Source organism: Zingiber officinale, chromosome 8A (genome assembly GCF_018446385.1).
Source record: "Zingiber officinale cultivar Zhangliang chromosome 8A, Zo_v1.1, whole genome shotgun sequence".
Taxonomy (NCBI): domain Eukaryota; kingdom Viridiplantae; phylum Streptophyta; class Magnoliopsida; order Zingiberales; family Zingiberaceae; genus Zingiber; species Zingiber officinale.
In genome coordinates this window covers 66,858,437-67,002,615 of record NC_056000.1, presented here as the reverse complement: position 1 = coordinate 67,002,615, position 144,179 = coordinate 66,858,437, and the positions used below count along the sequence as shown (strand labels likewise).

General features: G+C 39.5%; 2 long non-coding RNA genes and 11 other non-coding genes across 13 annotated transcripts; 11 read left to right on the top strand and 2 right to left on the bottom strand.

The window, feature by feature from the left end:
• Window positions 1-47,788: 47,788 nt before the first annotated feature.
• Window positions 47,789-47,948, top strand: LOC122013010. Its single transcript, XR_006120399.1, has one exon. It is a non-coding gene; the product is annotated as a U1 spliceosomal RNA (small nuclear RNA).
• A 1,347-nt stretch (window positions 47,949-49,295) lies between these two features.
• LOC122013032 lies at window positions 49,296-49,451 on the top strand. The gene has a single exon (XR_006120418.1). It is a non-coding gene; the product is annotated as a U1 spliceosomal RNA (small nuclear RNA).
• Window positions 49,452-50,682: 1,231 nt separating this feature from the next.
• Window positions 50,683-50,842, top strand: LOC122013005. The gene has a single exon (XR_006120393.1). It is a non-coding gene; the product is annotated as a U1 spliceosomal RNA (small nuclear RNA).
• A 1,389-nt stretch (window positions 50,843-52,231) lies between these two features.
• On the top strand, window positions 52,232-52,387 carry LOC122013028. Its single transcript, XR_006120415.1, has one exon. It is a non-coding gene; the product is annotated as a U1 spliceosomal RNA (small nuclear RNA).
• A 4,990-nt stretch (window positions 52,388-57,377) lies between these two features.
• Window positions 57,378-70,750, bottom strand: LOC122012595. Its single transcript, XR_006120276.1, has 4 exons — window positions 70,603-70,750; window positions 57,761-57,846; window positions 57,593-57,676; window positions 57,378-57,423 (listed from the first exon to the last, which is right to left on the bottom strand). It is a non-coding gene; the product is annotated as an uncharacterized LOC122012595 (long non-coding RNA).
• Window positions 70,751-77,862: 7,112 nt separating this feature from the next.
• On the bottom strand, window positions 77,863-78,761 carry LOC122012385. Its single transcript, XR_006120208.1, has 4 exons — window positions 78,431-78,761; window positions 78,244-78,329; window positions 78,076-78,159; window positions 77,863-77,906 (listed from the first exon to the last, which is right to left on the bottom strand). It is a non-coding gene; the product is annotated as an uncharacterized LOC122012385 (long non-coding RNA).
• Window positions 78,762-80,460: 1,699 nt separating this feature from the next.
• LOC122013014 lies at window positions 80,461-80,621 on the top strand. Its single transcript, XR_006120402.1, has one exon. It is a non-coding gene; the product is annotated as a U1 spliceosomal RNA (small nuclear RNA).
• Window positions 80,622-91,664: 11,043 nt separating this feature from the next.
• On the top strand, window positions 91,665-91,820 carry LOC122013031. The gene has a single exon (XR_006120417.1). It is a non-coding gene; the product is annotated as a U1 spliceosomal RNA (small nuclear RNA).
• A 1,233-nt stretch (window positions 91,821-93,053) lies between these two features.
• Window positions 93,054-93,212, top strand: LOC122013017. Its single transcript, XR_006120405.1, has one exon. It is a non-coding gene; the product is annotated as a U1 spliceosomal RNA (small nuclear RNA).
• Window positions 93,213-94,552: 1,340 nt separating this feature from the next.
• LOC122013012 lies at window positions 94,553-94,712 on the top strand. The gene has a single exon (XR_006120401.1). It is a non-coding gene; the product is annotated as a U1 spliceosomal RNA (small nuclear RNA).
• Window positions 94,713-96,087: 1,375 nt separating this feature from the next.
• LOC122013034 lies at window positions 96,088-96,243 on the top strand. The gene has a single exon (XR_006120420.1). It is a non-coding gene; the product is annotated as a U1 spliceosomal RNA (small nuclear RNA).
• A 1,858-nt stretch (window positions 96,244-98,101) lies between these two features.
• Window positions 98,102-98,257, top strand: LOC122013030. Its single transcript, XR_006120416.1, has one exon. It is a non-coding gene; the product is annotated as a U1 spliceosomal RNA (small nuclear RNA).
• Window positions 98,258-99,468: 1,211 nt separating this feature from the next.
• On the top strand, window positions 99,469-99,632 carry LOC122013023. The gene has a single exon (XR_006120410.1). It is a non-coding gene; the product is annotated as a U1 spliceosomal RNA (small nuclear RNA).
• The last annotated feature ends 44,547 nt before the right edge of the window (window positions 99,633-144,179 follow it).

Sequence of the window (144,179 nt, the reverse complement as noted above, 5' to 3'; positions counted from 1 at the left end):
GGTAAAGTTTTTGGATGATAGTACGTTAGGGAAGCTTGGGCATCGCATGTCTAGAAAGATATGACTTCGATCTGGTGCATTTGGCCAAGTGGAACTGACCGAAGCTACCCTTAAACAGAACCTAACTAGTTAGACCAAGGTTTAGTACTAAGCTCCATGGATAGGACTATTCGGAAAACCTCGAAAGGTTGGTTACTTCTAATGACGTCCAAGTGACTCGCCAAGCTTAGAAGTTTATCAGAACAATGCCTATTTGTTGATACCAAAGCTAAACCTGAATCTAACACAAGTTAAATCAAAATCTATAATTAAATCTAATTCATCTCACAAAATTGTAGGATTCCCTGATTGAAAATATAGATCAGGTGAGATGACTAAGGACCTAAAAGAAATTAATTAAATTAATTAAATTAAAATTAAATCAATTAAATTAAAATAACATTTTCTTTAATTTAAAAATTTATTTAAAAAATTAAATTTAAATTTCTTTTACTTACAAATTTATTTTAAAAATTAAACTTAAATTATCTTAATCTAAAAATTATTTTAAAAAATATTTTAAAAACTTTTAAAACTTATTTTGAAAATTACTTTAAAAATTCTTTTAAAAACTTTTAAAACTGATTTTAAAAAATTATTTTAAAAACTTTTAAAACTTATTTTAAAAAAATTATTTTAAAAATTCTTTTAAAAACTTTTAAAACTTATTTTGAAAATTATTTTAAAAATTCTTTTAAAAATTATTTTAAAAACTCTTTTAAAAACTCTTTTAAAAACTTTTAAAACTTATTTTAAAAAAAAATTTATTTTAAAATTTTTTTTAAAAACTTTAAAAACTTATTTTAAAAAAAATTATTTTAAAAATTCTTTTAAAAACTTTTAAAACTTATTTTTAAAAAAAAATTATTTTAAAAATTCTTTTAAAAACTTTTAAAACTTATTTTGAAAATTATTTTAAAAATTTTTAAAACTGATTTTAAAAATTCTTTTAAAAACTTTTAAAACTTATTTTAAAAAAAAATTATTTTAAAAATTCTTTTAAAAACTTTTAAAACTTATTTTGAAAATTATTTTAAAAATTCTTTTAAAATTTTAAAACTGATTTTAAAAATTATTTTAAAATTCTTTTAAAAAAAAAAAATTATTTTAAAAATTCTTTTAAAAACTTTTAAAACTTATTTTGAAAATTATTTTAAAAATTTTTAAAACTGATTTTAAAAATTATTTTAAAAATTCTTTTAAAAACTTTTAAAACTTATTTAAATAAAAAAATTATTTTAAAAATTCTTTTAAAAACTTTTAAAACTTATTTTGAAAATTATTTTAAAAAATTCTTTTAAAAATTTTTAAAACTGATTTTAAAAATTATTTTAAAAATTCTTTTAAAAACTTTTAAAACTTATTTAAAAAAAAATTTATTTTAAAAATTTAAAAAAAAAAAAACTTTTAAAACTTATTTTAAAAAAAAAAATTATTTTAAAAACTTTTTAAACTTATTTTCAAAATTATGTTAAAAATTCTTTTAAAAACTTTTAAAACTGATTTTAAAAATTCTTTTAAAAACTTTTAAAACTTATTTAAAAAAAAAATATTTTAAAAATTCTTTTAAAAACTTTTAAAACAGATTTTGAAAATTATTTTAAAAATTCTATTAAAAATTTTTAAAACTGATTTTAAAAAATTATTTTAAAAATTCTTTTAAAAACTTTTAAAACTTATTTAAAAAAAAAAATTTTAAAAAAATTCTGTTAAAAATTATTTTAAAACATTTTAAAAATTATTTTAAAAACTATTTTAAAAATCATTTCAAAAACATTAAAAAATTCTTTTAAAAATTATTTTAAAACATTTTAAAAATTATTTTAAAAAAAAACTCTTTTAATTATCATTTAAAAAAAAAACTTTAAAAAATTCTTTTAAAAATTATTTCAAAACATTTTAAAAATTATTTTAAAAACTTTTAAAAATCATTTAAAAACTATTTTAAAAATTATGTATGATTTTGAAAAATTCTTCTTATTTTTTCACTATAATAAAATTCTTTTAACTTAAAAAAAAATAGTAATAATAATAAATTATTTCTATAGACTATTTTCACTTTAAAAATTATTATTTTGACTTTAAACTCATTTTTAAACTTAAACATTATTACTTAATTTAACCTAACTGAAAATTAAAACTTAAAAATTTAAGTTAAACTTAAAACTTAAAGCTAAATTAATCACTGACATTAATTTTAATCTAAAATCAAAACTGAATTGAACATATATTAATTGTCATTATATTCCTGTTAGAAATCCCTTAAAAATAATAATTATTATAATTCTTTTAAATTCATTTAAAACTTAGACACCTAACTTAAAAACTTAAATTCCGTTAACTTCAACTTTAAACTTAATTATGTAATTAATAAGTAGAACTTAACTATTTAAGTTTAACTTTATTTGAGAACTAAGCTTGATTTGATCAGAACCTAGGTTTAACCTTAGTAAAAATATTAAAATTACTCTAAGTCATTTTTCTTAATCAACCTTTAAAATATTAATTATTTTTATTAAAACATAATTAAAGTTTGACTTAAATTGAACCTTACTTAACCTTGTTTAATAACGAGTTTAACTTCAAATTACCACCAACTTTAAACTAAGTCAATCCAACTTAAAAGGAAATAAATGAAAAGTTAAATTATAACTAACACCTTCATCAATTAATACAAAATTTAGATTATAGCAAAATTTAATCAATAAATTATTAATATTGATCAATTATTGAATTAATAACAACTTATCTTACTTAACATTACACTAAAGGTCAATTTATTTCAACTTAATTAACATTAATTACGGTTAGTCAAATTTAAATGAACAATCGTCTAAAACACTTAGGTACAAAAATATGTTATGGTTGTAAAATTTTATATTAAGGGGAAGTAATAAATAAGGAGTATCAAATTAAGGGGGAGGTTTATTTTTTAATTATCTCCTTAAGTGTTATTTTTTAATCTTCTCTTTAAAATCTCTCTAGAAAATTCTACCTCAATTTAAAAAAATATATATATATATCTACTTTGAATATTTTTAGCAAATATTTTCAAATTTTATGTCAGGTTCAGGGGGAGGAATTAATTAAAAATTTCCCTTTATATAAAATATTTTAAATTTTGTTTGAAAAATGTTTTCTTAAAAATTTCTTAAACCTACTTGTGAAAACTAACTCTTATAAAACTAAGTTGTTTTTAAGAATTGGGTTTTACTTTTTATTGAAAATTGATTTTGAAAATTAGATTTATCTTAGTTTTGAAAATTGTGGAAATTAAATTTTTCAAAACTTAAGTTTACAAACTAAGCACAAATTGTGAAAATCAAAGTTTATCAAAGTTTAAAAATCAATTTTCAAAATTAACTTGCTTAAAATTGTGAAAATTTTTTAAATCAACTCAAAATTGTTTCTTTTAAATCACAAATTTTTTATCCTTTTTACCTAGTTTTAGAAAACTCAACTTTTCAAGTATTTTAAACCATGGTTTTGAAACTAGTACTTTTGAACTTTAAAATTTTGATTTTTGAAAATTAGATTTAATTATTTTACTTTATCAAAATTAGTTCTCCCAAACTCCTTTGAAAACTAAAAGTAAAGTTCAAAATCAATATTTGCAAACTGAAATTTGATTTGCAAAACTCAGTGTTGAAAATTATGAAAGTTAGATTTTTCAAACTTAAATCATTGTCAAAACTTAAGTTTTAAATTAAATCGTTTACAAATTTAGTGGTGAAAAATAAATCAATTTTGGAAAAATAGGTTTTTCAAACTTAGTTTTGGAATTTTTGGTTTTGAAAACTTATGTTTGAAAAAGCGTTTCAAAGTTGAAACTTGTTTTGAATATTTAAATCTTGAAATTTAGACCTTATACACTTATGTTTGTAAATTTAAATCTTGAAATTTTTCTAAAAGCTAAAAACTACTGCTTTATACAAGTTTTCAAAACTTTATACTCCCCCAAGTCAACTTGATCTTTTCTTGGATTGAAAAATAGTACTTTTGTCCTTAAATTCTGAACTATGATTGTTTAAGTGTTATTCAGTAACTCTACACTATGATTGTTTACCCTTGTTTTTTTTGATGATGAATGCCAAAGGGGGAGGAGGGTTAGGTGGTTAAGTTAGCTAAACCAATTTGAAAACACAAACTGACTTTAAAACCACACAAATGCATGTTGTTTCGTACATATGCTTTCACTAACTTAACCAGGTTGTCATTCCATCAAAAAGGGGGAGATTGTTGGTGCGGGTAGCACTAACGGTCTTACCCAGGTTTTGATGAATGACAAATAGGTTAAGTTAGTTGTGTTGTTGTCTGACACTTTGATCAAGTGTGCAGGAAAAGTCCAGCTAGGTCGACGGGCTGACCGGATAGCTGGCGAGAAGTCCAAGCGGGTCGACGGGCTAACCGGACGCTTGGCGAGAAGTCCAGCTAGGTCGACGGGCTGACCGGATAGCTGGTGAGAAGTCCAAGCGGGTCGACGGGACCGGACGCTTGGCGAGAAGTCCAGACGGGTCGACGGGCTGACCGGACGTCTGGCAGGTAAGTGAGGTAAGTCACTGGAGGGGAGTGACTGTGAGGACGCGTTCCCGGGAAGGGGACATTAGGCGTCGATCCGGCTTAGATCCATTTCGGATGTCTAAGTCGAGATCGTGACTAGATTTCGGTCTCGGAAAGACGGAATCTAAGTCATACTCTCTTTATCTATCTGTTGAACTTTAACTGTGCTAACCATTTGTTTTACAGGATATATATTTGCCTCGGACTAACCTTGTTTTGCAGGAAAAAGGAGTCTTTTCTGGAACAAGGTGGTCCGGGTGCCCGGAGGGGATCCGGGCGCCCGGGGATCCGGGCGCCCGGAGTTCCGGGCGCCCGGAAGGGATCCGGGCGCCCGGAAGGCGAATTTTATCCAGACACCTCGTCGCTACGTGGAGCATCTTGATTTGAGCAGTTACGTCACACTCCAGGCGCCCGGAAGGGATCCAGGCGCCCGGAACAGCATATAAAAGAAGCCCCAGACAGGAGCTTCAGAATCAACTTTGACTGAGAACTCTTCTGCTGATCTTGCTGCTCGACGTTCAAGTGCGACGCCAACAACGCTCCGACAAAAGTGCTCTTCCGGTTTTTGTTTAATTTTCTTTTTGTCGGTATTGCTTTATTATTACTAGCATCTCCTGTACTTTTTCTGTAATCATATTTCGACTTGCTAGTGATTGCCCAACGAAAGTGGTCAAGGACCACGGGCCTTCGAGTAGGAGTCGTCACAGGCTCCGAACGAAGTAAAAATATTTGTGTCTACTTTATCTTTTTCCGCTGCGCTTAAACTCTTATTTTTTTGAATCGATATTCACCCCCCCCTTCATCGAATCTAACGGTCCTACAGATAGTACCATTTATATGGTGTATTGTTGATTATAAAAGGAAACTGTGTCCTATTTATTTAGGTTGATGATGTCCCCTTGAGGAGCACATAAGCATTATCATGTAAACTCTGCAAGTGGACTTAGTCCGATATGATAATAAAGTTGAGTAGTACTACTCTTCGAGTTAAATGTTAATTAAGTGAGTTGTCAGTAACTCATTTAATTAACGGACATACGATATCTTAAACACAGGGAGATTAATGCACTCATGATAAGTAGGAGCCCATATTGTAATATGGGATTGGTGCGGTAGTTCAATAATGACCCTTTAGTAGTATGAGTTATTATTGATGAACTTGAGTTGGGTGTTCGGGTCGAACATAGAAAGCTCAAGTCCATCGGGAGACCAAAACCAATTCCTCCTCTCGGTCCCTGTTGTAGCCTCTATAAAGCCTCACATCCACCCATCCATAACTAGGTTTGGTTTAATTTAACTTGGCTTGGTTTAACTTAACTTGATTTGGTTTAACTTAACTTGGTTTAGTTTAATTTAACTTGGTTTGTTTTAACATAATTTGTTTAGATTTTTTCTAAACAAAATTTTGTTAATTTTTTCTTTCTTTGTAATCGACGGCTAGTCTATAAAAAGGAGTAGGATATGGCCCCTAAAACCTAACTTTTTTATTCTCTACAATAGCTTCTCTCCTTGTGGTTGCCGCCCCCTCTCCTCCTCCTAGGGTCGGCGGCACAACTCCCTTTTTCTCCTCCTCCTTGTGGTCGGCTCCTCTTCTCCACCTAGGGTCGGCTCCTCTTCTCCATCAAGGGCCGACGACACTCTCTTATTCTCCAAGGACCGGAGGCACTTATTTGTTCTCAAAGGGCCGGCGGCACTTCTTGTTCTTGGTGGCCGACGGCTTGAAGAAAAGGAAGAAGAGGAATGCAAGCAAGAAGAGGAAGGAGAGGAAGAAGAAGAAGAAGATTAGTGTTGGTTGCTATGCGGAATATCATACCGGTTCCCCTGTATAAAAATTTTGTATAAGTCCTGAACCTTTACTAACAACCTATTGTGTTCTTTTAGAAATTAAATTAGGAATCACAAATAGAACTTAACATTATTGATTCCAAATTTAACTTATTTGTTCTTAGAAGTTTAGACTTGGATCGCAAACGATATTTAACATTATTGATCCAAATCCACCCATGTTACAAATTTAATTAAATATTAATTTCTGAAATCGACTTCCAGGTTAAACATGGTGAGACACTAGGCCTTCTTGGGTACGGGAGCATCCACCACTTCCTAGACAAAGTCTTTCAACGAAATTTAATATTTAATTTCCTTCTAGTAACCTTAGGTTTACCCAAAAAGAATAATCGAATCACAAATTCGAAAAACAAAGGAAAAACACAATCGAAAACATAAATTCAATTATCTAGATTTATTAGCCTCTTATGTTTGGTATTTCAAGATCTAAATAAAAGATGAACTAATTATGATGCGGAAACTAATAACTAGTTATACCTTTTATAGCTTATAGACCTACCGATCTTCTGACGTATTCCTCTTCTTATCTCGGGCGTCGTGTGGGTGACCATCTACCGAGACGAGAATCCACCCAAGCTACCTTCTTCTCCAAGCAAGGTTCGGCCACCACAATAACTCCAAGAAAGGATGAGGTTTGGCCACCACCACCAAGCTATAAGGGATGCTAGAAACAAAGCCTCCTTTCTCTCATTCTCAAAGTAAAATCCGGCCACCACAAGAGCTCCAAGAGATGATATGGTCCGGCCACAAGAAGAAGAAAGGAGAAGAGGAATAGGGCCGACCACACCAAGGAAGAAAAGAGAGAAGAATAATAGATGATATCTCATGAGGTGAGACACCTCTACCCTCTCTTTTATATTCTTTGGTCTTGGCAATAAGGAAAGTTTTATAAATAAAAACATCCTTATATTCCTTGCCATTGTTTAAGAAGGAAATTTTAATTAAAATCTCCTTATTAAACCTCTAATGGCCGGCCACCTTAATCCCTCCAAACAAGGAAAGTTTTAAACACAAAATTAAAACTTCCTAATTTGTTTCCAGAAATTTTAAAATAAAAATTTCTCTTTTGAAAATTCCCTTCATGGTTGTTCATAAAAGGAAACTTTTATAAATTAAAATCTCTCTATCAAAACATGTGGGTGATTTCCAAAAAGAAAAGTTTTCTCTAAAATTAAAATCTTTCTCTCAATATACATATAAGGAAAGATATCAAATCTTTTCTTAATCTTTTGTAGAAACTATAATAGGAAAGATTTAATTTTAAAACTCTCTTTTAAATCATGAAGATGGTTACAAAAAAGGAAAATTTTATCAAAAATTAAAATCTTCCTTTTAACTACAAATAAGGAAAGATATCAAACTTTTCTCTTAATCTTTTGTAGAAAGCTATAAAAGGAAAGATTTAAATTTTAAGCTCTCTTTTTAAACCATGACTTCTACATAAGAAAAATTTTAAAAAATAAAATCCCTTTTATTTTATTTTGGCCGGCCACCTAAGCTTGGGTTCAAGCTAGGGCCGACCACCCAATGGAACCAACTCACCTTGGTTTGGTCAGCCCTAGCTTGGGCTCCAAGCTAGGCTTGGCCGGCCACCTTAAGGTGGGTAAGAAGGTGGGTATGAGTGGGTATAATACTTTATAAATAAGAGGCTACGACAGGGACCGAAAGGAGGAATTGGTTTTAGTCTCCCGATGAACTTGAGCTTCCCGTATTCGCCCCGAACACACAACTCGAGTTCATCAATAATAACTCATATCACTAAATAGTTATTATTGAACTACCACACCACTCATTAAATGAGTGTGTTAGTTTTCCTGTGTTTAAGATATAGAAAGTCCACTAATTAAATGAGTTACTGACAACTAACTTTAATTAATATCTAGATCCAAGAGTAATACCACTCAACCTTATCGTCATGTTGGACTAAGTCCACCTGCAGGGTTTACTGACAATCCTTATGAGCTCCTTTTGGGGACATTATCAACCTAGATTACTAGGACACAGTTTCCTTCTATAATCAACAACACACACTATAAATAATATCATTTCTCAACTTATCGGGCCTCTTGATTTATCAAACTAAATCTCACCCATTGATAAGTCAAAGAAATAAACACTAGTTATATGTGTTTGTTATTATATCAGGATTAAGAGCACACACTTCCAAAATAACAAAGGGCTTGTTCTTTTATTCAGTCAGTATAAAAAGAACTTACCTTAAATGATCCTGCTCAATACACTCAGAGTGTACTAGTGTAATTTTATAGTAAAGATAAACTAATACCAAATTAAACTACGACTATTCTAATGGTTTGTTCCTTTCCATTTTAGTCGTGAGCTACTGTTTATAATTTATAAGGAATTGATAATATGATCTTCTATGTGTGACACTACACACCATGTTATCTACAATATAAATTAATTGAACAACTACACTTAACATATAAATGTAGACATTTGACCAATGTGATTCTTATTTCTAAATAAATATTTATACAAAAAGCTAGGCTTTTAGTATACACTGTAACAATCTCCCACTTATACTAAAAGACTATGCTACCATATTCCTTGCCATACATCTGATTCCCAACCCTTCAATATGTCCATCAAAAGCTCTTGCCTTAAGGGCCTTACTGAAAGGATCTCCTAGGTTATCATCTGATGCAATGTAGGCGGCAACAACTTCTCCTTGTTATACGATGTCTCGTATTGGGTGGTACTTGCACTCTATGTGTTTACTTGCTTTATGGGCTTGTGGTTCCTTCGAGTTTGCTACTGCACCACTTATTATCACAATACATTGTAATAATTTTTGAGCAAACCAAGAATCACATCTAAGTCCATCATGAAGTTTCTGAGTCATACAAATTCTATGACTGCCACAAAGGTTGTCACATACTCAGCTTCTATGGTGGAGTTCGAAAAAGTACCTATGCTTAACACTCCTCCATTGTTATGACTTTACCTCATAAAGTAAACACAAAACCCCGAGGTCGACTTACTATTGTCCCTATTTGATTGGAAGTCAAAATCCGTGTATCCCATAGGGAGCAAACCATCTGCCTTATAAACTAGCATATAACCTCTAGTCCCTCTAAGGTACTTTAATATATGTTTTACGACAGTCCATTGTCCCTGTCCTGGGTTACTTTGATATCTGCTAACCATGCCCATGGCAAAACAGATATCCGATCTCGTGCACAACATAACATACATTAGGCTTCCGACAGCCGAAGCATAAGGAATTACCTTCATGTCCTCTATCTCCTTTGATGTCTTCGGAGACATCTCTTTAGATAAAGCTACTTCATGTCTAAAAGGTAGAAAACCTTTCTTGGAGTCTTGCATGCTAAAATGAGCAAGGATTGTATCGATATATGAAGCTTGGGACAAGAACAACATCCTTTTTTTACGATCTCTTATTATTTTGATCCCAAGAATATGTGTGCATTCTCCTAAGTCCTTCATATCGAATTGCTTGGACAACCATGCCCTTACTTCCGACAACACTTTGATATTGTTTCCAACTAACAAAATGTCATCTACGTATAGTACAAGACTTATCCAGACACCGAATAAATCCATATGACTAGATTACTTCATTAAACTAGATGTTCCAAGACCTTGAAGCTTGCTTCAGTCTATAAATAGACTGATTTAGCTTGCACACTAGATGCTCTTTTTCTTTTTCAATAAACCCCTCTGGTTGCTTCATATGGATGTTCTCTTCAAGACTTCCATTAAGGAAAGCTGTCTTGACATCCATTTGCCAAACTTCATAATCCATATGAGCGGCAATAGATAAGAGTATCCAGATAGACTTAAGCATGGCTACCGGTGAAAAAGTTTCCTCATAATCGATTCCCTCTTTCTGAGTGTACCCTTTCGCAACAAGCCTTGCTTTGAAGGTTTCCATCTTCCCATCTGTCACTCTTTTCCTTTTGTAGATCCACTTACATCCAACGATTTTTATACCATTTGGTGGTTCTACAAGCTCCCAGATCTTATTAGAATACATAGATTCTATTTCAGAATTCATCGTTCTTTTCCAAAATACTGCATCTATATCTTGGAGTGCTTCATCATATGTCCGGGTATCAAGTTCATGTTTACCTGGGATCAAGTCTGACAACTCTCCCAAAAACATGAATATCTCGAGTTGCCTCAAAACCCTCCCACTACGACGAGGCACTGTCTGTGGTTGTGTATCATTTGTGATACGTATTGCAGTTTCTTGTGATATTTCATTTTGCACTGTTGGTACTAAAGTAGGTGTGTCCTCTCGCATTTCTTCTAGAACAATTTCACTCATGGGTTTGTTTATTACATAATCTTCCTCTAAAATCGAGCATTGATGCTAACAATGATCTTCTGATTTTTAGAATTATAAAACAAACTACCTTTCGTTCCCTTAGGATATCCTACAAACAGACAAACTTCTGTACGTGATTCCAACTTGTCAGTATCTCCCTTCAGCACATGTGCTGGACTACCCCATATCCGAATATGACTCAGACTAGGCTTATGCCCATTTCATAATTCCATGGGAGTAAAGGGTATTAATTTAGAAGGTACCATATTCAGAATGTACACTGCTATTTCCAGAGCATATCCCTAAAATGAATTTGGTAATTCTGAATAACTCATCATCAATCTAACCATTTCCATAAGAGTCCTATTCCTTCGTTCTGTCACACCATTCTGTTGGGGTGTACCAGGTGCAGACAATTGGGATTGAATCCTGACTTCTGATAAGTGACTCCTAAACTCTCCTAAGAGGTACTCATCACTACGATCTCACCGTAGAGTCTTGATACTTTTACCTTGACGTTTCTCCACATCAATCTTGTACTCTTGAACTTATCAAAGAACTTAGACTTGTGGTGCATCAAGTAAATGCACCCATATCTCGAATAGTAATCTATAAAAGAGACAAAATATTCGAAACCACCTCTTGCCTGGATAAACATAGGACCACATAAATCAGAATGAACCAGTTCCAACACATCTTTGGCTCCATACCCCTTAGACTTAAAAAGTTTCTTAGTTATTTTTCCTTCCAAGTAAGACTCATAGGTTTGAAAGTTTTCCACTACCAATGAACCCAAAAGTTCATCGGCTATTATCCTTTGAATCCTACTCAAGTTAATATAACCTAGTCTTAGATGCCAAAGATATGATTGGTTCATTTCCGAAGGTTGTTTTCTCTTAATAGAGTTAGAAGATGTGTTATTAATTTCCATTTGTTGCATCGTGGGAGTTATTGGATTATAAATTACCAACCAACGTACTAGAACAGATAACTTCCCTATTTATCTTGATAACACCTTTGCTATCATAAATAGACAGAATATCCATCCTTGTATTGTTTAGAAATTGAAATCAAGTTCATTCTAAAACTTGGTACATAAAGATAATTTCTTAAAACCAATATTTTATTCCTATAAATATCTCCCACTGCAACAGCTGCTATTTCTGTAGCATTGCCCATGTAAACAGTGATTTCTCCTTCGTGTAGTTGTCGGGTTTCATGGAACCCCTACAATGATTTACAGACATGATCAGTGGTTATCATATCTACAAGCCATGTACCGGTAGATAACACCACTAATCATGTTCCTACTACTAGAGAATAAGATATACCTATATTGTTCTCTTCCTACGAGGACAGTCCGCCTACAAATATCCAGACTGCTTGCAAATGAAGCACTTACCTTTCGACTTCTTCATTCCTGCTTTTAGTTCAGTACCTAGAGATCATACAGTCTTGCCTGTCAGCTCGATTCTAGTGTCCGAAGAGTTCCTTGAGATTGTACATCATGTCTTGGCCAATAGGCATGGTTTGATGCTGATGTTGTAGCACATTTGATATAAAAGTCAAATGTAACTCCGCGCCATCTCATCTGCCTTGACCCATTTCCTATGATACTCAATCTCCTCTTCACTAGAATCACTACTAGACACATTAGAGCAGACCTCTAACAGTACAAACTTATAGCCTTCAGTAGTTAGGACAATGTCTAGGTTTCTTTTCCAATCTATGTAGTTGGGACTAGTAAGTTTGTTCTCTTTCAGTATAATAGTCAGTGAGTTGAAAGTCATCCTAAGAATCACAAAATAAAATTTGGTCAAGACTCTAAATTTAGAATAATATTGATTCCTCAAATAATATTATTTAAATTTACCAACACCTCAAATATCGTGAAATTTGCATGCCACGATAGTGTGGATGTATATAAAATCAAACATTTGTAAGAGGAGGTTTTACCCATTAATTTTATTCTTATCAACCTAACTTTATGACAAATAAAATTAATAGTTGGTTTTTCCTTCGGTCGCACAAATAATAGCAGTGATTCCGATGGGAGGATACTATTAAATGTGTCTAAGTGTATACCATTACTTGATACTTAGTCCATTAAATAGGATTGTGCCCCTTCAGATGGAGAAGATCACACACTCCTAAATAATTTCCTATAACTATCTATAAAAGAAGTTTGATCTAGTAATCTGCAAACAAAATCATCCGATGGGGAGGGAGGCACTCAGAGCCAACACGCAAGTTTGTTGCATCACTTACAAACCAGTAATGGAGACCGTGGAATTTATATACTAATCCCTCTCTCACTTATTTATTTAAGGTGAGGAATTTTAAACTATGCAAGCATACATCACATGCACACACACATCACAGTAAATAAAAGCAATAAATATGAAAATTAATTTTCCAACTATTATGGCATTTTCCATCACTGTCCTCCATGTGCTGCCAACCCTAGCTGCTGCCATCTTTAGCCACTGCAATCGGGTCTAGTCGTCGCATCTATCTTGCTTCTTTTTCTGCTACACCTCTGGTCCACAAATAGTACCACACCTCGTAAGGATACGATCCACGACAAAAATAGAATTTTACATTTATCGATCCTATATTCCACAAAGGAATGTACATATAATCTAGATCGAAACAAAAAATGTAAAATCCTAAAACTAATATAGCTCTTGCTGTATTTAATACATATAATCATACACACACATAAAATGTCCTTGACATGCCCAACGGTCCAATCACATACAATATCTATAAGCCATAATAGTTGGAGCCTGCAACCACAGAGTTAGCACATCCTACTATTATCCTACCTAAATTATGTATGACATGTGCATAATTAAACTAAAAACCAAACATAGAGGCAAACCCTAGCTTTGATACCAATTGTTGGTTGTTATGCGGAATATCATACCGGTTCCCCTGTACAAAAATTTGGTACAAGTCTTGAACCTTTACTAACAACCTATTGTATTCTTTTATAAATTAAATTAGGAATCACAAATAGAACTTCACATTATTGATTCCAAATTTAACTTATATGTTCTTAGAGGTTTAGACTTGGATCGCAAACGATACTTAACATTATTGATCCAAATCCACCCATGTTACAAATTTAATTAAATATTAATTTCATAAATCAACTTCCAGGTTAAACATGGTGAGGCACTAGGCCTTCTTGGGTATGAGAGCATCCACCACTTCCTAGACAAAGTCTTTCAACGAAATTTAATATTTAATTTCCTTCTAGTAACCTTAGGTTTAACCAAAAAGAACAATCGAATAACAAATTCGAAAAATAAAAGAAACACAAAATCGAAAACATAAATTTGATTATCTAGATTCATTAGCCTCTTGTGTTTGATATTTCAAGATCTAAATAAAAGATGAACTAGTTATGATGCAGAAACTAATAACTAGTTATACCTTTTATAGCTTATAGACCTCACGATCTTCTGACGTATTCCTCTTCTTATCTCGGACGTCGTGTGGGCGACGATCTACCAAGACGAGAATCCACCAAAGCTACCTTCTTCTCCAAGCAAGGTTTGGCCACCACAATAACTCCAAGAAAGGATGAGGTTTGGCCACCACCACCAAGCTCCAAGGGATGCTAGAAATAAAGCCTCATTTCTCTCCTTCTCCAAGCAAAATCTGGCCACCACAAGAGCTCCAAGAGATGATATGGTCCGGCCACAAGAAGAAGAAAGAAGAAGAGGAATAGGGTCGGCCACACCAAGGAAGAAAAGAGAGAAGAATAATAGATGATATCTCATGAGGTGAGACACCTCAACCCTCTCTTTTATATTCCTTGGTCTTGGCAAATAAGGAAAGTTTTATAAATAAAAACTTCCTTATATTCCTTGCCATTGTTTAAGAAGGAAGATTTAATTAAAATCTCCTTATTAAACCTCTAATGGCCAGCCACCTTAATCCCTCCGAATAAGGAAAGTTTTAAATACAAAATTAAAACTTCCTAATTTGTTTCCAGAAATTTTAAAATAAAAATTTCTCTTTTGAAAATTCCCTTCATGGTTGGTCATAAAAGGAAACTTTTATAAATTAAAATCTCTCTATTAAAACATGTGGATAATTTCCAAAAAGGAAAGTTTTCTCTAAAATTAAAATCTTCCTCTAAATCTAAAAATAAGGAAAGATATCAAATCTTTTCTTAATTATTTGTAGAAACTCTAATAGGAAATATTTAATTTTAAAACTCTCTTTTAAATCATGAAGATGGTTACAAAAAAGAAAAGTTTTATTAAAAATTAAAATCTTCCTTTTAACTACAAATAAGGAAAGTTATCAAACCTTTCTCTTAATCTTTTGTAGAAAGATATAAAAGGAAAGATTTAAATTTTAAACTATCTTTTAAAACCATGGCTTCCACATAAGAAAAATTTTTAAAAATAAAATCCCTTTTATTTTATTTTGGCCGGCCACCTAAGCTTGGGTTCAAGCTAGGATCGACCACCCAATGGAACCAACTCACCTTGGTTTGGCCGACCCTAGCTTGGGCTCCAAGCTAGGCTTGGTCGGCCACCTTAAGGTGAGTAAGAAGGTGGGTATGAGTGGGTATAATACTTTATAAATAAGAGGCTACGACAGGGACCGAGAGGAGGAATTGGTTTTGGTCTCCCGATGAACTTGAGCTTCCCGTGTTCGCCCCGAACACACAACTCGAGTTCATTAATAATAACTCATACCACTAAAGAGTTATTATTGAACTACCGCACCAATCCCATATTACTATATGGACTCCTTCTTATCATGAGTGTGTTAGTCTCCATGTGTTTAAGATATAGAATGTCCACTAATTAAATGAGTTATTGACAACTAACTTTAATTAATATCTAGATCCAAGAGTAGTACCACTCAACCTTATCGTCATGTCGGACTAAGTCCACCTGCAGGGTTTACATGACAATCCTTATAGCTCCTCTTGGGGACATTATCAACCTAGATTACTAGGACACATTTTCCTTCTATAATCAACAACACGCACTATAAATAATATCATTTCCCAACTTATCGAGCCTCTTGATTTATCAAAATAAATCTCACCCATTGATAAGTCAAAGAAATAAACACTAGTTATATGTGTTTGTTATTATATCAGGATTAAGAGCACACACTTCCATAATAACAAATGTCTTGTTCTTTTATTCAGTCAGTATAAAAAGAACTTACCTTAAATGATCATGCTCAATACACTCAGAGTGTACTAGTATAATTTTATAGTTAAGATAAACTAATACAAAATTAAACTACAATTATTCTAATGGTTTGTTCCTTTCCATTTTAGTCGTGAGCTACTGTTTATAATTTATAAGGAATTGATAATATGATCTTTTGTGTGTGACACCACACACCATATTATCTATAATATAAATTAATTGAACAACTACACTTAACATATAAATGTAGACATTTGACCAATGTGATTCTTATTTCTAAATAAATATTTATACAAAAAGCTAGGCATTTAGTATACACTCTAACAATTAGAAGATACCCCATCCTAGAGACTCCCTTTTGTGGCTGGCGATTTTGGAAGAGAAGAAAAGAGGGTGGTGTTGTCTTAGTAGATCATCGTCCACACGACGTCCAAGAAGAGGAGAGGAATACGGCAGAAGATCAAGAGGTCTTTAGCTACGAAGAAAGGTACAACTAGTTCTTTAATTCCGCTACGTATCTAGTTTTGTTTTCTTCGTGTCGATTTTGGATATCGATTTTGAATACCAACACAAGAGGCCAGCGATCTTGTACTTCGATCAAGGTGCGCTTTGATCAATCAATAACTTGCTTGATTGATCAAACACATGTCTAATCGAGCACGTGGGTTGTTAGGAAAAGTTCTATGTTTGTACAAATTTTTGTACAAGGGATTTATACAGAACGGAATTCCCAATAACAACAATAACATTAATGTTGATTAACCAATTACATAAATAATTTATTTCAAATTTTAAAAATGGAATAAAATTAAAAATATGTGATATTTAATTTAAAAAATAAAGTTGTATTTTTTATTAGGTAAGTAAAAAATATACTTAAAAAAATTTTAAAAATGTATAGTTAAAAAAATTAACGTAAAGTTAAAAAACAAATGTTAAAAAAACGTTAAGTTTAAAAAACAAAACACCTAAAATTACCGTTGATTTTATAATGGAGGGTAATATAATAAAATATTAAACTAAAATTATATATTAAAATTTTCAAATAAATAATTTTCTATTACATTATTTAGGTTGAACCAAATAAATTAGGTTATATTTTATTTCCCATAATTTTGATTATGTGATTACATAATGATCACTTAACCAATTAAGATTATATATGATAACTTGAACCAAAAACACTTTAAAAGTTATGATAAGATATTCATTCATTCAATCGATTATTTAAGAATCATTGATCCAATTAGTTAGTGATACGGTGATGAAGATAAACCCCCCTAAAAGTGGGTCAAAGCAGTAAAGATCGGCTAACATAGAAGTCAAAGTCAAACGGTCAAAGTCACAGGGTCGGGTAGAACATAAGACCAGGGATTGTGGATGGTAGAGAGGTCCTTGAGAGTCGGTCAGACATAAAAGGCCGACCTGACCATCCAAGCGGCCATCCTTAGCAATTGTAGCCGAGGTTAAGATCCAAATAATAAGTTCTCCGACCACTGCCCTTACCGATCGGACCTTAGGTCCGATCAGGCATAATGCGCGCCTCCGATAACTATAAGGCTGAGTGAAGAACAAGTCGATAGCTGCATTCAATACAACCAAGTTGATGATCTCTAGGCCAAACGACCCCCGATCTGTCGATAGTGAGACCCACATACATGTCTAAATATAATCTACAAATTTATATTACAATGTATATTACCCTTAAATACTCATATAACAGTAGATGGATTTATTTCATTCACTTTTATTTTATCATATTAAGATTGATTATAATATTAATTCTTGGTTAATATTACAAATTGAAATATAAAAAGTATATGTAATCATAAAAATACATAAAATATATCTAAGAAATTAAGTTCTCAACCTAAACCATTACTTAAATTATAAAATAAAACAGTTCATTGTTTTCCTAAGAAAAATTTGTCAAGTTGCAAATTATCTCCTTGAAATTGGCCATAGCCTTTGACTTGGATATGTATTTGTATATGTTTAACAAAATCTCTAATTGTCATATTAAAGTTTGGACATAAATATGTAATGCCTAGATCAGCTTTCATATCAACTTCTATCAAACCTATGATGGCTTTTTCAATATCTGAAAAGCGAGTATCATGTAAAACTAATAAGACTTTTCCTCCTAATTTGGCTCTAGTTAACCCCTCCTCCTGTTGAAAGTTGCAATCCTACTTCCTCTACCTTACCCTGCCCCTATAAACCTAGCCAATTTAATGACAACACCAAGAAACCTAAAGTCACACTGTCCCCACAGGAAAACTAGATAGACTTGGCTCTTGAAGCCCCGAAGATATACCAGATTTAAAACCTGACATAAGAACCAGAAACTTACTATCAAGATGGTTTTAAGCCCTCCTTCTTAAATACACTACTTAGTAAGAAAGATACTTTAGATGCTATCATTTCTAGATTAGAAAAACTAGAAATTCTTGGTGAAAATCCCCTTAAATATTGGGAAAAAGACAAAGTCTACTGCAAACTCAATATTATCAATCCTGACTTAACAATTAAAGCACAAGGCTTAAAATACTCCAATTGGGATAGAGAGGAATGCAAGATGCATATTACTTAACTCTTGGCATTAAAAGCTATACAAAGATCTGATTCTAGACATAGAAGTCCTGCCTTTATAGTTAACAAAGGAGCTGAACAGAAAAGAGGATAGTCTAGGATGGTTTTCAACTATAAAAGACTTAATGACTGTAACACCTGTAAATTTCCTCTCTTCCAAAAGAGCAAAAAAGAAGAAAAGAAAAGAAATAAAAATATAAATGACCCGAGCTGAGATTTGAACCTTAGACCTGTGATTTAAGATTGATTTAAATAGCCATTAGATGGTGGTAAAGCATCACATTGGAAATAGAAAACTATTCATTATATGTAGATTATGTGTGAAGAGATGTTTCAACTTCCACTTAGTATAAAAGGGAATGGAAGAGACCAAAAACCTAATTTTTGGTTTCCTCTTCTCCTCCCTAGCCGAAATTCCTCTTCTCCTCTTTTTAGTTTTCGGCAAAGAACCATAGGGTTTCAAGTTCTAAGTTCTTCAAGAGGAGAATCTAAGAGGAGAGTTTTCACAAGGATTAGTGTGCACGGGAAGGGTGTAACGACTGCTTGACTAAGACCCTCCTTAGAGCACGGGCGTTACTTTACTCCCTTCTTAGTCCTATTTTTTTTTACCTTCTAAGGACATTGTTATTTGCACTTCGCTCGATTCAGAAATCTAGTCTGAACTTGTTGAGGGGTCTGGGTCGTGTGGCCCTGACAGGTGGTGTACTCTCAACTAACACAGGGCACGGCCGTGTGAGGGTTGCACGGTCGTGACCCTTGGTAGAGGATAGAAGGGGCACAACCGTGTGATCCTCACACGGTCATGTCACTTCGGCAGAGAGAAGGAAAGACACGGTCATGTGGAAATCACACGGTCGTGTAGCAATGGCTGAGAGGAGGAGGTGTCCGGCCGTGTGATCCCACACGGCCGTATCACCTCGGCCGAGAGGAAGAAGGGCACGACCGTGTGGAATCACACAACCATGTCACCTTTGGCCGAGAGGAGGAAGGGCACGGCCGTGTTCTTCGACACTGCTGTGTAGCCTTGGCCAAGAGGAGACAGTCTGAGGTCGTGCGAATCCGTACGGCCGTGCCACGGGCCGTGCGGAGGCTCCCCCTTCGCTTCCGGAAGAGTTTGTTCTCCGCTTTTTCGCTTTCACTTGACATCCAAGCATTCTACCAAGCCATCAATTCCTTCATAACCACCTTATGCCAGTATTTTATATAATATGGAGAGAAGAAACAAACTAAAGTTCTACATGTTTCCCAAATTAACAATTCTCGGATCTCTTTCCATTGTTCCGCCACACACACACCCCCAAGCACTGCTCCTGCTGCCTCCTCCTACTCGAGCTTTCCTTTACCTTTATCTACAGTATAAGGAAATGCAATCTATAAGCAAACGCTTAGTAAGTACCATCTACTCACAAAATAATGCATTAAAAAGGGAAAACATGCTTTGCAAAACTGCTTGAAGGAACACAAAACATGCACTCAATAATTACTCATGCTAAAACCCATAATTTGGAAATATGTGCATGGCATGTATTTTTAAATAGACTCATCATGCAAACATCAACATTGTTAAATAGGATTATCATGAGACGTCAACATAAAATCATGCTTGTATTGCAAACAAGTAATGAAAACCATAGACTTTGCTATACAATAGAGTTCATCAAAACTGCACCTTATAATCTCTAATTCCCAAACTTAAGAATGCTTTCACTTAAATAAACAATGAACTTGGAAAAACTTCATATTACGAACTAGTGAAAATAATAATCAACTTGCTTTGGGCTCGACATTGTACCACTTTGCGCGCATCTTTAATAAGATCCGAGGTAGCTAATCTCGAACCTATTAAGGTACTACTAGGCGATCTAGTGGACTAGGGGCGATCTAGGAGCACATCCATGGACCTTATGTCCAGTACAATGCCACATCAAAGTAAAATACTTTCTTTAAATATCGCTTTCTTATACTTGCACTAGCTTGTCATTTCAACAAACACCTTGTGTGCACTTAATCCCTCACACTTATAGGGAAGCACTTTAGGGCACTGGAATATACTTCTTAGCCCCAAACTACATGAAAAGTAATCCAAGACCCTCTAAACATGCTCTTAATCCTAAAAATTGTAGAGGGCATCTTACATAACATGTCTTATATCTTCTTTAACATTCATATCTCTTAATCATGCATACAACCATAACAACCCACAACAAGAAGGTTTATACATGCATAATCGAAGCAACTTATACTACAGGTGAGTAGTACGTACATCCTTTCGCTAGATCTTACTATTATGGAGGGTGTAGGGAAGAAAATCCTTTCTTTTGTATGCCTTGATCTCCAAAACACCCTTCACGTGCGTACAAACCTTGTGAAATTATCCTCTTAGATCCTCCCCTTGAAGACTTAGAACTTTAGAAACCCTAGTCCTAGATCTTGGCCGAAAAACACAAAGGTGAAGGAGAGGATTTCGGCTAGTGAGGAGAAGAGGAAGAGGGAGATGAAAAGTTAGGTTTTCATCTCATCCTTTCCCTTTTATACCAAGTGGAAGTTGAAGCATCTCTTCACATATATTCTACATATAATGAATTGTTTCCTATTGCTTAAATAACATGGTTGTATCACTACCTCTATAAATATGCATAATCAGGTAAATACTAACATGAGGTGCATAGCAAATAAACAAACAAGTATGTAACAGATCAGATAGTGATCAACCGAAGCAGATAAGAAAACACAATCGTTGCTATTTGTTAAAGACATTATTATGCATATCAAATGACATAAAGTCAAAGTACCCGCCTCCAATATAAGGATCGTATCCTGTCCAAATCTGACGTCGAGATACTCGTCTCGCGTCAAACTCCTGTAATACATAATATACAGATTTAGCTAATTATGTATAATTTAATTAGCTAAATCAAATCCTCCAACTTATTTAGGATAATCATAATCGAATATGACTATTGATTAACCTCCTATTAATCAACCTACTACAATTTGCATAACCAAACGAAATCTCAATTAGGGTTAGGAAACCCTAATTGCTTAACCTATTCATCCTACATACTCACCAAATCTGTGGTAGCTAATAGGACTCTCGACCAGGGAAGTCCACAGCCGTAAGACAGTGGCCGCAACTGAGTATGGCTACTATTTAGTACTCCACTCAGCACTTGCCAGCCCGAAATCAGCAAAGCAGTAATGCTACTGATCGAACCTGTAACCCTCTATAAATGGAGAACAACATCTGGTGATGATCCACGGTAGATATAGGCCAAGAACAGATCATAAAAATCAAGATCTAAACCCTCACCTTGTTGTCACACTGCCGAATCACTTCTGCTCTGAGGAGGAGGCAAGGTTCGAAGCTAGGGCACGACCTTTGTCCCTGGTTGAAGCCCAACTGGTGTAGAGGTGACCCTCGGATAGGGAAGACTAGCACTCATCGTCTGTAGACCGAGAGCTAGGGCAGAGGGAAAATGGTCGCAATGTCGCTCGGCGCGAGGAGACTGAGACGCGGTTTCTGCTACGATGATCAGCACCACCCTCGCAGCGGCGGCAGTGTATCAACTCTAGGGCACGACATTAGTGAGGAAGATCCCGGCGATCATCGGTTGCTCAAGCAAGGAACAAGGCGGCGGTCGGCGCTGGGGACTGCGGAGAGGCTAGGGAAAAACTCTGGGTGTCGGCGCAAAGAGAGGAAAGGAGACTCGGTCGGTGGTCGCTCGAGCGTCGCCAGCGCTAGGGCACAAGGATGGCGGCGTCGGCAAAGCACAGTGGCGTCGCTGGCGTAGATAAGAAGAAAAGGAAGGAGATGTAGAGGTGCGGCATGATCAAGATAAAGGAGAGGGAGGAGAAGAATCCGCAGCGGCGGTTAGGGCAAGGGATCGGCATCGGGGATCGGCGTCGGCCACGCGCACGGGGAAGGAGAAAATCAAATAAAGAAAAAAGAAAAAGAAATAAAAAGGAAAAGAAAATTTTTCCTCGTAAAAATGGGGTAGCCTAAACAGGTTTTCTCGGGCCCCATTTTTATCCCCGTTAACTCGTCTATACGAGCTCCGAAAAATTCTCGAAAAATTTCTAAAAATTTTGAAAATTTTCCTCATCATTATTCGTCATTTTTCCGGTATTTTACAGTCAATATGTTCGCTATTACCCAGATAGCATCGTAACCATTCATGGTTTTGTGTAGTCCTATTATGAAGTCCATAGATATATCCTCCCACTTCTATTCTGGAATCTGGATAGGCTGCAGAACTCCACCTAGTCTCTGATATTCTGCTTTAACCCGTTGGCATGTCAGGCAGGTACTAACATATCTTGCAATATCTCTTTTCATTCCAGACCACCAAAAGTGTTCCTTTAAATCTTGGTGCATCTTGGTGGAACCAGGATGCATTGCATAGGGTGCTCCGTGGGTTTCATCTAGAATTTTCTTTCGTAGTTCTTCTTGATTAGGGGCATAGAGGCGATCACCATAACATAGTATCCCACCATCTGATACTCAAAACTCCCTATTTTCTCCTTCCTATATTCCCTGCTTGATCTTCTGAATATTAGAATCTTCATCTTGCCCTTTCTGTATCTCATCAAGCAGGGCTGACACTAATGTCAAAGTGGAGAGTTGCCCAGTAATGATTTCAAGTCCAAAACTTTCTATTTCTTCTGTAGGGGAGTGGCCATGGTAGGTAAGTGTTGGAACCCCAAGGTTATTTTGGTGTGATCAACAAGTTAAGTTAGGTCCTGCATTTTTTTAACCTTGTGTCTAATTGTGCAAGAGCTTAGGAGCATAGGTACTCGAGCGGAAGACGCAGCTAGCGAGAAGGACGGCACGCGGTGCGTTTGAGGGACGAGGCGCTGCGGAAGAGTGCCCCGGTGGACGAGAAGGAAGCGTGCGGTGGTTCCAAGGGACGAAAGTCGGAGCGAAAGATTGCTCGGAGAGTAAGAGACGCAGCTAGCGAGAAGGTCGGCACGCGGTGCGACCGAGGGACGAAGACTGCGGATGAGTACGCTGGTGGACGAGAAGGAAACACGCAGTGATTCCGAGGGACGAGAAGCTGGAGCAGAAGGCTGCTCGAGAAGACCGGAAGTTGGGTTCAGGTGAGCCCTTTTCCGTGTAACGACCCACCTTCTACACCACTACTACTCTCTAAAGGTGGACGCTACTTAACTACTAACTCTACTTAACCGGTGTGATTAAAAACCACATGGAAACCCTACCGAAAAATTTCGACAGAATCTCCCCTGTACCGGTGACCTTAAACTGATATACAAACACTGTATACATCAGCCACAGGCGGCTGGAACATATATTAGACAACCACGCAGTTTATATATATGAAAAAGAATCAAAATACCGAAAGAAATAACTCTATCAATGCATGATAAAAACACTCCAATGAAAATAACATATACAAGTTCTAAACTCTTTTAACAATTCGACGGAAGCAATCTTAATAATTATTTTTAAGCTAAGTCCCAAGATCTCTCCATAGTCCTGGCATCACACACCGTCACAGCATCTCCTTGTCGCCTTCCTTCTTATCCTTTTCCTTTTCCTTTATCTTTTATCTGCAGTAGGAGAAATTCAGACTATAAGCAAAATGCTTAGTGAGCGCTATCTAACTCACAAAACTCAATATGCATGTATATAACTAAAAAAAGACATGCTAAAACTGAAATGCTAACATGTAAAGCTACTAATGCTCATAAATAGCAAAGAAATCAACTAACTGAAAAGATAACATGTATAACTATTCATGCTCATAAACTAATAAAGAAAGCAAACTAACTGGAATGCTAACATATAAAGCAAAACATGCTCATCAACTAGCAAATAAATAACATGTAAGAAACTAAACATGTAAAAGCTGCTAGCATAAAAGAAAGCTAAACTTGCTGATCTTTAAAACAAAGTGAAACTTACTTCTTTTACTCTAATCTTATTCTTTTATTTCACTTGTTTAAAATTTATACTTTAATACTTGAAAATAATAATCAACTTCTCTTGGGCCCAGGCTTAGTACCATTTATGCGCGTTCCCTAATAGGTTGGGGTAGCGAGCCGCCAATCCTAAAAGAGCAGACCTTGGTCTACCAGGGCCAAGACCTTGGAATTGGACACCTGGATTTGTTTAACGACAACCTTGGAAGTCGGGTACTAGCCTCTTCTTAAAAGTAAAATACTTATTATCTTAATTACTTCTTTAAATGCCTTGGCATATTAATAAGCACCCTGTGTGCTAAAATCCCTAAAATCTTGACCTTGGGATTTACTTAAGGCCTTGGCCTTTTCTTTCTTTTCTTTTTCTTTCTTTTTACTTGTTAATGCTTCTAAAAGAATTTGATAAAACTCTTATTTTCCCACTAGAATACATGGTTGTTCGTGCTTATTAAAATAGCAAATAAAAACTAAAGAAACTGCTCATGTGTATCTAATAATAAAGAAAACTGATCATGCTCAACTTATAGCAATTAAAAACTGCACATGCTCAATAATAGCAAATGAAAACTAGAAAATCTGCATATAAGACTAATACAAATCTGCACTGTGAATGTTACAAAATTCTACAAACATTCCTACCTCGAGAGGAAACTATTGAGGCATATATGCACCTAAGAAAAGTAGGCTGAATTCTATACCAAAATCATGCCTAATGAGCTAGAGAAAAAATGGATATTGCTTCTACTTAAACTCGATGTTCACTAACTACTCAGCTAAATCCCTAGCAACCATTCTGCACAATAAATTGCAAAATAAAGGAATCAAGCTTGCTGAATTGAAACTTTAAAAATTAAACTTGCTGAATTATCAAAAAGAGAGGTTGTCCTATACTCTAATAGAGTTGTACGTTTCTGCAGTGAACACAAAGAAAACTTGATCTGGAATAAGCTCCAAAGGGGGCCGTTCTAAGCTCCAAATGGAGTTGTTCTTGTCTACAAAAATACACAAAGAAGGAGGTTGTTCTCTGCTACAATTGAAGCTATTCCTTATCTACTGCAAATAACACAGAGAAATGGGACTGTTGGTGCCCCTTTCCTAACACAAACCGAACTAAACCTGTTGGAAACTTGGAACCTAAATAAAGCTTGTTTCGTTCCAAAATCAAATCCCATATCTAGCAACAGAATACTAATTCTTGCTACTACAGAATTTAAAAGAAAGGAAACCAAGAATGGATGCTACTAAACTTCAATTAACATAACCCTAATCCAAAAAGAACAACATGGCAGCAAACTTCAGAACAAAGCAGAACAATCTACATAGAAACAAATTCGAATTCCATCTACAAAGCCTGAAGAAACCAAACCACATGCTAAGCAAACAAATCTATCTCCTTTCTCTGAGATTCTCGGCAGTAACTTCAACAGGTTGCAAACTTCGGAAACAAAGAAAATAACAAGAAATAAACCTCGGAGCTATCCTACTGCAGGTGAGTAGCAACTCACCTTAGGCTTTCCCTGACTTACAACCGACGAGGAGCAAATTCTAGGGTTTTGGGTGAAGCTTGAGGATCTCGGCGGCTCCCTTGAGTTCCCGAGCTCCCTTCGTCGCGGTGACCACACACGGGTGAGGACCGGCCGGAAGAAGTCTTCGTCGGCGCCGGAGAAAAGCCCTAACGCCGTCGCCCCTTTCCACCCGAGAAGAATCGCTCGAAGAACAGCGCCGTCGCGGAGGAGAAGGGAAAGAACAGATAGGGTTTCGGGGAAAATTTCGATCCTTTTTAAAAAAAACGATTCCCATTATAACTACACTATAAATATCTATCTCTACATATCTGGTTAACAAAACGAGCGTAGCTCGATTGGTCGGGTCGGTTTTGCTTGGGTCCGAGGAGCTGGGTTCGAAACCTAGCTTCTACAAATTTTTTTTTTTTTAACTTTCTCCTCTCGGTAAAAATACCAAACGAACTCCAAAAATTGCATAAAAATACTCTAAAAATTTCTAAAAATCTCTAGAATATTTTAAAAGCATTTCCAAATATTTTTATGGACATTTGGAACTCGAAATAGAGAAAATTGGGTCGTTATAACTCCCCATACCTTATAAAAAGTTCGTCCTCGAACTTAGAATAGCTCTGGATACTTCTGTCTCATACTGTCCTCCCGCTCCCAAGTGATTTTCTCGTACTTCTGGTTCTGCCAGACAACCTTCACTAGTGGTACTTCTTTGTTTCTTAGTCTCTTGACTGCTCTATCCACTATCTGTGTAGGTCTGCTCTCATAACTAAGATCCTCTTGGATCTGCACTGACTGAGGCTGAATCACTTGGCTAGGGTCGTGGAGACACTTCTTTAGCATGGAGACATGAAATACATTGTGTATTGCTGATATGTCTTGTGGTAAGTCCAGCCTGTAAGCTACTTTCCCAATCCTTTCTGTGATCAGGTAAGGTCCTACATAACGAGGACTTAATTTGCCCTTCTTGCCAAATCTCATCACTCCCTTCATAGGAGCGACCTTGAGAAAGACTGAATCCCCTACTTGGAATTCAAGTGGCCTACAGCATGTGTCAGCATAACTCTTTTGTCTACTCTGGGCAGTCTCAATTCTCTGTCTGATCTTCTGAATAGTCTGAGTAGTTTCATCTATCAGCTCTGTCTGAATACCCAGTTCCACTTCCATTTCTTTTCTTTCACCTGCTTCTTGCCAGCAAATGGGTGATCTGCACTTCCTACCATACAACGCCTCATAAGGTGTCATCTTGATGGTGGCCTGATAGCTGTTGTTGTAGGCAAATTCAGCTAAGCATAGATACTTGCACCAACTTCCCTTGAAATCTAGTGCACAAGCTCTGAGCATATCTTCTAGAATCTGATTTACTCGCTCTGTCTGTCCATCAGTCTGAGGATGGAAGGCTGTGCTGAACTTGAGTTTGGTGCCTAGTGCAGTCTGAACACACTCCCAAAAGTGAGAGGTGAAGCGCCCATCTCTATCAGAAACAATAGATTTAGGAACTCCGTGAAGTCTGATCACCTCTTTAACATACAACTGTGCCAACTGCTCTATAGAGTGGGACACCTTGATGGCTAGAAAATGAGCAGACTTGGTCAATCTGTCCACTATCACCCATATCGCATCATATCCATTTGTGGTTCTTGGGAGACCTGTTATGAAGTCCATGGATATGTCTTCCCACTTCCACTCTGGTATAGGAAGAGGCTGTAGAACTCCTCCTGGTCTCTGGTGTTCTGCTTTGACCCTCTGACATGTCAGGCAAGTACTGACATATTTAGCTACATCTCTTTTGAGTCCAGACCACTAGAATCTCTGTTTCACGTCTTGATACATCTTGGTAGAACCAGGATGCATGGAGTAAGGTGTACTATGAGCTTCTTCTAAAATTTTCTTTCTCATCTCTTCATCATTGGGAACACACAGGCGACTTCCTTGATAAAGAATTCCACTGTCTGATACTCGAAATTCTGAATTTCCTTCTTCTTGTATCCCTTGCTTGATCTTTTGGATATCTGGATCTTCACTTTGCTTTCTCTGTATATCCTCAAGCAGGGTTGACTCTAAGGTCAATGTAGAGAGTTGCCCACAAATAATTTTCATTCCGAAATCTGACAACTCCTTCTGCAGTGGTAGGGCTAATGATGACAAAGACATTAGGGATGCACTGGATTTTCTGCTTAGTGCATCTGCCACTTTATTAGCTTTGCCTGGATGGTAGAGGATTTCACAGTCATAATCTTTGACCAACTCTAGCCACCTACGCTGTCTCATGTTTAAGTCCTTCTGAGTGAAGAAGTACTTAAGACTCTGATGGTCTGTGAAAATTCTGCACTAAACGCCATACAAATAATGTCGCCAGAGTTTTAGTGCAAAGACCACAGCTGCCAGCTCAAGATCATGAGTGGGGTAGTTCTTTTCATAATCTTTGAGTTGTCTGGAAGCATAAGCTATCACTTTTCCTTCCTGCATGAGTACAGCTCCTAAGCCCATCTTGGAAGCATCACTGTAGATGTCAAAACTCCTGTCACTTTCTGGAACTGTCAGGATAGGAGCACTGGTCAGTCTCTTCTTGAGCTCTTGGAAACTCTGCTCGTATTTATCTGACCATTCAAATCTCTTTCCTAGTGAGGGCTGTTAGTGGAGAGGCTATCCTGGAAAAGTCCTCCACAAATTTCCTGTAGTACCCAGCTAAACCAAGGAAGCTTCTGATCTCCCTGGCGTTCTTGGGTCTACTCCAGTTGTTGAATGCTTCTATTTTGGCTGGATCCACTTGGATGCCTTCTCTAGAAATTATGTGACCTAGAAATGCCACCTGATCTAACCAGAACTCGCACTTTGAGAACTTAGCGTAAAGCTGCTTTTGCTGAAGAGTCTGCAGTACTATCCTCAAATGTGTGGCATGCTCCTCTGGGGTTCTGGAATAGATTAAAATGTCGTCGATGAATACAATGACAAATTTGTCAAGGTATTCTCTGAACACTCTGTTCATCAGGTCCATGAAAACTGCAGGTGCATTAGTCACATCAAAAGGCATGACTACGAACTCGTAGTGTCCGTATCTAGTCCTGAAAGCCGTTCTGGGTATGTCTCTTTCCTTCACTTTTAGCTGATGGTACCCAGAGCGCAGGTCTATCTTTGAGAATACTGTCGCCCCTCTCAACTGATCAAATAGGTCGTCGATCCTGGGGAGGGGGTACTTGTTCTTGATTGTCACTTGATTTAGAGCTCTATAATCTATGCACATCCACATAGATCCGTCTTTCTTCTTGACGAACAACACAGGAGCTCCCCATGGTGAATGACTAGGGCGGATGAAGCCTTTGTCAAGCAGCTCCTGAAGTTGTTCCTGTAGTTCTTTCAGCTCTGCTGGAGACATGCGGTATGGAGCTTTTGAAATTGGACCGGTACCAGGAACCAGTTCAATCTCAAACTCCACTTCTCTGTTGGGAGGTAGTCCAGGTAGTTCTTCTGGGAATACCTCTGGATACTCACAGACTACCCGAACTTCCTCCTGCTTGGGTCTTTCTTGTTCTTCTGTATGTACGCAAGAAAACCAGCACACCCTTTAGCTAACATCTGGTGAGCTGTGAGAGAAGAAAGGAACTTCTGGGTCTTCCTCCTTGGCACCCCTGTGAACTCAAAGGATGATTCACCTTCTGGACTAAAGATCACTTTCCTTCTGCGGCAGTCCACTGAAGCACTGTACTTGCTGAGGAAATCCATATATCGAAATTCTGACTGGTACAGCCCGAAGCCACTGGTCGGATTCCATGACTTCCCCAGAAGGTAGGGTCGTCAGGAACTTGGAGTTCATGTTTTCTGTAGGTACCTGTAATTCTTTGGCAAAAGGTATGGATACAAAAGAATGGGTCGCCCCAGTATCAAATAGTGCAGTAGCTATATGCTGAAAAATAACTACTTGACCTGTTACGACCGTCGAGGCACTAGCAGCTTCTTCTTTGGTGAGGGAGAATACTCTGGCACTGGCTGGAACTGGTGGGGCTTCCAACCTTCCTTGACTGATCTGAGGTCCTTCCAAAGTTGCAGGCATATAATGTAGCTGAGGTTTGCCTCCATATTGTATTGGCTGTGGCTGAGGTGCTTTGAGCTTGTTAGGACATTCTCTAGCCATGTGTCCTTCCTGCCCACATGCATAGCATCCAGTCTTACCCAAAAGACAGGCTCCTGGATGTGTTCTCCCACATTTAGGACAGAGAGGGATCTTGGTCTGCTTATTTGCTGGTCCTCCTTTCTGGTTACCTCCTGAGTTCCACTGCTTTCTTTTGTTACCCTTGCCTTTCCAGTTCTGCTTATTTGCCTGAGGTTTCTGACTCCCAGCTGTCTTATCTTCGATCTTGACTGACTTTTGCTGCGCTCGTTGTGCTCTGATGCTGTCCAGATAGTGCTCAGCAACTAATGCTCTACTGACCAGCTCTTCGCCAGTCTGAGCCTGATGAGCTCCACTACTCACATTAAGTGCTATTACTGGCCTCAGCATCCTGAGCATCAGTCTGACTCGTTCCTTCTCCGTGCTTACTAGCTCTGGGCAGAGACGAGCTAGCCTATTAAATTTCTTTACTGCTTCTTCCACTGACAGGTCACCTTGTCTGAATTCTATGAACTCCTCATAATGCTTATTGGTAATCCGCTGACGGAAAAATTCTTCATAAAACTCTGCTTCAAAGTCAGCCCAGCTCATCTGATTAACTGCTCTCTTACTTTTAACTCTCTCCCACCACATACGAGCATCTCCAAATAGGCAAAATGAAGCACACTTGACTTTCTCGACTTCTGGCCAGTCAAGAAGTTCCATGGTGCTTTCCAGTGTCTTAAACCAAGCTTGAGCATCCCAGGGCTCAGTCGTGCCTGAGAAATTCTCTGGCTTCAGTTTCAGCCACTGTATCAGATATGCTTCTTGTCTTCTAGGTGCTGTGGGGACTTCCAGGACGGCTGGTGGAACCTCAGTCACCACTGGAGTCTCCACAGTGATTGTTGGAGGAGTGGGAGGAACTGGCTGCTGATTCGCCATCAGATTGATGATCACTTGCTGCTGCTCTGCTACATGTCTCTGGAGTTGAGCAACAACTTCAGCGAGATTTGGTTCAGCTGCTCTGGGCTCTTCGTTCTCCTGAGCCTGGTCCTCAGTACGAGCGGTACGGGGGCGTCCTCTTCTTGACATCTAATTATGCAAAGAAAAGAAAGACTTGATATATTCTTTATCCTTTCTAAACATAATCCTTTCTAAACACACATATGTATGAATAAAGAGAAACAAACTTTTATCTTACTAAAGCGCATACAAGCAAATACTCTATACTGCAATTAATAAGGAAAGCATAAGAAAGAAAACTTAAATACTTTCTTACTTGAAGACGGCAAGGATGATGCTGATGTGTGATGCTGGAGAATGGGACTTGCTCTGATACCAACTGTAACGACCCACCTTCTACACCACTACTACTCTCTAAAGGTGGACGCTACTTAACTACTAACTCTACTTAACCGGTGTGATTAAAAACCACATGGAAACCCTACCGAAAAATTTCGACAGAATCTCCCCTGTACCGGTGACCTTAAACTGATATACAAACACTGTATATATCAGCCACAGGCGGCTGGAACATATATTAGACAACCACGCAGTTTATATATATGAAAAAGAATCAAAATACCGAAAGAAATAACTCTATCAATGCATGATAAAAACACTCCAATGAAAATAACATATACAAGTTCTAAACTCTTTTAACAATTCGACGGAAGCAATCTTAATAATTATTTTTAAGCAAAGTCCCAAGATCTCTCCATAGTCCTGGCATCACACACCGTCACAGCATCTCCTTGTCGCCTTCCTTCTTATCCTTTTCCTTTTCCTTTATCTTTTATCTGCAGTAGGAGAAATTCAGACTATAAGCAAAATGCTTAGTGAGCGCTATCTAACTCACAAAACTCGATATGCATGTATATAACTAAAAAAAGACATGCTAAAACTGAAATGCTAACATGTAAAGCTACTAATGCTCATAAATAGCAAAGAAATCAACTAACTGAAAAGATAACATGTATAACTACTCATGCTCATAAACTAATAAAGAAAGCAAACTAACTGGAATGCTAACATATAAAGCAAAACATGCTCATCAACTAGCAAATAAATAACATGTAAGAAACTAAACATGTAAAAGCTGCTAGCATAAAAGAAAGCTAAACTTGCTGATCTTTAAAACAAAGTGAAACTTACTTCTTTTACTCTAATCTTATTCTTTTATTTCACTTGTTTAAAATTTATACTTTAATACTTGAAAATAATAATCAACTTCTCTTGGGACCAGGCTTAGTACCATTTATGCGCGTTCCCTATGTAACACCCCAAATTTCATGATTTGGAGTCCTAAAAGACCTTATTAAAATCTAGAAATGCTTTAAAAAAATTCTAGAGATTTTTAGAAATTTTTAGAGTATTTTTATGAAATTTTTGGAGTTCGTTTGATATTTTTACCAAGAGGAAAAGGTAGAAAAAAAAAGGGAAAAGAATATGTTGAAGTCGGGTTTTGAACCCAAGAGCTCGGACCCGAGCAAAACCGGATCAACCAACTGGGCTAGCAATCGTTGCTTGATTAAATAAAGGAAGAATCTTATTTAATGAGCAGAAGTTAATAACAAGAATTAATAGATAAAAATTGGTTATAGGCAGGATTCGAACCCACAAGCCAAACTTTAAGCCACGCACGCGCTGACCAAGTGTGCTAGCAATCGGTTCTGTTTAGAATAGGAAACAAAATTAGTTAAGCAATAACCGAACTTAAGAATAACCCTAGGTTATAAAAAGAGGTTAAGTTAAGAGAGGATTTATTTCTCTCGATCCCTCTCCCCTTCTCTCGAGTTCGATGGCGCGGCTTTTCTCAGCGAAGACGCAGCGAGCAATCCGGTGTCTCCGGCGGCCGGCCAAGGTTCTCCGAAGGGTTTCTCCACCTTAAGCTCTTCTCGTTGAGGAGGAGTCGTGAGCATGAAGTAGGGCCGAGATCTCAAGCCTTCCGCGAACCCTAGAGCCTCCCTCTTTTCGGTTGTGAGTTCAAGGAGCAAGGTAAGTCGCTACTCACCTGCAGTAGAATAGTTCCGGATTTCGATTCGTTTTGGTGTTCTCTTCCTTTTGTTTCGAATTTTTTTGTGAAGAATGTGGTTTAGGGCTTACTGCCGTGAGTTGTTAAGGAGGAGGGAAAGGGGATTTTGTTTGGATGTTTTCTTGTTTTCCTTGAATTCGCAGCATGTAGAACAAGTATGGTTTTGAGGTTACAATAGCAATTTTCATTAGATTTGTTGGTTGTGACTTGATGAGAATGCCCGGGTTGAAGGGAAGCTTGCAATCTTGTGTTTTTCTTTGGTTGCCGTAGCACATAGCAGGAGGAACAATTACCACAGTGCAGTTTTGATTTGTTATCAATTCATTGGTATGTTGTTAGCCATTTTATCACTTATTACCTAACCGCAGCTTTAGTTTTCTTTTAAGTTGTGTAGATTAGCAATGAAAAGATTGTGTTCAGTGCTGGCTTTATAGATTCAGTGCAATGTGGATTAGATTGCTATTAGACCCCTTTCATCCATGCTCAGTACTGGTTTGGTTAGTGTGAATGGCTTTAAGGAATAAGTATAGTATGTAGATTAATTGTTAGCATTGCAGTTTATCTTGTTTAGCAGTGTAGATTCGTTGTTTCTTATCTTGAAGCATGCTTAAAGAATTTAGATTTGCTTCCCTTTGTTTTAATTCTGACATAGCATGCTTAAGGAATTCAGATGTGGTTTCCTTTATTTAATTCTGTTGTAGCATACTTAAATGTATTTCAGTTTTGGCATGAGGTTTATGTCTCTAGTTCTAGTTTGTTTTTCCTTAGAAGTTTCGAAGCTTATCCATGCTTAACTCAACTTGCAAAACTAGTAAATACCAGATGCATAAGAGTATGTTTGATTTCTGTTTAAGAGTTAATTATCATGAGGTTTTAAGTGTTGTACTATGTTATTTTTAGGCACTTCAATTTAGTATGACATGCAGATTTTATTAAGTTATAATACTGAATTTTATTAAGCATTTTTGTTGAGCTTAAGTGTAGATTTCTTTTGTATTCTATACATGATTATGTGTTACATAGTTAGTTTCATTCATAGATGCATATGAAAGATACCATAACAGTATTTTGGGATAAAGAAAAGTGTAAGAAAGATAAAGAAAAGTTTAAGAAAGATAAAGAAAAGAAAAGAAAAGGCCGAGGCCTTAAGTAGATCCCAAAGTCGAGACTTTAGGGATTTTTGGCACACAAGGTGCCTATTAAAATGCCAAGGCATTTAAAGAAGAAGTAATTAAGATTATAAGTATTTTACTTTTAAGAAGAGGCTAGTACCCGACATCCAAGAGCTTGTCGTTAAACAAATCCAGGTGTCCAATTCCGAGGTCTTGGCCCTGGTAGACCGAGGTCTGCTCTTTTAGGATTGGTGGCTCGCTACCCCAACCTATTAGGGAACGCGCATAAGATGGTACTATGCCTGGGCCCAAGAAGAAGTTGATTATTATTTTGAAGTATTATAAGTATAAGTTTTTGAAAGTTTTACATAAGTATAAAGTATTAAAGAATAAGTCTTTAAACAAGTGGAATAAGATTCAGAAGGTGTTTAGAATTCAGTAAGTTTAGCTTTCTTTATGCTAGCATGATTGTATAGCTTTGCTTTACATGCTTAGTCTTTTAGTATGTTTCTTTTACTAGTAGATGAGCATGAGTAGATTTCCTTTTGAGCATTCAGTTTTAGATTTCAGTATCTCCTCATGCATATCGAGATTTTGTGAGTTAGATAGCGCTTACTAAGTAAATTTTGCTTATAGACTACACTTCCTCTTACTGCAGATACAGGAAGGAAAAGATATAGAAAGGAAGGCGACAAGGTGGCGCGGATGGTGTGTGATGCCAGGACTATGGAAGCCTTGGGACTTAGTTTAGGAATTTATTAAGATTGCCATTTATAAAGAATGTATTAAATGAGTCATTTAGTCTTCCGCTGTTAGTTAATTATATGTGTATCTTGTTTCCGCTATTCATTACTTGCATGATTTGATTTCATTAAACTGCGTGGTGATGTTATTCATTTTTGTGTTTGATATGTGTTCCAGCCGCCTGTGGCTGTGTATATTATGTTATGTATGTCAGTTTAAGGTCACCGGTACAAGGGAGACTCTGCTGAAATTTTTCGGTAGGGTTTCCATGTGATTTTTAATCATACCGGTTAAGTAGAATTAGTAGTTAAGTAACGGTCATCCTTAGAGAGTAGTAGTAGTAAGAAGGGTGGTCGTTACACCCTAATAGGTTGGGGTAGCGAGCCGCCAATCCTAAAAGAGCAGACCTTGGTCTACCAGGGCCAAGACCTTGGAATTGGACACCTGGATTTGTTTAACGACAACCTTGGAAGTCGGGTACTAGCCTCTTCTTAAAAGTAAAATACTTATTATCTTAATTACTTCTTTAAATGCCTTGGCATATTAATAAGCACCCTGTGTACTAAAATCCCTAAAATCTTGACCTTGGGATTTACTTAAGGCCTTGGCCTTTTCTTTCTTTTCTTTTTCTTTCTTTTTACTTGTTAATGCTTCTAAAAGAATTTGATAAAACTCTTATTTTCCCACTAGAATACATGGTTGTTCGTGCTTATTAAAATAGCAAATAAAAACTAAAGAAACTGCTCATGTGTATCTAATAATAAAGAAAACTGATCATGCTCAACTTATAGCAATTAAAAACTGCACATGCTCAATAATAGCAAATGAAAACTAGAAAATCTGCATATAAGACTAATACAAATCTGCACTGTGAATGTTACAAAATTCTACAAACATTCCTACCTCGAGAGGAAACTATTGAGGCATATATGCACCTAAGAAAAGTAGGCTGAATTCTATACCAAAATCATGCCTAATGAGCTAGAGAAAAATGGATATTGCTTCTACTTAAACTCGATGTTCACTAACTACTCAGCTAAATCCCTAGCAACCATTCTGCACAATAAATTGCAAAATAAAGGAATCAAGCTTGCTGAATTGAAACTTTAAAAATTAAACTTGCTGAATTATCAAAAAGAGAGGTTGTCCTATACTCTAATAGAGTTGTACGTTTCTGCAGTGAACACAAAGAAAACTTGATCTGGAATAAGCTCCAAAGGGGGCCGTTCTAAGCTCCAAATGGAGTTGTTCTTGTCTACAAAAATACACAAAGAAGGAGGTTGTTCTCTGCTACAATTGAAGCTATTCCTTATCTACTGCAAATAACACAGAGAAATGGGACTGTTGGTGCCCCTTTCCTAACACAAACCGAACTAAACCTGTTGGAAACTTGGAACCTAAATAAAGCTTGTTTCGTTCCAAAATCAAATCCCATATCTAGCAACAGAATACTAATTCTTGCTACTACAGAATTTAAAAGAAAGGAAACCAAGAATGGATGCTACTAAACTTCAATTAACATAACCCTAATCCAAAAAGAACAACATGGCAGCAAACTTCAGAACAAAGCAGAACAATCTACATAGAAACAAATTCGAATTCCATCTACAAAGCCTGAAGAAACCAAACCACATGCTAAGCAAACAAATCTATCTCCTTTCTCTGAGATTCTCGGCAGTAACTTCAACAGGTTGCAAACTTCGGAAACAAAGAAAATAACAAGAAATAAACCTCAGAGCTATCCTACTGCAGGTGAGTAGCAACTCACCTTAGGCTTTCCCTGACTTACAACCGACGAGGAGCAAATTCTAGGGTTTTGGGTGAAGCTTGAGGATCTCGGCGGCTCCCTTGAGTTCCCGAGCTCCCTTCGTCGCGGTGACCACACACGGGTGAGGACCGGCCGGAAGAAGTCTTCGTCGGCGCCGGAGAAAAGCCCTAACGCCGTCGCCCCTTTCCGCCCGAGAAGAATCGCTCGAAGAACAGCGCCGTCGCGGAGGAGAAGGGAAAGAACAGATAGGGTTTCGGGGAAAATTTCGATCCTTTTAAAAAAAAACGATTCCCATTATAAATACACTATAAATATCTATCTCTACATATCTGGTTAACAAAACGAGTGTAGCTCGATTGGTCGGGTCGGTTTTGCTTGGGTCCGAGGAGCTGGGTTCGAAACCTAGCTTCTACAAATTTTTTTTTTTTTAACTTTCTCCTCTCGGTAAAAATACCAAACGAACTCCAAAAATTGCATAAAAATACTCTAAAAATTTCTAAAAATCTCTAGAATATTTTAAAAGCATTTTCAAATATTTTTATAGACATTTGGAACTCGAAATAGAGAAAATTGGGTCGTTATAACTTCATCTCACTTGGTTACCAGGATTCATAAACTCTAATACTTAAGCCTGGAGGTTTAGAGTTCGAATCCTGGGGGAGGCAAAAATCCACTGGCCAGGGGTGGAAAGTCCTAGTGAGTAACGACACGGCCAAGGGTCGTCGGTCGACGACATGAGAGGTCGCCAAATGGGCCGACAACATAAGGGCCGACGGTCGACGACCCGAGGGTCGCCAAATGGGCCAAGAGGGCCGGGTCGTTACAATAAAAAGGCTCCTTTTTATTGTAACGACCCGGCCCTCCTCTAAACCTCCAGGCTTAAGTATTAGAGTTTATGAATCCTGGTAACCAAGTGAGATGATCTCACTTGGTTACCAGGATTCATAAACTCTAATACTTAAGCCTGGAGGTTTAGAGTTCGAATCCTGGGGGAGGCAAAAATCCACTGCCAGGGGTGGAAAGTCCTAGTGAGTAACGACACGGCCAAAGGTCGTCGGTCGACGACATGAGAGGTCGCCAAATGGGCCGACGACATAAGGGCCGACGGTCGACGACCCGAGGGTCGCCAAATGGGCCGCCAAATGGGCCAAGAGGGCCGGGTCGTTACATTCCGGATGACAGAGATCACCCAAGCGAGCGGATCTGGAGGAGAAGAACCGGACCGAGGCGGGACTGAACCAGAGAAGAAGTCCCGGACGAAAAAGTCAACAACTGTTGACTTTGGGCTCCGGGGCGCCCGGAGCAGTCCGGGGCGCCCGGAACCCTCCGAGGCGCCCTGAGCATTAAAATTGACCAGATCGAGTTTTGACTCGATCTAAACGTTGGGGGATAAGTTTTATCCCCCCCAGGGCGCCCGGAACCCTTTCAGGCGCCCCGACCAAGGCTATAAATATAGTCTTGGTCCAGAAGCTTTATAACGAACTCAGAAATTTACATTCCAAACACTTGTGCGCTTCTGTTCTAGTTTAGCTTCTTTCTTTTTGTACGTCAACGCTGTAAGAGGCTTCTCTGCCTGAAGTAGATCGATATTGGGCTTAATCTTCCTTGGATTAACAACCACATCGGTTGTAACCAAGTAAACACTCGTGCCTCTTATTTTATGCTTTTAATTATTGCTTTTCTATTTTATATGCAAGTGTTAGCTTAAAGAGTTCGAGGAAGGGTTTGTTTTCTTTTTGTGTTAGCAGGATATCCAACAACCCCCTCCTAGCCAGCCCAACGGTCCTACAAGTGGTATCAGAGCTGAGTACACCTCAGAAGGACTAACCACCGTCTGAAGCAACAAAACAATGGTCGGAGCTAGCGACTACCCACCAACATTCGAGGGGGAGCTTTCCTCTTGGAAGCAACAAATGACGGTATTTCTTAACTCTGATATTGGTATTTCTCTAATAATGAAAACAGGTTATGAAGCACCAAAGACAACGAATGGAGAAGAACTCGATCTACGCCTATGGAACAAGAAGCAACGTGACGAGTCAATGGCAAACAGTCGAGCAACATTTCACATTCTAAGCACAATACCAACTAAAGATTTCGACAGAGTCGGAGAGTATAAAAGCGCAAAAGAACTTTGGGAAAAGTTCTTAAAACTCTACGAAGAAGAAGTCAAAATTGAATCCAACACCGATTCAACGCCAGAACAGTCCGAGAATGAGGAAAATGCCGAGATAGTCGATCTCCATCCCAAGGACACAGAAAGCTCATCCCAGGTGAGCATCAATGAAGGGGGAGAGATATTATAAGAAAGCAATTCAACAGGGGGAGAACCAATGGCCGACGAGGTAAGTAAGGTATGGCCTCTACCCTCTGAACAACTAGTTCAATTAATCAAATTACCTGAAGATTTTTGCGAATCAAAAATTGAATCATCAAAAAAAAATTTCGAACCTCAAAATGTTTTGACGAAAGAATCTTGCAAGTTACGAAATATTTTTTCGAACAAAGCTTGCAAATTAGAGATAATATCAAAAGAGTTTTTCGGATTAGAAAATTTATTATCCACAGATTTTTGCAAATTAAAATTTATGTTGTCAAAATACTTTTGCAAATTACAAAATATTTTGTCGATGAATATTGCAAATTAGAAAAATTATCAAACGAAATTTTACCAATTATTTTGTCAACACAATTTCTTGCATGTTTAATATTTATTGCTTTAAAGCTGAAAGAAATAGCCTGTCGATTAAAGTATCTCGACAAACTATTAATAGATATTAACATGATATAATTCTTTGCATGTTCAAATTTTCTTACTTCAAATTTGAGAAATTGTAATAAATTGAAATGGAAATTTAAAACTTTCTGATATAAGTATTTAAATAAATAAATGCACAGAATTTTTTTTTTAATGTTATCAATGTTCTTAAATTTTCTTGCATAAATTTTTGGACTTAGAAAGATTTTTTTATGGTGAAAACTTAGAAATTTTTCAAAAGTTATTCTTTGACTTAGAAATTTTTTTCCTTAACTTGGAAATATGTTTTCTCGGAAAATCATTGAAATAGATTTCTATAATTTTTCTAAGTGTCAAACCCTTATATTGTTTTTTTAACCCCATTTTTATTGTGATCAAAGGGGGAGAAGGGAAAGTATAAGTCTAGGGGGAGGTAGAAAATTGAAAATTAAATTTTGAAATTTTTGAAATTTAATTTTTTTTTCTATCATGTTGCATGTTATTGCAATAAATTGTTTTTATTCTATGTCTATTTGTAACCCTAGATTAACTTGGGTTGATCACACCAAAAAGGGGGAGATTGTTGGAACCCCAAGGTTGTTTTGGTGTGATCAACAAGTTAAGTTAGGTCCTGCATTATTTTAACATTGTGTCTAAGTGTGCAGGAGCTTAGGAGCATAGGTACTCGAGCGGAAGATGCAACTAGCGAGAAGGACGGCACGCGGTGCGTCCGAGGGATGAGGCGCTGCGGAAGAGTACCCCGGTGGACGAGAAGGAAGCGTGCAGTGGTTCCGAGGGACAAAAGCCGGAGCAGAAGATTGTTCGGGGAGCAAGAGACGCAGCTAGCGAGAAGGTCGGCACACGGTGCGACCGAGGGACGAAAACTGCGGATGAGTACGCTGGTGGACGAGAAGGAAACACGCAGCGATTCTGAGGGACGAGAAGCCAGAGCGGAAGGCTACTCGAGAAGACCGGAAGTTGGGTTCGGGTGAGCCCTTTTCCGGATGGCAGAGATCACCCAAGCGAGCAGATCTGGAGGAGAAGAACCGGACCGAGGCGGGACTGAACCAGAGAAGAAGTCCCGGACGAAAAAGTCAACAACTGTTGACTTTGGGGTCCGGGGCGCCCGGAGCAGTCCGGGGCGCCCGGAGCAGTAAAATTGACCAAATCGAGTTTTGCCTCGATCTAAACGTTGGGGGATAAGTTTTATTCCCCCCCCCCCAGGGCACCCAGAACCCTTCCAGGCGCCCCGACCAAGGCTATAAATATAGCCTTGGTCCAGAAGCTTTATAACGAACTCAGAAATATACATTCCAAACACTTGTACGCTTCTGTTCTAGTTTAACTTCTTTCTTTTTGTACGTCAACGCTGTAAGAGGCTTCTCCGCCTGAAGGAGATCGATATTGGGCTTAATCTTCCTTGGATTAACAACCACATCGGTTGTAACCAAGTAAACACTCGTGCCTCTTATTTTATGCTTTTAATTATTGCTTTTCTATTTTATATGCAAGTGTTAGCTTAAAGAGTTCGATGAAGGGTTTGTTTTCTTTTTGTGTTAGTAGGATATCCAACAACCCCCTCCTAGTCTGCCCAACAGTCCTACAGTAAGGACAGTAGAGCGGCACAAGATTTCCTACTTAGTGCATCTGCCACTTTGTTCGCCTTCCCTGGATGATAGAAAATTTCACAGTCATAGTCTTTGATCAGTTCAAGTCATCTTCTTTGTCTCATGTTCAGGTCTTTTTGAGTGAAGAAATACTTCAGACTCTGGTGATCTGTGTAAATCTTGCACTGAGCTCCATATAAGTAATGCCTCCAAATCTTGAGAGCGAAGTCTACCGCTGCTAACTCAAGGTCATGAGTAGGATAGTTTTTCTCATAATCCTTGAGTTGTCTCGAGGCATAAGTGATGACATTGCCATTCTATATCAGTACGACCCCGAGTCACAATTTAGAAGCATCACTGTAAATATTGAAGCTTTCGTTATTCCCTGGGAGAGTCAAGATTGGGGCACTGGTTAGTCTCCTTTTCAATTCAGTGAAACTCTTCTCACACTCCTCTGTCCATTCATACTTTCGGTTCTTTCTGGTAAGTGATGTTAATGGAGTGGCAATCCTTGAGAAGTTCTCTACAAATTTCCTGCAGTAGCCTGCTAACCCAAGGAAACTCCTGATTTCACTAACATTCTTGGGTCTATTCCAGTTACTCACAACTTCTATTTTTTTCGGGTCTACTATAACCCCATCCTTGGAAATAATGTGACCTAGGAAGGACACTTGATTGAGCCAGAATTCATACTTGGAAAACTTTGCGTACAGCTGGCTCTGCTGAAGAATTTGTTGTACTGTCCTCAGATGTTCAGCATGTTCTTCCTGAGTTCTGGAGTATATAAGGATATCGTCTATGAAGACGATTACAAACTTGTCCAAATATGCTTTGAATACTCTATTCATCAGATCCATAAACATAGCAGGAGCATTCGTCACTCCAAAAGGCATAACTACAAACTCGTAGTGGCCATACCTCGTTCGGAATGTCGTCTTCGGCACATCAACAGCTTTCACTTTAACTTGATGATATCTGGACCGCAAATCTATCTTGGAAAAGACTATGGCTCCCTTTAACTGATCAAACAGATCATCAATTCTCGGCAGGGGATACTTATTTTTAATGGTTACTTTGTTCAACGCTCGGTAGTCCACACACATTCGCATAGACCCATCCTTCTTCTTTACAAACAACACCGGAGCTCCCCATGGTGAGTGACTCGAGCGAACAAAATCCTTGTCAAGAAGCTCCTGTAGTTGTCCCTGAAGTTCTTTCAATTCTACCGGAGCCATGCGGTAAGGTGCTTTTAAGATTGGATGGATACCAGGAATGAGTTCAATCTCAAATTCAATTTCCCTATCCAGATCTAAGCCTGGCAACTCATCCAGAAACACTTCTGGATAGTCACATACAACTCTAAGTTCCTCTAGCTTTTGATCTCTTTCTTGCTGGATATTAACCACATGAGCTAGGAACCCAGAACATCTATCGGCTAACATTTTCTGAGCTTTTATGGCCAATAAGAATTTCTGGGTTCTCTTCCTTGACTCTCCAATGAATTCAAACTTAGACTCTGCCTCAGGTTGGAACAGGACTCTTCACTTACGACACTCGATGGAAGCACCATACTTGCTCAGAAAGTCCATCCCAAAAATAACATCATAATCCGACATGTTCAGCATTATCAGATCGCTATATAGTTTTCTATCTGAAATTTTGACCGGCACAGCCCGTAGCCAGTGCGTAGATGTCATTATCTCTCCTGAGGGTAGCGTTGTCAAGAATTGTCTGTGTAGGACCTCTGAGGGTATACCGATTCTTTTAGCAAATATTATCGAGACAAACGAATGGGTTGCCCCAGTATCAAATAGCACAGTTGCATATAGATTAAAAATGTGTATCTGACCTGTGACAACAGTGGAGGCGTTTGCTACCTCCTCTCTGGTAAGGGAGAAAACTCGAGCATTAGTAGCACTTGGTAGAGCCTCTAATCTACCTTGACTAACATAAGGTCCTTCCAACGCGGCCTTCATCTAGTGTAATTGTGCCTGCTTGTCTCCATACTGAATAGGTTGTGCTGGAGGTAGGTGGATCTTGGTCGGGCAATACTTGGCTATATGCCCCTCTTGACCGCACGTATAACAGCCACTAGTGCCCTTGTGACAGATTCCAGGGTGCATCTTTCCGCACGTGAAACACGTGGCATACTTAGGCTGCTTGCTTACAGATCCTCCCTTCTTATTACTCCACTACTTTCTCTTGGAGCTCCCCTTCCAGGTTGAACCTTGGCCTTGAGTTTTCTGAGTGCAAGAACTCCCTTGACCTTTGTTCTCAATCTGTACCGGCTTCTGCTGCTTGATGCTGCTCAGGTAATGCTCCATGATCAGGGGACTACTAACCAGCTCTTCTGCGATCTGCGGTCTATTTATTCTTCTAGCCACATTCAAAGCTATCTCTGGCCTCAGCATCTTGAGCATTAGACTCACCCTTTCTCGTTCCATGCTGACCAGCTCGGGGCATAAGCGAGCTAGTCTATTGAACTTCTTCACGGCTTTGTCCACTGATAAATCTCCTTGCCAGAATTCCATGAATTTATCGTAGTGTTTGTTCGTGACTCGCATATGGAAGAACTCTTCGAAAAACTTGGTTTCGAAGTTAGACCAGGTCATTTGATCCACTTTTCATTTTGCCTTGACCTGTTCCCACCATATTCTTGCATCACCAGTAAAGCAAAAGGATGCACACTTAATCTTTTCTACCTCTGGCTAATCCAGTAGCTCCATTATACTCTCCAGGGTTTTGAACCATGCCTGAGCATCCCACGGTTCATTGGTGCCAGAGAAGCTCTCTGGTTTCAGTTTCTACCATTGGATGAGGTATGCTTCTTGCCTCACTACCTTTGTTGATGTTACTGGTGTAACTGATGGAACTTCGACCGTAGTAGGTGTCACCATATTGGCTTCCGGTGGGACCACTGGAGGAGCTTGCTGGTTAGCAGTCAAGGTGGCAATAACCTGCAGCTACTCTGCCAATTGTCTTTGTAGTTGAGCTACTACCTCTAAAAGGTTGGGCTGGGGTGTAGACTCATTTCCCACTGGTTGAGGTTCAATAACTCTCGGCTGTCTAACTGGTCGTCCTTTGGCCATTCTACATATCATAAGGTAGACCAGTGAGACATATGTCAGCCCATACTCATTCCTACTTGCTATCATTACTGCTTTCATGTGTAAGCACGCTAAATCTTAACAAGCATTTCTTACAAATCATAATAGAAGTAAAATGTATAAAAGTTATGAGCAAGTACTTTTTTACTTGGAAGCTACAGGATCAATGCTTGAGGTGTGTGATGGAAGGATGGAACTCGCTCTGATACCAAACTAAAATGCCCTACATTACTCATACCGTTAAACTACAGGACAAACGTTACACTTTCCTAATTCATCTAAATTTTTGGCATTCTTACCTGTTACAGGCTGCTTAGTCCATGGATCTATTCTAACATGCTACGACTAGTAGGACTTGACTTGTAGCCATGTAGGGTCGAAGGGAGTCGGAAGCTTCTAGCGGGTCTGGGTCGTGTGGCCCTGATAGGTGTTGTACTCTCAACTGATACAGGGCACAGACATGTGAGGGTTGCATGGTCGTGACCCTTGGTAGAGGATGGAAGGGGCATGACCGTGTGACCCTCACATGGCCGTGTCACTTCGGCCGAGAGAAGGAAAGACACGACCGTGTGGAATCACACGGCCGTGTAGCAATGGCCGAGAGGAGGAGGTGTCCGGCCGTGTGATCCCACACGGCCATGTCACCTCGGTCGAGAGGAAGAAGGGCATGACCATGTGCTTCCACACGACCATGTAGCATTGGCCGAGAGGAGACAGCGCGAGGTCGTGCGAATCCGCACAGCCATGCCACAGGCCGTGCGGAGGCTCCCCCTTCGCTATTGAAAAAGCTTGTTCTCCTCTTTTTCACTTTCACTTGCCATCCAAAATTCTGCCAAGCCGTCAATTCCTTCATAACCAATTTATGCCAGTATTTTATATAAAATGGAGAGAAGAAAACAAAACTAAAGTTCTACATGTTCCCCCACAATAACGAATTCTCGGATCTCTTTCCATTGTTCCGCCACACACACACCCCCAAGCACCGCTCCTGCTGCCTCCTCCTACTCGAGCTTTCCTTTACCTTTATCTGCAGTACAAGGAAATGCAAATCTATAAGCGGATGCTTAGTAAGTACCATCTACTCACAAAATGATACATAATCAAAGGACATGCTTTTCAAATTAGTAGAAGAAAAATGCAACGTTGTAAACATGCTTTTGCCAGTAGATCACACTAAAATCATACTTCGGAAATATGTACATGACATGTATTTTCAAACCAGTTTATCATGCAAACTGACAACTAAAAACCATGCTAGTCACGAAATAAAAATAGACATCTTGGCATTCTATTGAGTTTGTCACTGTTGCACTACATAACTCAATTCTCAACTTAGGAAACTTCCACAAGACAAACCATGAAGTTTAAAACTTTGTATATAATCACTTGCTTGGGCCCGACATTGTACCATTTTACGTGCATCCTTAATAAGATCCGAGGTAGCTAATCCCGAACCCATTAAGGCACTACTAGGCGGTCTAGGAGCCTAGGGGCGATCTAGGAGCCCACCCAAGGACCTTGTGTCCAGTACATGCCTTTCTAAAGTAAAATACATCTTTTTAACTATTACTTTCTTGTACTTGCACTTGCTTGGCATTTAACCAAACACCTTATGTGCGCTTAATTGCCCCACACTTATAGGGAAGCACTTTAGGCACTTGATTATACTTCTTAGTCCCAAAACTTAATGGAAAGCAAACCAAGATAACCCAAGCATGCTCTTAATCCCAAAACGTTATAAGGCATCTTACATATCATAGCATCTATCTCCTTTAACATACAATACGTTTAAAACGTTCTGATCTCCTTTAACATGCAACACATTTAAAACATATCATATCATGTATTAACGAAGCTACTCATACTGCAGGTGAGAGGTACTTACTTCTTTCGCTAGATCTTACGATTATAAGGTGCAAGGAAGACGCCAAGATCTGCCCTCGTATGCCTTAATCTCTGAGTCACCCTCCTTTTGCGTACTACCTCCTTGGAAGAAACCCTCCCCTTAGATTCCCTCCTTATAAAGCTTTAATACTTTGAGCCCTAGGTTTTCTTGGCCGAAACTTGAGAGGAAGGAGAAGAGGATTCGGCTAGAGAGGAAAAAGGAGGTGGAAGCTTAGGTTTTGATCTCATCCAACCCCTTTTAAACTAAGTGGAAGTTGGAGCATCTCTTCGAACATAATCCACATATAAGGAATTGTTTCATATTGCTCATGTGATGCTTTACCACCACGTAATGGCTACTTAAACAAATCTCAAGCAAGAGGTCTCGGGTTTAAATCCTATCCCAGGTTATTTATGCATATATTTTTATTTCTTTTCTCTTCTTCTATTTCTTTTTGCACATTGTAAAAATAAGGGAAATTTACGAGCAGTATACGCACGACCTCTATCCAATTAGTTAATTAGGTTAATAGTGTTGGTGAAATAATACGTCTAAGTGTTTGAGTTCAATGAGAGGTTTTGATTTAATGTTGTATTTGTTGATGGGGTTTGTCAAGTTAAGTATGTAGATGAAGGTTGAGAAGTTAAACACAATAGAGAGGTCGACACAGGCCTTAACGGAATCTATTCCAGTTGATTGAATTGTCAATGAGTTAACTAAATACAAAAGCTAGCAGTTAAGGATCCCATGATCAACATTTTAGTTGATTGACAATTCAAATAACTTGACTAACATTAATGTAAGATTGTTGTTGGAATTTATTCATGACCATTTAGAGGTCTCTAAAAAAAAGTAAGGGAAGCTTGAAAAATAAGAATTCCCCTAAAACAAAAAAAAAGTGTTTATGTTCCTCATTCCACAACAAAATTTATTTTTCATTTTGAGTTTTGAGTTTTAAGTTTGAGGTTTTTAACTTCAAGCTCCATATTTGTTATGAAAGCATTTTAAAAGGTTTTTTATCTCTAAAACTTCTATAATAAAAAAGATATAATGACTGATTGAGATATAAAAACATTAAGATTTTGATCCATGATAAAAAATATTTTATATTTGTTATTTATGTTTTTTATTTTCACTACTTATTCTTAATCTTAACAAAATAGAAATGTTTTAACTTTCATATTTGCATTGAAAATATTTTCAAAACACCTCTCTAATCCAAAAAAAAAAGTAAGGGAAGCTCAAAAAAAAGAACTCCCCGAAAAAAGGTGTTTACGTTCCTCATTTCACCACAAAATTTATATTTATTTTATTATTTTATTCTTTTTTAATTTTGAGCTTAGGTGTTTAGCTTCAAGCTCCATGCATATTTGTTACGAAAGCTTTTTAAAAGATTTCTCTCTCTCAAAATTTCTATAATGAAAAAGGTATAATCACTTTTCTAAGATTGATTCACCTTGTTGAAAAATAAAAACATTAGGATTTTTATCCATGATAAAATATTTTGTGTTTTTTTTTATTTTCACTTCTTATTCTTAATCTTAACAAAATAAAAATGTTTGCAACGGAAATATTATCAAAACATCTAAGTTGCCTCTCTAATCCAAACATAATGAAGTTTTAGATTATAATTAGTCCCATATCGTTAAAATAACAAGAAGTAAAATGTCAAAGCTGCTATTAATGCATGTGGAGATGGACCTTTGCTCCATACTTACCTGGACGAAGTTTATGGGCGATCAAGAAGGCCTATGACCTAGCCCAATGACCTCCATTGCACTTTGGAGGGGCATTGGTCTACCATCTCCCCAAGTTGGGAGAGTGGACGTCATAATTTGTGGTAGTGGGGTACGCGTTCGCGCGGCCCTGCCTAAATCTCCAAATAAATTTATAATTCTAATATTATTATTATTAATTTATATTTTTCATGATCTAATCTTATTTAATCATGTTTTAGGTAAATTTGAAACCATATACACTCTTGGGTGATGTTTTGGTGCAATTATATTCAACTAGTCGAGTTGATCAAGTGGTTTTGTGCAAAATTTTGACAAGTTAAAGAAGTCCAAATAAATCAAGATAAAGAAAAGTTTACAAATAGGGAAGTTTAAGTAGGTGAAAGTTAATTAAGTAATTGATAGTGAGGTTTAACATGTATAGATAAAAGAGAGATCCATAAAGATCTTAGCAGATAAAGAAGCTTGAGTGAGGTAGGTGATAATAGGATGCTCTGCTTGAAATTAAAAAAAGGTTCTTTTTTGAGTTAAATCAACTAAAAGAGTTTTCAGTCAACTGTCAAAGGATGAGTCAATTGGCTAGTCAACTAGATTCTCAATTGAAATTGAGAATAATTATTCATTTTGACTTAAGGTCTCTAACTTTAAGCTCTAAACTTGTTACAAAAGTTTTTCTCACACTTATGATTTCATAGGCCTTTGTAAAATATTTCTTGCCTAGTTGCCTTTAAAAAGTTTCATAAAGGAGAAGGTTTGGTGGTTTTCCGAGGTTGACTTACCTTGTAAGTCCATAGAAACATTAGCGTTTTGAACGATGATAATATTTTTGTGTTTATTGTTTTATGTTTTCGTTACTTATTTTTAATATTAACAAGCACAAAATTTTTATATTTGCATTAAAAAGATTTTCCAAACCTTAAGTTTAGCCCTTCTTAATTATTAAATTAAATTATTTTGTTTATTTTAATTTTAATTTTTTTAAATAATAATTATTTTTTACATATTAGATTATTTGTTTTATTTAATCATTTTACATACATTCTTACATTTTCAAAAAAATAATATAATCTAAGAAATCCAAAAATACAACTATATTTCTTGAAAGAAGTTACTTTAAAACTATATAATTAATTAATTAGGTTAATAAAACATATACACTCACTCATGGGTGATGGGTTGTTGCAATTATACAACGAGTTCACGAATACCATCAATATCTCAAATTAGTCAATAAGGACCAACCCTACATATGCTTATACTTTTACATCTCTTTAAAAGTAATGGTAAGATCTAGGTTTATTCAATAGATTGTTTAAGAATCATTGATCCATTTAGTTGGGTTAATGAAATCCTAAACTTGGTTGTCGGTGATAAAGTTTTAGATTTTAGATAGTCCCACATTGCTAATATAGTAAGAAGGAAAGTGTGGAAGTTGCTAATGAACTTGCTCCATACTGGTACGGGTCTATGGGTGACTTGCTAGAATTGGATAGGTCTATGGGCGATCAAGAAGGCCTATGATTTATCATAATGATCTTCATTGTACTTTGGAGTGGCATTGGTCTACCATCTCCATGATTGGGAGATTGGACGTTATAATTTATGATAGTGTGGTAGTACATATAAGCGCGACCTCTATCCAATTAGTTAATTAGGTTAACAGTGTTCGTGAAATAATACTTCTAAGTGTTTGAGTTCAATGAGTGGTTTTGATTTAATGTTGTATTTGTTGATGGGGTTTGTCAAGTTAAGTAGGTAGATGAAGGTTGAGAAGTTAAACACAAAAGAGAGGTCCACACGTAGACCTTAACGGAATCCATACCTGTTGATTGAATTGTCAATGAGTTAACTAAATACTATAGTTAGCAGATAAGGATCCCATGATCAACATTTTAGTTGATTGACAATTCAAATAACTTGACTAACATTAATGTAAGATTGTTGTTGGAATTTATTCATGACCATTTAGAGGCCTAGAAAAAAAAGTATGGAAAGCCTGAAAAATAAGAATTCTCCTAAAACAAAAAAAAAGTATTTATGTTCCCCATTCCACAACAAAATTTATTTTTCATTTTTCATTTTGAGTTTGAGGGTTTTAACTTCAAGTTCCATATTTGTTACGAAAGGTTTTTGAAAGGTTGTTTATCTCTAAAAAGTCCTATAATGAAAAAGTTATAATGACTTTTCTAGAATTGATTGAGAAATAGAAACATTAGGATTTTGATCCATGAAAAAATATTTTATATTTATTATTTATGTTTTTTATTTTCACTACATATTCTTAATCTTAACAAAATAGAAATGTTTTAACTTTCATATTTGCATTGGAAATATTTTCAAAACACCTGTCTAATCCTAAAAAAAATTAAGGGAAGCTCAAAGAGAAAAAAAAAGAAGTCCCCTAAAAAAGGAGTTTATGTTCCTCATTTCACCACAAAATTTATATTTATTTTATTATTTTATTATTTTTTAATTTTGAGCTTAGGTGTTTAGCTTCAAGCTCCATGCATATTTGTTACGAAAGCTTTTTAAAAGATTTCTCTCTCTCTCTCAAAATTTCTATAATGAAAAAGGTATAATAACTTTTCTAAGATTGATTCACCTTATTGAAAAATAAAAACATTAGGATTTTGATCCATGATAAAATATTTTGTGTTTTTTTACTTTCACTTCTTATTCTTAATCTTATCAAAATAAAAATGTTTGAACTTTCATATTTGCAACGGAAATATTTTCGAAACATCTAAGTTGCCTCTCTCATCCTAACCTAATTAAGTTTTAGATTATAATTAGTCCCATATTGTTAAAATAACAAGAAGTAAAATGTAAAAGCTGCTATTATAGCATGTGGGCATGAACCTTTGCTCCATACTTACCTGGACGAGGTTTATGGGTGATCAAGAAGGCCTATGACCTAGCCCAATGACCTCCATTGCACTTTGGAGGGGCATTGGTCTACCATCTCCCCAAGTTGGGAGAGTGGACGTCATAATTTGTGGTAGTGGGGTACGCGTTCGCGCGACCCTACCTAAATCTCAAATCTCAAAATAAATTTGTAATTCTAGTATTATTATTATTAATTTATCTTTTGCATGATCTAATCTTATTTAATCATGTTTTAGGTAAATTTGAAACCATATACACTCTTGGGTGATGTTTTGGTGCAATTATATTCAACTAGTTGAGTTGGTTTTCATTTAATATTTTATTTGATTGAGGTTTGTCTATTGAGGGGCAAAAATTTGACAAGATAAAGAAATTCAAATAAATCAAGATAAAGATAAGTTGACAAATAGAGAAGTTTAAGTATGTAAAAGTTAATTAAGTAATTAATAGTGAAGTTTAACATGTATAGATAAAAGAGAGATCCACAAAGATCTTAGCAGATAGAGAAGCTTGAGTGAGGTAGGTGATAATAGGATGCTCTGCTTGAAATTAAAAAAAGAATCTTTTTCGAGTTAAATCAACTAAAAGAGTTTTCAGTCAGCTGTCAAAGGATGAGTCAATTGGTTAGTCAACTAGATTCTCAATTCAAATTGAAATTGACAATAATTATTCATTTTGACTTAAGGTCTCTAACTTTAAGCTCTAAACTTGTTACAAAAGTTTTTCTCACACTTATTATTTCATAGGCTTTTGTGAAAAATTTCTTGCCTAGTTGCCTTTAAACAGTTTCATAAAGGAGAAGATTTAGTGGTTTTCCGAGGTTGACTTACCTTGTAAGTCCATAGAAACATTAGCGTTTTGAACGATGATAATATTTTTGTGCTTATTGTTTTATGTTTTCGCCACTTATTTTTAATATTAACAAGCACAAATGTTTTATATTTGCATTAAAAAGATTTTCCAAACATCAAGTTTTGTCCTTCTTAATTATTAAATTAAATTGTTTTGTTTATTTTAATCTTAATTTTGTTAATAATAATTATTTTTTATATATTAGATGATTGGTTTTATTTAATCATTTTACATACATTCTTATATTTTAAAAAATTAATATAATCTAAGAAATCCAAAAATACAACTATATTTCTTGAAAGAAGTTAATTTAAAACTATATAATTAATTAATTAGTTTAATAAAACATACACACTCACTCATGGGTGATGGGTTGATGCTATTATACTACGAGTTCACGAATACCATCAATATTTCTAATTAGTCAATAAAGACCAACCCTACATATGCTTATACTTTTACATCTCTTTAAAAGTCATGGTAAGATCTAGGTTTATTCAATAGATTGTTTAAGAATCATTGATCCGATTAGTTGAGTTAATGAAATCCTAAACTTACTTGTCGATGATAAAGTTTTAGATTTTAGTTAGTCCCACATTGCTAATATAGTAAGAAGGAAAGTGTGAAAGTTGCTAATGAACTTTGCTCCATACTAGGACGGGTCTATGGGTGACTTGCAAAAATTGGGCAGGTCTATGGGTGATCATGAAGGCCTATGATTTAGTATAATGATCTTCATTGTACTTTGGAGAGGCATTGGTCTACCATCTCCGTGATTGGGAGATTGGACGTTATAATTTATGATAGTGTGGTAGTACATATATGCGCGACCTCTATCCAATTAGTTAATTGGGTTAATAGTGTTCGTGAAATAATACTTCTAAGTGTTTTCGTTCAATGAGTGGTTTTGATTTAATGTTGTATTTATTGATGGGGTTTGTCAAGTTAAGTAGGTAGATGAAGGTTGAGAAGTTAAACACAAAAGAGAGGTCCACGCAGACCTTAACGGAATCTATTCCTGTTGATTGAATTGTCAATGAGTTAGCTAAATACTATAGTTAGCAGATAAGGATCCCATGATCAACATTTTAGTTGATTGACAATTCAAATAACTTGACTAACAATAATGTAAGATTGTTGTTGGAATTTATTCATGACCATTTAGAGGCTTATAAAAAAAAGTAAGGAAAGCTTGAAAATTTTGAATTCTCCTAAAACAAAAAAAAACAAAAAAGTGTTTATGTTCCCCATTCCACAACAAAATTTGTTTTTCATTTTTCATTTTGAGTTTGAGGTTTTTAACTTCAAGCTCCATATTTGTTACGAAAGCTTTTAAAAGGTTTTTTATCTCTAAAAAGTTCTATAATGAAAAAATTATAATGACTTTTCTAGGATTGATTGAGAAATAAAAATATTAGGATTTTGATCCATGAAAAAATATTTTATATTTATTATTTATGTTTTTTATTTTCACTACTTATTCTTAATCTTAACAAAATAGAAATGTTTTAACTTTCATATTTGCATTGGAAATATTTTCAAAACACCTCTCTAATCCTAATAAAAAGTAAGGGTGTAAGATATCAGAAAATTTAAATAAATAGGGTTATTTGATAAATAGCCTTATAAATTTTTTTCAGAATTTTTGAAATTTTCTGGAAATTTTTCGGAGCTCGTACGACGGGTTTTGAGGGGGTGAATTAACGGGTTCAGATAAAGCCGCCTGTTTGGGATATCCGTTTAAGTCAGAAAATGTTTTATATATATATTTCCTTCTCTTTTATTTCTTCCCCCAAAACGCCGACCCGATCCTTCTTCTCCCAACCCATCGCGATCCCCGATCTCCCCTCTGCTCATGTGCTTTGCCTCTCTCGCGGATGACTCAACGCCGAGGCCGAAGGAGACTCATCGCTGGAGCTCGACGGAAACCAGCTGAGTCACCGAAGCTCGACAGTGCCGAGGAAGTCTAGGCTGGATCTGGTCGAGGGGTTCTGCTTTGGCAGATTTTTGCGACAAATTGTTGACGATCAGTTGCTAGGGCACGGTGAGGAGCCGGATCTCGCATCGTCTCCAACCGGTAGGCCTTCCCTCTCCTCCCCTCGCGCTGCTCACAGAGCAGTCTGCGCCTCCTTTCTTGCTGGAATTGAACAGTGACGCCATCGGGAGGTGATCCAGAGAGGTAAGGTTTTATCGGATCATTGTTGATTTAAGGTTTAGCTAGATTAGGGATCTTCACAGCATTGATTCTTCTTGTTCTGGTTTGGGAAAGGAATCAGATCATACTCGCGCTGGTTTTTTCCCTTAATCGGATCTTGGATCTCCTCTGCCTTGCTGTTGATTAGGGTTATGGGATTGAAGAGAAGGAGGTAAGATGAGTAGATTGTTTCTTGGACTTAGTTGGTGATAGGTTGTGTGTTGAGTTCTGATCTCTTCTTGATCCGATTAATTCCAGGGAGGTTTGTTCTGTTTGTACTATTCTGTGGGGTGTTTCCATTCTGGCAACACTCCAACCAGCAGCTCCCCTAGCTTCAGTAATCAACAGTGGCTATTAATTGAGGTATGTGTTGTGGCAATTGATACATGTTTTAAATGAATTAGGTTTATGTGTAGATTTAGGTGTAATTGATTATTTAGTAGTTAATTGTGTTTAGATTTAATTGCTTAGATTAATCTAATGGAATGATTAGGGTTAAGGCAATTAATCCTAGTCAACTATTGGATTTAATTTAAGTTTAGATTTCTAATCTAATTGATGATTAGGGATTAGGTAACTAACCCTAATTAACCGTTAGATTTAATTAGATAGGTTTAGATTGTGTTTATTAGGGGGTTGCTCTAATTTTGTTTTAGGGATTTTATTTAGCTATTCATATGGATTTAGCTAAATAAGATATATATATATATATATATATTGTTTGACGTAGGACTTTGATTCGAGACGGACGTCTCGACTTTAGATTGCTTGATTGTACCTTCTATTTGAGGCGGGTACCCTTTGACTTATCTTTTCGATATTGTCTTATGATATGTGTAGTATACATATAACTAGTAGTAATTAATAGATTTAGCACTTCCCTGGTTTTAGCTTAGATGATACTTGATACATGCTTCTACTATTATCTGTTATACATTAGTCTGGTATACTTTTATTTCTTGCCATGCGTATCTGTGTTCATAGAGATAGATATATTTATAGTGCTTCACTATACTAGATTAGTTGCTTTACATGTTTGATACGTGTCCTTGGATTCATTATACTTATATCATTGTTATATGTGATGTTCTTGGATTTATGCTGCTTATATCATGGTTATATATATGTGTTCACCTTTTTGGCACACACATATATAGAGGAGACTATGTTCAGGTATGACATACTGTAGCATCATGCACCATCCCACATGATTTCATGCTGGGCGATTGACGACTTCATTATTGTTGAGCTCGTCGGTCGGCTACATGGGCCTGCACACAACGTGACCATTGCATGGGTAGTGTCACAACACCCAGGGTGTGTATGGCAGTAGCTTTGTTAGGGCTCTGCTCGTCCGCTCATGGTTAGTGTGATTGCAGCGTGGTAGCAGGCAAGGATCCCTCCCTGTCATCGCGTACCGGGAGATGAGAGCATTGTGCTCCCTCACTATGTTTGAGGTAGGAGGACATGTGTACTCCAACAGCATCCCGTCCACTCGGTCACTCTTCAGGGGTAGTGACGGCAGAGTACACGGTGTCACAACCCTACCCACTCGGTCTCACCATTGTGTGTGAGATGGCTGACTGGCATCAGGGGTGACCAGGACATGCCATTTGCATCATATGCACAGATTGCATTTATTGTGATTATTGCATATTGGATGATGCATTTGGTTGACTGCATATGATTGACATGCATACAGGATACATGCTTATTTGCTCTAACTATTTTTATCTGTGCATGTTCATAGTCATATGCTCAAGCCTCGCATGTCACGCCCCAGAGGGGTCCCTGTCCGAAGAAATTTCGATAGCACCTCCCCTGTACGGTTGACAATATGAAGCATTTCTACAGGCATAATATACATCAGCCACAGGCGGCTGGAATATACACACAACCACGCAGTTAATAATCTCAGCCTACACGGCTGGACAAATATATCCACAACCACGCAGTTATATATATATTTCTATCAGCCCACTCGGCTGAAACCAAAAACTAACACAGCGAAAAATACATAAAGACAAGTCCATACAGCGAAAAAGACACTGCTAGCCGGCTAGGCTTACACTACACAACAACACAACACCCCGGAAACAAAACCGGAACACACAAAGCCAAATACATACATCTCATATACCAAGATAAAATAACAATAAAACGGAGGTATGTCTTTTGATGTGACGTGGGGACCAGCAGACAGGATGCTCCAAGCGACACCATAAATAACCTGGTACCTGAAAAGATAGTGTCAACGGGGGTGAGTTCAACAACTCAGCGAATACCAATGGACATGAGTAGTAAGATATATCTAACAGCAACAAAAATGGAATACAGCTTCCTAATCATATATAGGGAATATGTAAAACTGAAAGGTAACTAAGGAAGCTGTACTCACCAGGAACTCCTATCCAGACAAAAGGGTCATCAAACCGAAAGTGTCAATAATCATGTATGCAGGTCAAAAGTATGCATCCAACCAAAATGCAGCAACCAAATGCAGCAAACACAATCATAAGAATATAAATGCATCAATGCATATGATGCTAATGATGTGTCCTGGTCACCCCTGACGCCAGTCAGTCATCTCACACACAAATGGTGAGACCGAGTGGGTAGGGCTGTGACAACCGTGCACTCTGTCGTCACTGCTCCTGATGAGTGACCGAGTGGATGGGATGCTGTCGGAGTACTCCTGTCCTGTGACCCCAAATCATAAATGGGGGAGCTCAATGCTCTCATCTCCCGGTACACGATGACGGGGAGGTATCTCTGCCGGCTACCACGCTGAGTCACCTGACCAACGGAGCCAAACAGAGTCCACCATCTGCCGGCTACTACACTGCTACACTAAATGCCAGCGGAGCCAAACAGAGCGGAACTGTCTGCCGGCTGCCACGCTGAGTCCTCAGACCAACGGAACCACCACACACCTGTCTGATATACCACTAATCCATGAGTGGTGGTGTGTGCAGTACATGTAACTGGCGATGTGCTCAACCATAGTGGAGCCGACAATCGCGCAGCATGCAATCATGATGCATGACACTAAGCATAGTCATAAACTGATCAACATAACCATATCCATATATGTATAATATGGGTACCACAGTATCAGTGAGTCAAATCCACGAATCTAGGGTATACAGATCCTCTATGGTATAACAACCTAGATCCTAAACATATCCTCCTTCCATAACATATGTACCAACAATATACACAGATCAAAGAATCAGAGTCTAGGTACACGAATCATATATGATATACAAATAGAGGTACACAAGTCAGGTATGGTATAAAAACCTAGGTATCAGATAATCTAGATACACCTGCCAGAAATAAAATCCAGAACCTAGTCCTAACCTCAGTAGAGCATGGTATGTCACTTACTCTAGGAACTAAGGTACTCATGGTAATACAGTACTCATGGCAATAAGATACTCATGGTAACAAATCACGAGATATAAGCACGGCTACATAACAAGCGACAAACCTACCATTCTAAGGATATCAAACAGTGACATACCAAAAACAAACATGTTCATTGTTTGCAGCTATAAAGTACTATGCATATCCAAATGACGATATCATAAAAGATAAGTCAAGAGGTACCCGCCTCCGATATAGATCGAATCGAACCAATCCGATGTCGAGACGCCCAATCTCGAATCACAGTCCTATAACAATATGATATACGGATTTAGCTAATTACATATAAATTAATTAGCTAAATCATATCCCCGAGAAATTAACCTAAATACAAATCCAATTATATATGTATCAATTCATACCTAAAACAACATGTATCAAGAGTGTGCCAGCTAAATCCATAAACTAAACCCTTACCTTACTGCTGCTGGACCAAGATGCTGCTTGAAAACAAAACTTACTGCTAGCAAAGATAAATTGCTGCTGTAAATCAAAAGGTTGCTGCCCAAACAAACACATGTACCCAAGTTAACAATTCTTGCTAACACTTCTCATTTACCACAAAGATCAATTCCTACACTATACCTCAACCACAGTCGCTGTGGCTCTATAGCAAGGATCGTTACTGCTGAAGTTTTACAGCTTTGCTGCTAAAATCCACCGCACAGATTCTGTCCAGAACAGGATCAAGAACATGTTAGTTAGAGCCCTAGAGCCAATCATTTGATGATTGTATGGGCTCATGTATATCATATTCTTGTATATATATTAAGGCATTTGGTTTTTGGTTATTATGCTTATTTGTATTAGTGCCAAATCAAATAAGTATAGTAACGTCCTTGAGTAGAAGGTTCATACCTATATCAATCGATTGGTTGAATCGATAGTGAGATGATATAGGGAACACTACTCTAAATCATTCCTAGTCGAGTATTAACATTCAGGGACAATGTTAATACAATAAGACTAGCATGTAGGTCAGCTCGATGACTTGATCTCACAAGTCATGGATATAAAGATATCAAGCTGACACATGGGTATGCATTAGAGAATATATACTGAATGACCCGCCATGAGAAAGTATCATGGATCGTTATATGAGTGTCATATACTTTCTCATGTGGCTATTAGTATGACTATTAGTCCTTTGACCTGAAGTCACCATGGATCCCTACATAAGGAGTTATGTACTTTGGTTTCGTCAAACGTCACCCGTAATAGGGTGGACTATAAAGGCGATTACTGGGTATGTAACAAATTATGCAGAGGGATGTGAGTGATGTAGATGGGATCTATCCCTCCCATATGACGGGAGAGACATCAATATTCTTGATAGAGTTTGACCACTAAGTGCATGGCCATGCCCAAATGAGTCAACATTAGATGTTGAGCTCATTTGATCGAGTGAGTCTACTTGGATTTCAAGATTTAGATTGATTAGAGGATGACACGGTCTATGCCTCACATTGATCAATCTAGATGTCTAGGATAGAAGGACAATGTCACATATTGTGAGGAGTCACAATTAGTAGTCACAAGGTGATGTTGGATCTCGACATTTCTTGTAACTTGGGTAGTAATGATGTGTTGCTAGATACCGCTCATTACTTATGGTCCTAAATGGGTTTAGGGCATTGCCAACGTTACAAGAACCTATAGGGTCACACACTTAGGACATTTAGATGGAGATTTGGTTCATATGATGAACCAAGAGGATTAGATTCATTTGATGAATCAAATTGGATTAAGAGTAATCCAAATTGGGCTAATTGAGTTAGACTCAAGTTGATTCATGTATTTAATGAGTCTAATTTAGATTATGACTCATTAGATCAATTTAATTTAATGAATTAGATTCATTATATTAAGTTAGCTTGAATCAAATGGTTAGATTAGATCAACCATGAGAGAGATTGAGTCAAGTTTGACTTGACTAGAGAGGAAGAGGAAGAGTCAAGTTTGACTTGACTCTTTGCCACATCATGAGTGAGGTGGCAAGATGTGGACCAATAGTGTTGTTCCACATCATCTTGTTTTGCCACCTCATGGAGGTTACAAGCCTCCATTGCATTTAATGTGGGTTGGCCACATTAAATGAGTGGAGGTTACTCATTTGCCACATCATTGTGAGGTGGCAAGAGGTGGACCAATGGTAATGGTCCACATCTTCATGGTGTGCCACCTCATGGGAGTTACAAGACACCTCTTAATGGCCTCCACTTAATTGTAATTAAGTGGAAATGGGGGTTACACAACCAAATGTGGCCGGCCACTTTAGTGAGGGAAAGGAAATGAATTTTTGATTCAACTCCTCATTTACTCCTTTCTTCTTCCTCAAGCTCTCAAGCTCTCCCTCTCCCTCTCCTCTTTGCTTGGCCGAATCTCACCAAGGTGCTAGCACACCTTTTGTGTGAGGTTTCTCCACCTACGTGTCCGTGTGGATACTTCTAGAGGACCGACGCTTGACGGTCTTGAGATCCGGCAACTCCTTGGAAGAGCGGGAATGCGAAAGGGCACGCAACAAGGGTAAAGTTCTCAACACATAGATCTAGGAGTAGATCTAAAGATTTTGAAACTCGTATTTGTATTTCGTTCGGTTTTCCTTGCACGGATCTACGGCTTTGGGTGATTCGGGGTTTCCGCGACGCGAAAAGCGGTTTTCGCGGCCCGAAAAACCCAACAGTGGTATCAGAGCCACGTGCAAGGCGAGTACGAGTTTGTTTTTTGGTTTTATGAAAACTAAAGTTTCTGTAATTTTCTGTAAAATTATGATTTTTGGGTTTTTATGAGTATTTTTCTCGAGTAATCGAAGCACAAGTGTTTAGTCGCTTGTAGGCTTCGGCTACCGGAAAGATTTTTCCAAAACGGCTTCGTTTCACCCCAAAATTTTTTGGGACAGCGGGCTTGGGTGCCATTAGATCGCTTAGGAGCAACTCGCAATGGTTAGATCGCGGGTAGGGGTACTGCCCCTAACCCCGCAAGGGGATTTGCTCCGCGATTGCACCCGAAATCGCTAAAAACGAACCCGCCGGGAAGATTTTTCCGAAACGGCAATGTCTCGGCCCAAATCGTTTTGGGACAGCGGGTTTAGGCGCTGTTGGATCGCAAAGGAACCCTCGCGATGGTTAGATCACGGGTAGGGGCACTGCCCCTGGCCCCGCAAGGGGATCCGTTCCGCGATTGCGCCCGAAACCGCTAAACGGGTCCGCCGGGAAATTTTACTAGTAAAAATTGTAAAAATTAATTTTAAAATTACAGAAAATTATGAAAATATATAATTTTTGAATTATATATTAATTTTGTGATAGTCATGGCCCAAAAACCCAATGTGATTGGATTGTGTTGTAATTCATAATACGGCCTGCGTGCCGTTATGAGTTTGCGAGTGTTGTATTATATTCGCGACCTGCGTGTCGTGCCTTCTCTTATATTCTTATTGTAAATTAGATTTAGATTCGAATGTAACTCAAGTTTCAAATTGTAATGTACAAATTGGAGCGGTGGAGGGTCCACACGAGACGGAGTTCCGAGGCGGGCACGAGCAACACAAGGTGGTCAAAGGGAGGAGCTTGGAGAAGCTGTTGACCCTAGGTTGACCAATCGATCTTCTCATTGGCTTGAGAAGATCGTAGTAGGGCCATGACCAAATCACAAATAGATTAATTAATTGCTTGTGTATGTGATGCATATTTAATAAGTAGTTAATTAATTAGTGCCTTACGATTAGATTAGATCTAAGTCGTGCACATGATGCACCCTTGTGATTAGATTAGATCTAAGTCGTGCACAAGATGCATCCTTTTCGATTAGATTAGATCTCGATCGAACCAACTCTAAATGCCTAATCGTGTCGTGATACCTATCACTATCTCGATCACATGTATTGTTGAATCTGCCAAAGCAGAGCAATACATATTATCTTTGTAGGGTACGGAGGGGCAATCTTGGTCCCGCCTATCAACGCATGGGTGAATACAAACTCAATTAGATTGAGTATTCCTAGTTGCTCGGTTAGATCGAGTCAACTATAGGCATTCCTCCAACAGTTGGAAAAGATAGGTCAAAATCACATCTATATTAACTCTCGGGCGTATTAGCCAAAGCTAACTCGAGTTTTAATATAAATGCGGATATTGATTTTATAAACAAGAGTTGCATAGAGATGTAATTGGTAATCGTTACCTACCGATCATACTAAGCCTTGGGCGTATTAGCCAAAGCTAACTCAAGGGTTAGTATGATGTGGATCTTGTCCCACAAGAATTATAGAATTCAGTGGGAGTATCATTTAATTAAAGGCCTAATTAAATGATTTTAAAAGAAAATGATATTTATTTCTGCAAATTTTCTGTTGTAGATAACCATGACGTCGAATACGAACTCTTTCTCCCTGCGTTCTGTCCTTAAGAAGGACAAGCTCAACGGAGCAAATTTCCTGGACTGGTACAGGAACCTGAGAATAGTTCTCACTCAGGAACGTAAACTGTACGTTCTGGAGCAGCCCATTCCGGAGGCTCCTCCTGCCACTGCCACGCGAGCTGACCGGGATGCTTGCAAGAAGCATCAAGATGACGCATTAGATGTGTCCTGTCTAATGCTCGCAACCATGAACTCTGAGCTTCAGAAGCAACATGAGTTGATGTGTGCTTACGATATGGTTGAACATCTTCGTCAACTATATCAAGGACAAGCAGGGCACTGGAAGAGGAACTTCACAGGATACCTGGAAGATCTTACGAAGAAGAGAAATAAGATTTCTACTTCAGGTGTACATGTTATAGAAGTCAACCTCTCTATTTCTTCATCGTGGGTATTAGATACCGGATGTGCTTCGCACATTTGTACTAATGTACAAGCACTGAGAAATAGCAGAGCATTGACAAAGGGCGAGATAGACCTACGAGTAGGCAATGGAGCACGGGTTGCTGCTGTTGCTATAGGGACTTATTTTCTATCTCTGCCCTCTGGGCTTATACTAGAGTTAGACGATTGTTGTTATGTGCCTGCATTGACTAAGAACATTATATCAGTTTCTTGTTTGGACAAGAAAGGATTCTCGTTTATAATAAAGAACAAATGTTGTTCTGTCTATTTAAACGATATGTTCTATTGTAGTGCACCTCTGATGAACGGACTCTATATTCTAGACCTTGAGAGCTCTATCTATAAAGTTAGTACCAAGAGGTTCAAATTGAATGATATGAACCACACCTATCTCTGGCACTGTCGCTTAGGTCATATAAATGACAAGCGTTTATCCCAGCTCCATAAGGATGGTTTGCTGGACTCATTTGATTTTGAATCATATGAGATATGCGAGTCATGCCTACGAGGCAAGATGACCAAGACTCCCTTTAGTGGGCACAGCGAGAGAGCGACTGATTTTTTAGGACTCATACATAGTGATGTATGTGGCCTTTTCAATGTCGCTGCTAGAGGCGGTTATAGATACTTCATCACATTTACTGATGACTTCAGTAGATATGGTTATGTGTACTTGATGACACATAAGTCCGAATCCTTTGAAAAGTTCAAAGAATTCAAGAATGAAGTACAGAACCATCTTGGCAAGAGTATTAAAATACTTCGATCAGATCGAGGTGGTGAATACTTAAGCCATGACTTTCGTGACTATTTAGCTGAGTGTGGGATTCTATCCCAACTCACTCCTCCTGGAACACCACAGTGGAATGGTGTATCCGAAAGGAGGAATCGTACCCTATTAGATATGGTACGATTTATGATGAGTCACACAGATCTTCCGACATATCTATGGGGATATGCTCTAGACACGGCAGCTTTCATACTCAACCGAGTTCCATCAAAGGCTGTGATAAAGACACCATATAGGATATGGACTGGGAGAGATGCCCAGGTGTCTTTCATGAGGATTTGGGATTGTGAGGCTTACGTTCGACGTCAAGTCTTAGACAAGTTAGGACCCAAATCTGACAAGTGCTATTTTATTGGATATCCCAAAGAAACTAAGGGATATTACTGTTGGACCGTTGGGCCGGTTAGAAGGGTTGGTAAATAACCTGTCAATTAAAAACAGACAACCCTTCCTCGAACGATTAAGCTAACACTTGTAAAATGAATTAAGCAGATAAATACAAGCATAAAAGAAAAAGACGAGGCACCAGATGTCTACTTGGTTACAACCGATGTGGTTGTTAATCCAAGGAAGATTAAGCTCAAAAACTCCTTCAGGCGGAGAAGCCTCTTACAGCGTTTAGGCACAGAAAATAGAGGCTTAACTACAACTAAAGCACACAAGTGTTTGGAAATAGAATGATCGTGATTATTGAAAAGTTTCTGGACCAAGGCTATATTTATAGCCTTGGTCGGGGCGCCTGGATGGGTTCCGGGCGCCCTGGGGGGATAAAATTTATCCCCCAACGGTTGGATCGAGTCAAAGCTCGATCCTGTGAAAAAGTCCCTTCCCCGGATGGTTCCGGGCGCCCGGACAACTCCGGGCGCCCCGGACAGCTCCGGGCGCCCCGGAGCCAAAAGTCAACCCAGTTGACTTTTGGTCCGTGCTCTCTTCTCTGGTTCAGCTCGCCTCTGGTCCGGGTCTTTCTGCTCCGGCTCCGCCTGTTTGGGTGATCTCTGACATCCGGAATAGGGCTCACCCGAACCCATCTTCCGGTCTTCTCGAGCGTGCTTCCCTCCGGCTTCTCGTCCCTCAGAATTACCGCGTGTCCCTTCTCGTCCACCAGCGTACTCATCCGCAGACTTCGTCCCTCGGTCGCACCCCGTGCCGACCTTCGCGCTAGCTGCGTCTCTTGCTCCCCGAGCAATCTTCCGCTCCGGCTTTCGTACCTCGGAACCATCGCGCGCACTTCCTTCTCGTCCGCCGGTGTACTCTTCCGCAGCACCTCGTCCCTCGGACTGTCGTCCTTCTCGCTAGCTGCGTCTTCCGCTCGAGTACCTGTGCTCCTAAGCTCCTGCACACTTAGACACAAGGTTAGAAACAACGCAGGACCTAACTTAACTTGTTGATCACACCAAAACAACCTTGGGGTTCCAACAATCTCCCCCTTTTTGGTGTGATCAACCCAAGTTAAGCTAGGGTCAACAATAGATATGAAATTAAACAGTTTATTGCAATAACATGCAACATGATAGAAAAAATTAAATTTCAAACATTCCAAATTTTAATTTTCAATTTTTTCTACCTCCCCCTAGACTTATAATTTCCCTTCTCCCCCTTTGATCACAATAAAAATGGGGTACAAACGAAATCTAAGGGTTGACATTAAAAAATTTTGAAACTCTATTTCAATAATTTTCAGGGAAATATTTCTAAGTCAAGACAAATTTCTAAGTCATTCGACATCAAGATTTAAGAAGTTTCTAAACAGAAAGCTTTATGCAAGAAAATTTCAGAGAATTAATAACATAAAGAGAAATTTTCTATGCATTTATTTATTTATATATTTTATGCTTTAATCAGAAGGTTTAAATTTCCATTTTAATTTATCAGAAATTCTTAAGTCACACTTTTTCAGATTAACAGCAGAAAATATTAAACATGCAACAATTTGTATCATGTTAATTTCTATTATTTTTTGAATTTCAAGTTCACAAAAATATTTCGATAGCATAGATTCTAACTTGATAAAATTTTTCGATGCTATAAAAAATTCTTTCGACAATGTGCAAAATTCGTTTGAAAGAATATTTTGTAATTTGCAAGAAAAAAATTCTAATTTGCAGGAATTTATTAATAATAGATTTCTTAATCCGAAACACTTTTTCGATGTCTCATTTTCTGAATTGCAAAACTCTTTTGAGAAAGTAATTTGTAATTCGAAAAAATATTCGAAGAAAGTTTTTGACATCATTTCTAATTTGCATAATTCTTTCGAAAAAATATTTTGCAATTTACAAAAGTTTTTCGACAAGATTTCTAACTTGCAAAATTCTTTTAATAATAATTTGCAAGGCAAGTTTGACAATTGATTTTCTAATTCGAAAAATTCTTTCGATGATTCAATTTCTGATTCGAAAGACTCTTCAGGCAATTTTTCGATTGAATCATTTAATTGATCAGAGGTTCGAATCCATACCTGACTTACCTTTTCGGTAGTTGATTCTCCCCCTGTCGAGTTACTTTTATCCGAAGATTCTCCCCCTTCATCACTCTCGGGATGTACTTCGGCTGTTGGGGCTGTCTCGGTAATTTCTTCCATCTCAGACTGTTCTGTCGGCAGCTCGGTGTCTATCAAAGAGTCGGATTCAGCTTCAGTTGGTTCTTCGTAGAGTTTTAAGAACTTTTCCCAAAGTTCTTTTGCGCTGTTGTATTCACCAACTCTATCGAAATCTTCATTTGGTATTGCGGTTAGAATGTGAAACTCTGCCCGACCGTTTGCCATTGACGCGTCACGTTGCTTCTTGTTCCATAGGCGTAGATCGAGTTCTTCTCCATTTGTTGTCTTTGGTGCTTCATAACCAAATTTCATTATTAAAGAAATACCAATATCAGAGTTAAGAAATACCGTCATTTGTTGCTTCCAAGAAGCAAGCTCCCCCTCGAATGCTGGTGGGTAGTCGCTAGCTCCGGCCATTGTTTTGTTGCGTCAGACGGCGGTTAGTCCTTCTGAGGCGTACTCGGCTCTGATACCACTTGTTGGACCGTTGGGCCGGTTAGAAGGGTTGGTAAATAACCTGTCAATTAAAAACAGACAACCCTTCCTCGAACGATTAAGCTAACACTTGTAAAATGAATTAAGCAGATAAATACAAGCATAAAAGAAAAAGACGAGGCACCAGATGTTTACTTGGTTACAACCGATGTGGTTGTTAATCCAAGGAAGATTAAGCTCAAAAACTCTTTCAGGCGGAGAAGCCTCTTACAGCGTTTAGGCACAGAAAATAGAGGCTTAACTACAACTAAAGCACACAAGTGTTTGGAAATAGAATGATCGTGATTATTGAAAGTTCGACCAAGGCTATATTTATAGCCTTGGTCGGGGCGCCTGGATGGGTTCCGGCGCCTAGAGAATTTATCCCCAGCGGTTGGATCGAGTCAAAGCTCGATCCGTGGAAAAATGCTCCCGGACCGATTCCGGGCACCTGGACAGACTCCGGGCGCCCGGATAGTTCCGGCGCCGGAGCAAAAAGTCAACCAGTTGACTTTTGGTCCGTGCTCTCTTCTCCGGTTCAGCTCGCCTCGGTCCGGGTCTTCGCTCCGGCTCCGCTTGCTTGGGTGATCTCGACATTCGGAATAGGGCTCACCCGAACCCATCTTCCGGTCTTCTCGAGCGTGCTTCCCTCCGGCTTCTCGTACCTCAGAATTACCGCATGTCCCTTCTCGTCCACCAGCGTACTCATCCGCAGACTTCGTCCCTCGGTCGCACCCCGTGCCGACCTTCGCGCTAGCTGCGTCTCTTGCTCCCCGAGCAATCTTCCGCTCCGGCTTTCGTACCTCGGAACCACCGCGCGCACTTCCTTCTCGTCCGCCGGTGTACTCTTCCGCAGCACCTCGTCCCTCGGACGCACAGCGTGCCATCCTTCTCGCTAGCTGCGTCTTCTGCTCGAGTACCTGTGCTCCTAAGCTCCTGCACAATTAGACACAAGGTTAGAAACAACGCAGGACCTAACTTAACTTGTTGATCACACCAAAACAACCTTGGGGTTCCAACAATTACTTCTACACTCCCAGTCAGCACAAGGTAGTTGTGGCAAAGACTGGGGTCTTTCTAGAAAGGAACTTTGTTTCTAGAAAGACTAGTGGGAGCGCATTCGATCTTGAAGAAGTTCAAGATGCGAACAATAGCACTGATGCCTCGATGGAAATTGAACTGGAACCACAAAGTGTTGTGGATGATGTTGTTCCACAAGGAGTTGAGGAACAACAACCGGTTCAAGTAGACATACCTCTTCGCAGGTCTGATAGGGTACGTCGTCAACCTGAGAGATACTCATTTCTCTTGTCTGACCATGATGACATTGTGCTCATAGAGGATGAGCCTACCACCTATCAGGAAGCTGTGATGAGACCAGATTCCGAGAAATGGCTAGAAGCCATGAGATCCGAAATGGAATCCATGTACACCAACCAAGTATGGACTTTGGTTGATCCACCTGAAGGGGTAAAACCCATTGGGTGTAAGTGGGTCTTTAAGAGAAAGACTGATATGGATGGACTTATTTATAAGGGTCGCTTGGTAGCTAAAGGTTTCAAGCAGATTCATGGTATTGACTATGATGAAACCTTTTCTCCAGTAGCGATGTTTAAGTCCATTCGGATCATGCTTGCTATTGCAGCCTACCATGACTATGAGATATGGCAGATGGATGTCAAAACCATATTTCTGAATGGAAACCTACTCGAGGATGTGTACATGACACAACCTGAGGGTTTTATAGATCCACAGCATACTAGTAGAGTATGCAAGCTGCATAGGTCCATATATGGACTAAAGCAAGCATCCCGGAGCTGGAATCTTCGATTCAATGATGCAATCAAACAGTTTGGATTCATCAAGAACGAAGATGAGCCTTGTGTCTACAAGAAGGTTGTAGAGAACACAGTTGTCTTCCTCATATTGTATGTGGATGACATACTACTCATTGGGAAGGACATCCCTTTGCTTCAGTCTGTCAAGACTTGGCTAGGGAGTTGCTTCTTAATGAAGGACTTAGGTGAGGCATCCCGCATACTAGGGATACAGATCTATAGATATAGATCTAAGAGATTGCTTGGCCTAAGTCAGAGTACATACATTGACAAGGTACTCCTTCGGTTTGCCATGCAGAACTCCAAGAAGGGATTTCTGCCGATGTCACATGGCGTGAGTCTTTCGAAGACTCAAGGTCCCTCTTCTAGAGAGGAGAGAGACCACATGGATCAGATCCCTTCCTCAGCCATAGGATCGATCATGTACGCCATGCTATGTACTCGACCTGATGTCTCGTATGCTTTGAGCATGACGAGCAGATACCAGTCAGATCCAGGTGAAAGTCACTGGATAGCGGTCAAGAATATTCTTAAGTACATGAGAAGGACTAAAGAATATTTCTTGATATATGGAGGCAATGATGAGCTAACTGTAAAGGGTTACAGTGATGCCAGCTTCCAGACCGATCAGGATAATTAAAGATCACAGTCGAGGTTCGTGTTTTGCTTGAATGGTAGTGCTATGAGCTGGCAGAGTTCACAGCAGTTCTACAACGTTTCCATCTCATTCGAGAGATTATCGATAGAGGAGATGTGGAGATTTGCAGAGTACCTACAGAGGCTAACATCGCAGATCCCTTGACCAAGGCTTTGGCACAGAGAAAGAATGATGGTCACACTAGGTCATTAGGACTTAGAGCCTATACTGATTGGCACTAGTGCTAGTGGGAGATTGTTAGTTAGAGCCCTATAGCCAATCATTTGATGATTGTATGGGCTCATGTATATCATATTCTTGTATATATATTAAGGCATATGGTTTTTGGTTATTATGCTTATTTGTATTAGTGCCAGATAAAATAAGTATAGTAACGTCCTTGAGTAGAAGGTTCATACCTATATCAATCAATTGGTTGAATCGATAGTGAGATGATATAGGGAACACTACTTTAAATCATTCCTAGTCGAGTATTAACATTCAGGGACAATGTTAATACAATAAGACTAGCATGTAGGTCAGCTCGATGACTTGATCTCACAAGTCATGGATATAGAGATATCAAGCTGACACATGGGTATGCATTAGAGAATGTATACTGAATGACCCGCCATGAGAAAGTATCATGGATCGTTATATGAGTGTCATATACTTTCTCATGTGGCTATTAGTATGACTATTAGTCCTTTGACCTGAAGTCACCATGGATCCCTACATAAGGAGTTATGTACTTTGGTTTCGTCAAACGTCACCCGTAACAGGGTGGACTATAAAGGCGATTACTGGGTATGTAACAAATTATGCAGAGGGATGTGAGTGATGTAGATGGGATCTATCCCTCCCATATGACGGGAGCGACATCAATATTCTTGATAGAGTTAGACCACTAAGTGCATGGCCATGCCCAAATGAGTCAACATTAGATGTTGAGCTCATTTGATCGAGTGAGTCTACTTGGATTTCAAGATTTAGATTGATCAGAGGATGACACGGTCTATGCCTCACATTGATCAATCTAGATGTCTAGGATAGAAGGACAATGTCACATATTGTGAGGAGTCACAATTAGTAGTCACAAGGTGATGTTGGATCTCGACATTTCTTGTAACTTGGGTAGTAATGATGTGTTGCTAGATACCGCTCATTACTTATGCTCCTAAATGGGTTTAGGGCATTGCCAACGTTACAAGAACCTATAGGGTCACACACTTAGGACATTTAGATGGAGATTTGGTTCATATGATGAACCAAGAGGATTAGATTCATTTGATGAATCAAATTGGATTAAGAGTAATCCAAATTGGGCTAATTGAGTTAGACTCAAGTTGATTCATGTATTTAATGAGTCTAATTTAGATTATGACTCATTAGATCAATTTAATTTAATGAATTAGATTCATTATATTAAGTTAGCTTGAATCAAATGGTTAGATTAGATCAACCATGAGAGAGATTGAGTCAAGTTTGACTTGACTAGAGAGGAAGAGGAAGAGTCAAGTTTGACTTGACTCTTTGCCACATCATGAGTGAGGTGGCAAGATGTGGACCAATAGTGTTGTTCCACATCATCTTGTTTTGCCACCTCATGGAGGTTACAAGCCTCCATTGCATTTAATGTGGGTTGGCCACATTAAATGAGTGGAGGTTACTCATTTGCCACATCATTGTGAGGTGGCAAGAGGTGGACCAATGGTAATGGTCCACATCTTCATGGTGTGCCACCTCATGGGAGTTACAAGACACCTCTTAATGGCCTCCACTTAATTGTAATTAAGTGGAAATGGGGGTTACACAACCAAATGTGGTCGGCCACTTTAGTGAGGGAAAGGAAATGAATTTTTGATTCAACTCCTCATTTACTCCTTTTTTCTTCCTCAAGCTCTCAAGCTCTCCCTCTCCCTCTCCTCTTTGCTTGGCCGAATCTCACCAAGGTGCTAGCACACCTTTTGTGTGAGGTTTCTCCACCTACGTGTCCGTGTGGATACTTCTAGAGGACCGGCGCTTGACGGTCTTGAGATCCGGCAACTCCTTGGAAGAGCGGGAACGCGAAAGGGCACGCAACAAGGGTAAAGTTCTCAACACATAGATCTAGGAGTAGATCTAAAGATTTTGAAACTCATATTTGTATTTCGTTCGGTTTTCCTTTCACGGATCTACGGCTTTGGGTGATTCGGGGTTTCCGCGATGCGAAAAGCAGTTTTCGCGGCCCGAAAAACCCAACAGAACAAAACAACACTTAGTTGGAAACGATTTACATTGTTGGGATCAAGAACAGAAGATGCAAAATCGACATTCTAAACTTACCTCAACCGGAACCTAGAACACAAAGGAAGGCTCGGCCGCACCTAAACTAGGCACGGCACAGTAAGGGGAGGAATGGTGCTCTTGCCGGGGTGCTCTGCCGTGAGGAGGAAAGGAGGATCGGTCGCCGGCACAAAGAGAGCCAGAGAGGTGGCTCATCGCCGACGGCAGAGGGGTCAGCGTCGCGGTAGAAAATCGGCGATAGGGCACAGGAAGTCGCTGTGAAGAAGGGTCGACTCTGATGAGAGGAGACCGGGGAATTAGGGCACAGTGTGGAGGAGGCCGACACAGAGGAGATCGGAGAGGGGCGGCGGCGCTAGGTCGAACCTAGTGGCCGGCGAGGTCTCGAGAGAAGGCGCCGCGAGGTTTAGGGCAAGGGTCGGCTCGCGGTGTGCAACAGGGAGGAGCGGCGGTGGTGGCTCGCTGCTGCTCTCTAGGGCACAAGATCACTCGGCTATGGAGAGGAAGAAACCGCCGGCGTCGGCGCCGGTTAGGGCAAAGAAGGAGAAGCGTGCGTCGGCGTCGGGGAGAAGAAGGAAGGGGTGCGGGGCTTTGGCTCGGTTTCGGCGACAACAAAACGAAACAAAACAAAGAAAATAAAAAGGAATAAGATATATAAATAAAATCTTTTCCTCGCTTAAATCGGGTAGCCTAAACAGGCTTTTCCGGGCCCCGTTTTTATCCCCGTTAACTCGTCCGTACGAGCTCCGAAAAATTCCCGAAAAATTTCCAAAAATTCCAGAAAATTCCCTTATTAATATTCGTCTATTTTCAAAATTTTACATTCTCCCCCACTTATAAAAATTTGGTCCCCAAATTTCGTTTATCTACCATCAGCAAGTACTAACAACAGATAAAGCATAAATGTTGAACGATAAATAAAATCACATACCTCATGTGAAAAGGTGGGGATATAGAGCTTGGATAGTATCCTCGAGTTCCCAAGTAGCCTCCTCATCCGAGTGATGCTGCCATCCGACTTTAACCAGCCGGATAGTCTTATTCCGCAACTGACGCTCTTTCCGATCGAGAATCTGCACTGGAACCTCCTCATATGTAATGTCAGGCTGAACTGAACTGAGATATCTGTCAGTGCATGTGTCGGGTCGAGTAGGTATCTGCTTAACATAGACAAGTAGAACACATCGTACACGCCTACCAAGGATGGTGGTAGTGCTAACAAGTAAGCTACCGCTCCAATCATCTCCAAGATCTGAAAAGGTCCAATGTATCGCGGAGCTAGCTTACCTCTGAAGCCAAATCTCTTCGCTCCTTTTGTGGGTGAAATTCGCAGAAATACATGGTCTCTAATAGAGAACGCTAGGGGTCTGCATCTTCGATCAGCATAACACTTCTGGCGATCCTGTGCCTCTAACATCATCCGTCTGATAATACGGACCAACTCTTCGTTCTGCTGAGCTCTATGAGGTCCCATCAACTGGGTCTCCCCAACCTCATCCCAGAGGGTGGGTGCCCTATAAGACCTACCTTACAACGCTTCAAACGGTGCCATCCGGATAGCCAAAAGAAAGCTGTCGTTGTAGGCGAACTCTACAAATGGCAGATGGTCCTCCCAACTGCCTCCAAAATCCAACACACACGATCTCAGCAAATCCTCTAGAGTCTGAAAGGTCCGCTCTGGCTGTCCATCTGCCTGCGGATGGAAAACTGTACTGTAACAGAGCTCAGTGCCTAAAGGCTGCTGTAGACTCTGCCAGAAACGAGACGTGAAACAGGGGCCTCTATCCGAATAATAGTCAACGGAACACCATGTGATCTGATGATCTCCCGGCAAAACAGATCTACCAATCGATCCAGGAAATCAGTCTTCCGGATCGCTAAAAAGTGCGCGGATTTGGTTAATTGATCAACGATTACCCAAATCGCGTCTTGGTCTCGTTATGTCCTCGACAAACTCACCACAAAGTCCTTAGTAATATGTTCTCATTTCCACTCAGGAATAGAAATCTGCTGAAGTAAGCCGGCAGATCTCTAATCCTCGGCTTTCACTTGCTGACAGACGAGACATCTAGCTACAAAATCCGCGATGTCTTCCTTCATGTCGTTCCACCAATAGAAACACCTCAAATCTTGGTACACACGGGTACCGCCTGGGTGGACAGCAAATCATGAGCGATGAGCCTCCGGAAGTAACTCTTATAAGACCGGATGAGACTGAAGTACGCATAATCTACCTCGGAAGTATATAATACCCTCCTCGTCTCGTGTGAACTCGGTCTGCTACCCGGAAGCTATCTGGCTGCAAATAACCCGTAAATACAGCCTAGGGCTCTCGGATCCTCGTCCTGATCGACGACTGAACAACCATGGTAACCAGTTTGTGACCACAACTCGGTGGCAAGCCAAAGTCACTCTAGACTTCCGGCTAAGTGCGTCGACAACCACATTAGCTTTTCCTAGGTGATAGCTAATGGTACAATCAAAATCCTTCAGGAACTCCATCCATCTCCTCTGTCGGAGATTAGGTTCTTTCTAAGTAAAACAGATATTTGAGACTCTTATGGTCAGTGAGAATCTCAAATGTAACGTCATATAAATAATGTCGCCAAATCTTCATGGCAAAAATAATGGCGACTAGCTCCAGATCATGTACAGGGTAGTTCTTCTCATGCTTCTTCAACCGACGAGAAGCATAGGAGACTACTCTATCGTGCTGCATCAAAACAGCGTCCAAACCCCGTAGAGATGCGTCGGTATAGAGCACGAATTCGTCCTCTCCAGAAGGTAAAACCAAAAATCGGAGCCGACACTAAACTCCGCTTCAGCTCCTAAAAGCTGGTCTTGCAAACCTCAGTCCAAGTGAACTTCACGCCTTTCCTGATCAGGCGTGTAAGTAGCATAGCAATCCGTGAGAAACCTTCAACGTATCTCCGGAAATATCGAGCCAAACAAAGGAAGTTGCGAGCCTCTTATATCGACTCCGTCTACTCCCAACGGTAACAACCTCGATCTCCTGTGGAACCACGGTATACTCCTACTGGTGACCGCGTGTCCTAATCATCATCACATAAGACAATCCAAATAAGCACTACTGATCATCACATATAGATGTTCTCGTCGAAACATCTCCAAATCTAAGCAAAGGTGGTGTACGTGACTCACCACGGATCCGAAATAGATCACAACATCGTCAACAAAGACAATGGAAACCGATCCAAACATTCTAGGGATACCCAAATCATCAAGTCCATGATAACATCTAGGGCACCGCAAGCACTAATGGTAAAACCAAGACACATAATGTCCGTATCACAGACATTCCTAACAATAAGATCCCCAACAATAAACAGATCTAATCACCAACGATATATAATCACCAAAGAATAGAACCTCCAGTGTGAGAGCAATGCTCTATCACACGAAATACCACATATGTGGGAGCAACGCTCTACCACAAGAAATCCTCCTTATGTGGGAGCAACGCTCTACCACAAGAAATCCTCCATATGTGGGAGCAACGCTCCACCACAAATAATCCAAAATATGTATCCACAATAAATATGGGAGCAATGCTCCGCTACAAACAATCCGCAATATGTAGGAGCAACGCTCCACTACAAAACAATCCCTAAATATGTGGGAATTCAGAATATGTGGAAGCTACGCTCTACCACAAACGATCCATAACATGTGGGAGCTACACTCTACCACAACAATACATAAGTGCCCAAGCACCTAACTATCCAGTTTGAGACTGCACGAAATCTCTCTACCACAGATCACTATGGTTAGCCTAGGGTATAGCAACCTAGTAAGCAAATCAAATCCATAGTCAACTCTATCATCATCCTAGTAGGTCAGTCACCCACTAATAGGAGAAGTAGTTGACAGGGTAATACAAACAATAACATAATGTAGACACCAAGCATTCTACATTCAACATAGGTAGAATCATCATGATACTACCCACCATACACCTGGCACACTCAACACATGTATGTTCGACATAATCCTCCAATTAGTACACACCAACATACTCATAACACAGGTAAAAATCAGTGTAATACCCTCAACATTACATATCGAACCCGTGTGCATAATCATCGTAGGTATATTCGACAATACACCTCAAACAACACTCACATGACATATATCCGCCTATGCCAAGAGTATAATCAACATCAACTTCCATTAAAGCATACTAAACCCAGGTGCACTCACATATCAAACATAAGCAACAATATACCTCAGATACCACACCAAACACATCTGCTCATATCACAACTCAGATTAAATCGATAAGATATCTTCAATAAACCAACCAGACCACTCGGGTATAATCTACTAGAAACCCACAACAATCATAACTGGAAAAGTATGCACCCACTACATACAATTAGATCGTCCATCAAAGCGCTCCTACAACCCGTAATAATCACCTGTACACACTACATAGATATGCAGAATCAGCATATTTAATCCAATCTACCACACAAATCCTATGCCACCTTCTAAGTTATCCCATTAGGTACATACAGTCTAAAATTAAAGTACCCATGGAATAAGATACATCGATCCTCTATCGACTGACCAAACCGACAATAGTATATGGCTAATTCAGTCCTTTCCCACGTCAGTATAAGCTAGGTACTCGATGTGCTCAAGATATCCAACTAAGCACGAATAACCCAAGATTCAAATATCTAGAAGTAAAGTAGGTCAATCCCCTACTGATCGGATCAACAAAACTAATCGGTCATCTACTAACTAATCAAGAATAAATAAAGCCTCTACAAGCATCTAAGGTAAATCATTCACGACTACCCAAGTCTACAAACATCAATCTATCTTCTACTGACCGATCTAACAAGAGTAAATCAATTATCCACGGATGAAATTAACTAAGCTAACATGGTATACTACTGGCTAGGTCATCATAAAGATATAGATACTATCCACTACCCAGCCAATAATAACAGATGCTGGTATGTGCCTCGATCTTCTAATCAACTCATCATAACAGAAGTAAAACTACTGGGGGTATGATATGTAAAATCACCACAGCCTATAATCCTTAATCTCTATTAAGGTCAATCAAGATCAGTGGCTAACTCATCATATGTAATATACGCTACAACAACCCGACAAGTACTATTAAAGTATGCTAACACAGGTGATAAACTGTAATAGTCAACAGGGTATATACTAACAGAAAGGTAGGATAACAGTATATACTAACATACCTCCTATAGCTTGGAGATGTCCTGCTGCTGCCAGGTCCCAAAACCCGAAAAGTCACATCGAGAAGACCAAAACACGAAATCCGAAACACAAGGAGAATAAGACTCGTAAGTCGATCTCTGATACCAAATAAATTAGTATCAGATACATCTCGAAAATCTAGAACATATAGCAAGTATCGTATACCTGCTCTGATACCACTTAAATTGTCACGCCCCAGAGGGGTCCCTGTCCGAAGAAATTTCGGCAGCACCTCCCCTGTACGGTTGACAATATGAAGCATTTCTACAGGCATAATATACATCAGCCACAGGCGGCTGGAATATACACACAACCACGCAGTTAATAATCTCAGCCTACACGGCTGGACAAATATATCCACAACCACGCAGTTATATATATATTTCTATCAGCCCACTCGGCTGAAACCAAAAACCAACACAGCGAAAAATACATAAAGACAAGTCCATACAGCGAAAAACACACTGCTAGCCGGCTAGGCTTACACTACACAACAACACAACACCCCGGAAACAAAACCGGAACACACAAAGCCAAATACATACATCTCATATACCAAGATAAAATAACAATAAAACGGAGGTATGTCTTTTGATGTGACGTGGGGACCAGCAGACAGGATGCTCCAAGCGACACCATAAATAACCTGGTACCTGAAAAGATAGTGTCAACGGGGGTGAGTTCAACAACTCAGCGAATACCAATGGACATGAGTAGTAAGATATATCTAACAGCAACAAACATGGAATACAGCTTCCGAATCATATATAGGGAATATGTAAAACTGAAAGGTAACTGAGGAAGCTGTACTCACCAGGAACTCCTATCCAGACAAAAGGGTCGTCAAACCAAAAGTGTCAATAATCCTGTATGCAGGTCAAAAGTATGCATCCAACCAAAATGCAGCAAACACAATCATAAGAATATAAATGCATCAATGCATATGATGCTAATGATGCGTCCTGGTCACCCCTGACGCCTCTCTCACACAAATGGTGAGACCGAGTGGGTAGGGCTGTGACAACCGTGCACTCTGTCGTCACTGCTCCTGATGAGTGACCGAGTGGACGGGATGCTGTCGGAGTACTCCTGTCCTGTGACCCCAAATCATAAATGGGGGAGCTCAATGCTCTCAACTCCCGGTACACGATGACGGGGAGGTATCTCTGCCGGCTACCACGCTGAGTCACCTGACCAACGGAGCCAAACAGAGTCCACCGTCTGCCGGCTACTACGCTGCTACACTAAATGCCAGCGGAGCCAAACAGAGCGGAACTGACTGCCGGCTACCACGCTGAGTCCTCAGACCAACGGAGCCAAACAGCAGAACCGCCACACACCTGTCTGATATACCACTAATCCATGAGTGGTGGTGTGTGCAGTACATGTAACTGGCGATGTGCTCAACCATAGTGGAGCCGACAATCGCGCAGCATGCAATCATGATGCATGACACTAAGCATAGTCATAAACTGATCAGCATAACCATATCCATATATGTATAATATGGGTACCACAGTATCAGTGAGTCAAATCCACGAATCTAGGGTATACAGATCCTCTATGGTATAACAACCTAGATCCTAAACATATCCTCCTTCCATAACATATGTACCAACAATATACACAGATCAAAGAATCAGAGTCTAGGTACACGAATCATATATGATATACAAATAGAGGTACACAAGTCAGGTATGGTATAAAAACCTAGGTATCAGATAATCTAGATACACTTGCCAGAAATAAAATCCAGAACCTAGTCCTAACCTCAGTAGAGCATGGTATGTCACTTACTCTAGGAACTAAGGTACTCATGGTAATACAGTACTCATGGCAATAAGATACTCATGGTAACAAATCACAAGATATAAGCACGGCTACATAACAAGCGACAAACCTAACATGCTATGGATATCAAACAGTGACATACCAAAGACAAACATGTTCATTGTTTGCAGCTATAAAGTACTATGCATATCCAAATGACGATATCATAAAAGATAAGTCAAGAGGTACCCGCCTCCGATATAGATCGAATCGAACCAATCCGATGTCAAGACGCCCAATCTCGAATCACAGTCCTGTAACAATATGATATACGGATTTAGCTAATTACATATAAATTAATTAGCTAAATCATATCCCCGAGAAATTAACCTAAATCCAAATCCAATTATATATGTATCAATTCATACCTAAAACAACATGTATCAAGAGCGTGCCAACTAAATCCATAAACTAAACCCTTACCTTACTGCTGCTGGACCAAGATGCTGCTTGAAAACAAAACTTACTGCTAGCAAAGATAAATTGCTGCTGTAAATCAAAAGGTTGCTGCCCAAACAAACACATGTACCCAAGTTAACAATTCTTGCTAACACTTCTCATTTACCACAAAGATCAATTCCTACACTATACCTCAACCACAGTCGCTGTGGCTCTATAGCAAGGATCGTTGCTGCTGAAGTTTTACAGCTTTACTGCTAAAATCCACCGCACAGATTCTATCCAGAACAGGATCAAGAACAAAACAACACTTAGTTGGAAACGATTTACATTGTTCGGATCAAGAACAGAAGATGCAAAATCGACATTCCAAACTTACCTCAACCGGAACCTAGAACACAAAGGAAGGCTCGGCCGCACCTAAACTAGGCACGGCACAGTAAGGGGAGGAATGGTGCTCTTGCCGGGGTGCTCTGCCGTGAGGAGGAAAGGAGGATCGGTCGCCGGCACAAAGAGAGCCAGAGAGGTGGCTCGTCGCCGACAGCAGAGGGGTCAGCGTCGTGGCAGAAAACCGGCGATAGGGCACAGGAAGTCGCTGTGAAGAAGGCTCGACTCTGATGAGAGGAGACCGGGGAATTAGGGCACAGTGTGGAGGAGGCCGACACAGAGGAGATCGGAGAGGGGCGGCGGCGCTAGGTCGAACCTAGTGGTCGGCGAGGTCTCGGGAGAAGGCGTCGCGAGGTTTAGGGCAAGGGTCGGCTCGCGGTGTGCAACGGGGAGGAGCGGCGGTGGTGGCTCGCTGCTGCTCTCTAGGGCACAAGATCACTCGGCTGTGGAGAGGAAGAAACCGCCGGCGTCGGCGCCGGTTAGGGCAAAGAAGGAGAAGCGCGCGTCGGCGTCGGGGAGAAGAAGGAAGGGGTGCGGGGCTTTGGCTCGGTTTCGGCAACAACAAAACGAAAAAAAACAAAGAAAATAAAAAGGAATAAGATATATAAATAAAATCTTTTCTTCGCTTAAATCGGGTAGCCTAAACAGGCTTTTCCGGGCCCCGTTTTTATCCCCGTTAACTCGTCCGTACGAGCTCCGAAAAATTCCCGAAAAATTCTGGAAAATACCCTTTTTAATATTCGCCTATTTTCGGTATTCTACGATATCGGCATTTTACATCGTAGGTGAGTACAGTTTATTTCAGTTATGCATTTCTTATTATTCTTGCTGTAGACTGTATTACATGCTTACTGTTAGTTACTACAGTTTATTCAGCTATACATATTTGTTATACTGTTAGGAGACTATACTATAAGTTCTATACTTTAGGAGACTGTACTATAGGTTATTGCTGGTGGTTATATGTTGTTGTACATATCTATTGGTTACCTGCTGAGTTCTTGGACTCACTGGTTATATTGCTACTTTTCAGGTTGAGGTCATTGGGAGATTCCAGTCACTAGCCCCCATTGTTGCGACGATTTTTGGTTGTAGATGTTTTGTATTCGTTCTATGTCGTCATATACCAGTGATGTGGGTTCTTGTATTGAGGACTTTATGTTGGATTCTTTGGGTTTGCTACTTATGTTTTCCGCTGTGATATTTCCATTATTTCGTTGATTGTGTTTTCTTTGTTGTAGTGGAGTAGAAGTTTACATATATCTACGATGATTTCTAGATCATCTTTCCTTTTTATACATTTTGTTGTTAGATGAAGGCTGCATATTAAACTGCGTGGGATGATTATATTGAACTGTGTGGAATGTTTGTATAAACTGGGTGGTTTGTTTATTATTTGTATTGTATTGTTCCGGCTGTGTGGGTTGAGGTATGGATATATGTATATCTGGATTCATATTGTCACCCGTACAAGGAAAATACTGTCAAAATTTCTTCTGGCAGGAACTACCTGGGGCGTGACAAAGGGAAGCTTAAAAAAAAAAACTCCCCTAAGAAAGGTGTTTATGTTCCTCATTTCACCACAAAATTTATATTTATTTTATTATTTTATTATTTTTAAATTTTGAGCTTAGGTGTTTACCTTCAAGCTCCATGCATATTTGTTACGAAAGCTTTTTAAAAGATTTCTCTCTCTCTCTCTCTCTCAAAATTTCTATAATGAAAAAGGCATAATGACTTTTTTAAGATTGATTTACCTTGTTTAAAAATAAAAACATTAGGATTTTGATCCATGATAAAATATTTTGTGTTTTTTATTTTCGCTTCTTATTCTTAATCTTAACAAAACAAAAATGTTTGAACTTTCATATTTGCAACGGAAATATTTTTGAAACATCTAAGTTGCCTCTCTCATCCTAACATAATTAAGTTTTAGATTATAATTAGTCCCATATCATTAAAATAACAAGAAGTAAAATGTGGAAGCTGCTATTAAAGCATGTGGACATGAACCTTTGCTCCATACTTACCTGGACGAGGTTTATGGGCGATCAAGAAGGCCAATGACCTAGCCCAATGACCTCCATTGCACTTTGGAGGGGCATTGGTCTACCATCTCCCAAAGTTGGGAGAGTGGGCGTCATAATTTGTGGTAGTGGGGTACGCATTCGCGCGGCCCCGCCAAAATCCCAAAATAAATTTGTAATTCTAATATTATTATTATTAATTTATCTTTTGCATGATATAATCTTATTTAATCTTGTTTTAGGTAAATTTGAAACCATATACACTCCTGGGTGATGTTTTGGTGCAATTATATTCAACAAGTTGAGTTGATAAGTGGTTTTCATTTAATATTTTATTTCATTGAGGTTTGTCTGAGGTGCAAAAATTTGACAAGTTAAAGAAATCCAAATAAATCAAGATAAAGAAAAGTTGACAAATAGAGAAGTTTAAGTATGTCAAAAGTTAATTAAGTAATTGATAGTGAAGTTTATCATTGTATAGATAAAAGAGAGATTCACAAAGATCTTAGCAGTTAGAGAAGCTTGGTTGAGGTAGGTGATAATAGGATGCTCTGCTTGACATTAAAAAAGGTTCTTTTTCGAGTTAAATCAACTAAAAGAGTTTTCAGTCAGCTATCAAAGGATGAGTCAATCGGCTAGTCAACTAGATTCTCAATTGAAATTGTGAATAATTATTCATTGTAACGCCCAAAAATTCTCGAAACTGCATTATAAATATTCTATGATTTTTCTGGAATTTTTAGATATTTTTCCGGAATTTTTCGAGTAGCAGAAGCAGCAAAAATAATTAGAACCGCAAAATAGCTTAGGCGGGAATAGAACTCGGAACCTCTCGGATCCGGTAACTTTTAGTTAGCCTTAGTAACCGGTGAACCCAGCAGGGCTGTGCTGAAAGAAAGAGAAATCAATTATATTTATATTAGAGTTGGGTTCAATTATCCACTTAATATAAATAGAAGAGTTAGGTTGGGTTTGGTTTATTTTAGAATTTGGTTCGGCAAACTCCTCCCCTCCAAACCCTCACGCCGAACACCCTTCTTCTCTCCTTCTATCGGCGCCAACCACAAGGAAGACCTAGGGTTCTCTCCCTAGGGCCCCAAGGTCATCTTCCGGCGACAACTCCAGCACGAGGACGCTCTTCTTCGCGAGAGGAACGCATAGACACGAGAAGATTGTCGAAGGGATCGTCTCCACCGGAATTCTAGCGAATAGAATTGTAAGGAAATTAGCGTACGAGGTAAGAAACCCCTCACCTGCAGTATAAGTAGCTCCGTTTGGGTTTTCTATGCATTAGTTTATTTATATGCAGACTTTTATCGACGCATAGCGTGAAATTGATCCTCCTCGCAGGTTTAGGGATTTAGTGAGCACTTCTAGATGGGCCGGACACGTAATCCCTCTTCAGTGGGGGTTTCTAGACGTTGTCGGGTGCCTAGAAGTGGTCTCCCTAATAGAGAGGAGAGTTGGGGCACACTAAGTGTTCGATAAAATAGCTAGTTAAGTAAAAATACAAATTAGGCATTTTAACAGCTCAGTTGAATGCATTAGAAGCATCTAATCAGTAAATCAGTTTATTCTAGCTTATATGGGACTACGGTCCAATGGGTGGGCTCCCACAGTCGCCTCTGGGTTCAGACAACCTAGCTCTAGGTTCAGATAACCTAGAAACAGCAATTTAGAACAGTTTAGCTATACTCAGTATTTTACTTTTCAGTTGGCACTGTACCGGATTAGATATCCATTGGGTTGGACTCCCACAGTCGTCCCTAGGTTCAGATAACCTAGTAAACCCTACTAAATTCGGGACTTGCAAAACCGGGTTTAGTTAGGGATGTGCGCACAGTAAGTACAGTTGCCGGGCCCAACAGCACATGATTATTATTTTGATCTACTATGCTATTAGTTTTCAAAACTCATAAAATCAGTTATGATAGTTGAGTTTGATTTCAGCTTCAGTTAGCTTAGTTCTTTATTATTGTTCTATGTGATTAGCTTGCTATGCCATGTTTCAGCTTACATGTTCAGTTATTTCAGTTTATGCTTGCAACCATAGTATGTCATGCCAGTACATGTTTTCAAATAGCATTCTTTAAAAGCATGTTTGCATCGTTGCATGTTTTAGTGAGGTAGTTGGTTTCTTACTAAGCTTTAAGCTTACAAATTCTATTTTCCTTATACTGCAGATAAAGGTAAAGGGAAAATGGACTAGCAGAGGAAGCTGGAGTTCAATGCAAAGATGGTGTGTATGGCAGGAACTGGAATAAAAGATTCTCAGGGGTTTTAGCAAGCTTAAATAGTTGAATTCTTAGTATTTCTTCTTTCATGCATTTTTAGACCTTAGAACGTTTAAACCATGGGAGATTTATTTAGTTTGTTAGTAATTATGTTAGAATGCTGGTTAATAGTTGCTAGAATATATTCCAATTGATTTTAGAATTGTTGTGTGAGGTTTTGGCACGCCAGAGTGCTGAAGTCAGAGTTTCAGGGTGATATCAGAACCCAGACCGGTCTGCAGACCGATCAGAGTTTAGGTTGTGCCGCTGGATCGGTCAGCTGACCGATCCAGTCGCGAACAGAGAGTTGGCATCTATTGTGGATCGGTCAGCCGACTGACCCATGCGCGAACAGAGAGCACCGAAGCTCACTGATCGGTCGAGCCAACCGATCAGTAAGCCACTAATCGGTCTACCGACCGATCAGCGTGCTCCTGGATCGGTCGGTAGACCGATCCAGCCGCGTACAGAAGCAAGATAGCTTGTGGATCGGTCAGCCGACCGATCCAGAGCCTTTTTCCGTGCCAGTATCAAGCTGGATCGATCACGGGATCGATCCGACAGCCCAATCGATCCATGGATCGATTGAAATGCCTGATTACAGCTAGCAGGACATCCGGGAGGCATAGATTATCTTCCCTAGCATGTGTACAACTCCTAGGTACACCCAGAATATTAAGTTCAGATTTTACAGTAATCAGTTTAGTAAAAATTTTAATCAATCCAGATTTCCGCAATAGTAATTTAGCACAGCATTACGTAACGATCGGCCTTACAGCCTAGTCAGTAGAAGGCGGGTCGTTACAGAGTGGTATCAGAGCAGTGTTCCATACTTCCTACACACACATCAGCATTGAACCTGCAGCTTCCAAGTAAGAATACCTCTGCTTTATTTATGTTTCTTGCTTTCTTGTTATAGCTCATGTTTATAAATAATTGATGCATGTTAGTATGTGATAGTATATAACATGATAGCAATAGTTATACAATTATAATTGTATTAGTTATGCATGTCCTGTCCTCCATGTCTTTAGAAATGGCACGAGGACGCCCAGCTAGAAGGACACCAGCCACTGAGCCCCAGCATGAGGCAGGCAGTTCAGTGCCTCCCCCAGACCTTACAGCAGCAGCAGCTAGCTGAACAGCAACAGGAAATAGCCACCTTAAAGGCTAGTCAGCAGAACACTCCCACTGTCACCCCGGAGCCTAACTTAGCGACACCAGTGGTCTTAGAGGTTCCACCAGTCCAGCCTACAGTACCAGTAGCCCCAGCAACAGAGACAAGGAGAGAAGCCTATCTGATCCAGTGGCAGAGAGTTAAGCCAGAGAACTTCTCAGGCACTAGTGAACCATGGGATGCACAAGCCTGGTTCAAAACACTGGAGAGTACGATGGAGCTTCTGGACTGGCCAGAACACGAGAAGGTGAAGTGTGCCTCCTTCTGCCTGACAGGGGATGCACGCATGTGGTGGGAGAGAATCAGAGTGAAGCGCCCAGTGAACCAGATGTTGTGGGCTGACTTCGAGAAGGAGTTCTTTGAGGAATTCTTTCACATGCGGGTCACGAACCGCCACTACGACGAGTTCACAGAGTTTTGTCAGGGCAACCTTTCAGTGGAGGAAGTCGTGAAGAAATTCAACAGGTTGGCTCGTCTATGCCCAGAACTAGTCAGCACAGAAAAAGAACGAGTTTGGTTAATGCTCAAGATGTTGAGGCCGGAAATAGCAATGAACGTGGCTGGCGGCATCCACAGGCCGCAAACCACCGAAGAACTAGTCAGCAGCGCCTTGACCACTGAGCACTACCAGAATAGTATCAAGCAGCAGAAGCAAATCCTCTCAGAACCTAAGGGTCAAGGAGGCTCAGGTACCCAAAAGCAGCAGGGCCACAGCTCTCATGGCTCTAACTGGAAAGGGAACTCCAGCAACAAGCGCAAACTAGGGAGTTACCCAAAAGGAGGACCAGCCAGCAAGCAGCCCAGTTATCCAAAGTGTGCTACTTGTGGGAAACTCCATCCTGGAGTTTGTCGTAAGGGCACACGAGAATGCTTTGAATGTGGACAAGAAGGGCACATGGCTAAGCAGTGCCCGAACAAGACCAGTCTTCCTCAGCCACAGCCGATTCAGTACGGAGGCCAGCCAGCTCAGTTACATCAGATGCAGGCCGCTTTAGATGGTCCACACATCAGCCAGGGCAGATTAGAAGCCCCTCCAGCTATGACCAATGCGAGGATCTACTCACTCACCAGAGAGGACGTAGCAAATGCCTCGACAGTTGTTACAGGTCAGATTAGTATTTTACAGCAAAGTACAACTGTCTTATTCGATCCTGGGGTAACCCATTCATATATATCCAGGGCATTTGCCGAGAAGTTAGCAATACCTCCAGAGGTACTCAGTAGTCAGTTTCTGACGACATTGCCTTCAGGAGAAATTATGGCATCCACGCACTGGCTCAGAGCAGTGCCAGTCATTATAGCAGACAAAGAACTCTTTTGTGATCTGATAGTGCTAAATATGACTGACTATGATGTTATCTTTGGAATGGACTTCCTGATCAGATACGGCGCTTCTATAGAGTGTCGTAAACAGAAAGTCGTATTCCAACCTGACGCAGAAGCGTAGTTCGAGTTCGTCGGAGAACCAAGGAGGAAGGCCAAGAGGTTTCTCTCAGCTATGAAGGCACGGAGATTAATGAATTCAGGGTGTACGGGATTTTTAGCACACGTAGTCAGTACCAGTCAGGATAAGGACCCACAGCTAGCAGAGGTCCGAGTCGTATGTGACTACCCAGCAGTCTTCCCTGGAGAGTTACCAGGACTAGCACCAGACAGGGAGATTGAATTTGAAATAGAGCTCATTCCCGGTACCAACCCTATTTCCAAAGCACCCTACCGCATGGCTCCAGCAGAACTGAAGGAACTTCATGAGCAATTACAGGAGCTACTTGACAAAGGCTTCATACGCCCTAGTCACTCACCATGGGGAGCACCGGTATTGTTCGTGAAGAAGATGGACGGGAGCATGCGCCTGTGTATAGACTACCGGGCACTGAACCAAGTCACAATCAAGAACAGGTATCCTCTTCCCAGAATAGATGAACTGTTCGATCAGCTAAAGGGAGCAGCAGTGTTCTCTAAGATAGACCTCAGATCAGGTTATCATCAGGTGAAGGTCAAAGAAGGGGACATACCGAGGACAGCATTCAGGACCAGATACGGACATTATGAGTTCGTAGTCATGCCCTTTGGCGTGACAAATGCTCCAGCTACTTTCATGGACTCATGAATAGGGTATTCAGAGAATACTTACATAAGTTCGTTATCGTGTTCATCGATGACATTCTTATCTATTCCAGAACTCAGGAAGAACACGCAGAGCACCTGAAAACAGTATTGCAGACCCTTCAACAAAATCAGTTGTACGCCAAGTTCACAAAATATGAATTTTGGTTAGATCAGGTGTCCTTCCTAGGTCATATCATCTCAAAGGATGGTATTATGGTAGACCCCAGTAAGATAGAAGCTGTGAGCAACTGGAAAAGACCCAAGAACGCCAGTGAGATCAGAAGCTTTCTGGGATTAGCAGGCTATTATAGAAAATTTGTAGAGGACTTCTCCAGGATAGCCTCCCCACTGACAGCTCTTACTAGAAAGAACAGGAAGTTTCAGTGGACAGAGGACTGTGAGAACAACTTCAGCGAGCTCAAAAGGAGATTGACCAGTGCTCCTATTCTAGCTTTACCAGAAAATATAGACAGCTTCGACATTTACAGTGATGCCTCCAAATTGGGACTAGGAGCAGTACTTATGTAAAATGGCAAGGTGATAGCCTATGCCTCCAGACAACTCAAGGACTATGAGAAGAATTACCCTACTCATGACCTTGAGCTTGCAGCAGTGGTGTTCGCTCTAAAAATTTGGAGACATTACTTGTATGGAGCTCAGTGCAGAGTGTATACAGATCATCAGAGTCTGAAGTACTTCTTCACTCAGAAGGATCTGATTATGCGATAGCGCAGATGGTTAGAGCTGGTCAAGGACTACGATATAGACATCCTCTACCACCCAGGGAAAGCAAATAGGGTAGCAGATGCACTTAGCAGGAAGTCCAGTGCTACCTTATTATCTCTAGCAGCCATGTCACCACCCCTACAGAAAGAGATCACAGATTTCGGTCTCGAACTCATAGTTGGACAGCTCTCTACTATGACATTAGAGTCTACCTTGCTTGGTGACATCCAGACAGCTCAGGAGCAGGATCCTGAAATTCAGAGAATCAAACAAGGTTTAGCAGAATCAGAAGGTGGAGAATTCAGAATATCAGATAGCGGGGTGTTGTATTTCAGTGACCGGCTATGTGTTCCAGATCAGGAGGAACTATAGAGGAAAATCCTAGATGAGGCTCACAAGACTCCCTATGCGATGCATCCTGGCTCCACCAAAATGTACCAGGACTTGAAGAAACATTTTTGATGGCCCGGGATGAAGAGAGACATCGCTCGATATGTCAGCACCTACCTAACCTGTCAAAGGGTTAAGGCGGAACATCAGAGACCAGGAGGAGTTTTGCAGCCCATTCAGATTCCAGTATGGAAGTGGGAAGACATTTCTATGGATTTCATAGTGGGATTACCCAGAACCACGAATGGTTTTGATACCATCTGGATAATAGTCGACAGGTTGACCAAATCAGCCCACTTCTTAGCTATCAGGATATCCTACTCCATGGAACAGCTAGCCCAGTTGTATCTCAAGGAGATCGTTAGACTACATGGAGTCCCACGAACCATTATTTCAGACAGGGACAGTAGATTCACATCACACTTCTGGGAGTGTGTACAGTCAGCTTTGGGCACGAAGTTAAAGTTTAGCACAGCCTTCCATCCTCAGACATATGGACAGACGGAGCGAGTAAATCAGGTACTCGAAGATATGCTCCGAGCATGTGCCCTAGATTTCAAAGGAAGTTGGTGCAAATATCTGAGTTTAGCATAATTTGCATACAACAACAGCTATCAGGCCACTATCGGTATGGCACCTTATGAGGCTCTCTATGGGCGGAGGTGTAGATCTCCAATCTGCTGGTATGAGAGTGGTGAACAGAAAGAACTAGAGCTTCAGACAGATCTAGTAGCAGATACCACAGCAGCTATACAGCAGATCCGCCAGAGGATAGAGACAGCTCAGAGCCGCCAGAAGAGTTATGCTGATACACGGCGCAGACCCTTAGAGTTTTCAGTTGGGGATTCAGTGTTCCTTAGAGTAGCTCCCATGAAGGGAGTAATGCGGTTTGGGAAAAAGGGCAAGCTAAGTCCCAGATATGTGGGACCATACCTTATCAGCAGAAGAGTGGGCAAGGTAGCATATGAGCTAGAGCTACCCCAGGAAATGTCAGCTGTCCACAACGTATTTCATGTCTCTATGCTGAAGAAGCATACCCCAGATGCCACCCAGGTGATTGAGCCCCAGTCGGTACAGATCCGCGAAGACCTCAGCTATGACAGTTGGCCTATTCAGATAATAGACCGAGCAGTTAAGAAATTGCGAAACAAAGAGGTACCATTAGTAAAAGTCATTTGGCACAGTCACACAGCAGAAGAGGCAACTTGGGAGACAGAAGCTAGCATGAGACAGAAGTACCCAGAATTATTCTAAGTTCGAGGACGAACTTTTTATAAGGTATGGGGGATTGTAACGCCCGAAAATTCTCGAAACTGCATTATAAATATTCTATGATTTTTCTGGAATTTTTAGATATTTTTCCGGAATTTTCCGAGTAGCGGAAGCAGCAAAAATAATTAGAACCGCAAAATAGCTTAGGCGGGAATCGAACCCGGAACCTCTCGGATCCGGTAACTTTTAGTTAGCCTTAGTAACCGGTGAACCCAGCAGGGTCGTGCTGAAAGAAAGAGAAATCAATTATATTTATATTAGAGTTGGGTTCAATTATCCACTTAATATAAATAGAAGAGTTAGGTTGGGTTTGGTTTATTTTAGAATTTGGTTCGGCAAACTCCTCCCCTCCAAACCCTCACGCCGAACACCCTTCTTCTCTCCTTCTCTCAGCTCCAACCACAAGGAAGACCTAGGGTTCTCTCCCTAGGGCCCCAAGGTCATCTTCCGGCGACAACTCCGGCACGAGGACGCTCTTCTTCGCGAGAGGAACGCATAGACGCGAGAAGATTGTCGAAGGGATCGTCTCCACCGGAATTCTAGCGAATAAAATTATAAGGAAATTAGCGTACGAGGTAAGAAACCCCTCACCTGCAGTATAAGTAGCTCCGTTTGGATTTTCTACGCATTAGTTTATTTATATGCAGACTTTTATCGACGCATAGCGTGAAATTGATCCTCCTCGCAGGTTTAGGGATTTAGTGAGCACTTCTAGATGGGTCGGACACGTAATCCCTCTTCAGTGGGGGTTTCTAGACGTTGTCAGGTGCCTAGAAGTGGTCTCCCTAATAGAGAGGAGAGTTGGGGCACACTAAGTGTTCGATAAAATAGCTAGTTAAGTAAAAATACAAATTAGGCATTTTAACAGCTCAGTTGAATGCATTAGAAGCATCTAAATCAGTAAATCAGTTTATTCTAGCTTATATGGGACTACGGTCCAATGGGTGGGCTCCCACAGTCACCTCTGGGTTCAGACAACCTAGCTCTAGGTTCAGATAACCTAGAAACAGCAATTTAGAACAGTTTAGCTATACTCAGTATTTTACTTTTCAGTTGGCACTGTACCGGATTAGATATCCATTGGGTTGGACTCCCACAGTCGTCCTTAGGTTCAGATAACCTAGTAAACCCTACTAAATTCGGGACTTGCAAACCCGGGTTTAGTTAGGGATGTGCGCACAGTAAGTACAGTTGCCGGGCCCAACAGCACATGATTATTATTTTGATCTACTATGCTATTGGTTTTCAAAACTCATAAAATCAGTTATGATAGTTGAGTTTGATTTCAGCTTCAGGTTAGCTTCAGTTAGCTTAGTTCTCTATTATTGTTCTATGTGATTAGCTTGCTATGCCATGTTTCAGCTTACATGTTCAGTTATTTCAGTTTATGCTTGCAACCATAGTATGTCATGCCAGTACATGTTTTCAAATAGCATTCTTTAAAAGCATGTTTGCATCGTTGCATGTTTTAGTGAGTTAGTTGGTTTCTTACTAAGCTTTAAGCTTACAGATTCTATTTTCCTTATACTGCAGATAAAGGTAAAGAGAAAATGGACTAGCAGAGGAAGCTGGAGTTCAATGCAAAGATGGTGTGTGTGGCAGGAACTGGAATAAAAGATTCTCAGGGGTTTTAGCAAGCTTAAATAGTTGAATTCTTAGTATTTCTTCTTTCATGCATTTTTAGACCTTAGAATGTTTAAACCATGGGAGATTTATTTAGTTTGTTAGTAATTATGTTAGAATGCTGGTTAATAGTTGCTAGAATATATTCCAATTGATTTTAGAATTGTTGTGTGAGGTTTTGGCACGCCAGAGTGCTGAAATCAGAGTTTCAGGGTGATATCAGAACCCAGACCGGTCTGCAGACCGATCAGAGTTTGGGTTGTGCCGCTGGATCGGTCAGCTGACCGATCCAGTCGCGAACAGAGAGTTGGCATCTGTTGTGGATCGGTCAGCCGACCGACCCATGCGCGAACAGAGAGCACCGAAGCTCACTGATCGGTCGAGGCGACCGATCAGCGTGCTCCTGGATCGGTCGGTAAACCGATCCAGCCACGTACAGAAGCAGGATAGCTTGTGGATCGATCAGCCGACCGATCCAGAGCCTTTTTCTGTGCCAGTATCAAGCTGGATCGATCACGGGATCGATCCGACAGCCCAATCGATCCATGGATCGATTGAAATGCCTGATTACAACTAGCAAGACATCCGGGAGGCATAGATTATCTTCCCTAGCATGTGTACAACTCCTAGGTACACCAAGAATATTAAGTTCAGATTTTACAGTAATCAGTTTAGTAAAAATTTTAATCAATCCAGATTTCCGCAATAGTAATTTAGCACAGCATTACGTAACGATCGGCCTTACAGTCTAGTCAGTAGAAGGCGGGTCGTTACATTCATTTTGACTTAAGGTCCCTAACTTTAAGCTCTAAACTTGTTACAAAATTTTTTCTCACACTTATGATTTCATAGGCTTTTGTAAAAAATTTCTTGCCTAGTTGCCTTTAAACAGTTTCATAAAGGAGAAGGTTTAGTGGTTTTCCGAGGTTGACTTACCTTGTAAGTCCATAGAAACATTAGCGTTTTGAACGATGATAATATTTTTGTGTTTATTGTTTTCTGTTTTCGCCAGTTATATTTAATATTAACAAGCACAAATGTTTTATATTTGCATTAGAAAGATTTTCCAAACCTCAAGTTTAGCCCTTCTTAACTATTAAATTAAATTGTTTTGTTTATTTTAATCTTAATTTTATTAATTATAATTATTTTTTATATATTAGATGATTGGTTTTATTTAATCATTTTACATACATTCTTACATTTTCAAAAAATTAATATAATCTAAGAAATCCAAAAATACAACTATATTTCTTGAAAGAAGTTAATTTAAAACTATATAATTAGTTAATTAGGTTAATAAAACATATACACTCACTCATGGGTGATGGGTTGATGCAATTATACAACGAGTTCACGAATACCATCAATATCTCAAATTAGTCAATAAGGACCAACCCTACATATGCTTATACTTTTACATCTCTTTAAAAGTCATGGTAATATCTAGGTTTATTCAATAGATTGTTTAAGAATCATTGATCCAATTAGTTGGGTTAATTAAATCCAAAACTTGTTTGTTAGTGATAAAGTTTTAGATTTTAGTTAGTCCCACATTGCTAATATAGTAAGAAGGAAAGTGTGAAAGTTGATAATGAACTTTGCTCCATACTGGGTGGGTGACTTGCTACAATTGGACAGGTCTATGGGTGATCAAGAAGGCATATGATTTAGCATAATGATCTTCATTGTACTTTGGAGGGGCATTGGTCTACCATCTTCGTGATTGGGAGATTGGACTTTATAATTTATGATAGTGTGGTAGTACGTATACATGCGACCTCTATCCAATTAATTAATTAGGTTTATAGTGTTGGTGAAATAATACTTCTAAGTGATTGAGTTCAATGAGTGGTTTTGATTTAATGTTGTATTTGTTGATGGATTTGTCAAGCTAAGTACGTAGATGAAGGTTGAGAAGTTAAACACAATAGAGAGGTCCACGCAAACCTTAACGAAATCCATGCCTGTTGATTGAATTGTCAATCAATTAACTAAATATAATAGCTAGCAGTTAAGGACCCCATGATCAACATTTTAGTTGATTGACAATTCAAATAACTTGACTAACATTAATGTAAGATTGTTGTTGGAATTTATTCATGGCCATTTAATGGACTATAAAAAATAAGTAAGGGGAGCATGAAAAATAAGAATTCTCCTCAAACAAAAAAAAAAGTGTTTATGTTCCTCATTCCACAACAAAATTTATTTTTCATTTTGAGTTTTGAGGTTGAGGTTTTTAACTTCAAGCTCCATATTTGTTACAAAAGCTTTTTAAAAGGTTTTTTATCTCTAAAAAGTTCTATAATAAAAAAGTTATAATGACTTTTCTAAGATTGATTGAGATATAAAAACATTAAGATTTTGATCCATGATAAAATATTTTATATTTGTTATATATGTTTTTTATTTTCACTACTTATTCTTAATCTTAACAAAATAGAAATGTTTTAACTTTCATATTTGCATTGAAAATATTTTCAAAACACCTCTCTAATCCTAAAAAAAAAGTAAGGGAAGCTCAAAAAAAAAAAAAAGAACTTCCCTAAAAAAGGTGTTTATGTTCCTCATTTCACCACAAAATTTATATTTATTTTATTATTTTATTATTTATTAATTTTGAGCTTTGGTGTTTAGCTTCAAGCTCAATGCATATTTGTTACGAAAGCTTTTTAAAAGATTTCTCTCTCTCTCTCAAAATTTCTATAATGAAAAAGGTATAATGACTTTTCTAAGATTGATTCACCTTGTTGAAAAATAAAAACATTAGGATTTTGATCCATTATAAAATATTTTGTGTTTTTTTTTTATTTTCGCTTCTTATTCTTAATCTTAACAAAATAAGAATGTTTGAACTTTCATATTTGCAATGGAAATATTATCGAAACATCTAAGTTGCCTCTCTAATGCTAACATAATAAAGTTTTAGATTATAATTAGTCCCATATCATTAAAATAACAAGAAGTAAAATGTGAAAGATACTATTAAAGCATGTGGACATGAACCTTTGCTCCATACTTACCTGGACGAGGTTTATGGGCGATCAAGAAGGTCATGACCTAGCCCAATGACCTCCATTGCACTTTGGAGGGGCATTGGCCTACCATCTCCCCAAGTTGGGAGAGTGGACGTCATAATTTGTGGTAGTGGGGTACGTGTTCGCGCGACCCTGCCTAAATCTCAAAATAAATTTATAATTCTAATATTATTATTATTAATTTATCTTTTTCATGATCTAATCTTATTTAATCATTTTTTAGGTAAATTTGAAACCATATACACTCCTATATTCAACAAGTTGAGTTGATCAAGTGGTTTTCATTTAATATTTTATTTGATTGAGGTTTGTCTGTTGAGGTGCAAAATTTTAAAAAGTTAAAGAAGTCCAAATAAATCAAGATAAAGAAAAGTTTACAAATAGAGAAGTTTAATTAAGTAGGTCAAAAGTTAATTAAGTAATTGAGAGTGAGGTTTAACATGTATAGATAAAAGAGAGATCCACAAATATCTTAGCAGATAGAGAAGTTTGGTTGAGGTAGGTGATAATAGGATGCTCTGCTTGACATTAAAAAAAGGCTCTTTTTCGAGTTAAATCAACTAAAAGAGTTTTCAGTCAACTATCAAAGGATGAGTCAATCGGCTAGTCAACTAGATTTTCAATTGAAATTGAAATTGAAATTGAGAATAATTATTCATTTTGACTTCAGGTCTCTAACTTTAAGCTCTAAACTTATTTCAAAAGTTTTTCTCACACTTATGGTTTCATAGGCTTTTGTAAAAGATTTCTTGCCTAGTTGCCTTTAAACAGTTTCATAAAGGAGAAGGTTTAGTGGTTTTCCGAGGTTGACTTACCTTGTAAGTCCATAGAAACATTAGCGTTTTGAATGATGATAATATTTTTGTGTTTATTGTTTTATGTTTTCGCCACTTATTTTAATATTAACAAGTATAAATGTTTTATATTTGCATTAAAAAGATTTTCCAAACCTCAAGTTTAGCCCTTCTTAATTATTAAATTAAATTGTTTTGTTTATTTCAATCTTAATTTTTTTAATTATAATTATTTTTTACATATTAGATTATTTGTTTTTTTTAATCATTTTACATACACTCTTACATTTTCAAAAAAATAATATAATCTAAGAAATCCAAAAATACAACTATATTTCTTGAAAGAAGTTAATTTAAAACTATATAATTAATTAATTAGGTTAATAAAACATATACACTCACTCATGGGTGATGGGTTGTTGAAAAATAAAAACATTAGGATTTTTATCCATGATAAAATATTTTTTCTTTTTTTTATTTTCACTTCTTATTCTTAATCTTAACAAAATAAAAATGTTTGAACTTTCATATTTGCAATGGAAATATTATCGAAACATCTAAGTTGCCTCTCTAATGCTAACATAATAAAGTTTTAGATTATAATTAGTCCCATATCATTAAAATTACAAGAAGTAAAATGTGAAAGCTGCTATTAAAGCATGTGGACATGAACCTTTGCTCCATACTTACCTGGACGAGGTTTATGGGCGATCAAGAAGGCATATGACCTAGCCCAATGACCTCCATTGCACTTTGGAGGGGCATTGGCCTACCATCTCCCCAAGTTGGGAGAGTGGACGTCATAATTTGTGGTAGTGGGGTACGTGTTCGCGCGACCCTGCCTAAATCTCAAAATAAATTTGTAATTCTAATATTATTATTATTAATTTATCTTTTTCATGATCTAATCTTATTTAATCATTTTTAGGTAAATTTGAAACCATATACACTCTTATATTCAACAAGTTGAGTTGATCAAGTGGTTTTCATTTAATATTTTATTTGATTGAGGTTTGTTTGTTGAGGTGCAAAATTTTAACAAGTTAAAGAAGTCCAAATAAATCAAGATAAAGAAAAGTTTACAAATAGAGAAGTTTAAGTAGGTCAAAAGTTAATTAAGTAATTGATAGTGAGGTTTAACATGTAGAGATAAAAGAGAGATCCACAAAGATCTTAGCAGATAGAGAAGCTTGAGTGAGGTAGGTGATAATAGGATGCTCTGCTTGAAATTAAAAAAAGGCTCTTTTTCGAGTTAAATCAACTAAAAGAGTTTTCAGTCAGTTGTCAAAGGATGAGTCAATCGGCTAGTCAACTAGATTCTCAATTGAAATTGAAATTGAAACTGAGAATAATTATTCATTTTGACTTATGGTCCCTAACTTTAAGCTCTAAACTTGTTACAAAAGTTTTTCTCACACTTATGATTTCATAGGCTTTTGTAAACGATTTCTTGCCTAGTTGCCTTTAAACAGTTTCATAAAGGAGAAGGTTTAGTGGTTTTCCGAGGTTGACTTACCTTGTAAGTCCATAGAAACATTAGCGTTTTGAACGATGATAATATTTTTGTGTTTATTGTTTTATGTTTTCGCCGCTTATTTTTAATATTAACAAGCACAAATGTTTTATATTTGCATTAGAAAGATTTTCCAAACCTCAAGTTTAGCCCTTCTTAACTATTAAATTAAATTGTTTTGTTTATTTTAATCTTAATTTTATTAATTATAATTATTTTTTATATATTAGATGATTGGTTTTATTTAATCATTTTACATACATTCTTACATTTTCAAAAAATTAATATAATCTAAGAAATCCAAAAATACAACTATATTTCTTGAAAGAAGTTAATTTAAAACTATATAATTAATTAATTAGGTTAATAAAACATATACACTCACTCATGGGTGATGGATTGTTGCAATTATACAACGAGTTCACGAATACCATCAATATCTCAAATTAGTCAATAAGGGCCAACCCTACATATGCTTATACTTTTACATCTCTTTAAAAGTCATGGTAGGATCTAGGTTTATTCAATAGATTGTTTAAGAATCATTGATCCAATTAGTTGGGTTAATGAAATCCTAAACTTGCTTGTTAGTGATAAAGTTTTAGATTTTAGTAATCCCACATTGCTAATATAGTAAGAAGGAAAGTGTGAAAGTTGCTGATGAACTTTGCTCCATACTGGGACAGGTCTATGGGTGACTTGTTAGAATTGGATAGGTCTATGGGTTATCAAGAAGGCCTATGATTTAGCATAATGATCTTCATTGTACTTTGGAGTGGCATTGGTCTACCATCTCCGTGATTGGGAGATTGGATGTTATAATTTATGATAGTGTGGTAGTACATATACACGCGACCTCTATCCAATTAGTTAATTAGGTTAATAGTGTTGGTGAAATAGTACTTCTAAGTGTTTGAGTTCAATGAGTGGTTTTGATTTAATGTTGTATTTGTTGATGGGGTTTGTCAAGTTAAGTAGGTAGATGAAGGTTGAGAAGTTAAACACAAAAGAGAGGTCCACGTAGACCTTAACGGAATCCATACCTGTTGATTGAATTGTCAATGAGTTAACTAAATACTATAGTTAGCAGATAAGGATCCCATGATCAACATTTTAGTTGATTGACAATTCAAATAACTTAACTACCATTAATGTAAGATTATTGTTGGAATTTATTCATGACCATTTAGAAGCCTAGAAAAAAAAATTATGGAAAGCCTGAAAAATAAGAATTCTCCTAAAATAAAAAAAAAAGTGTTTATGTTCCCCATTCCACAACAAAATTTATTTTTCATTTTTCATTTTGAGTTTGAGGGTTTTAACTTCAAGCTCCATATTTGTTACGAAAGGTTTTTAAAAGGTTTTTTATCTCTAAAAAGTTCTATAATGAAAATATTATAATGACTTTTCTAGAATTGATTGAGAAATAAAAACATTAGGATTTTGATCCATGATAAAATATTTTATATTTATTATTTATGTTTTTTATTTTCACTACTTATTCTTAATCTTAACAAAATAGAAATGTTTTAACTTTCATATTTGCATTGGAAATATTTTCAAAACACCTGTCTAATCTAAAAAAAATGTAAGGGAAGCTAAAAAAAAAAAAGAACTCCCCTAAAAAAGGTGTTTATGCTCCTCATTTCACCACAAAATTTATATTTATTTTATTATTTTATTATTTTTTAATTTTGAGCTTAGGTGTTTAGCTTCAAGCTCCATGCATATTTGTTATGAAAGATTTTTAAAAGATTTCTCTCTCTCTCAAAATTTCTATATTGAGAAAGGCATAATGACTTTTTTAAGATTGATTCACCTTGTTGAAAAATAAAAACATTAGGATTTTGATCCATGATAAAATATTTTGTATACATGCATCGGTTGAAGCGTGCAATAAACAGGTAAATAAAAGAGTAATGTTCAGAAATTGTTATCTTCCGGTTGAAGCGTCGGCGTACCGACTGTCCTTAGAGAATTTATTGTCACCCACGGCGCAGAGGCTCTCCAGCAAAATTCTCCCAAGATCCGACAACCACTCGCGTCGTCTGTAGGTGCAATCCAAGATGAACGTCGCACTCGAACTCAACCTCAGATTACGGAACCAAGCCTCAGGACAGCGTACGCACACACAGAGAGGGAAGAAGGAGAAAAGCAGACAGACTGCTCGAGAGCTACCGAACGAGGAACAGAGGCACAACATTTATTCACTTCGAAGCAGTAAGCACTGCTTCGCCAGCGAACAAAAGCGTCGGTTCTCTCACACGCGGGATACTGCTTGGCCAGCGAACCAAAGTGTTGGTTCCCTCACACGTTGGACAGAACCAAACCGTGCGTCGCTTCCTCACGCGCGCTGGACAGAACCAAACCAAACCAAACCAAAGACTGGCAAAAACACACCAGGTCGTCTGCAAGCATGAGACCCACGAGCTGGGGATTTGCACCCTCTCTGCGCGCGATGATCGTGCCCGGTTTATGGATTTCCGGCTCGAAATCACCTGATTTAGGCTCGGCCTGCGCATGCGTGTAGGTCCCCTTAACTTTGCTAAGCAAGGATGGAAGGGCTCTATATATAAGGTCTTCCAACCTTCTTAGCTTAGCAATGTGGGACTAAATGCATACACATATGCATTACTACAACAACAACAAAAAACAAGAAAATAGTTTGAATTAAAAACACAGAACTCAACACTGGGACGGGTCTATGGGTGACTTGCTACAATTGGACAGGTCTATGGGTGATCAAGAAGGCCTAGGATTTAGCATAATGATCTTCATTGTACTTTGGAGGGACATTGGTCTACCATCTTCGTGATTGGGAGATTGAACGTTATAATTTATGATAGTGTGGTAGTACGTATACGCGCGACCTCTATCCAATTAGTTAATTAGGTTAATAGTGTTGGTGAAATAATACTTCTAAGTGCTTGATTTCAATGAGTGGTTTTGATTTAATGTTGTATTTGTTGATGGGGTTTCTCAAGTTAAGTACGTAGATGAAGGTTGAGAAGTTAAACACAATAGAGAGGTCCACGCAGACCTTAACGGAATCCATTCTTGTTGATTGAATTGTCAATGAGTTAACTAAATACAATAGCTAGCATTTAAGGATCCCATGATCAACATTTTAGTTGATTGACAATTCAAATAACTTGACTAACATTAATGTAAGATTGTTGTTGGAATTTATTCATGACCATTTAGAGGTCAATAAAAAAAAGTAAGGGAAGCTTGAAAAATAAGAATTCTCCTAAGATAAAAAAAAAAGTTTTTATGTTCCTCATTCCACAACAAAATTTATTTTTCATTTTTCATTTTGAGTTTGAGGTTTTTAACTTCAAGCTCCATATTTATTACGAAAGCTTTTTAAAAGGTTTTTTTATCTCTAAACAGTTCAATGATGAAAAAGTTATAATGGCTTTTCTAGGATTGATTGAGAAATAAAAGCATTAAGATTTTGATCCATGAAAAAATATTTTATATTTATTATTTATGTTTTTTATTTTCACTACTTATTCTTAATCTTAACAAAATAGAAATGTTTTAACTTTCATATTTGCATTGTAAATATTTTCAAAACACCTCTCTAATCTTAAGAAAAAGTAAGGGAAGCTAAAAAAAAAGAATTCTCCTAAAAAAAGTGTTTATGTTCCTCATTCCACCACAAAATTTTTATTTATTTTATTATTTTTAAATTTTGAGCTTAGGTGTTTAGCTTCAAGTTTAATGCATATTTGTTACGAAAGCTTTTTAAAAAATTTTTCTCTCTAAAAAGTTCTATAATGAAAAAGGTATAATGACTTTTCTAAGATTGATTCACCTTGTTGAAAAATAAAAACATTAGGATTTTGATCCATGATAAAATATTTTTTGTTTTTTATTTTCTCTTCTTATTCTTAATCTTAACTAAATAGAAATGCTTTAACTTTCATACTTGCAATGGAAATATTTTTGAAGCATCTAAGTTGCCTCTCTAATCCTAACATAATGAAGTTTTAGATTATAATTAATCCCATATCGTTAAAATAACAAGAATTAAAATGTGAAAGCTGCTATTAAAACATATGGACATAAACCTTTGTTTCATACTTCCTTGGACGAGGTTTATGGGCAATCAAGAAGACTTATGACCTAGCCCAATGACCTCCATTGCACTTTGGAGGGGCATTGGTCTACCATCTCCCTAAGTTGGGAGAGTGAATGTCATAATTTGTGGTTGCGAATTTGTGGTTGCGGGGTACACGTTCGCGCGGTCTTGCCTAAATCTCAAAATAAATTTATAATTATAATATTATTATTATTAATTTATATTTTGCATGATCTAATCTTATTTAATCATGTTTTAGGTAAATTTGAAACCATATACACATTAAGTGATTTTGATTTAATATTTTTGTCTGGTGCAAAAATTTGACAAGTTAAAGAAGTCCAAATAAATCAAAATAAAGAAAAGTTGACAAATAGAGAAGTTTAAGTAGGTCAAAAGTTAATTAATTATTTGATAGTGAAGTTTAACATGTATAAATAAAAGAGAGATCCACAAAGATCTTAGCAGATAGAGAAGTTTGAGTGAGGTAGGTGATAATTGGATGCTCTGCTTGACATTAAAAAAAGGTTCTTTTTCGAGTTAAATCAATTAAAAGAGTTTTTAGTTAGTTGTCAAAGGATGAATCAATCGGCTAGTCAATTAGATTCTCAATTGAAATTGAAATTGAGAATAATTATTCATTTTGACTTAAGGTTTCTAACTTTAAGCTCTAAACTTGTTACAAAAGTTTTTCTCACACTTATGATTTCATAGGCTTTTGTAAAAGATTTCTTACCTAGTTGCCTTTAAACAGTTTCATAAAAGAGAAGGTTTAGTGGTTTTCCGAGGTTGACTTACCTTGTAAGTCCATAGAAACATTAGCGTTTTGAACGATGATAATATTTTTATGTTTATTGTTTTATGTTTTCACCACTTATTTTTAATATTAACAAGCACAAATATTTTATATTTACATTAAAAAGATTTTCCAAACCTCAAGTTTTCTCCTATTCACTCCCTCGAGTTGCTTTATCTAATTCTTCTAGATTTTAATTAGTCCCACATCACTAATACGATAAGAAAGACAGGATGAAAGTTGCTATTAACCCATATAGACATGGACGATTACTTCTCACTTACTTGGACGTAGTCTATTGGTACTAGTTTAATGAACTGCATTTTAGAGGGGCATTGATCTGTGGACGTAATATTTTAAATTTATGGTACTAGGTTATGTGTTTGTGTGCCCCTACCAAATTCTCAAAATAAAATTTGTATTATAATTCTTCTACCGAATTCCCAAAATAAAATTTGTATTATAATTCTTTTATAAATGGAATTATAATTTTCTTGTCTTCCTGGTTTCTTGCTAAACTATAAGAATTAGGGACAAACTGAATTGAGTTGGTATAAAAAATATTAATATTATATTTAGGTGCTTAATCGTTTTAATATATGATTAATTATATATGATTGTTTTATAATATACATTTTCAAAGAAAGCAAAATTTAATTAAAATAATCAAATAATTCAAGAAATATCAGACTAAATAAATGAAACTATATTTCTTGTTATAGATTGTTTAAGAATCATTAAATATAATAAGAATTAAAATGTGAAAGTTGTTATTAAAGCACGGGGACAAACTTTTACTCCATACTTATTTGACTAGAATCTATTTTAATTGATTGAATTATTGATGAGTTTATTGAACACAATGGCTCTCATAGGGTCTCATGATTAATATTTTAATTTTTTTGTGCAATCGATGTAGGTCAAAGTTGACCAAATTGAACAAGTTTGGATTGAGTTTCAATGTATTTATAACTTTCTTTTGTTGATATTCAATATCTTCTCAACGTTTTTTAATTTTCTTTTTTTTTCGTGCTTTCATTTTTCAAACAACCTACTAATTCATTTTATCACGTTTCAAACTAGAATATGATGTCTAGAAAACTTGAATCACTTGTTGTGCCAAAACAAATAATTCATATCTCTTATACAAACTTTTATGATTTATTTCAACCAAATTATATCATGAATACACCTTCATCCCTCGCACCGGGTCAAACCAATGACACATTCATTTTCTGGGTCAAGGTATTATAACTCTATAATTTCATCCAGCAAAGCATAAAAATTATTCCTTACACCTCCATCATTAGATGACCGAACACATACCCCACTATTCTTTGTAATCTTCCCTTTTTCATATTCTTAAGTATGAAAATTATAACTATTTATGAAATATACTGGCCAAGTGCATACCATTGCTTTTGGACCCCATGACAGATGGAATAACATTTCTTGTTCAATGTGAGCTTGATTAACATAAATCTAAACTCAAATTAATATGTTATTCATTTAACAGTTAAGATATGTGTAGACCAAATTTAGATAAAACTACTTACATATGATTTGAATCATAGTGCAAATTCTTGATCGCAGAAGCGATTAAACTCTAGTGTCAGTATTTCAGAATATAAGTTTTGGAAAATCCTATCATAAAAAATTGAATTATAACACAAATACTTTACGACATAAGAAAAAAATATAAAATATATACTAACTCAGAATATGACGATACTTTTGGACAATTAAGTAAAACATATATTTGGGCTTCCTGTCATACTTGATCAGTTAAATATCTCTGCTTACATGGTCCACTTAGTTGACCAAAATAGTTAAAAATTGAGAATGAGTTCAAATTGGGATCAATAGGGCCTTCATCATTTCTTTCCAGTCTTCGTCTTTTGGTCTGAACATGAGACTCAAAATAATATTTTACAAAAGTTGTTACTTCCTCCACAATATATGCATTAACAATAGAAGCTTCAACATGTGCCTTATTTTTGACTTTTTTTCTTTAAATGATATAAGAATATGATTGTAATATAACAATTTATATTAGATATTAATATATAAAAAATTTATTAATTTTTATGCATTAATAATGTAGTATAAAATATTCAAATTATACCTTTCAAATGGATACATCTATCGAAAATGGACAGGTCCTCCAACTTTGACCTCATATATCAAGTGAACCAAAAGATGTTTCATTAAATCAAAAAATGTTGGTGGAAAGATGTTTTCTAAACTACATAAAATGATTGAAATGTCTCTCTCTAACTTCTTCATGTGTGAATATCTCAAAACTGTTGAGCAAATATCATGAAGAAAAATGTTTAACTCCATAATGACACCTCATACAAAATTTGGTAAGAGTTCCTTAAAAGCAATAGGAATTGGTATTTCCATGAATATATGACAAACATTACTTTTCAAACCAATCAATTGTATTCCTTTATATTAACACATCTCCCAAGATTAGAGGCATACCCATCAGGAAATCTCAATGATTTCAATCATTCACAAACAACACGTCTATGTTCTTTATTCAATGTATAAAATATCTTTGGCTTTGGTCCCCTACTACTTTCATCCGCATTGAGAGTGGGTAGTTCACAAATGAGTCGCATACTTTTGTTGCATTCAGATTGTCTTTTGTTTTTCCGATGATATCCATCACTATATTTATGAGATTATCAAAAATATTTTTCTCAATATACATTACATCGAGATTACGATGAATCAAATTACTATACCAATATAGTAAATCCTAGAATATACTTCGTTCAGTCTATTTATGTGTACTTCCATATGTTGGGACCTTGACATTCGCTAGAGAGGGGTGAATAGCATCTCACCCAAACCGTTTGCTTCCTATAATGTTAGTGCATAGCGGAATACAAAATAAACTAATAAATAGAAAACTAAACTAAAATAAGAAGAATGAAGACAAGCAAACCACAAAGACATGCTCGTTTATGTGGTTTGGAGATAAAGCTCCTACTCCACGGCTGTCCGTAAGGTGAACGATCTCGATCCGTCAATGAATGATTGCCCGAAAAATTTTTGGCTAGCTCGCGTAGCTCCTTGTGGGTGGAGAAATCTCGTCATAATCTCATACAAGCACACTAGATCACTTGAGCACTTGGAGACTATAATTAGGGTTAACCACCACTAATTTCGTCAACTTTGCCCAAGCACCCCGAGCTCTATTAAATAGAGCTTGGGAGGTATTTTCCCACCACTAGTCGATTGGGCCTAACTAGAATTCTACCGTTACAGGCCAACGACTCGATACCAGTCGACTGATGAAAGTATTAGTTGACTACTCTACATGGGTTGAGCGAACAGAGGCATTTTTTGGCTACTAGCTGACTGATGAAAACATCAGTCGATTGCTATAGTAACTGCTATAGTACTACTATAGTAATTGCTATAGTAATGTTACAGTAAAAATCCTAAACCTAGGATTTAACCCCCGAGTACATTCGCTTAGCACTCATCCTTGTCTGACTAACCTAGTCCTAGCCTTCTAGCCTCCTCCATCAGCCTTGTGTCCCTCGAATGCCTCGAATGCTTTCTCATCCTTCACACCTTACCTTCAAGAGCTTCCTTCGACCTTGTCATTATTGTCAGGTCTTTCTTTACCAAGAGGTCGCGCCTCTAGGACTTCAATCTTTTCCAAGTCACACTTGGACTTACGTTGCCAAGATTACATACTTAGACTTACATCGCCAAGACTCCTCTTAGACTTTTCTCCTTTGCTAAGATCACACTTGGACTTTTCTTATTGTACCTGTATCCTGCACACTTATAATGTATATCAAATACAATAATGAATCTAACTTAAACCTTTGCCCAAACATTAAAACCTAGGGCATCTAGATTACTCCAATACCATATTCATATATTGTACTATGCAGCTCTTCAATAATAGATGGACAATGAAACACTCTGTAACAAATATCTGACCTAACAATCTCAATGGCAGATGTATTCTTTCGATTTTATTTCTAGTGAATTCATCTTTATTCCTTCTGAAATTATGATTTAATGGCAAAAATTATGTATGACAATCCTAATAACTCAGCTTCTTCCCATGATTCAATCTGATCGACTTTGATCTCTCCATATATATTGAACATCCTAAGATTCCAACAGTACTCTAACCAGATAGCATACCAAACGCCAGAAAGTTATTTATGATCCAAAGAAGAGTAGCATTCATTATAAACATCTGATTAGTATGAACATAGTACATATATAGGAAAACCTTCTCTTATAGTTGTTTTAGCTCTGTAATCAGTGCTTGCATATAAACATCTATTAACTTCTTCATATTTTACAAGCCAGGCACAACCAATGTTAAAAACATATACGATGTTTTCATGCACATCCCAAGCGAAAGATTATACAGAGTTAATATAATTGGCCAATAAGAATAGTGTCTTCCTGATTTACCAAATGGAGCAAATCCATCAACACAAAGATTTAACATAATATTTCAAGTCTCCTTTGTAAATTCAGGATATATCAAAAAAGTTTCACACCTCAGTATTTAATGGATCACACATTAGCCCCTCGTTTGTTCGATGATTTGCATGACAAGTTATGTGTTCGGCAGTAGTCTTTGATGCATAAAGCCTTTGTAACCTAGAAGTTAAAGGAAAAGAAAACAACTGACTATATAATTTATATCGTTGTTGACTCCTTATGGTACTCTTGTACCTATCTTGATTACAGAATTTACAAACATTGGCATCTGCATCATCCCCAATATAGCATACAACTATCTCTGTAAACATCAATTCTTTCCACAAAAGATCTAATTTTTTTCATAATTTTTTTCATACTATAAAAATCATTAGATAGTATATGATCACGTGGCAATGCCTCTTCAAAAAATTGAACAAAATTATTAAAATAATCTTCCAACATATTATATTCTACCTTAATATTCAACAGTCTTGTGATGAATAATAATTTAAAATGACCGTCGTGGATGTCAATAATTTGTGATATTGAGTGTACATGTTCGGACATTCCCTACTTAATTCTCAAAATAATTATTTTTATTTATATTAATCCTAATTATATTAATAATAATAATATTTTTTATATAACACATGTTTTCTCTTATTCCTTTTAAAAAATAATATAAATCTAAAAACCCAAATATATGAAACTATATTTCTTATTTTAGGTTAATCTAAAGCCATTAAATCAATAAATTAGGCTACACGAGGTGATGTGTTAGTGAATCATATTTCAAGTGATTGAGTTCAATCAAGTGATTTTGATTCAATGTTGTATTTGTTGATGAATGTTTGTCAAGTATGTAAATGTAAAAAATCTAGTTAGAGAAGTATAAATTAGTCAAGGTTAATAAAAAAATTAACACATAGACAAGTCTAGAAGATGTTGACAGATAAAAGAAGTTTCACGTATTTTATAATGGTATAATATTATTTATTTTAGGCTTAAGTTTTTGTAATTTATTTTTTTTCTTTACTTAAATGTCTTTTAAACTTATGATTTCTTTCATATTTTTTTAATATGAGACTTTATTTATATTCCTAATAGTCCTCCCTTCAAATGAATGAACGTCATTATTTTTATGGTCCAAGTCTTCCTGTAAGTATTCGGTCACTCTTGACATACTTCGAGTTTTTCTGCAAGCATCCGGTGACTCTTAACTTGCTCCTGCAAGTTTGTTCAAGGTTACTCTATATGACATCTGATCTGGACTATGACTATGATATCATTTGTTAGTGTCAAAAGAATTGACATATCTGTTAGAACCCCGGGATATTTTTGATGTGGTCGACCAAGTTTAGTTAAGTTCTGTTGCATTTGATCCTTGTGTCTAAGTGTGCAGGAGCTTAGGAACACAAGAAGTCAAGCGAAAGACGTAGCTAGTTAGATGGACATCACGGGAGAGGGCCGACAGGCTCGGTGCGTCCGAGAGACGAGGTGCTGTGGAAGAGTACACTGGTGGATGAGAAGGGCGTGCGCGACGTTCGAGAGATGAGAAGCCGAAGAAGAAGCCTGCTTGAGGAGAAGGTCAGAAAATGGATTTGGATGAGCCCTATTTATGATGGCCGAAATCACCCAAGCGAGCGGAGCAGTGGAAGAGCCAAAGGAGAAGTTTAGAGCTCGGTAGCAACTGCTGAAGGCGCCTTCAATGGTATTGAAGGCGCCCTCATGCTTTTCAGGAGGAAGGAACCTTCAACCTTTGAAGGCTCCTTTGAGCCTTTATGGAAGGTGCCTTTAAATACTTGAAGGCGGCTTAGACTGGGCAAAAGTGACCGTTGGCGAAGATAAAACATTATCTTCGCTTGCCTCGCTGGAAGCTGCTTTCACCTTGTTGGAGGCGCCTTCCAGTTTTGGATAAAATTTTCTAGAGGCTATAAAATGATCCCTGGAGTTAGAAATTAGAGAACAACTTCTATATTAACTTCCTAGCAACTTTCTAAGCTTTTCAAAAAGTATAAAAGGCTTTTCCACCTTTATCAAAGGAGACATATTTAGTAGAGCTTTGCAACCACCTTAGATTAACAACCACCTAGGTTGTAATCATGTAAAAAACGTAGTCTTTTACTTATTTTCCTTTTAAGTTGTTATTTCATCTATTGTTGTTGCTTAATTAGAATTGAGATACTAATACAAGTCAAAAGAATGGGAAGGGGTTTTGTTTTCTTCTTACCGGCAATTCACCCCCTCATGCTAGTCCCGCTGCACCAACAATATCTTCATAATTATATATTGTCCACTTTAAGTCTAAGCACTCATGATTTTATTTTTTGGTTCTTGGTGGAAAAACCAGCACCACCTTACATGCAAGAGAGAGAAGAGGATGACAGCTTGTATGCATGAGAGATAAGAGAGGTATTAAAAAAATTTCGAGTTTAGGCTACGTCAGGTGGCCACGTAGATTGTCACCCATATTAAGGGTGTGTAGGGTATCAAAATTGTATGTGTATACATATATATGGATAGATCAAGGAATTAGAAGTGGGTTGGGCTGATACTGAGTTGGTTGAGTCAACCCAGAATGCCACAGAAGAGGTTTGAATTCACTTAGCGCGAGCATATTACTATATTATCTTTTCCTGTATTTTACCGAAATTTAAATTTTTATTAAATGATTTTTTTTAATTATTTATGAATTTGTTAAGTTATTTTACCTATAATGATATCTAATTCGTAGACATTTAAAATTTAGGAGTCATGGCAGAAGGTCAGGCCATTGACACCAGCATTAGAGAGTGTGTCGCAGAAGGTGAGGTAAAGGTAGTCGGTCCACGAGTGTGGCGCGAGCCCATATCTGAGTGTCTCATGCAAAACCTCAATTCATAGCTGCTCGCTTTTGGTGTCGTTATAAGTGTACGCCGGTGTGGATGACACCTCGAACTTGTAGTGGCAGTCAAGGATAGACATGTCGATGAATATACCTCTGGGGGGTGAGGGCTTGGCCACGAAGGGAGTGGACGTGGTCATGAGTGATAACAAAAAAGGACATGAAGACAAGTAAGCAAGGCAGAGGAAGACAATATGAGCAAGATAGTAGAGGACGATGAACATAGTTAATTAACTCAAAAGTTCATTGTTTCATATGTTGATCCATAAAATAAATTTATACATTTAATTTGTATTTTTTTACTAATGTAATAAAATTATTATATGATTTGATTGTTTATATGGTGGATAGATTTTTGTTTACAAAATGATTTATAGGAAAAAATAATTGAAATGTCTTGTTTTTTTATTTGATTCGGTGAAAAAACAAATGAGGTGATTTTATGATTTTCTTACATAATTTGTCGTTGGACTTATTTTGATTTGATATTATTTAATCGACCAGCTACCCCATACACAAATGAATGGACCTTGAGGAGAGTTACACCATTTGGATTAATGATATACTTGGGCTGGCATAGGGTTGCCCAAACGTAAAAATCTCTCTTAGTATATACATTGCTCATAAATAAAGTAGGTGACAAATCAACATCATGTTAGTATTTGTTTATACAAATCATCTTCAACGTGTTGGTGTTATAGTATTTAAAAATTAATATTAAATTAATATTAAACATCAACATATTAGAATTGGTTTTTAAAAACCAGCTACATTGATACGGTACGTAAAGAAGGAGCTCGATAAGGTCAGGAAGTCAAAAGTCAAGGGGGCATGACAGTTAAAAGTTAAGGGGGCGTGACAGTCAATAGTTAAGAGGACGCGACAGTCAACAGTCAAGGAAAGACGAGAGTTAGACCGCCTCGCGTCATCGGCCGCATAACTCTTGGTCGGTCACAGGCAGGGTAGGTCCCCAGATCCGCATAATTCTTGATTGATCACAGTTCCCAGATCTGAGACGTAAGACGAAGCTTAAACTAGTTCCTAGCATGCCCCTAGCTGATCGGATCTCCCCACCTCGGGCTTTATAGATGGTTCTAGTACTTTTACTAAGGCAACTCCCAATCATCTCTTCAACGGTCAAATCATGAAAGATGGCTCACTCACCACAGTCTCTCAAATAAAATCCGGTCAGTTTACCACAGTTCATCCTCCTTATCAAAGCTCAATTCTAGTGGTACATCTGAGCAGTCATCCCGAGCTATCTGTAGCTGAACCCGGGCAGGACGGAAAACACTAAGCGACAACAATATCAGGAAATCATAATCTCCTGTCAGAGAATAACTACCATATGCCAGGAAATATTCCAATGGTCTATCACTCCCTGAGAGGGGAACCTTCCTTCCACCAATAGGAGGTTGTCGTATATCCTCTCTCACCCGACAGGCTCTAACACCCGACATTCTTTGACAACGGTCGGGCTCAACAAGTATGCAAAAGTCATATAAAAGGGGAGGTCCTCTTCCTTGGCTAGGTACACACATATACACACTCATCTTCAACAGTTCTTTTTTCCATCGTATATTATTCTTCTGAGGAAAAGGACATAACTTGAGTGTCGGAGGGCCTGCATTGAGGACTTTTCCCTAGTTTCTAGTCTCTAATGCTCTGTGTGCCTATTTGAGTGTGTGCAAAGTCTGAGTACCACTGGTTCTTCCACAACAGTCTTAGGAGGGGGGAGGGTTCGATTTTCCGACATGCATACACAGGGTGCGACAAAGTCGCCTCTCCATCAACACCAATGTCATCTCCGCCGGCCTCCGTCTGACTCAGATTCCAGATAGGATCAATTTGGCGCAATCTGTGGGAATCTTCTCCACCTGTTCTAGAACGTGATGATGGAGGATACCGGTAAGATCAACGTAACCATGACGACCGAAGAGTATGAGTTGTTCAAAGAAACCAAGAGGCAAGCGGCTTTAGAAGGGCATACCGCCACTTCACAGCCATATAGGATACCTGTAGCTTCAAAGGAGCAGGCCCACACTTCAGACAGGGGGTCTAAGAGGAAGCAGCCCGAGGATTTCCCTCGAGCTTTCTATCATGACCCCGGCTCAGCTTACTACAACAAGAAAGAGTAGCACCAGGCCTCCATGGCCGAAACTTCCCCACCTAGAGACTCAAAAAAGGGAAAGGCCATAGTCATCCAGGAGGAGCTGAAGGAGTTTCTTGAGGAATTGTAAGTACCTTTATCTTTAAGGGTGCTCAAGGAAAAACTACCAAAGGGGTATAAGCCCCCATCTATTGGAGAGTATGACGGTAGCAAGGATCGAGAAGATCACCTCCGTAAATTTTGGAATGCAATGTTGTTGTACCAATATAGCAAGGCCATTAAATGTCGGGTGTTTTTGAACACTCTATCAGGTTCGCCACAAAAGTGGTTCGACGGATTGCTAGTTGGATCCATCACCTACTTTCAAGATTTCAAAAATTATTTCCTACACCACTTTGCCAGTAGCAAGAAATATCAGAAGACTAATCATTACCTACTTGCTTTCAAGCAGGGGTCGACGGATCCCCTAAGGGACTACATAAAATGCTTCAATTATGTAGCCCAGGATGTCCCGTCCGCTACCTTGGATATCTTGATGAGCGCCTTCTCCCATGGTCTGGTGGAAGGGGAGTTCTTTTGAGCTCTCATTCGAGAGTCTGTGTAGAATTTTGATGAGATGCTTGGAAAAGCAGCAAGCTACATTAATGTAGAGGAAGCCCAAGCAGCTTGGAGGAAAGCAGACAAAGCGTCTGCTCCTGTCAACAAGTAGGGAAGAAGGTCGTCCCAACCTCCTGCTCGACCCTTTGCCCGCTCTAAGGATTTCTGACAGGGTTTTCTCATCGGTCAAGAATCCAGGGTAGCACAACGAGTTGAAACTATCCAAGCTCCTAAACTCGGCTAATGGAGGCCTCGTTATTGTACCTACCATAGGTCTCACACCTATTACACAGGAGATTTCGTCCAGTTCGCCCGAGATTCTCGACGGAAAGCCAAACTTAGCCTGCCTCCACCCGAGATCGCGCCTAAACTCCAGAGGCTGCTAGATAATTCGCCTACCATCGCAGGACAAACAAGCAAGGCCCTACCGAAGAGTGAAGGTCAGGAAGTCAGCAAGCAGGCCGGGGCAAGGAGCTAATGGAATCCCCTAAGGAAGAAAATAGGGAAAATATCGCCATCCGGAGATCAGTATGATCTCTGGAGGACCCACGGATGGAGATTCTGCTAGAGCCTGAAAGTCTCATGAATGCCGCTTAGAGATACACATGGTAGGTTACAACCATGAGCAAGTTGCAGGGCCCTTAATCAGCTTCAGACTGCAAGACTTGGAGGGAGTGGAGCTCTCCCATGATAATGCCCTCATAATTAAAGTCATCATCGTTAATAGTCGCGTGGTCAGGGTTTTCATTGACAATGGAAGCTATGTCAATGTGTTGTTTAAAAATGTGTTTGATAGCATGCAGATCGACACCAACGAAATTCAACCTGTAGCCACCTCTTTATATGATTTTACAGGTAATAAAGTGTGGCTAATGGGTCAGATCAAGCTAGCCATATCTTTGGGTAGCGAACCATTGGTGAAAGAGCACCTTCATCGTTGTGGATTCTCCATCCTCTTACAATGTTATTTTATGGAGGCTCCCCCTACATGAATTCTAAGCGGTGGTCTCCACCTTTCATCAAAAGATAAAATTCCCGGTGGGAGACCAGGTCAGGGAAGTTATAGGCGAACATCTGGTCTCCCGCAGGTGTTATGTGGGCATGGTGAAGGTCAAGGCCCGCAAAACTCAGAAGACCCAAGATAGGGGAATCCATGTCATTCAAGAGGAGCCATTACCTATAGCGGAAGAACCCATACCCTAGGAAGAGGTCCAACTTTATCCTGATTGTCCTGAGAGCATCACTCGCATACCAAGCGACCTGTCATCCGAAATCAAGTTGGATCTGGTCGAATGTCTAGTGCGCAATAGGGACGTCTTCGCTTGGTCCCCCCCCCCCCCCCCAGGAGCTGTCGGGAGTCAAGCCCGAGCTAGTTGAGCACAATCTTCATCTCCTGCCTGATTCCCGGTAGGTCAAGCAGAAGAAGAGAAACTTCTCAGCCGAGTAAAATAAGATCATCCAAGCTGAAGTTGATCAATTCTTGAAAGTAGGACACGTTAGAGAGGTACAATTCCTGCCGTGACTCTCTAACATGGTCCTCGTATCTAAGCTCAACAATAGGTGGAGGGCCTGCATCAACTTTCAAGACCTCAACTGAGCCATCCCCAAAGATTGCTACCTTCTACCGAGGATCGATCATATGGTGGATTCAACTTCGGGCTATGAAAGGATCAGCATGCTCGACTCTTACCAAGGATACCACCAGATTCCTCTTGCCCGGGAAGACCAGGAGAAAGTTAGCTTAATCATAGCAGACGATATTTTTTGTTATACAATTATGTCATTTGGGTTACGAAATGCAGGGGCTACTTACCAAAGGATGATGGACAAGATCTTCCATGAACAAATAGGGTGGAACATAGAAGTCTACATGGGCGATATCCTCATCAAGTCTACCATGGCAATAAACTTAATTTCTGATATAGAGGAGACCTACGACACGCTGCAGCGGTATGGGCTAAAGCTAAATTCACTAAAGTGCCTATTTAGAGCTTGAGGGGGAAAGTTCCTAGGATATCTCATTATTAAGCGAGGAATTAAGGCCAATCTGGAGAAGGTCCAAGCGCTCCGGGATATGTAGGCTCCTAGAAATCTAAAGGAACCTCAGAAATTGGTGGGAAGAATCACGACACAATTCAGGTTTATATCCCGATATACAGATCAAGCGCTCCTCTTTTTTAAAGTGCTCTAGAGAGCTGTCAAGTTTCAGTGGGATGAAGAATGTAGCAAAGCTTTCGAGGAATTTAAGCAGCACTTGGAGACCCTGCCCTCATTATTCAAACCTATTGTGGGCGAGCCGCTCTAAGTATATTTGTTAGCTACCCCTGAGGTCGTGGGGGTAATTATGGTGAAAGAGCAAGATGATACACAATGGCTAAACTACCGATGGTTGTAAGTTATCTATTTTCTAAGAAAAATGGAAATGCGGAAATAGATGTGAGAGCTAGCAAAAGAGAGAAAGGTTAACTTGGCTTGGGAAGAGTTCTAGGATTTCGGTTTCGTTGTGGTAGAACCTGATGTATCATGCTCTATCTTTTCCTCATTGTCAATTAACATACATTCGCCGGAAGTTAAAGCTACTATCCTTAAGCACTAAACAGAGAAGATTCCTGTGAAATCCTGTTACGATTAACTCCTGTCACTAGGGCGCCTTGGTAGATTACAAGAATGCAAATCTAATCAGTATCATTAAGGATAGAGATAGGGGTTTGGTTTGATCTCTTACTTCCTTGTGGAGAAGCTGTCTCTCCTTGCAAGGGAGTATGCTAGATGTCCGTGAACGGATTACCCCTGTCACTAGGACCCCTCGGGTATACGATCTAAGATCCTCTTTTTACAAAATTAGCAATTCCTACACAATCAACTAATATGACAAGGTAATCTCAACAACAAGTCTCATGCATATCAAATAGAAACAAGGCAAGCGAAATCATCTAATGAGTAAAGGCATAAACATGAGTCTTACATCAAACCTTATCAACAACTACTCCCTGATCCTAGAACAAGGGATCTACTCCATAAACGTAGGAGAAAAACCCAAAGACATAATATAAGTAAGCATACAATCCTCAAACGAGAAGAGAGAAAGAGAAAAGATATTTATCTAATAACGTCGAGTGATCTTCAAATCCAATCCTTTGCTTCTAGAGTTGATGCAATGATGAAGGTGATCTCGGATCGTTGAACGAAAGTCCGGGGCAGCGTGGAACGACGCCAAGGTAAATCTCTTCTAACAACCCCCCCCCCCCCGAGGAGAAGAGTTAAAAGCCTTTATATAGGCTAGGGCACGGGCGCCGCATGACCCGTGCCACGGTCGTGCGAGATCCGTACGACCAAGCTCTAATTCTCTTCAGGTAAAGTGGCACGGTCGTGCCATTTTTGCACGCCCGTGTCTTGCTTTGGCTCGGGCTGCATTGCACGACCGTGTGGATCTTGGTTGCTGGTTGTGAGGCATGGTCGTGCAAGGTTGCACGACTGTGCTCTGCTCTCTCTCGGGGAATGGTCACACGACCGTGTAGGGTTGCACGACCGGGCTCTACTCTATGTCTGGAATGGCCACACGACCGTGCAGGGGTGCACGGTCGTGCTCTGCTTTGCTTGGGTGCATCGATAATCGTCATTTTCCCTCCAAAAGTTATCCCTGTCAACACAAAACCAAACAAAGACCAGATCTCCGACAAAAGAGTAATAAATACTTAATAAACGATAAGAGAGATGATCATGCAAAGAATATATACAAATAAAGCAAGTAAATGTGCGTTAAAACATGCATAAACGATCATAATATCTACGCATATCAACACACCCTCCGGTAGCAAGGAAGGGAGTTGGAGCTGCACCCCGTCCAACTTCCCAGAAGCAGTAAAGCAATTTGGCTAGTGCTGATGGTCGTTTAACTCAGAGGAAGGGGAAAAGACCTGAGTGCCACTCAGTGGGCCAAACCACATGGTCGGGTAGTTGCACATAGAAAAAATGGGATTTCTAACCTTTATTAGAAGAAGACATGCTCGTGAAGAACTTACACCTGGGCTGAGATTGCACCATAAAAATGCTAGGCTTCGATTGTTTGAGAGAATAAAAATGATGTAAAAGTTGAGGAGTCAAAGGAATGTCGTACAGGTGGCATATGATTACTATCCCGCACATAGCATGGAAAGCATTGGGAGCAAACTGAGAAAAAGGGATGCAAAAATACTAACTCAACTCTGAAAAGAAAAAAGGGATGAGGAAATGCAAACCACTAAGAAGCTGGTCCTGGAAGAAGGTCACACAATAAGGAGGAGGATAACAAGGATGATCATCGGGCTCAGGGATGCGAAGGTTATAAGGTTCAGAAAGCTATAGGCTAGATTACACCGACTTAAGATCACTCCTATCAAAATCGGAGCAGAAGAAGGCATACCAGGGGACTAAAGTCTCTCCCGCCATAATCCGAAAAACCTAGAAGCAGGGGAAAAGGGAAATGAACACTTACGAAGGAAACACACGGACGCTAAGGCAAGCAAACAGGGAGGAAGAAGTCTAGGAAAGAAGAAGCATTGATGAACTCGATGCCTTTAGGGTTTTTAAACTAAAACCACTAAGGGGCATAGAGATGTGAGCCAGACAATCGAAACGACGCTACGAAGGATAGCCGTTGAATCACCAGAAGGGAAGCACTATCGAATCCCGTGCAGAAAGAATGTGTCAGACGTCGTATCAAAGGAAGACAGTCAGATACGTGTCATCTTCCTATGAAATGACATTTATGATCGAAAAGATAGAGAAATCATGAGGTTGATATGGGGACACTGGAACCATGCCTTGAGAACCAACAATTCCATGTGGTTACCTTAGGAATAGGAGTAGAAGGCGGTGGGAAACATTGATTAGAATTTAGCACCTCACCCTAGTCTTTAAACTAGAGTAAGATTCAAATTTGGTCAAGGCCTAATTACCGAGTGGGAGTCATGACTGTAAAATACCGAAAAATAGACGAATATTAATAAGGAATTTTTTCAGAATTTTTAGAAATTTTCTGGGAATTTTTCGGAGCTCGTAAGACGGGTTTTGAGGGGATCAATGTCGGGTTCGGATTAAGCCTGTTTGGGATACCCGTTTAATGAAGGAAATGTTTTATTTATAAAACCTTTTGCTTTTCTTTTTATTTCCCCCAAACCGCCGATCCCGACTCTTCTTCCTCTCTTCCCCGACGCGACCTCTCTTCTTCCTCTCTCTATTCTCTTGCGGATGACTCGCCGGCACCGATCCACACTGTCGCTTCTTCGCCGCCGACCAGGGGTACGGTTGTCGGGTTGTCCTCCTCAGCCGGTGGTGTTCCCGTGACCTCGAGGTCGTGGGATCGACTCACGGTGCCGCCCAAATTTCTGGATCTTTTCTTTATCTTCTTCTCTTCTCCCAAGCGCTGGTCACCGCGTGCCCTAGCCGAGCCCTGCCTACGCCGCTGCCCTCTTTGGACCGGAGCAGCGCCAGCCGTGCCCTAGATTGGGTTGTGCCGCCGCCGAGTTTGCTTCGCTACCACCGACCCAGCGCTGCCATTGGCCTTCCTCAGCCCTAGAGCCTTCCCTCCGATCGTCGAGCAGAGCCTCTGCCCTAGCGACGACAGCCGACCACCAGGTTCTGCCGAGCACTAGATTTCCACTGATGGGTTCTTTCTTCACCCATCGCAGCAACCATTTCAACTTTGGTTTTGGCTCCGAGAGCAAGAGTCTCTCCAGCATTCAGCAGTGGGTTTTCCGGATCATGAGCCAACAGTAGGGTGTTATTGGTTAGATGCACAATTTACCAAAGAGGAAGCCATTGACACCGCTTTAGGTAAGACATGGTTGATATTATATTTTTGTAAGTGATATTGTGCAAATTGGCGTAGTTTGTTTTGGCAGTAACATCTCTTAGGGTTAATCACTTTGCTCTACAGCAGATCCTATCCGGCAGTGACCTAATAGTTGGGCATTCAGTTTTGGGGCTTGTTGATTTATTGCAGAGGTTACTAAGGTTAGTTTCCATGTTGAGCACTAATCCGATCAATGAATATTGTGGAGTTGGTTATGAAGTGATTTAGGTACGTTTTGATACATGGTAAATTATAGTTCATGTTTCGAACTTGATATTAGTTAGGTATTATTATTTTTGTTGTAGGTTGGTCAGGGTTTTATCCTAATTTAACCTTAAGGATTTTATTTAGCCATTCATTTGAATATTAGCTAAATAAAAAATATATATATATATATATTTTTGGTGGCACAGGACTTTGACGCGAGACGAGTATCTCGGAGTCAGATTTGGACCATTTTATCGGAGGCGGGTACTTTTGACTTATTGTCTTTGATATGCTTAGTAATTAAATTAACAAGATGCATTAATTGTGTTTCTTACTTGTTTCGGTTAATCACTGCCCAATACATGCTACCTGTTGATTGATTGTTTGTTTACATCTTGTATGGATATGTACCTGATTCCACATGCTCATGGGTAGTGATATAACCATATTTTACCATGTCAGGACCTAGGTTTGATACCTTATATGATCAGATACCTTGATATGATTCATTTGCTTTGGTGCACATTATGATATGTCCAGAGATTGGTTTAGTATATTACCATGCTTAGTGACATGCACCATTTGCATGATCGCATGTTGTGCGATAGATTGCTCCATTATTGTCGAGCACTTTGCCAGTTTTCATCACTGTTCGGTGCTCCGTTGTGACGCTCATGGGTAGCGTGATACAGCGTGGTAGCACGTCAGTTTGACTCTTCCGGTGCTCCGTTGATGTAACGCCCGAAAATTCTCAAACTTGCATTAGAATTATTCTACGATTTTTCTGGAATTTTTAGATATTTTTCCGGAATTTTCCGAGTAGCGGAAGCAGCAAAAATAAATATAAGCGTAAAACGGCCTAGGCGGGAATCGAACCGAGACCTATGGTTTAGTGGACAAGGCCAATAACCAGTTGACCCAGCAGGGCTGTGCTGAAAGAAAGGAGAACCAAATATATTTATATTAGAGTTGGGTTCATTAAACCACTTAATATAAATATAAACTTGAGTAGGGTTTGGGTTTAGTAATCGGTTCGGCACCTCCTCACCTCACGCAACTTTTCCCTCTCCAAACCCTCAACGCCGACACCTTCTTCCTCCCCTTTCTCTCTCGGCACACCAAGCCCCAAGGGCTCAAGGGAGCACCTTCCGGCGACGACTCCAACACGGAGAAGGTTCTTCTCCGCGAGAGGAACGCAAAGACGTGAGCGGTTCGTCAAGAAGGTCATCTCCACCGGAGTTCTAGCGAATAGAATCGTAAGAAATTACGAATAGGAGGTAAGAAACCCCTCACCTGCAGTATAATAGCTCCGTTTGGACTTTCTATGCATTAGATTAGTAATATGCAGATTTTGTTGACATGTAGGGTGTTTTAACCCTCCTCTCAGATTTAGGGATTTAGTTAGCACCTTTAGATGGGCCGAACACGTTTATTCTCCTTCAGTTGGAGGTCATAGACGCTGTTGGGTGCCTAGAGGTGATTTCCCTAAGGGAAAGGAGGGTTTAGGCACACCAAGTGTTCGATAAAATGACTAGACCAGATGAAATGCAACTTAGGCATTTTAAACAGCGTAGATAAATGCATTAGAAGCATTTAGATCAGTAAATCAGTTTATTCTAGCTTATACGGGACTAGATGTCCAAATGGGTGGGCTCCCACAGTCGCCTCTAGGTTCAGACAACCTAGTTCTAGGTTCAGATAACCTAGATTCAGCTAACTAGCATATCAGTATTTTACTTTCAGCAGCGGCACTGTACTGGATTAGATATCCATTGGGTTGGACTCCCACAGTCGTCCCTAGGTTCAGATAACATAGTAAACCCTGCTAAATTCGGAACTTGCAACCCCGGGTCTAGTAGGGATGCGCGCACAGCAAGTACAGTTGCCAGGGCCCTACAGCAGCATGTTTAGTATTTTTCACTTACTATGTATTAGTTTTCAAGACTCAAAAATCAGTTATACCAGTTGAGTTTGATTGCAGCTTCAGTAGAGTTTAGCTTAGCTCAGCATTATGCTTCAGTGTAATTTTCCATGTTAACTCTATGTTTCAGCTTATGCTATGCCATGTTTGTATGATACTATGCCATGCCATGCTTGCATATTCAGTATGTTTTCCAAAAGCATGTTTTAAAAGCATATTTGCATCGTATGCATGATTTAGTGAGGTAGATGGTTTCTTACTAACTTTTTAGCTTACAGATACTATTTTCCTTATACTGCAGATACAGGTAAAAGGAAAATGGACTAGCAGAGGAGGCTGGAGGACAATGCGAAGATGGTGTGTGTGAGTGGAACTGGAATCAAAGGTCCTTAGGGGACTTAGCAGGATGAACATTAGACTCTTTAGCATGTTTACCTTAGCACTTTACAGTTTATGGTTTAATACTTTCATTTTTATGCACCTTTAGTTTTGGAACGTACTAAACTATGAAAGAATGAGTTAGATTGTTAGTAGTCACTATGGGAATGTTTGTTAATGCATGTTAGAAGTAGCTTCAATTGATTTAGAACTGCTGTGTGAGGTTTTGGCACGCCAAAGTGCTGAAATCAGAACTTCCGGGTGAAATCAGACTCTGATCGGTCTCCAGACCGGTCAGGGTCTTAGTTGTGCCACTGGATCGGTCAGCCGACCGATCCAGCGAGATACAGTATCACTGGATCGGTCACCGACCGATCCAGCGATAGCGATCCCGGGTATTCTAGGTGCCGGATCGACCGATCCATACCGGATCGATGCCGACCGATCCATCATGGGACGATAGCGAACCGATTTTGCACTGGATCGGTCCGCCGACCGATCTAGATATGATCGGTCCCCGGACCGATCCACCTGCAGTCTGATCGGTATGGATCGTTCCACGGACCGATCCAAAGCTCCAATTTTGCCTCCTCAGCCTAGCTATGAATATCTAGAAGGTAGTGGGACATGAAATCTCACTCTCACAGAGTTAACAGAGGCAACTACGATAGTTTAGTAAAATTTTTATTCAGCCCAGTTTTTCCGCATTAGAAATTTAGCTGCAGTTAGCAAAGAAACTGTAGCGGTCCGCCTTGCAGCCTAGCAGTAGAAGGTGGGTCGTTACAGAGTGGTATCAGAGCCGTGTTCCATACTTCCTACACACACATCAGCATTGTACCTGCAGCTTCCAAGTAAGAATACCTCTACTCTCTATATGTTCCTTGCTTTCTTATTTCAGTTCATGTTTATATATATCTGAAGCATGCTAGTATATGATAGTTTTTAGACATGATATCAGTAGTTGTGAAACTATGAATGCTGTAGTTATGTATGTTCTCTATGTCATTAGAAATGGCACGAGGACGCCCAGCTAAGCGGGCACCAGCTACTGAGCCCCAGCAGGAGGCAGGCAGTTCAGTGCCCCCTCCAGATCTTACAGCGTTGGTGGCTCAGTTACAGCAGCAGCTAGCTGAACAGCAACAGGAAATAGCCACCTTAAAGGCTAACCAGCAGCATACTCCTACCGTCACCCCGGAACCGAACTTAGCAACCCCAGCATTTATAGAGGTTCCACCAGTTCAGCCAACAGCACCAATACCAGCACCAGTAGTCCCAGCAGCTGAGCTAAGGAAAGAAGCTTACCTAATCCAGTGGCAGAGAGTTAATCCCAAGAATTTCTCGGGCACTAGCGAACCATGGGATGCTCAAGCATGGTTCAAAACACTGGAGAGGATAATGGAGCTTCTAGACTGGCCGGAACAGGAGAAGGTTAAATGTGCTTCCTTCTGCCTGACAGGGGACGCTAGCATATGGTGGGAGAGAGTTAGAGCGAAGCGCCCAGTGAATCAGATGTCATGGGCTGACTTCGAGAAAGAATTCTTCGAGGAATTCTTTCACATGCGAGTTACAGACCGCCGCTATGACGAGTTCATTGAATTTCGCCAGGGCAACCTCACAGTGGAGGAAGCCGTGAAGAAATTCAACAGGTTGGCTCGTTTATGCCCAGAGCTAGTCAGCACAGAGAAGGAGCGAATCCGGTTGATGCTCAAGATGCTGAGGCCAGAGATAGCAGTGAACGTGGATGGTGGCGGGCATAAGCCACAAACCACGGAGGAGTTAGTGAGCAGCGCCTTGACCACGAACACTATCAGAACAATATCAAGCAGTCTCCTCAAAGTCCAAAGGCCAAGGAAGCTCTCACACTCAAAAACAGCAAGGCCACAGCTCTAACTGGAAGGGGAACTCCAACAGCAAGCGCAAATCAGGGAGTGACTCAAAAGGAGGACCATCTAGCAAGCGACCCGGTTATCCAAAGTGTGCTACTTGTGGGAAATTCCACCCTGGGGTTTGCCGCAAGGGCACGCGAGGATGCTTTGAATGTGGACAAGAAGGGCACATGGCCAAGCAGTGCCCGAACAAGACTGGTCTTCCTCAACCACAGCAGATTCAGCATGCAGGCCAGCCAGCGCAGTTATATCAGATGCAGTCTGCTCTAGAAGGTCCCCTTATCAGCCAGGGCAGATTAGAAGCCCCTCCAGCTTTAGCGAATGCGAGGATCTACGCACTCACCAGAGAGGACGTAGCCAATGCCTCGACGGTTGTCACAGGTCAGATTAGCATTTTTCAGTATAGTGCTACTGTTCTATTTGATACTGGGGCAACCCATTCATACATAGCCAGGGTGTTCTCCAAAAAATTAGAAATACCCTCAGAAGTACTCAGTGGTCAGTTTTTGACGACACTACCTTCGGGAGAAGTCATGGCATCCACGCACTGGCTCAGAGCAGTGCCAGTCATTATAGCAGACAGGGAACTCTTCTGTGATCTGATCCTGCTAGAAATGACTGACTACGACGTCATCCTGGGAATGGACTTCCTGATCAGATACGGCACGTCCATAGAGTGCCGTAAACAAAAAGTCGTATTCCAACCCGAAGCAGAAGCACAGTTTGAGTACATCGGCGAACCGAAGAGAAAGGCCAGAAGATTTCTCTCAGCAATGAAGGCTCAGAAGCTGATGGATTCAGCACATGTAGTCAAGATTAGTCGCCAACAGCTAGCAGAGGTCCGAGTCGTATGTGACTACCCAGCAGTCTTCCCTGAGGAATTACCAGGCTTAGCACCAGACAGGGAGATTGAATTTGAGATAGAGCTCTTCCCCGGTACTAATCCCATTTCCAAAGCGCCTTATCGCATGGCTCCAGCAGAACTGAAGGAACTTCAGGAGCAATTACAAGAGCTGCTCGACAAGGGTTTCATACGCCCGAGTCACTCACCATGGGGAGCGCCTGTATTGTTCGTGAAGAAGAAGGATGGAAGCATGCGACTGTGTATAGACTACAGATCCCTGAATCAGGTCACGATCAAGAATAGGTATCCTCTTCCCAGAATCGATGACCTGTTCGACCAGCTGAAGGGAGCAGCAGTGTTCTCTAAGATAGATCTCAGATCGGGTTATCATCAGGTGAAAGTCAAGGAAGGGGATGTACCTAAGACAGCATTCAGGACCAGATACGGACACTACGAGTTCGTAGTCATGCCCTTTGGCGTGACCAATGCTCCAGCTACATTCATGGACCTCATGAACAGAGTATTCAGGGAATACTTGGACAAGTTTGTCATCGTGTTCATAGATGACATCCTTATCTATTCAAGTACTCAGGAGGACCATGCAGAGCATCTGAAGACAGTTTTGCAGATCCTTCAGCAGAACCAGTTGTACGCCAAATTCACGAAATGTGAATTTTGGCTAGACCGGGTAGCCTTTCTCGGTCACATCATCTCCAAGGATGGTGTTATGGTAGATCCCAACAAAATAGAAGCAGTAAGTAACTGGAAGAGACCTAAGAACGCCAGCGAAATCAGGAGCTTTCTGGGATTAGCAGGATATTACAGGAAGTTTGTAGAGGACTTCTCCAGGATAGCCTCCCCACTGACAGCTCTTACCAGGAAGAACAGGAAATTTCAGTGGACAGAGAACTGTGAGAACAGCTTCAGCGAGCTAAAAAGGAGGTTGACCAGTGCTCCCGTTTTGGCTCTACCAGACGACACCAGCAGCTTTGACATCTACAGTGATGCCTCTAAGTTGGGACTAGGAGCAGTACTGATGCAAAATGGCAAGGTGATCGCCTATGCCTCCAGACAACTCAAGGATTATGAGAAGAACTACCCTACTCATGACCTCGAACTTGCAGCAGTAGTGTTCGCTCTCAAGATTTGGAGACATTACTTATATGGAGCTCAGTGCAGAGTATATACAGATCATCAGAGTCTGAAGTACTTCTTCACTCAGAAGGATCTGAATATGCGACAGCGCAGGTGGCTAGAGCTGGTCAAAGATTACGACATAGACATCCTCTACCACCCAGGGAAAGCCAACAAGGTAGCAGACGCACTCAGCAGAAAATCCAGCGCTACCTTGTTATCTCTTACAGCTATGTCACCGCCCCTACAGAAGGAGATCGTAGAGTTCGGTCTCGAGCTTATTGTTGGACAGCTCTCTACTATGACCTTAGGGTCTACCTTGCTTAGTGACATTCAGTCAGCTCAGGGACAGGACCCTGAAATTCAGAAGATCAAGCAAGGACTAGCAGAATCAGAAAGTAGAGAGTTCAGGGTGTCCGATAGCGGGGTGCTGTATTTTGGAGACAGACTCTGTGTTCCAAGTCAGGAGGAGCTACGGAGACAGATTTTAGATGAGGCTCACAAGACTCCCTATGCGATGCATCCAGGTTCCACCAAAATGTACCAAGACGTGAAGAAACATTTTTGGTGGCCTGGGATGAAGCGAGACATCGCCAGATATGTTAGCGTCTGCCTCACCTGTCAGAGGGTCAAGGCGGAACATCAGCGACCAGGAGGAGTCTTGCAGCCTATACAGATTCCAGAATGGAAGTGGGAGGATATCTCTATGGATTTTATAGTGGGACTGCCCAGAACCACGAATGGTTTCGATGCCATCTGGGTAATAGTCGACAGGTTGACCAAATCAGCCCACTTTTTAGCTATCAAGATATCCTACTCCATGGAGAAGCTAGCTCAGTTGTATCTCCAGGAGATCGTCAGACTACATGGAGTCCCACGAACCATCATTTCAGACAGAGACAGCAGATTCACATCACACTTCTGGGAGTGTGTACAGTCAGCATTGGGTACAAAGCTAAAGTTCAGCACAGCATTCCATCCTCAGACAGATGGACAGACGAGTAAGGTACTCGAAGATATGCTCCGAGCTTGTGCCCTAGACTTTAAGGAAGTTGGTGCAAATATCCGAGCTTAGCAGAGTTTGCATACAACAGCTATCGGGCCACTATCGGCATGGCACCTTACGAAGCTCTCTATGGGCGGAGGTGTAAATCTCAATTGCTGGTATGAGAGTGGTGAACAAAAGGAACTAGAGCTTCAGACAGATCTAGATACCACAGCAACTATACAACAGATCCGCCAGAGGATAGAGACAGATCAGAGCCGCCAGAAGAGCTATGCTGATACGCGGCCTAGAGTTTTAGGGATTCGGTGTTCCTCGAGTAGCTCCCATGAGGGAGTAATGCGTTTGGGAAGAAGGGCAAGCTAAGTCCCGAGATATGTGGGACCATACCGTATCGAAGGGTGGGCAAGGTAGCATATGAGCTAGAGCTACCCAGGAGATGTCAGCCATCCATGTATTTCATGTCTCTATCAAGAAGCATACCCCAGATGCCACCCAGGTGATTGAGCCCCAGTCGGTACAGATCCGCGAAGACCTCAGCTATGATAGTCGGCCTATTCAGATAATAGACCGAGCAGTTAAGAAATTGCGGAACAAGGAAGTACCATTAGTCAAAGTAATTTGGCACAATCACACAGCAGAAGAGGCAACTTGGGAGACAGAAGCCAGCATGAGACAGAAGTACCCAGAATTGTTCTAAGTTCGAGGATGAACTTTTTATAAGGTATGGGAGATTGTAACGCCCGAAAATTCTCAAACTTGCATTAGAATTATTCTACGATTTTTCTGGAATTTTTAGATATTTTTCCAGAATTTTCCGAGTAGCGGAAGCAGCAAAAATAAATATAAGCGTAAAACGGCCTAGGCGGGAATCGAACCGAGACCTATGGTTTAGTGGACAAGGCCAATAACCAGTTGACCCAGCAGGGCTGTGCTGAAAGAAAGGAGAACCAAATATATTTATATTAGAGTTGGGTTCATTAAACCACTTAATATAAATATAAACTTGAGTAGGGTTTGGGTTTAGTAATCGGTTCGGCACCTCCTCACCTCACGCAACTTTTCCCTCTCCAAACCCTCAACGCCGACACCTTCTTCCTCCCCTTTCTCTCTCGGCACACCAAGCCCCAAGGGCTCAAGGGAGCACCTTCCGGCGACGACTCCAACACGGAGAAGGTTCTTCTCCGCGAGAGGAACGCAAAGACGTGAGCGGTTCGTCAAGAAGGTCATCTCCACCGGAGTTCTAGCGAATAGAATCGTAAGAAATTACGAATATGAGGTAAGAAACCCCTCACCTGCAGTATAATAGCTCCGTTTGGACTTTCTATGCATTAGATTAGTAATATGCAGATTTTGTTGACATGTAGGGTGTTTTAACCCTCCTCTCAGATTTAGGGATTTAGTTAGCACCTTTAGATGGGCCGAACACGTTTATTCTCCTTCAGTTGGAGGTCATAGACGCTGTTGGGTGCCTAGAGGTGATTTCCCTAAGGGAAAGGAGGGTTTAGGCACACCAAGTGTTCGATAAAATGACTAGACCAGATGAAATGCAACTTAGGCATTTTAAACAACGTAGATAAATGCATTAGAAGCATTTAGATCAGTAAATCAGTTTATTCTAGCTTATACGGGACTAGATGTCCAAATGGGTGGGCTCCCACAGTCGCCTCTAGGTTCAGACAACCTAGTTCTAGGTTCAGATAACCTAGAACATTAGCATATTCAGTATTTTACTTTCAGTTGGCACTGTACTGGATTAGATATCCATTGGGTTGGACTCCCACAGTCGTCCCTAGGTTCAGATAACCTAGTAAACCCTGCTAAATTCGGAACTTGCAACCCCGGGTCTAGTAGGGATGCGCGCACAGCAAGTACAGTTGCCAGGGCCCTACAGCAGCATGTTTAGTATTTTCACTTACTATGTATTAGTTTTCAAGACTCAAAAATCAGTTATACCAGTTGAGTTTGATTGCAGCTTCAGTAGAGTTTAGCTTAGCTCAGCATTATGCTTCAGTGTAATTTTCCATGTTAACTCTATGTTTCAGCTTATGCTATGCCATGTTTGTATGATACTATGCCATGCCATGCTTGCATATTCAGTATGTTTTCCAAAAGCATGTTTTAAAAGCATATTTGCATCGTATGCATGATTTAGTGAGGTAGATGGTTTCTTACTAAGCTTTTTAGCTTACAGATACTATTTTTCTTATACTGCAGATACAGGTAAAAGGAAAATGGACTAGCAGAGGAGGCTGGAGGACAATGCGAAGATGGTGTGTGTGAGTGGAACTGGAATCAAAGGTCCTTAGGGGACTTAGCAGGATGAGCATTAGACTCTTTAGCATGTTTACCTTAGCACTTTACAGTTTATGGTTTAATACTTTCATTTTTATGCACCTTTAGTTTTGGAACGTACTAAACTATGAAAGAATGAGTTAGATTGTTAGTAGTCACTATGGGAATGTTTGTTAATGCATGTTAGAAGTAGCTTCAATTGATTTAGAACTGCTGTGTGAGGTTTTGGCACGCCAAAGTGTCAAATCGAACTTCCGGTGAAATCGACTCGATCGGTCTCCGGACCGTCGTGGTCTTGTTAGCATCGATCGGCCACCGACCGATCCAATGAGATAAGATGTTATCAGATCTCCGGATCGGTCACCGACCGATCCAGCGATACAAGAGCGATCCTGTGTATTCAGTGCTCGGATCGGCCACCGACCGATCCAGACATACTGGATCGGCCCGCCGACCGATCCATCACGGACGATGAGCGAACCCGAGATTTTGCAGTTCCTCGGATCGGTCTGCCGATCGATCCAGCTATATCGGATCGGTCCCCGAACCGATCCACCGTGTTCGCAATGGATCGCTCCACGGACCGATCCAAAGCTCCAATTTTGCCTCCTCAGCCTAGCTATGAATATCTAGAAGGTAGTGGGACATGAAATCTCACTCTCACAGAGTTAACAGAGGCAACTACGATAGTTTAGTAAAATTTTTATTCAGCCCAGTTTTTCCGCATTAGAAATTTAGCTGCAGTTAGCAAAGAAACTGTAGCGGTCCGCCTTGCAGCCTAGCAGTAGAAGGTGGGTCGTTACAGTTGATCCGCTCATGGGTAGTGTGACGCAGCGTGTAGCACGTTAGAGATTCCTCCCCGTCATAGCGTACCGGGAGATGAGAGCATTGCGCTCCCCCATTTATGATTTGGGGTAGGTGTACGTATGTACTCCGACAGCATCCCGTCCACTCGGTCACTCATCAGGGGTAGTGATGCAGAGTGAACGGTTGTCACAGCTCTACCCACTTGGTCCCACTTTTGTTATGAGTTGGCTGACTGGCGTCAGGGGTGACCATGACATTGGCATCATATGCATGATGCATTTATTGTTTGTGTTTGTGTTTGTTGCACTTATATGCTGCACATTGCTTGGATACCTTGATTGACATGCATACAGGTCTTCTATACCTTTCAGACTGTTTGTCCTTTTACCGGGTCCTGGTTAGTACAGTTTCTCTCCTGCTTACTTCAGTTTGGTATTTACCTTTATTCATCAGGAGACTGTACGCATGATTAGTGCTATGTGTTATTTTTTTTACTTTGCATATCAACTGTACCTGCTGAGTGTTGGACTCACCCCGCCTCCATTGTTGTTATTTTCAGGTTGATGCTGTCAGGAGGGAGTTCCAGTTGCTAGTCCCCTACAGACCTCCAGCTATTTGCTATCGTTTGTATTGTTTTTGATTCTCACTTGACTATATTTGGATTTGGATGTTGAATACTTAGATATTATATAGTTTGTCTCGTTGATGGATTTGTTTTCGATTTTATACTACTACATTCCTGCCTGGACGGCAGAAGAGGTAAGAAAAATCGGATTTGGGCTTTACGAGTGTAGTTGAGTAGTGTTGTTTTCGAGTCAGAGTATTACTATGTTGTTTATTTTATTAACTGCGTGGTTGTGATAGCCAGAGGTTGAATACTTATCTAAACTGCGTGGTGATTGGTTTTATTTACTGTTATTATTCCAGCCGCCTGTGGCTGAGGTATTTATGTTTGTAGAAAGTTTCAGATTGTCCGTCGTACAGGGGAGATGCTGCCGAAATTTCTTCGGACAGGGACTTCTCTGGGGCGTGACAATTTAGTGGTATCAGAGCATAAGTTTTACGATCTTTGTTTTCGTATTTCGGGATATTTGGGATAACCTGATACCAATTTATTCGGTATCAGAGCGCCAAAGTTTGGCGATACTTGGTGGGTTTCCGTGTGTTGGATTTTCGAGATTTATCTGATACAAATTTATTTGGTATCAGAGCGCCGAGGTTGGCGATACTTGTTTGATTTTTCGTGTTACGGATTTTCGAGATTTGACTGATACCAATTTAATGATATCAGAGTGGATTATGATACCTGCTTTTGGTATCCTGGATTTTTGGGATTAGCCCAAGTTTGCAAGGCAAACTGGGTAGTTATTTTGGATTGCATGGATTTTTCCATTACGATTGTGTTTGGACTTCCGTTTCGGATTTATATGGATTTCCGGTGTTGTTCTCGATCGGAACTTTTGAGGTCAAGTTGGGGACTGACAGCGACGGAACATCTCCCGACGGCATATAGGTATGATGTTTAATTTCTTAGTTTATGACAGGTATTAGCATTCTTTATTTAGTACCTGTTTGATTGTTGTAGCACATATTACATGTGATGGGTTAGCCATTGAGCATGGTTGATCTTAATAGAGATAAAGGATTATAGTCTCTGGTGATTTTTCTTATCATACTACCAGTAATTTTAGCTTCTACTACTACTAGTAGGAGATGGAGGCACATACCAGCCTCTGCTATTGTTAGCTAGGTAGTGGATGATACCTAGATATTCCTGTTGACTTAGCAAGTAGAGTTTTTATACTCATATCTTTTGGATATTAGGGTACCCGATACGATGAAAATTGTTCATTGGGGAGTTATCTTGTTTGATCATTGTTGGGAATGGTTTGAGGTTGAGGGATATTGTGAGATCAGATATTGTGATATGTTGATTTCTAATGATTTATGAGAGTAAATGTTATGTGGTTGTCTGATGATCAATTATTAGATAATTGTTTTGATGATCTATTAGTAGATAACTATTCTGATGATTTATATTTGGGTTGTCGTTGATGGTGACTTAGTGAGTGTCATTTATGATATTCACAGGTTTGATGATTATGGTTGGTAATCAGATTATAAATTGGGTGCTGGAGAGTTTACGGTTGAATGTGCCTATGAGATTTTTAATAAATCTGGTTGGATAAGGATAGTTAACACGATGATAAAATTGATATTTGCTTCCTCTGATATTGGACTTCGTGGATAAATAATGATTTGATGTTTTGAATGCTAACTTGCCCTCATGGGGAGTAGAGACTGATTAATCTGATATTATGTGGGCTGATATTTTTGAGGATGAAAATGAGAGTGTCTTGATGTTCCTAAATATTGACTTTTTCTTTTGGGTCGTACACATTTATACATATGATATTATGTGGTTAGATATACCTTAGTTGCTTGTGGATGATTAAGATATTCTTGATTAGTTAGTAGATGAATGATTTAGTTTTGTTGGGTGATCAGTAGAGGATTGCCATATTCTATTTTTAGAGGTTCGAACCTTTAGGTTATTTGTGCTTAGTTATGTATCTAGAGCACCTTTGGGTACATGTTTTGTACTGACGTGGGAAGGACTGATTTAGTCATAAATCATTTTCAGCTTGGATAGGTTATAAAGGATCGATGTACCCTATTCCATGAAGACTTTGACCGTGGACTATATATATCTGGTGGGATAACTTAGAGGGTGCATTGGGATATGTGACCCCGCTGGTGTAAGGAAGTGTAGAGCTAATTACTTAACACTTATGGGATACAATCGTTACTAGTGTATACTGGGAGAGTACATTTGGATTTATGATGAAAAAATTTTTCCCATTAGATATAGTCTTGGTAGTGTATGACATTGACTGACAATGTTATACCATGGTGTGTATATCTTTCTTGTCCGATACTAGTTCCTTTGAACCTAGAGCAGGATTGTTACTGGATGATTAGGCTGCTCTATTTTGGGTTGCTTTTGATTAATGTATTCATGCTTGATCATATGCATGAATTTTGTATGTTTGGTGTATAATAATTGGAGGTTTTTGTTGATCATACATATGTTGTGTGAGCATGTGTGCTAGGTGTATTTTTGGTAGCAGTATGATGATTCTACTTATACTAAATGCAGAATGTGGAGTGACTGCATTATGTCATTTGTTGGATTAACCCATCAATTAATTTTCCTATCAGTGGATGACCCACTAGGATGCTGATAGAGTTGGTGATGGATTTGATTAGTTACTAGGTTGTTATAGCCTAGGCTAACCACAGTGAATTGTGGTAGAGAGATCTTGTACAGCCTCTAGCTGGATAGTTAGGTGCCTTGGGGTACTTATGTATTATTTTGTGGTGGAGCGTTGCTCCCACATATCACGGATTGCTGGTAGCGGAGCATTGCTCCTATATTTATTGCAGATACATATTTTAGATTATTTGTGGTGGAGTGTTGCTCCCACATATTGAGGATTTCTTGTGGTAGAGCGTTGTTCCCACATATGTGGTGTTTCCTGTGATGGAGCGTTGCTCTCACACTGGAGGATTTATTCTTTGGTGATTTATGTTTTTGATGATAAGATATTTCGATTTATTATCGGAGATCTTATGGATAGGAATGTCTATGATACGGACATTATGTGTCTTGGTTTTTGGCCATATAGACTTACAGTGCCTTAGATGTGTTTAATGACTTGATGGTTTTGCAATGGGAATGTCTAGGTGCGAAGATCAGTAGTGCTTATTTTGGTTGTCTTCTGTGAGATGTTTGAGATCCGGTCACCAGTAGGAGTATATCGTGGTTCCACAGGAGATCGAGGTTGTTATCGTTGGGAGTAGACGGAGTCTATAGAAGAGGCTTGTAACTTCCTTTGTTTGGCTTGATATTTCCGGAGATACGTTGAGGGTTTCTCACGGATTGCCATGCTACTTACCCGCCTGACCATGAAAGGCGTGAAGTTTACTTGGACTAAGGATTTCAAGACTGGCTTGTAGGAGCTGAAGCGAAGACTAGTGTCGGCTTCGATTTTTGGTTTTTACCTTCTGGAGAGGACGGATTTGTCCTCTACACCGACGCGTTTCTACAGGGTATGGGTGCTGTTCTGGTGCAGCACGGTAGAGTATTCTTATATGCTTCTCGATAGTTGAGGGAGTCTGAGAAGAAAATACTCAGTTCATGATCTGGAGTTGGCCGCTATTATTTTTGCCCTGAAGATTTGGCGGCAGTACCTGTATGATGTTACATTGAGATTCTCACTGACTATCGGAGTCTCAAATATCTGTTCACTCAGAAGGAACTTAATCTTCGACCGAGGAGATAGATGGAGTTCCTGAAGGATTATGACTGTATGATTGACTATCACCCGGGGGAAAACTAATACGGTTACCGACGCACTCAGCTAGAAGTCTAGAGAGACTTTAGCTTGCCACCGAGTTGTGGTCACAGATTTGATTCAGGGTTTCTCCAGGTTAGGCCTTGCGAAGCAGGGACAGACAGAGCAGGGTATTCTGGTTACCATGGTTGCTCAATCCTTGATCAGGATGAGGATTCAGAAGGCCTAGGTTGGAGATCAGTATTTACGGTCCATTTGCAGCCAAATAGCTTCTGGCATCAAACCGAGTTTGCACGAGACGAGGAGGGTATTATATACTTCCGAGGATGTTAGAGGCACAGGATTCGCCAGAAGTGTTATGTTGGTCGGAGACGCAGACCCCTAGCGTTCTCTATTGGCGACCATATATTTCTGCAAGTTTCACCCACGAAAAGGGTGAAGAGATTTGACCTCAGATGCAAGCTAGCTGTGCGTTATGTTGGACCTTTCCAAATCTTGGAGAGGATTGGAGTGGTAGCTTACTATCTGGCACTACCACCGTCCCTGTCAGGCGTTCACGATGTATTCCACGTATCTATGCTGAGGAGATACATAACCGACCCGACAAATGTGTTGACAGATATCTCAGTTTTCCTTCAGCCAGACGTCACCTATGAGGAGGTTCTGGTACGGATTCTGGATCGGAAGGTGCGTCAGTTGAGGAACAAGATTATCCGGCTGGTTAAAGTTGGATGATAGCATCATTGGACGAGGAGGCTACTCGGGAACTCGAGGATACTATCCGAGTTCAATACCCCCATCTTTTCACGTGAGGTATGTGATTTAATTTACCGTTCAGCATTTATACGTTTTACCTGTTGTTAGTATTTGCTGAGGGTATATACCGGAATTTGGGGACCAAATTTTATTAGTGGGGGAGAATGTAAAATACCGAAAAATAGACGAATATTAATAAGGAATTTTTTCGGAATTTTTAGAAATTTTCTGGGAATTTTTCGGAGCTCGTAAGACGGGTTTTGAGGGGATCAATGTCGGGTTCGGATTAAGCCTGTTTGGGATACCCGTTTAATGAAGGAAATGTTTTATTTATAAAACCTTTTCCTTTTCTTTTTATTTCCCCCAAACCGCCGATCCCGACTCTTCTTCCTCTCTTCCCCGACGCGACCTCTCTTCTTCCTCTCTCTATTCTCTTGCGGATGACTCGCCGGCACCGATCCACACTGTCGCTTCTTCGCCGCCGACCAGGGGTACGGTTGTCGGGTTGTCCTCCTCAGCCGGTGGTGTTCCTGTGACCTCGAGGTCGTGGGATCGACTCACGGTGCCGCCCAAATTGCTGGATCTTTTCTTTATCTTCTTCTCTTCTCCCAAGCGCCGGTCACCGCGTGCCCTAGCTGAGCCCTGCCGACACCGCTGCCCTCTCTGGACCGGAGCAGCGCCAGCCGTGCCCTAGATTTGGTTGTGCCGCCGCCGAGTTTGCTTCGCTGCCACCGACCCAGCGCTGTCGCCGGCCTTCCTCAGCCCTAGAGCCTTCCCTCCGATCGTCGAGCAGAGCCTCTGCCCTAGCGACGACAGCCGGCCACCAGGTTCTGCCGAGCACTAGATTTCCACCGATGGGTTCTTTCTTCACCCATCGCAGCAACCATTTCAACTTTGGTTTCGGCTCCGAGAGCAAGAGTCTCTCCAGCATTCAGCAGTGGGTTTTCCGGATCATGAGCCAACAGTAGGGTGTTATTGGTTAGATGCACAATTTACCAAAGAGGAAGCCATTGACACCGCTTTAGGTAAGACATGGTTGATATTATATTTTTGTAAGTGATGTTGTGCAAATTGGCGTAGTTTGTTTTGGCAGTAACATCTCTTAGGGTTAATCACTTTGCTCTACAGCAGATCCTATCCGGCAGTGACCTAATAGTTGGGCATTCAGTTTTGGGGCTTGTTGATTTATTGCAGAGGTTACTAAGGTTAGTTTCCATGTTGAGCACTAATCCGATCAATGAATATTGTGGAGTTGGTTATGAAGTGATTTAGGTACGTTTTGATACATGGTAAATTATAGTTCATGTTTCGAACTTGATATTAGTTAGGTATTATTATTTTTGTTGTAGGTTGGTTAGGGTTTTATCCTAATTTAACCTTAAGGATTTTATTTAGCCATTCATTTGAATATTAGCTAAATAAAAAATATATATATATATTTTTGGTGGCATAGGACTTTGACGCGAGACGAGTATCTCGGAGTCAGATTTGGACCATTTTATCGGAGGCGGGTGTTGGTGCAACATCCCTCAGGTCAAGGTTGACCTGGGTGACCAAGCTGAGTCTTGGTTTGAGTTTAGATGTTTGACAATAAGAAATTGATTGAAGAAGAGTCAAGTAGGTCAAGGTTGACCGGATACTTGACAGGGAAGTCCTGGTGAGTGAAACCAGGTGAAAACCCTAGTGAGTGAAGCTAGGTGAAAGTCCTAGTGAGTGAAGCCAGGCAGAAAGAAAATCCTAGTGAGTGAAGCTAGGTGAAAGTCCTGGTGAGTGAAGCCAGGTGAAAGCCCTAGTGAGTGAAGCTAGGCAGATGGAAAACCCTAGTGAGTGAAGCTAGGTGAAAGTCCTGGTGAGTGAAGCCAGGTGAAAGCCCTAGTGAGTGAAGCTAGGCAGATGGAAAACCCTAGTGAGTGAAGCTAGGTGAAAGTCCTGGTGAGTGAAGCCAGGCAAGGGAAAATCCAGATGGATCAAGGATGATCGGACATCTAGTGTTGGGAAGTCCAAGTAGGTCAAAGGATTGACTGGATACTTGGCACGAGGAAATACAGATAGGTCAAAGGGATTGACCAGACATCTGATGGAAGTCCAAGTAGGTCAAGGGAGTGACCAGATACTTGGCATAAATAGAAAAGTCTAAGTGGGTCAAAGGGATTGACCAGACACTTGGTGGGAAGTCCTAGCAAGTCAAAGGAGTGACCAGATGCTAGGCATGATGTACCAACAGGTCAAGGTTGACCGGATGTTGGTTTGAGAGGCTTGGAACTTGGTTTTGGGCAAAAACCAAGTGTTGGATCGATCAGTGGATCGATCCAGGAGCTGGATCGATCCAGGCTTCTCCTAAGTGAACAGAGAGCCTCTGGATCGATCCGTGGATCGATCCAGATGTTCCAATCGATCAGTGGATCGATTGGGACGCGGCTGCTTCGCGCGATAAGCGCTGGATCGATCCGTGGATCGATCCAGGCGTTTTCCCCAGAGCACAGAGGCACTCTGGATCGATCCGTGAGTCGATCCAAAGCCTCCCCGATCGATTGGGAACATTCGAATCGATCGGGATCCGACCGTTGGCGTCGATAAAGGCCGCAGGCGTTCATTTCCTTCGGCATCTCTTCTCCGATTCACTCCAGATTTCTCGCCAGCTCCTCCACAGCACTCACAAAGCTCAGATCGCCAGTTCTTGAAGGATCTTGGAAGTTTTCCAAGTCAAGAGGCGGATCAAAGCCAAGAAGAGAAGCTAGGGTTAGGGTTTATACTCATTGTAAGCTTGTAAGCTTGTATTTCTTGTATCCTTTCCCTCTCTTCTTGTATTGAGTCTTGTAGGGCTTCTCCGCCCTTGGTAGTTACCATAAAGGAGAGTTTTATTTAGTGGAGGGTGTGTGTTGGTGTGGATCCTTGGATTAATCACCTCTTGTGAGGTGGATACCAAGTAAACCAACCGTGTTAGCGTTGTGTGATTGTTTCTTTGTGTTTCTGCTGCACATCTTTGAAGGAACAAGCAACGCCGAGCAATGAGCGAACGCGACGAGCTATTCACCCCCCCTCTAGCTACTTTTGGTCCTAACAAGTGGTATCAGAGCGAGGCCGCTCTTCACCGGAATCATCGCCGAAAGGGTCAAGCATAACAAGAAAAGCTAGAGGGTGAAGAAGTTGAAGCAAAAATTGTCAAAGTCAAAGATATCAAAAAGCTCAACTTCAAGATGCAATTCCAAGATGGACTTGGATTTGACACAAGGGTGGCTCCACCATACACTTCCACGAGTTTTGATTCTTGGAAATCAAGAATTGAAAATTTTCTTATGATGGAGATAGAGCAATGGTTTGCTCTAATGGAAGGCTTCGAGGCTCCAAGAAATTCAAAGGGCAAAGTTCTCAAGAGGAGCAAGTGGAGCCAAGAGCAAGTCCAAAGGTGCGAGGCCAATGATAAAGTGACCAAGCTCTTGGTAAATTTATTGCCAAGCACCATCCTTTGCAAAATTGGAGAATTTGAAGATGCAAAGGAATTATGGAGCAAATTGGCCAAGCTTCATGAAGAGATCCCCTCCACTGTACAAGAGCAAGAAGTATCCAGAGAGGGTGACTCTTTGGAGCAAGACCAAGAGGAGGGCTCCGAGGTTGAGAGATGCTCAACCTCCGAAGAAGAGGAAATCCAAGAAGCTTCATCCTCAAGGGAATGCAACGAAGGGAACAAGGAGGGAGCATACTCCTTGTTTCATATTCAAGATGATGAAGCCTCCACCTCTAGGATTGAGGGGGAGCAATCCTTGGTGACGCCGAATCAAGAAGAAGGAGAAACTTCTACATCCGGGTCAAGAGATGAAGAGATTGAAGAAGCTTCTACCTCCACGAGTCAAGAAAAATCAAATGGCGGAGAATCAAGATCGGATCAAGAGGAAGCTTCTACCTCTGGATCCAAAGGAAAAGATGCCACCCCTACAAGCAAAGGTATAAATATTTCAATTAAAAATAAAAATCATATTATATGCTTTGAGTGTAGGGAACATGGGCACTACAAGAGCAAGTGTCCTAAATTGGCCAAGAAGAAGGGCCAAGTGGCACAAAAGGGCAAGGCGAAGCCCAAGGAGATCATCCTCAACACAAAGAAGAGCAAGGAGCATATTATATGCTTCTCTTTCAATCAAAAGGGGCATTACCGAAGTCAATGCCCCAAGGGGAAGAAGGTGGTCAAGGCTCAAGGAGGCACTAGTCAAGGGGGAGCCTCCAAGGTAAAGAAGAAGGTATCTTTTATTGAGCCTACCCCCTTACATTATGGTGAAAAGCATGATAGTTCTAACTTTTATCATTTTAATGCAATTTACCATAAGAATAGAAAGCATGAGGGCTTTAAGGAAAAAACATGTGGCCCTACATGCCAAAACTACCCAACCTAAGGTTAGGAAGATAGATAGACACTTGGGCGGGAACACTAAGGAAAATAGACACATGCCCAAGATCAAAAATGCTCATGGACCAAAACCTAAGGATTTAATGATAGAAAATCAAGTCTTGAGGTCAAGACTTGACAAACTAGAAAAGACCCTAAAAAGGATGGAGAATATCCTTAAAGGGCAAAATGAGCAATACCTAGGGTTAGGAGCACAAAGGTCATCCAATGGCTATAGAGGTTTGGGATACAAACCCAAAGCTAAAAAGGATGTGCCTAGTTATCATAGGGTTCCATATAGCTATGGAACAAACCCTAAGTCTAGAGGTCAAGTCAAAGATACAAGGGAAGATATCCCTAGAAGTATCTTTGCAACCAAAGTGACTAAGACTTCTAAGAAGTCTAAGAAAGTCACTAACAAGGTCACAAGGGAGGCTATCCCTAGAGTTGACCTAGAAAGTGTCACCAAGGCTTCTAAGAAGCCCAACAAGGTCACTAGGAAGGTATCTAGGGAAGTTATCCCTAGTGAGTACCTAGAGCATCCAAGGAGCACCAATAGGTGTTGGGTTCCTAGGAGCATCTTCTCTACCCCATAGATGGGTTAGAGAGTGTCAACTTCAATTAGAAGGGTAGTTAACCTAACTTTGAGGAAATTGACACTCAAGGAGCATTTTCAAGGTTTTAGTTAACCTTTGAAAATGAAATGGACCTATTGATTACCTCTTGAAAGAGTAACATGTGTCTATTGGTGGAAATTTTGATTTTATCTTAAAAAGGCACAAATTAGAAAAATATGAGAAATACCAAGTTGGGACTTTGGTATTTTCTTAGTGCTACTCTTGTGAAAAAATGAAATATGCCAACATTTGAGGATATGTTTAATTATTAAGTGGCATAAACAAATCAAGAGAAATAAGAAATATCAATTTAGGTTTTGGCATTTCTTTGAAGTAGTTAGGGCAATCTAGGTTTAATGTTTTAAATTAAAACAAGTGGTATCGTTTTAAGTTAAAACAAGTGGTATATTTTGAGTTTAGCTAAGTGATTAAGGATATTTAGATAGGTAATCTAGGTATATTTTATTTATGCTAAACATTGCCATGATTGCTTGCCCATCATATGCCATGACATCATGTCTATTTTTGAATTCATTGTTTTATTATGAAAACTCCAAAAATACCATGTCATGACATTCATACATCATGTAGTAATAGGATATTTTCTTTTGAAAATTATTTTCTTTTGATGTATGCCATAACATAATCATGCATTAAGTTTAATTCCTTGTAATTAAGGACGAATGGCATTTAACAACAATTATTGACAAGTGACATCCTAGGTGGATGTCTAATATCTCTAGAATGCCTAGATAGATATGCGTGATCCCTAGATTAGGGAAAAATCAAAATCCCACATCTCACAAGGACTATAAGGTGACTTGTACGTGTTTTAGTGTACATTAGATACAAGTGAGATGTTAGGAAGATGAACAAAACTCAAGATGTTGATTTAGTGTATTCTTTTGAGTTTTAGGTTCATCAAAACACATAGTTATGTGTTTTCCCATCATTGGGAAAGCTAATGTACAAGTCATGTGCATTATGCCCAAGGAACATGATGGGATATTGGTTTTGAAAATGTTTTTAAAATGTTTTTGGAAAACCTTGGTGAAGGCTATCTTTTGATAGTAATCACCATTGAATAGTTAGACACAAACTTGAAGAAAAACACTAAAGTTTTTGCAAGTTTTCAAGTTTGTGTCAATCTTTGAAAATATGATGTATTTTCATAGAAAGCTATTTTTCCATGATTAAGTATGCCCTAAATAATGTCTACACGAAATTTCATGATTTTTGGATTTTTGTAGAATTTTCTAGGGGTTTCTGAAGTTGACTGAAATGGAATTTCAGCAACTATCAGAACTTCGATCGATCCATGGATCGATTGGAGTGCCCGAATCGATCCGTGGATCGATTCAGAAGGCAATTCTCCCGCGAGAAGATGCTCGCTGGATCGATCAGCCGATCGATCCAGGTAGTCTGAATCGATCAGTGGATCGATTCAGAAAGGTTCAATCGATTGGGACCCAACTCCAATCGATCCAAGTTGCTGATTTTGGCCGGGAAGGCCTGATTTCAGCATCTTTGAACCTCTTTGAGTCTAGGTAACCATTCTAAACCCCTAAAATACATTTGTATACATACAAAGGGTGTTTTCATGTGAAAACAAGGATGGATTGGTTAAGGAAGGCTTCATTGAAGTTTAGGTTGAGATTTGTTTCAAATTTTGAGTATTTGAACCTCAAAACTTCTAAATTTGGGTTTCCTAAAGGTTTAGGGATTCCAAGTCATTGTTGGTGCAATGACAGAAGTCACCACCATGTCTTTAGGGGGAGGGACTCTTTAAAGACATGAAAAATTACTTTTCATGAACCTTGGAAGGTGGTTAACCTTCTTTAAAGAAAATGCTCATGTATGAGCTTTTGAACTTGAAATGGGGAGTGGATATCCTCATTATTTCAAGTGGGAACTCAAGTGGTTAGATAATGCTCAAGGTTGGGTATTTGTCTACATTGAGGGAGAAGTTAAGGATAAATGAAGGGTATGGGACCTTCATTATCGTGTTGATCACAACGAGTGATGTTGTGAACAATGATGAGTAACTCTTCAGGGGGAGAGTCATCAACAAATGGATTTGTTGATATGTACCCAAAATTGGGGCATGGGTTGATGTGTGCCCAAAGATGGGTTGATGTGTTCCAATAGGGGGAGAATGAAAGGACCTATGAATGGATGTAAGTTAGGCTTTCATTACCTAGAGGGAGTGTGCCCTCGTAGGGGGAGAATGAAGAGCTTAATTTATATGTTCATTACCTAGTGGCATGAAGATTGAGGCTATAGGATTAGCCTAACTTACATGTGGTATTGTAAGTGTTATTGTGGTATTATCAAACATCAAAAAGGGGGAGATTGTTGGTGCAACATCCCTCAGGTCAAGGTTGACCTGGGTGACCAAGCTGAGTCTTGGTTTGAGTTTAGATGTTTGACAATAAGAAATTGATTGAAGAAGAGTCAAGTAGGTCAAGGTTGACCGGATACTTGACAGGGAAGTCCTGGTGAGTGAAACCAGGTGAAAACCCTAGTGAGTGAAGCTAGGTGAAAGTCCTGGTGAGTGAAGCCAGGCAGAAGGAAAACCCTAGTGAGTGAAGCTAGGTGAAAGTCCTGGTGAGTGAAGCCAGGTGAAAGCCCTAGTGAGTGAAGCTAGGCAGAAGGAAAACCCTAGTGAGTGAAGCTAGGTGAAAGTCCTGGTGAGTGAAGCCAGGTGAAAACCCTAGTGAGTGAAGCTAGGTGAAAGTCCTGGTGAGTGAAGCCAGGCAGAAGGAAAATCCTAGTGAGTGAAGCTAGGTGAAAGTCCTGGTGAGTGAAGCCAGGTGAAAGCCCTAGTGAGTGAAGCTAGGCAGATGGAAAACCCTAGTGAGTGAAGCTAGGTGAAAGTCCTGGTGAGTGAAGCCAGGTGAAAGCCCTAGTGAGTGAACCTAGGCAGATGGAAAACCCTAGTGAGTGAAGCTAGGTGAAAGTCCTGGTGAGTGAAGCCAGGCAAGGGAAAATCCAGATGGATCAAGGATGATCGGACATCTGGTGTTGGGAAGTCCAAGTAGGTCAAAGGATTGACTGGATACTTGGCACGAGGAAATACAGATATGTCAAAGGGATTGACCAGACATCTGATGGAAGTCCAAGTAGGTCAAGGGAGTGACCAGATACTTGGCATAAATAGAAAAGTCTAAGTGGGTCAAAGGGATTGACCAGACACTTGGTGGGAAGTCCTAGCAGGTCAAAGGAGTGACCAGATGCTAGGCATGATGTACCAACAGGTCAAGGTTGACCGGATGTTGGTTTGAGAGGCTTGGAACTTGGTTTTGGGCAAAAACCAAGTGTTGGATCGATCAGTGGATCGATCCAGGAGCTGGATCGATCAGTGGATCGATCTCTCCTAAGCGAACAGAGAGCCTCTGGATCGATCCGTGGATCGATCCAGATGTTCCAATCGATCAGTGGATCGATTGGGACGCGGCTGCTTCGCGCGATAAGCGCTGGATCGATCCGTGGATCGATCCAGGCGTTTTTCCCAGAGCACAGAGGCACTCTGGATCGATCCGTGAGTCGATCCAAAGCCTCCCCGATCGATTGGGAACATTCGAATCGATCGGGATCCGACCGTTGGCGTCGATAAAGGCCGCAGGCGCACGATTCCTTCGGCATCTCTTCTCCGATTCACTCCAGATTTCTCGCCAGCTCCTCCACAGCACTCACAAAGCTCAGATCGCCAGTTCTTGAAGGATCTTGGAAGTTTTCCAAGTCAAGAGGCGGATCAAAGCCAAGAAGAGAAGCTAGGGTTAGGGTTTATACTCATTGTAAGCTTGTAAGCTTGTATTTCTTGTATCCTTTCCCTCTCTTCTTGTATTGAGTCTTGTAGGGCTTCTCCGCCCTTGGTAGTTACCATAAAGGAGAGTTTTATTTAGTGGAGGGTGTGTGTGTTGGTGTGGATCCTTGGATTAGTCACCTCTTGTGAGGTGGATACCAAGTAAACCAACCGTGTTAGCGTTGTGTGATTGTTTATTTGTATTTCCGCTGCACATCTTTTACCGGGTCCTGGTTAGTACAGTTTCTCTCCTGCTTACTTCAGTTTGGTATTTACCTTTATTCATCAGGAGACTGTACGCATGATTAGTGCTATGTGTTATTTTTTTTACTTTGCATATCAACTGTACCTGCTGAGTGTTGGACTCACCCCGCTTCCATTGTTGTTATTTTCAGGTTGATGCTGTTAGGAGGGAGTTCCAGTTGCTAGTCCCCTGCAGACCTCCAGCTATTTGCTATCGTTTGTATTGTTTTTGATTCTCACTTGACTATATTTGGATTTGGATGTTGAATACTTAGATATTATATAGTTTGTCTCGTTGATGGATTTGTTTTCGATTTTATACTACTACATGCCTGCCTGGACGGCAGAAGAGGTAAGAAAAATCGGATTTGGGCTTTACGAGTGTAGTTGAGTAGGGTTGTTTTCGAGTCAGAGTATTACTATGTTGTTTATTTTATTAACTGCGTGGTTGTGATAGCCAGAGGCTGAATACTTATCTAAACTGCGTGGTGATTGATTTTATTTACTGTTATTATTCCAGCCGCCTGTGGCTGAGGTATTTATGTTTGTAGAAAGTTTCAGATTGTCCGTCGTACAGGGGAGATGCTGCCGAAATTTCTTCGGACAGGGACTTCTCTGGGGCGTGACAATGACCACAGGTTGCTTCAAAGGCCACATAAGATAAGTCCACAGGCATGTTTCCTATACTCACCAACGACCTCCCAGTCGATATTTCAGACTCTCGCTCCAGTGCAAGTTATAAGCGAGTATGCTCTCGCGACCAACGACCTCTCGGTCGGCATTCCAAACTCTCACCCCAGTGCGAGTTATAAGAAAGCATGCTCTCGTGACCAACGACCTTCCGGTCGGTATTCCAGACTCTCGCCCCAATGTGAGTTATAAGCGAGCATGCTCTCATGACCAACGACTTCTCAATTGGTGTTCCAAACTCTCGCCCTAGCGCGAGTTATACGCGAGCATGCTCTCGCGACCAACGACCTCTTGGTCGGCGTTCCAGACTCTTACCAAGCGTGAGTTATAAGTGAGCATGCTCTCACGACCAACGACCTCTCAGTCGGTATTCCAGACTCTTGCCCCAATGTGAGTTATAAAAGAGCATGCTCTTGTGACCAATGACCTCTCGGTTGGCCTTCTAGAGTCTCGCCCCAATGCGAATTATAAGCGAGCATGCTCTCACGACCCACGACCTCTCGGTCGACCTTCCAGACTCTTGCCCTAGCGTAAGTTATAAGCGAGTATGCTCTCACGACCAACGACCTCTCGATCGGTGTTCCAGACTCCTGCCCCAGCGCGAGTTATAAGCGAGCATGCTCTCGCGACCAACGACCTCTCTGTCGGCTTTCCAAACTCTTGCCCCGGCGCGAGTTATAAGCAAGCATGCTCTCGCGACCAACAACCTCTCTGTCGACTTTCCAAACTCTCGCCCCAACGCGAGTTATAAGCGAGCATGCTCTCGCGACCAACGATCTCTCGGTCGGTGTTTCCAAACTCTCGCCTCAGCACAAGTTATAAGTGAGCATGCTTACGTGACCAACGACCTCTCGGTCGGCGTTCCAAACTCTTGCTCTAGCGCGAGTTATAAGCGAGCATGCTCTCGCGACCAACGATCTCTCGGTTGACATTTTAAACTCTCACCCCAGTGCGAGTTATCGGCGAACATGCTTTGACGACCAACGACCTATCGATTGGCGTTACAGACTCTCATCCCAGCGCGAGTTATAAGTGAGCATCATCTTGTGACCAATAACCTCTCAGTCTGCTTTCCAAACTCTCGCCCCAGCACGAGTTATAGGTGAGAATGCTCTTGTGACCAACGACCTCTCGATCGGCATTCCAGACCCTCACCCTAGCACGAGTTAAAAGCGAGCATGCTCTCGCGACTAATGACCTCTCGGTCAGCTTTCCAGACTCTCACCCCAGTGTGAATTATAAGCGAGCATGCTCTCGTGACAAATGACCTCTTAATTGACTTTCTAGACTCTCGCCCTAGCGCGAGTTATAAACGAGCATGCTATGGTGACTAACGACATCTCGGTCGGCATTTCAGACTCTCCCCCCAGCGCGAGTTATAAGCGAGTGTGCTCTTGTGACCAACAACCTCTCAATCTGTAACGACCACCCTTGTTTCTACTACTACTATTCTCTAAGAGTGACCGTTACTTATCTATTAACTCTACTTAACCGGTGTGATTAAAAACCACATGGAAACCCTACCGAAAAATTTCGACAGAGTCTCCCCTGTACCGGTGATCATATTCAACAATACATGCAGTATATATACTCAGCCACAAGCGGCTGGAACTCATAACTAACAACTACGCAGTATAATAAATCTAACTCAGCAACAATAAAGGAAAACTAATCCACAATCACAACTGAATAGCAAACACAGTATCAAGTGTCCTTATAAACAGTTATCAAATTTCCTTAACACATAAAAACTTAATTAACTCAAAGAACAAATCATAATTCATCTTATTCGCAAGGATCCCTAGAACTTCCATAGTGCAGACATCACACACCCCTCTTGCATCTCCTTGTCGCCTTCCTTCATATTAGCTTTCCTTTTTCTTTATCTGCAGTAGGAGAAAGTGCAGTCTATAAGCATAAAGCTTAGTGAGCGCTATCTAACTCACAAAAACTCGATATGCATGTATACAAATAAAAACATGCTAAAACTGAATGCCAATATGTAAAGCTACTCATGCTCATAAATAGCAAAGAAATCAACTAACAGAAAAGATAACAAGTATAACTACTCATGCTCATAAACTAATAAAGAAAGCAAACTAACTGGAATGCTAACATATAAAGCAAAACATGCTCATCAACTAGCAAATAAATAACATGTAAGAAACTAAACATGTAAAAGCTGCTAGCATAAAAGAAAGCTAAACTTGCTGATCTTTAAAACAAAGTGAAACCTACTTCTTTTACTCTAAACTTATTCTTTTATTTCACTTGTTTAAAATTTATACTTTAATACTTGAAAATAATAATCAACTTCTCTTGGGCCCAGGCATAGTACCATCTTATGCGCGTTCCCTAATAGGTTGGGGTAGCGAGCCGCCAATCCTAAAAGAGCAGACCTTGGTCTACCAGGGCCAAGACCTTGGAATTGGACACCTGGATTTGTTTAACGACAACCTTGGAAGTCGGGTACTAGCCTCTTCTTAAAAGTAAAATACTTATTATCTTAATTACTTCTTCTTTAAATGCCTTGGCATTTTAATAGCATCATGTGTGCCAAAATCCCTAAAGTCTTGACTTTGAGATTTACTTAAGGCCTTGGCCTTTTCTTTCTTTTCTTTTTCTTTCTTTTTACTTGTTAATGCTTCTAAAAGAATTTGATAAAACTCTTATTTTCCCACTAGAATACAT